Source organism: Dreissena polymorpha, chromosome 16, assembly GCF_020536995.1.
Source record: "Dreissena polymorpha isolate Duluth1 chromosome 16, UMN_Dpol_1.0, whole genome shotgun sequence".
NCBI lineage: Eukaryota > Metazoa > Mollusca > Bivalvia > Myida > Dreissenidae > Dreissena > Dreissena polymorpha.
This window is the reverse complement of record NC_068370.1, coordinates 16,347,181-16,491,359: the sequence shown is the minus strand read 5'-3', so window position 1 is coordinate 16,491,359 and position 144,179 is coordinate 16,347,181. Positions and strand designations below refer to the sequence as shown.

Below are 144,179 nucleotides of genomic sequence, written 5' to 3'. Positions count from 1 at the left end.
ATTTCGAAACATGTTTTTACTTACGATTTAGTGTTCATATTGTATTAACCGGTCTGTTCGATAAAGGTTTTTTAGCATTGTTTTTGCAATATAAAGTTTTATTTTGCCTGTTCACACCTAGTGTTGCGACAACTTGTGAGTCTGAATGTTTCTTTCATATTGAAGCATAAAGATAAATTTCATCATTGTGTCTCACTGTAAGAGTAACTGTCATGTAAATGAAATGCACACTCTGAACAGGTTAATTGTTGACATGATTGTCATACTGAGATTTCATCTGCCTTATTCACAGATCTTAATCAGCAGTTTTGTATCATTCTCGCAATGGCCGTACCTAAGGTTTATTTTTTAAGTGAACATGTCCGTACAATTTGTATTTAAATATTTTATATTTAAAGTATTCGTATTGTGTTGCTTTGTTATGTCGTTATAAATGACAAAATCTCTCAATGGTATTGTGTATTCTAAATTTCTTATAGCTTTGGTATAAAATTGATCGTGGTTTGGTGGATGTATCTGCAAGAGTCAATGTTACTTCAAATGTTTAATCCCAAATTGTATTGAAGACTTTGTTATATTCGGTTAATGCTAACCATGCTTTATCTCTAATTTACTTCTTTTCGGCATTGAAATAACGTGTAAATTTTGTAAAAAGCATTGTGACCTATAAAGTGTTACTATAGTTCATTTACGTTTATTTCCGTTTTAGGTTTTTAAAGGATCCCCTGCGTTTTGGGGTATATGTGTTATTGTTAATTTTGCGTTTATTTACTCCTATTTTTACATGCCCCACAGATGTGATCGTTGGTTTTAAATATTTATGTCAGTTTGAGCGACTGTAACGTGGTTGGAGAGTTTTTTATTATATTCTGTTGTTATTAAAAATGAGATGTCGATATCTGCGATGCTAATTTTAAGACTCGTCGCCAGTTTCACGTGTTTCAGTACTACTCAATTTCAGGTCTGTAATCGGATCATCTTCTCGTTCGGCATCAAACTCTGTTTGCTTTAAGAAAACCTGCAGGTCACATATTTCTGCTAAGTCTGATTGGGAGTCAAATATGTCTACTATATATGTTGACGGTCCAGTTTCAGCATCCTATTATTTTGCGGGTTGTTTGTCTGAACAACGATACTTTTGTTGTCCCCTTCATATCGTTGTATGTAAATTGCCGCATGATTTTAACAATCTCCAGTTGGATTTTTAAGAGGGCTCCGTCATTGTGATAAACATGTTTCTATAAATGTAATTCAAATTGTCTATATTAGTCTTTTTAAGTCTTTTTAATTACGTTTTGCGGACATATAAAATTACTTATTTAAAGACCAACGATCATATCATCAGAGCGTGAATGGTTTCGTGGTTTTTAATAGCTAAACAAGTCTTGAAATAAAATGGCATGTGCGTTCAATAGTCATATAAAAACAAAGCCCATTCGCAAGGTCGGACTCATGTAGTTAGCTTGACCTACAATGTTGGCATTAACACTAAAGTGTACATATTTATGTTACGTCCCATGGAACTGTTATGATTTACTTAGAGATTTTGGGATTTTCCAAATTCTGAACTGGATGTTCTCGTATGGTTATAGCAACATGAATAAATGTAATTATCCGCCATTTTTTAACCAGTTGCTTTTCAGTCCAACGCTACGATAATTTTTATCGCATGTTCGATTACGATAATCTTGTTCGATTTCAGATAGCAAGACAACATTAGCTTAAACGCGTCGTACTAATCAAAACTCAAATTAAGTGTGCGTGCTTCGTAGCTATTGGAAAAACAAACGCCATGCTTTAAACACCACTTCGTAAAATGATAAAAAGGTGTATTTTCATAATGACAGCATACAGTAATTACGTAGCTAAGAAAAACGTATGTATTGCTTGTACACACATTTTTTTACTTTCTGAGTCAATTAAAATGTTTGTAACACTTTCTGTCTTGTTTCTATGAATGTTTTGTCTGACATTGATCAGTGTGAAAGAAGGAGAAAATTTTATTGACACATTCGTTTATTTGCTTCTTATTGGTATTCAATAAATGGATTGTGTGCTTCTCTGTTATTTTTCCAGAGTCTACGGCAATTTGCGCTTACTAATATAACTATTGGAAAACGATCATATACATTTATACACTTGGTTTTGTGTTATTGACACGTACGTGCAAGAAATGTATGTAAACTTCATTCCAAGCCAACTGTTTTATTAACAACCCTTTAAGGGTGTCTTTTTGAAACTGTACATTAATTTGACAAATATATTATACATTTCTTCATCAGCTTGCCGAAGTTAATTCACTCCAACCATTAAATTCTTCGTAATTCAAATCCTGTGTCGTTGCTCTTATTAACTGTGAAATATACTTCAACCGTGTAGCATGTAGTGAAAATTGCTGAAACATGAAATCAAATAAGAAATAAATCTTTGAACGTTATACTTTCCGTTAAGACAGAGCAAGTATTGATATAAAAATGTATATTATAGAAAGTAAACATGGCTGCGACGTGTGCGTTTTCTGAGTGATGCCAGTGAATAAAACGCAAGCGCATTCCTTGGTTACAAACATACAGTACAACAATCACGACAGAGACTGACATTCTCCAAATATGTTTTCCTGTTTCGAATATCTGGCACAACCCTTATTGTTTGATTAGTATTTTCGTTACATTTATTGGTAACATAAGTGTTGCCGGGGGAATACTAATGACAATCATCGGATATAAATCAGAGATACTTTTGCCTTTTTATCGATAGGAAAATAATACAATTACTATTAATTCAACATCACCAATGGATGTACCGAGCGTTTCAGGCGAAACTGGGTCTATATGCTACTTGTGTATCAAGGACCGATTCTCTTGGGATTCGATAATTCTTTGCGACGGTTGTTATAATTTTGTTTTGCAATATAAATTACTGATATTATGCGGTATTCTAATATAGGTACATCAATATCAACAAGGCAAAGGCCAAACAGATTTTCGTGTAATTGAAAAAATAAGAACACTTTAGTTTCAAATGTGATATGTAATTATGAGACAGGCAAAGTCCACACGTGGATTTTCAACCGATTTAAATTTGTTCGCGTTATCATCCTTAACGATCAAACTACACTGAGTTGCCGGATAATAATATAATTAATAGATATACTCAAATTGAGCTTATTTGTAAAAAAGAAATCAGAAATCACTATAAACGAAGAAGTGGTTTATTGACATCGACAATAGTACGGTTTCAGATGCAGTTGGCATTCCTCAAGATTCACATCGTCAAAACAATGATTCGTCGCTTGTTTCTGCGAACAACATGCACTTTATACTGATTCGGCGGATGTTTTTTTTTCGTGTGAAAGCATTCTGTCATCTGTAAACGAAAATCGAAATACTGAACCAATTGTGTTTACAAGTTCTAAACTGAACACATTGTGTATACAAGTTTTTCAACAGAATGGCTGGCTCTCTAGTTAGCGGATGTTAAGTAACCCAACGTAGAGAAGCATCCGGAGCATCACAGTACACGTTCTCCAAAACGTTCTTATCATACTCCGAAGCGTTGTCTTGACGCTTTAAAACAATGATTATGGTATGCAAGTCATTCCAATTTACCTCATGTTGGAGCTAATTCGTAACTACAACCAATCGATTTGGACGCTTATTATTTTGATTATTTAAATTTAACTATAATTCAATAGTATGCAATATGACTTTACAACAGGATATTTCATATACTACAAACGCTGTATACTTTAAAAGTGGCAGGCCTTCTCATTGTAACATATTTGTTAAAAGTTCCTTAATTTCTTCTCATTCAGCCCGACATTTCATAAACAGTATATTGTATAGCCAGTCACCTAGATCGTTATTATGGTCGCATCGTAACTTAGGTTATCTGCGTTACGTCGACATATATTTATCGACATATTTTTGAAGTTTTACGTTATAAGTCGTATCACAATGAGATTTATTATAGTTTATTGTATTTAAAAAAACATATCGTCATGAACACAAATTAAGTTGGACGGACGATAAAAACAAATATAAAAATAACTAATCTTACAGTGAACTGGACTCACTTGAATTGTGATCTTTTTTTTCATTTATAACAAAGGCTGTTGTTTAGAACGCGTTCGGATAATTATTAATACAAACAATTTAATACGTGATCAACCTATGTGGACAAAATTGCTGTGAATGTTAACATATGGATTAATTGTTATTGTGTTGTACGAATAATTATTTTAAACAATATTTCTGTATGCAAAAAATATTTACATATTTTAATGAAGATGTTTTTTTAACTATAATTTGCTGGAATAATTCATGTGTTATTGCGGTTACCTAACAAACTTGTATTAAGGTACTGTCGTTCGTCTCGTTTGTGTTTATTATCGCGCCAAATGCTTAGTTATGTTCACGCCGAATTGTTTCCAAAAGAAAAGCCATATTATGACCGAATATACAAGTGTGGAGGAGTCACTTTAGAAAGGAGCGAACATTATGCGATCCAATTGATTATCACTCTTTATCCTTTTGAAATTTATTTTGGACAACAAATAATATCCCAATGTCACACCAAAAATCATTACATACATGAAATAAATGACCAAATAAATCGACAACGATCAACGATACACATATCACAACAATTCTTTCCCTACATAGGAGAGCGACAATTTTGTAAAAACAGTGGGCGTTTTAAATGGGAAGCGGACAACGACAACGAGCGAGGCATGGTATAGGGGAGATAATCCGCTTCCCGTAACGGTCAGCGATGTCGTATATGAACGGTACGTTCAACGAAATATTATTTTAAAATAGAATTGTTTTACTTTTAAATTTAAAATACAGTTGATCAAGCATTACGATTTCGTGTGTTACACTCTGTATATCGTTTTACTTGACTATACCGCATATATATTGCGGGGGGATTAAATTCCACAATATACTACTTTTCATAGGTGAATTATTATTTATTTACAGAGCAATGCTTGAGGTCATACGGTTTACCATGAGCATAGTGTAATTTCATATTCTAAAAAAGTGCATGTTGCCGGTGTTTAAAACGGCGCTTTGCGAGTTAATATATGTCGTAAATAAATGCGTTTAATCAAGAGTTCTGTTATAGAAAACATAATATATATTTAACGAAAGACCACATATGTTGTTTGTTTTAATTCACATAAGAGGCGATTCATGGCTATTCCTCTGCCTTTATGGTGTATAGCTGTTTTATAGATGTGTGAACTAAATTTAGACAATAATTATAACAAACACTATAATGAACGATTTGCCCACCAGTGGAAAGATAAAGTTGTATAATGGTAAACATATATAACTTCGCAGCTTATTAACCTTAATCCATGCAAGTATTGTCAGTTTACAGCATTTCAGCACGAATGTTTTAAGCGTATTTGAAAATACCCCATGTAATAGGATCCGCAGATCAGAAACAACAAAACTAATATTACCTGTCAATTATCTGTTTTGAGATCGGTTTCATACATGATGCACGTTTAAACCATGTATGACTAGTCGGTTTACTACTTTAAATTGCATTTCGTTGAACTTTAAAGCTTAACGCGAATTCAATTGAGTGCATATACATGTATTGTATTTGCATACTTTCATAAAAATGACATTGCACAACTTAGTTTCGCTATCGATTGTGAGTAAGCGTATACTATACTTTGTGCGCATTACAACGGTGGCATAGAGGTGACATTCTTACCTCTCTTTTTTTTAAATTGCACACCTCTTTTTTCTCTCTCATGGCCTCGGCTAAATAACTCGAGGCCACGACTTACTTAATCGTGGCCACGAGTTAAGCTAAAGATAGAAAACATAGAAAAAAAGAGGAGTGTACAATTATATAAATGAGGAGTGCAATTAAAAAAGGGCGGTGCAGTAAATAAAGATGGGGGAGATTTAACAAAAGAGAACATAATTTTAGTTATCTCGAGCTAATCAAATTTTGTGTCACATGTGCAAATATTCTGTACGCATATATATAGCTGGCCAAAGCGGTCTTTTACTGACTGTGATAATTACTTCCATTTGCATAAGGATCACCATGGACGACCATATGGAACAATTTGATTTGCTGACTAACTCGTGGCCACGAGTTCGCTAAGTCGTTTTTTCTATCTCGACTTAGTAACTCGTGGCATCGAGTAACTAAGTCGAGGCCAAGAGATAGAAAGAAAAGTGGATTGAATTTGTTTTTAAATAGGAGTGAATGTCAACTCTATGTCACCGTACATTTCATTCATATCCGGTTTGCTTTTACTGTTGCTCTCCGAACTTTACCCTAGGATTTTAGTCATGAATCGTGGTAATGATATCAGTGTGTGCTATTATTTTAAATTGAAGTGTGCTATTATTTTAAATTGAAATACATAACTATTCAAATAAATAGTATGCAGTTTATGCGGATTCATGTTTTGTTCTATATATTGTCTTCTATCTTTTACGAATAAGTTTGCTTTATTTAATCTTCTCATTTGAAATTCACGGAACTGTATCTTATAATTTAAACGATCATCCGGATATTAACATTTACAATTAGCATCTTTCATTTTATGATGTGACTTATCAAGACAATATTTTCAATATCTCAAACACTTCAAACAAAAAACACACTTTCGATTTTGATGTCGATGGCAATAACATTAAACTAACAAGTAACTACATCAACAATGTACAAAGAAATGGCTTGTAGTATTTGATTAATTATTAATACTCTGACCATTGGTTTATAATAATTTAAGGCACATTGTATGTTTGCGTTTTATGCATTTTAAGATGTTTTTTTCTTTTAGAAAACCAGATTGGTGACGAAAACAAAACCTACGGAATTCCCCCATGGCCAAATCTCGGGCGACGTGGTATATACTTATATTTTTTTACGAAGAAAATTTGCTTTTCATATTTTATTTATAAAGGTTATTAAAAAACAATATATATATGCTAAAGGACACTACAATAAAAAATTAGAAATACAACTTGTGTTGAGCTCAAAATAAAGTGTCCTCCAAGTCAATTGTGTTTACAAACAATCAGTTTATTAACATCGCTGTTTACTCGGAAAAGAAAAAATAAAAGTGACTCAAGTCACCAAAAATATAACGATGATTTTGAACGTTTTCCGGTATCACCCACAAAGTAGGTCTCTTCTATATGGTTAAAACGTTTGTAGTGATCTAATAAGTTACTTTCTGCTGGTTAAAAGTTGTTTAAAATAGAATTAAAATGTAATTTTCTTTCGGCTATTTTTAGCATATGTCACCGCTCTGAGGCTACACATCACGTTGGTTGCAAAAATGTAAACATTTCTTCCAATTATAAAACGGGTTTATCTTCCATAATTCTTAAAAACGTTGTACCTTAGCTGTTTTGTTTGTTTGTTTGTTTTTTGTTTTTTGTTGTTGTTGTTTTATTCAATATCATAAATACAATGTAAACATGTATATGATGATACAACATAGTGATTGTACAAAGCATTAAAGTTACACCTTAGCTGTTTTATTAGCAGTTTTTATGCAAGAGTAACAGAAATCCGGTAAAAATCAGACCAGTTGATATGCATAATAATTGGATTTGTCACCTTTATAGAGCCTTTAAGCTTTAAATAGTGAATGTGTACCGTTTCGTTTATAAGTAACTAAATATGTATTGCACATTTAAAGGGGCCTTTTCACAGATTTTGGCATGTATTGAAGTTTTTCATTAAATGCTTTCTATTGATAAATGTTCACATGCGATCTAAAAAGCTCTAGTAAAAAACAAGAATACAATAAATGAAATATATAAAAAAAGTAACACTCTACTGGGCTGGACCCACTAACCCCTGGAGTAAACGTTTATCGCAAAGACTACTCGGCCATCCGCGCTCATACTATGATTGATGTATTTTATGCTTTATATAAACAATCCACGTAGTGTCACAAAATTTAAAAACAACAACAAAACTCTCCACATTATTAAAACGTTTTGAGTTGCAACGCTTTATAATTTTCAGTTTTTTAAATCGTCAAAAGAAACATATAGTGGATATTTTAGAGCATGGTAAATGTTCAGTATTACTGTTTCCTCACAAATATCATAACTACAACGAAAAATTGCGAATCTGAAACACATTTTTGTTATTTGTTCAATTTTGTCAATTTACCAAAGCGTGAAAAGATCTCTTTAAAAAACATTTACTTCTGACAAACTAGAACAGTCATAGTTTCATTTTAATGATTAAACTGTAATACATTTCAAGATTAAACATTTTATATGTACGTAAAGTTGCGTCTAAAAGCCCAATATTGCACTAATTAAACATACAAAGAATAATCAAACGCTTGCAGCCAAATAAGACTTGGTAACACAATCTACATGCGAAAGATATAATTATGTTTGTAAACACTTGCGGTCATGATCGGTTTGTAAAATGCACAGCCAAAAAAAGTTGCTTAACTTGAAACTGCAGGTGAAGGAAACGGTTTCGTTGGTCACGATACAAGCAGGATAGATGCCATTCCGACTCCACCACCAATCCAAAAGGCAGACAGTGGCCTTCCAGTCGTACATGACTCGGTTAGCGGTATGCATATCTAAAACTTTAATCCAGCAATACGTGAGCGACGTCTTTGCGCATTCTGATAATCTTTTGATCGTGATTAAAAATCGACAAAAGACCACAGGCCTGCGAGAAATTGCTATTAAACAATTCAAAAGATTGATTGGGAATCAAAACTTCGGACTGACAATGCAGTTAACTTCTTATTCTCACAAATCGTATATGAAGTGCAGACTGAATGAAGACATGCGAAATGCATGCATTGCATCTTATTTCCACTTTCCGTCTGACCATTGAATCTTAAAAATATTTTGTTATGTCTGAGAAAAAACAGTAAACAAGAATAGGTGACCAAATTGAATACATCGTTGCAAAATATTGTGTGTACACATGTATATTTATTTAAACTAGAAAATGTAGCACATCAATAAGCCGTATTTCAATTTACACGTACATTTTGTTTGAAGTTTTTCAAGTGGCGGCTCTCCAATTTACACGTACATTTTGTTTGAAGTTTTTCAAGTGGCGGCTCTCCAATTTACACGTACATTTTGTTTGAAGTTTTTCAAGTGGCGGCTCTCACAAGCAACAATCCAAATTTTCCACCAGAGGAGCATGATTCACTGGACAATAACGTGGCACAATCAGCGATGCATCCGTATCGTGTTCCAAGAGGTTAGTATATAAGCCTATAACAGTGACTTTAGATTAGAAGTTATATTCATGGCAATAGTATTTGATACAAATGCTGCAGATTATTTATACTTGTATACTAACGACTTTCAGTGGTGTATATTATACTTGTTTTTGATGTTTTTTAATAGTTTAAGTATTTTATTAATAGTTTTTCTAACATATATTATACTTGTTGTTGATGTTTTTTTAATAGTCGGATTCAACAAAACGCAGTGCACGGTGTGTAACCTGAAAACCATCCGTTTTTCCCAGAAAAGTTGCGGTCATGTAGTGTGTGGAGAATGTTTAGCTCCCTATGAAGGAATGCCTTGCAAGATCTGCAAACAACCCGTGATCGGAATACATCAGATAGATGCGAACGTCTTTGCGTAACAACTCATATTTATTATACCAAATAGTATGCCAGAATTGCTTGCAAAAATAACCAAGAACTGACCGTTATGTATCGATATATTAGAATACCTTAACGAAGCATCTATACATTTCCGTTTTCGAAATTTTATCATTATTTAATTTAATCGCCACAGTAAACTCTTGCAAAAATGCACGGATGATCTCGATTTCAAATATAGGAAACAATTAAAGCTATAAGTTATACAAATTTAGTCCAAGAACGCCATGCAAATGTTCGCGGTCTTTTCTTTTCCTTAGTCTCTTGTGTTTCAAAGGAAGTTTTATAGTGTTTTTTAACCATAGTGGTTTGATTACTTTTTGTTTGATTTATCATTTTCATATTAACACACACATACTTTGTACATAACCATTAGATAGTGCTTTTACTTTTAATCAATAAGTACACTGTGGCTTTGACGGAGAGGTTTTATAGTTATTTTAATACACGCACTTGATACACTTCATACATACATTCCCGAGTATAACTCAAACACAAAATTTCGTTTGTGCAAGGGCCTTTAAAAAACATCATTTTACTTCGAACAGTTAAGAAAATGCGATAGATAATATATACTGGCATGAACATGTATAAGTTGTATTTACTGTACCACATTGATTTCATTTTTTTTTTGTAATTTGAGCTTCTTGCGTGTTATCAATTGTATGCATAGTACTGCTCACATTTTCGTTCATATTCTTTACTTTCCTTTATGTATTATTAAAGTCTCACAAGAAATAAGACTCTGTATACATATAAAGAATATATTGGCTGTATTTATTAACCATTTGCATCCCCTGATTATACGAACACTCAAGGTTTTCGAATATTCATATACGTTCATGGTTGAAACATTTTAATTTAAAAAAAACATACTTATGCATTATATTTTGTACACAATTCAATTTATAATATCTACATGTTTGAATTGAATTGGAACGAATGACAAAGTCATATATAGTTATTCTAACTCAATATACATTCAATTACGAATTGTCAGGACAATATAATTGTTTTTTTAATGATGAATCAATAGTAACGGTTGGCAAAGGAAGAAGCTCATTTAATATTTTACGTACGTTTAATGGGTCTAAATTTGAAAGGTGACAACTATAAAATCAGGCAGAAGAAAATAGATAGTGGTTAAAAGACTTTGATGAAAAATCAACATACGTGTGAAAATCATTATGAGGCCTACCTAAGTAAAAAAATAGTCTATTACTTTTAACAATTACAGGGAAGTTTTGTATCTTTATCTTGATTTAATAAACAAAGAACAGGAAGTTTTTGAAGCATGTTTTGCAAAGCTTTACACGATAGGGATCTTGACACGAAATATTGTAAATTCAATCTGAACTAGCATGCGACAAGAAATAATAAGCATGGAATACACTTTTCGGGAAGTGCACATAAACATATATCACGTGACATAAAAATCTTTAGTTATACAGTTTAATACAATTCTGTTTTGTTGTATAACAAATACCGGTACAATTCAATTAAACGAGCGGAAGAGAAAATTAGCATGGTTCTACACCCTGCTACTTTTGAATCCCACCTTGCTATCCCTGTGGACTAATCAATACAGACATGTGTCTTTGCGGTAATTTTAACCAAAATGTATACGGCCAAAGGCAAATTCGCAAATTTGCCAAAAACATTTTAACTCATCAGTAATAATAGATTTTACCCGTATTTAATGTTATTCCAGGGGTGGTATTCCAGAAGCATAGTAAGTTAAATTTTATTTGTATTCTTAAATTGAGAATTTTCTTAAGTGTTTCATTTCATACTGCAATAGTTAGGCATCGAAAATTACATCAAAATAAGATCATTATGTCAATGTTATTTGAGGAATACCAAAAAAACATGCATGTCTTTATTTAGTTAAGGAATACAAAACATTGTAATTTTGAACTTAAGTGAAAATATTTAAGAAATGACTTAAGATGTTTCTGGAATACGACCCCAGAACCGAATTGCTATTTGGCAGTTCTTATTTTGATCCACTACTAAACTGAATTTATTTCATTAGTGGTTATTATGGCATTTCTCATAGATCATATGGCATAAACGTTTTTATTAGATAGTCTTATACATATCAAGCCCGATTTGTGTTGGAAGGTTAAAATACAACACAGAGTTACTGTAATTAGGTTAAGTGACATTTACTGAATATAATTCATTATTATTAAATTGATTAATTATAAAAATGGTTGTGCTTGCTTGTTGAATATGGTTTCCGTCTAGGTTGCATAATATCCTAAGTTTATCCCCACTGGCACTGAAAACAAGTTCTCAAGATCTTGTCTAAAAACCCCAAGTTTTGATTTGACAAAGGAAACACACACACACACACACAAGTGTCTCTTCATGTTTAAAAAGTACACAACCCAACAAAAACGTTCACAAAATGCGTGTTCATTGTTAAAACTCGACAGAATTAGCAGTGTTGTTGTCATGGTACTTCTTCGAATCGCTTTCTGTTGTTTCTGTATCCATGACGTATTTTGATGGCACAATTCGGTAGCCTTTACGAGCTATCAAGCACAGTATAAAACTTTCCAACACCAGCAGTAAATTGTTGAAATCTGAAACCAAACATACGATTTTCCGTCCATTTTACAGACCGAACAGTATTATTTATTAAATGCCAATAGAGGAGATTAAGCAACTTATAAAAATATTACCCAATATTTTAAGACATATTTGATTAGTATTTAAATTATAGTTTAATGAATCGCTACTAATTGTGTATCGTATAAAATCCTCAGAAAGAGTTAAGCGTTACACAAAAATAAATATAATAACTCGGGATTGATACATTTTAGCCAACTAGGAATGACATAAATGCAGTTAAAGTGTGTCAAAGTAGTACCGACATGGCCTGGATCTCAAACAAATTATCTTTAATGTTGGTAAAATACTTGCATACAAACATATCTCATTAAAAATATCGTCTTGTTTTAACATATAGGGATGCCAATGTTTTTAAAAGATACATGAGATGCAGAACCAGATATCAAAATTGAGCATACGTATGGAGTGTCGAATAAACTATAAGTGCGTAACAGACATTGTTGTCTCCACAACGCATGTTTGGACACTTACAAATCCACTAAATAGTATACAGACTAAAAGACAATTGGTCATACTTCAGCCGAAAATGGTTGCAGTTAATCTTGTTTAATTTACGATCATATGCAAATTGAGGTAATAACATTCTGAAACATTAAGTAAAATACAACCAGTAGTTATATGTGAATTCCAAAATAATCATTTTGGAGAAATATGTTATTTAGCAGAAAAACCGACAAAAAGCCATTATTCTATCCAAAAAAATATGTCGTTGCAGCAATGTTTCCTTTCTTCAAGAACATTAACACATTAAGGGCACTCGACTTTTAGCTACATCCGAATCATTTTTAATTAAATGTTGTAAACATAAAATTCTGTGACTATACTAGTATAATTTAATTTTTGCAAAGCAAAAAGGCAGTTGTTCTGTCAAAACTCGTTGCGACCAAAATTCTGTTGCATTAAAATTGTTCACATATAAGTATTATTCAACTGTGAATGGTTAGCAAGATCCACCTAGAAAACTCGCCACAAATAAAATACCTTCCTTTGTGATCATTAAACATTAAGGTTATTAAGCTGTTAAAGTTTTAGCGAGATCCACCGAGTTGTTAGCTTCAACATGTTAATACGTACGTACGGACATACGGACAAGTTCAATTCTTAATTCATCTCACTACGTGTGGATATAAACATTTTTAATTACACATTTTATATAAATCTGTTACACTTGCTTCAGTTTAAGCAAATAAAACATGTGTACCACTTACTGCTTGCCCTTAGTCTCGGGCCAAACGAATTAAGGCACCCGGGAATATCGTGATCCGCAAGAAAGTTGAACACCAAGCTCTGGAAGACGTCCAAAATGATGGCCGATTGCAAAGGTACGAACTTGAAGCCAAGGGAAAAGTGAGACAATTGTAACCGCGAGGCCCTGAAGATAACGATCATGCCATACACGGACGTCATCGTGCTGATAGCCGACAGGATTGTGATGTATATGTAGGATTTCTTAAAATCCTGAAACATCGAGCTTATTAAATGTGTTTCATTACACTAAGCTTAATATCGGAACACTTGTTCGTTGTGATGTGTACGGTACCACTTTATTGTGTTGTTGTTTATTTTTTATTGTTTTTGTTTTGTTCATAAATGAAACTTGCATTTAGTATCTGAAAATGTGTAACATAAAAATTAAATAACAGAAATAGATAAAAAAATTAATAATTGGCTGAATTCACAATTTAAGAAATTATCAAAAGCATCAAAATTAGATCAACGTTAAACAAATGAAAATCAAAAGTAAAAGACACAATTTTAAAAACACATAAATGGGTTGAACATAAACATGCAAAGCAATACAAAATTTAAACTCAAGATGACAAGATTAAAGTGAATACAAATTAAACACAAAGAGAGAATGTGAAAAAATAGGTATGTTCGTTAGCAGATCCTATTAAGGCCACAACACGTCTTACAAGGGTTGATTCGTACTGTCCGTCCGTCCATAGTTCAGCTGCAATCCAGAGTAGCAATGGTCGGATGAACATCACTTGCATCGCAAGGAGCTCGAACGTGCGGAGGGATGTCCTTCAAAAGCAAATAATAATTATTCAAACAAACATCTAGCTTGGTACTTTATACTTGTTAAAAAGCCAAAAATGACTATAGTGTACGTTTTTTTATCATGGTTCTTCATCAGCATCTTTTAGCAGACCATTTTTGTTTACTTGGAGCTTAAAATTTTATATATTTTGAAAAATAAAAGCACTAAAACCGTTATTTAACTAATGAATACGAATACTTTGTATTCATACTGAACTTCTTTGAATACTCCTCTTAATTACCCTTACACTTTTTAACACAAACAATATAAACGTGTTTGTACCCGTGAAATATATATAGATCTACATCATAGATTAAGCATTTATGATTATGTAATTTGTGATTTGAACATTGTAAGCACACCATCAATGTTCGACATATATCTATAGAAATGCGAAACTTTAAGTGCTTTTTGCGTACTGCACCAGATCGGATATTTGATTGGTTTCTCTATAACACACACTCTGTTTGAATATTTTAGTTTTGAGGTAATGAAACTTTATGGAATCAAATACATTCATCTGAACATCTAGTCATCTATCTGAAAAAAACACAACCTCAAGTTCGCTACCATCTTAGAATTCTTAGTAATGTAAAAGTATAACCTCAGACTCGGTAACAAAAAACAATTTCTAAAATCTTAGAAAACAAAATAGCCGTATACTTGGTATAATAACATTGTATATGTTAGTTAAATATTTTCTGTACCTTCATAAACAAGCAGTAAAGAAAAATAGTCTTGGATAGCAAGTTCAAATCCATCATCCGGATGAAAGAAGGTCATGTAACTTATTAATGATTCTATTTTAACATAGAATCCTTTTCAGATGGTATAACAAATGCAGTGGTATATTTTCCTAGTGTTTGATGAAAATGTCGAAAAGACTTTCGCCAGAATGTAGATGTTGGAAAAAAACGTATCTTTGTGTACACAATAGGCTGACCTATTTAAAATCCGAAAATTTCAGCATATAAACAATATTTATCTCAATATTATTTATTGTACATAAAAGTGCCAGCGTTGTTAAACCCACATATTTATTGGGTTTTCTAAACTTGTTGAGAACCGAATTACAAATATTATTCTGTTGTTGTTTTTTTTTGCAGCACATACATTGTCATTGTTATTGGTTTCAATACACAACAAAGGCAGCAGCAGCATGGCATGGTGCTTATACTGATCTTGTCTTTTGACAGAATGCTTATCATCTTCTCACTTCCGCCATAAAAACTGATGGTCATCGAAACGAACGTGTAGATACACACTGCGACGTAGCTGTAAGTAGAACGGATGGTTCTACACATGTAGGCATATTGATAATTGTGAAATAGCATTTCGAAACTCAACAAATCCTTGCAAATCAATTGCATCTGTTGTCCTGGTGCCATGTGAATATTTGCATATAAACAAAGATTGTGAGTAATTAGTATATGCGGACTTCGCGTATTTTAATCAGTAACGATCGAGTACAATGATAGTTGTATTAATATATCCCACAGGTAAATAAAACGGGTTGCATTACCCGATCATTTTACTGTTAATTCATAAAAATACAATTTAAAGTAAACATACAGATCAAACTAAACTTGGTTTATATTGGTCAATTCATTGCAATTTTACAATAGTAACCATGGCAACTCACCACGAAGAAAGAAGATTCTGAAGCACGTTGCTAGTTGGAACAAACAGTGATACCATTCGGGTCGTGCATATAACCTAAAAGTATGTATATGTTTAATGTTATAATAGTATATCTATGTTCGTTCGTGAATTCGTGTAATAGTTGTTTATCATGATGTCGTTGCTTTCACTTAAATATACTAGTAGTACGATGGATAGAAAAATTCTCAATACTACACTTTATAATTAATACGAAAACAAGATATGCATAACTACAGTCGTTAACATGTTATACATTTCTTAATGGAACAGATCAAATTCTTATTTAAATAATTCAAAATATTGTTAAAACATGCATATTAAGTTTATCTAAAATACTTCATGCGTTTATATTAAAAAATAATACGGTGTGTATCGCACAGTTATGCTGTCCAATAAAAAAATAAAGATTGTCCCAGAAAATACATAACTTTCGTGTATATCTAATATATCTTATGCTTAGCTACAACGTATATTTGTCATACTGGAAATAGCCCAAGAATAACCAACATCTTCCGTCCAGTCGAGACGTTGTCACAGTAGTGTCTACGTATAAACACGATTTCCTCGACGAATATCGCAATGCACACCACCATGAGCACACTTCCAATGCAGAGACCAATAACAAGTACAAGGTCAGAAGGCACATCTGGAAATATGGAAAACGCAATCATTGCTCGGTACTTGACCAGATAGGTCCGTGTATATACCGTCTTTTCCTTTATCGTTTTGCGTTCAACACAACGAAAAACAAGAAGCAACGTATATTTGTTCATATTCCGATTTTCTTAAAGGGGCCGTCCTACAGATTTCGGCATGTATTAAAGCTTGTCATTAACTGCTTGAAATGCTTTATATTGATAAATTTAAACATTTAAACTAAAAATCTCCAGTAACAAATAAGAATACACTTTTTAAAAAAAGAAGAAAACCGTTAACCTCCACAGGTCTCGAACCACTGACCCCTAGAGTCATGGAGTTTTGGAGAAAAATGTCTCCCGACTTTACCACTCGACCATCCACGCTCACGTCAAATACGGAAGTATTTTTTAGCTATATAAGCAATCCTCGTAGTTTCCTAAAATATCGATTCGCGTCGAACGACGCTTTAATCTGTTGGACAGTCCCTTTAAAACCGGAACAAAAGCAAAAACACAATTGAGTTATTTGTATCACTTTCGTTATCACTAATAACAAATCAAAACACGAATCTTACTTCCCTATTCATATTTCGTTTCAATTTTAATTATACAAAAATCAATATTTGAAAATTGAAACACAGTGCATGTGTCAATGAACCGTTCTTGAATTGATAAAACGGAATACGGAAAACGAGGAGCGCTCCGCTGTTTGGTGGAGGTAAGTCGTGATTGATCTTTTTGCGAAGTTTTCTCCCTTAGATCTTAATATTTTATAATACATTTAGACAATAAATTATAGAACAAGAATAGTCTATTCTTCGGACAGCTATTGTTGGGTACTCTAATGTGAAAATGAATAGATCTAGTAACATTAAATGATACAAATGATACATGTCGGCTTTTTTTTAATCATTGGATTTGAGTACATGCATAACATGCATTTCGATAATCATGGCATAATATAATTTATTTTTTAAGCGTAGCTTTTCTCTTAAAGTAAAACAATTGAATTATTGACAACATTGTATTAATAACTGTTATAAAATGAAAAAAAAACACATTATTGCTAAACATATAAATTAATAAGTATGGTAAACAATTCCCCTGAGAGCATAGATTGCCTCGTGAAGCTCTGCCACGGCACGTCGTGTGCCGTCCTTGTGGACTCTCGTGCCACGCCGGTCCTGCATCCAACCAGTTATTTGCAACAAGTTGCAATATATATTTGATTTTGGTTGATGTCGGCCTATGAACGAAAACCTAGAGCGGGGAAGTGCGATTTAAGCATATTCTATACATTCTATATATATTTAACGCTTCATTAATAGCAAATTCAGCCTATCGCTTTTGATCTTACATCGTGAAGTACCTGTATCGTACTTCATATCTATCGCTTGTATCACTAGTATTATCTTTAGAGGGACACTTAACTCAAATCAAATAAAATGTCATAACACGTGCACCATAATAACATAAAATGAGAATTAACCGACAATAAGGTATAATCACGTTATCTACAAAGCCGTGTCATATCTAAATGTAATATGTCAATCGATTGTCTTACTTATTTATTTATTTTAGAACGAAATCCTTCTCATATTAAAATTTGAAAATTCAAAATATGCTGGCACTATATTTTAATTGGTGAATTGGAAAATATATACACATATAATTATTTGTTTTGCTTATCGTATTAGTATTCTTAAAATGTTTTATGTTTGAATAAAATTAGCTGTAACTCATTGTAGAAGTATCAAGTATCTCAACTATTTACATCTCTATTGATACTTATTTCTGATACATTTTTGCGTTACATTTAAAAGTATGTAACATTCAATTTGTTTTATCATTAGAGTTACCGGTACGTGTGTTGAATATTAAAATTGTTTAACGCCGCACTCATTAAATGCACTTTTTGCGGCAAAAGTCATTGAACTTAACGTAAAGCTTAACCTCATGATTGCAAATACCATTTTTCACATACAATACGTTTAAGAAACAAAAGAACACTAATTCACACAATATGTTTTTAAAAAATAAATACATGCTTGCACCTTTAACCTACCTGCATAGTACACATCTGTTGAAGGGTAGTCGTTGGAACAATTCGCCATTAAAGACATATACAAATATTTTTAAAGTTTTCAAAATCGTGTACTTTTTTATTTTATCACGGTATTCCAAAAACAATTATGCGCACTGGCTGTAACAAGTATCTACAGAATTATCAACATCCTTTTAGTTTGGTTTGCCGATACATGTACAGTTTATGTCATATTTTATGTTTAACATAAAAATACGGAAAATAAAGTGCATTTATTAGTTTTTCTCACAACTTCCTGTTCAATACCAAATGTGTGTGACTCATTTCTCTTACAATCGTTAAACTGTGGAGCAAGGCCGTCCGATCTATGTAAAACAACCGATTAAAATAGGGCGCTCTGTCTGATTAAAGTACGCAACATAGCGTAACAGATTATGATCACACTTTGTATATAGAGTTCTGTATTATAACCTGCTTTTATAAAGTCGGTTTTGAAATGTTGAGTGCGCCAAATAATGTTTACCTTAGTGAATTATATTTCCACTTTGCGCTTGATATATTCCAAGAGAATATGGACGATTTTCATTACAACAGTGTTTATTTTCGAAATCTTAAAACAAAACTAAAATACGAAAATGGGCTTATAAGATCGTGTTTAAACGCTTTTAAGAAAAGTGAACTATAAAGGACCAAGCTTCGCTTTCGGTGTGCGCTTAAATACTGCATGAAACTTAAACAAACAATTACAAATTGTTTAGTCCTAAAACAACACGTGTTTCAATAAAGAGGGTTTGCATACTAACATATTTTGTATATCTTATGGGTTTATACACAGATTCATATGTCCGATGTACTTAATACCTGAAACATTCACATGTGATTCAGAATGTGAACTAACGCACGAACACTATTTAACAAACCAATTCAAATATGTTCCACAAAGTCAATGTTTGAATGTTGTGTTATTCAAACAATCTGCAAATATAATTCGCTAATAACGATAGTATTTTAATTACAATTCTTAAGAAAACCAAGGACGTTCAGCAAATACTTTCAAAATTAATCAGGTTACTTAGTTTTGTGAGTTAATGTTCTGTAAAGAGAAAATATTCAGGGTTTATGAAACAAATCGATACGAACTTTACAGGAGGAGCAAATGCTGCGATGGTAGTACCTTGTGTAACATCTCATTGTTGTATTTGATATTAATTCGGACGGAATTGAAACGAATTATTAAAACGGAATTATTTTTTTTTGAGACACATTGATTTCTAGAGACATTATCAGAAAATAACTATTAGAAACCTCCTTTATTTGTTTATTTGAAGACAATGGCCTGCTGTCAACAAAAACTTGACAAAAAATACATAAGTACTTTTTATAAAAACGTAATCAATTATTATTTAGCTGGGATCGACGCCAAGGAATGCTCAATGCAAAGCGAACGGGATTCAAAACGGTTGATTGCAAGCACATTTTGCGACTGGGTATATTCTTTATGCCTCAGTCACAAATAATCCGGACGCCGGCCGATGTGTCCGATCTCCAGGCATCGGGAAGACTGGACACGTCGGAGCCGTCCGCCGTCCGATGAGTGACAAAGTATAAAACCTCAGTCACAAATAGACACCGATCACAGTCCAATCAGCGGCCGACGTTTTTTTTTCGCTCATCGGGCGAGCGCCGGCCGATGATCGCATGCACATCGGGTCATTTTGTAGCATCGGGCGGCGTCCGGGTTAATTTTTTATATCACAGTTTGTTTTACCCGACATCGGGCCCGGGAAGGAATCGAGATGAGATCGAGCACATTCGAGCAACTCGATTCCTTCCCGGGTCCGACGTCGGGTAAATTTTTAAGTGAGACTTGAAATTAATCCGGTTGCCGCCCGATGCTACAAATTGGCCCGGTTTCCGTGCGATCATCGGCCGGTCGCCAGCCCGATGAGCGGAAAAATACGTCGGCCGCTGATCGGTTGGTGATCGGTGTCTATTTGTGACTGAGGTATTACTTAGACTGTTGTCCAGTCCAAGTAAAACACTAACGTTTGAATAAACATAAAACTCATAGAACCGCAATTAAAATTAAAAGGAAATAAATGAGCACATACGTTCTGTATCGTTGATGGTTTTCAAAATAAATATGCAGAAAATAAATGTATATTAACAGAAGGTGTTGGTTTAATCGATCAAGTGCTAATATGTATAAAGTACAAATGCAAATGAGTCTTTCCAATTAGAATTGTAATACATTGTACTGTTACTATTTAGCTCACCTTGATAAACTGTAACCTGATGCCCGTCGTCCGTTAGCGCGTTATATGCTTTTTTAGCTGCTAAAGACTTCTCCTCCTTAATATCTTGACTCCTGGTATCAAAACCGGCCACGCTCTTTGTGTCATGTGATTATATAGACTTACTTGGCAAAAACCCTCATGTGTCAGAGGTCAAATATGTATTCTGTTACTAGTATAGTGGTCCTCTACAACCTGTACAAAATGCCCCAGGGTCAGAATTTTCCCTGTCCTGTAGGTTACTTGATTTTCTTATATGTATATATATATATATATATATATATATATATATATATATATATATATATATATATATATATATATATATATATATATATATATATATATATATATATATATATATATATATATATATGGACAAGTTACTTTGCATTTTCGTAAAATTATGCCCATGGTCCCACAAGATTTGTAGTCAATTATGATCCTCGGATACTGGGATCAAAAGTGTCCACGCCGCATGGGTAATATGTTTTATATAGTAGTGTCCAGTTTCAAAAGGTAAAAAGAAAAAAGCCAAAATTGACAAATGAATGGTTTCACCGCGAATGTAAAATGGCAAAACAAACCACTAGAAAACTGTTAAAAAGGTTAAGGTTGCAGAGGTATGATCAAAATTTGAACGATTATATAGAGAGTAAATGTAAATATAAAAAAGTATGCAGACAAAAACGCTTGTTATTTAATAAAAAGTATTTGCAAAATGTAGAGAGTTCTGTAAATGATTCACGAAAGTTTTGGCGTGAAATCAAAAAGGTTTTAAGCAAACCAAAATCGGAAGCTGATATATCGCTGGATAAGTGGTTTAAACACTTTAGTACATTATTTTCGAACGATAATACTGAAGAGGTCAGATATGAAAATGTTGATAATAATTTTGATGTAAACATGCATTTTGATGAAACTGAACAGCTTATTTTCAATTCTGATATTACAGATGAAGAAATATTACACAGTATCAAATCACTTAATATGAAGAAAGCACATGGAGGCAATATTATACCACAACAATTAATTTATGGCGCTAGTGCATTATTACCTTATGTACGTAAACTGTTTCATAGGCTCTTTACACGAGGTGAATTTCCAGATTGTTGGGCAAAGTCAATTATCATACCTTTGCACAAAAAAGGTAGTCTAAATAATCCAAATAATTACAGGGGTATAGCATTGTTAGATGTATTAAGTAAAGTATACATTGCAATCATTACTAAAAGATTGTCATTTTATGCTGAAGCATATAGTAGGCTATCAGAAGCTCAAGCTGGATTTAGAGCTGGATATACAACTGTGGATAATGCCTTCATCTTATATTCCATTGTTAATAAATATCTAAGCATGAAAGGTAAAACTGTATATGTGGCTTTCATAGACTTCCAGAAAGCATTTGATTCAGTAAATCGGGGTATTTTGTATAATGTACTGAAACAAAATGGTGTCAAAGGTCATTTGTATGAAGCTATACAACAAATTTATTCATCTGTTAAAGCATGTGTTCGGTCAGATGAAGGAGTATCTGATACATTTTCATGTTCTGTTGGATTTCGTCAGGGGTGTAGCTTAAGCCCAATTTTATGTGTAATATTTATCAATGAATTGTTTACAATGTTAAACAATAATAATACCAGAGGAATCCAATTATTCCCTGATACTGTTGAAATATTCATGTTAATGTTTGCTGATGATATAGCCCTTAGTGTTGTTGGTTTGCAAAAACAATTAAACATTTTATATGAATGTTGTACACAAAACAAACTTACAGTTAATATTTATAAAACCATAATACTTGTGTTTAAACGTGGTGGCCAATTAGCAGTTAAAGAAAAATGGACATACAATAGCAGTCGACTAAATATTGTTAATGGTTTTACATATGTTGGTATACATTTTTCAAACAGACTGTCTATGTACAAAATGACTGAGACTATGTCTTCCAAGGCTAAGAAGGTTCTTATATGTATTTTAACCTCTTTTCAGCATTTATCATGTGTGCCATTTAAAACTTTTTTCAAGATATTTGATTCGAAGGTTGCATCTGTAATTTGATATGGCTCAGAGTTATGGGGTCTAAAACACACTCAATGTATAGAATCATTGCAAATATATGCATGTAAAAGATTTTTGAATGAAAATAAAACAGCATGTAATGATGCCATACTGGGAGATACCGGTAGATTCCCTATGTATATCTATTCATCTAAACGTTGTATTAAATATTGGTTACGATTATTAGATCTACCTAGAAATAGATATCCCAGACTATGCTATGAAATGCTTATGTACTTTGATAATCTAGGCTTCAATAACTGGGCTAGTGATGTTAGGCTAAACTTATATAGAAATGGTTTTGGTTATGTCTGGGAAGAGCAAAATGTTATAAACGCTAAACTGTTTTTATTACAATATGAACAAAAGCTGAAAGATCAAGCTGTGCAAAATTGGAGTGCTAGGTGTAGAGAGAATAGCAAATTGTGTCATTATATAATGTTTAAACAGTGTTTTGAAGTGGAAAAGTATATAACTGTTATAGATATTAACAAGTTTAGACAATGTTTTGCAAATTTCCGAAGTTCATCACGCCACCTCATGATAGAAAAGGGAAGACATTTGAATATAGATAAAGAATATCGTGTATGTATATATTGTGAAACACTCATCGAAGATGAGTATCATTTTATGCTGATATGTCCTCTGTATTTTAATCTTCGCTCTATGTATATACCATTGCAATATTTTCAACATCCAACTGTAGAGAAATTCTATGATTTGATGTCTACTGAAAATGAAAGGTTAATACGAAACATTGCTATGTATATATATATAATACATTTAAAGAGAGAGATCAGTTGATGGACATGTACAGATAATAATGTTCAAATTATCATACACATATTGTATTGTTATGACCATAACCACATGCTGTCTATTATTATTATGATGATGTATATATTGTGTTTAGGCCGGAGGCCTTATATGCAAATAAACTATTGATTTGAATTGATATAGACTTACATACTATAACTTCTTATTTATTCTTAGAAACCGCAAGGTTTTATTTGTTGAATACTTGTTGTGGGACATCATGTGGTGGTCGTCTTTTAATTGTCTTCCAATCAAGCCCATGAGGTCAACATTTGATCAACCCAAGGATAACATATTTTATAGTGTACACTTTATTATGATTATATCAGACAAGATTAAATCTGCCTCATGCAGATTAACAATTTTAGAACAGCCAAAGTTTAAACATATACATCACAAAATCTGTGCATAATTGACAAGTATCTCATGTTTCGAGTGGGTGACTTAGTGAATTGAGGCAATCTGGTTATAGTCTATGTCCCGGGGTCAAATATGCCTCGTCTGGTGTGTGGGATTGAACTGGTTCAAACTTACTTTATATTTGGTTTGTGATTTAAGATTGTGTTACTCCACAAAGATTGTTCAAATGATATCTCTGGGTTCGACACTGACCACGTCTCAATCCGGTGAGTTAGTTGGTTCTGATTAGTCCAGACTTTTCATGTGAACATCTAAGTGTGTTTGTATTAAAGTAGTCCACTGATCTAATGATTGATTTATTCAATACATTTTCTGCTGATCCGGACTGATACAGATTTGCGGTTACACTCCACTATTGTTATTGTAAAAAATAGGCCAAATCGATTTGTGTGTTTTAAGGATATCTGATACGAGTTCATTTCTTTTGAGCGCAATGATTTTTTCGGATTGTTCCGAACGTATATCATGGTAGAGTCGCCGCACCCTTCATAAGGAACGTTCTGATTGGGTGCGATAAACCTGAGAACCTGTTGAAGTATCACCGCTCGAGATAGTATAAAAGTGTCGACACAGCAGGGATGCTAGCTTTCACATTTGTAATTGCAGCCGACTACATATAAATTAGCTAAATATTTAACACTGAAACACCTAAAAATATTTAAATAACAGTGTATTAACATTTTAACAAGGAGAAAACGATCACGGATCAAAACAACGAGGTTGTAACTTAAATAAAAATGCTGAGTCTTTGTAGTCCCGGTCATTTAATATCGACGGCTGCTTCTAACATCAACACAATAACATTAATTGCATTGTTCCCGTAACGGTAGCATTTATTCTTATAAATTATTCTTTAAGAAAAATAACCAAATAAAGTACAGTTGTGAAACAAAATTCATTAATTTCTTCCGTTCTTAGTTCACCAAGAAAATTGGCCTTTTTCCTAGACATTTTTTTTTCGACGGTATTTCTCGGTCCACCTTGCAGGAATTTGCGCAATAACATTTTCACGCATTTTTTTCAAGTACTCTTTGTCAGATTTATGATTATTCTTCTGCACAAGTTTAAAAAGTACACAACCCGACTAAAACGTTAACAAAAAGCGTGTTCATTGTCAAACATTGACAGAACTAGCAATGTTGTTGACATGGTACTTCTTCAATCGCTTTCTGTCGTTTCTGTATCAATGACGTATTTGGATGGCACAATTCGATAGCCTCTACGAGCTATCAAGCACAGTATAAAACTTTCCAATACCAGCAGTAAATTGGTGAAATCTGAAATCAAATATAACATAAGATTTTCCCTCCTTTTTACATACCGAACAGTATCATTTATTTAATGGCAATATAGGAGATTTAGGAAACTATGAAAATAGTACTCAATATTTTCTCAATAGGCGCTTTTTTGTATAAAACATATTTGATTAATATTTGAATTATATTTTGATAGATAATGTAAAATATGTATTGTAATCGTGAATCATATTAAAACCTCAGAAAGAGTAAAGCGCTACAGTAATACTTAATAACTATACTAAAAATCATAACTCGGGATTGATAAACTTATTAATAACTATGAATGAAATACATGCAGTAAAAGTGTTTCAAATTGGTACTGACATGTCCTAGATATTAAACAAATTATCTATTATTTTGGTTAAACACTGGTCCTCAAATTCCTGCTTACACACATATCTCACTGAAAATTTAACCTAAAGGGATGTCAATTTTTCTTAAGATCCATGATATGCAGAACAAGATAGCAAATTGTGCATGCATATGGAGTGTCGAATAAACTATAAGTGCGTAATTGACATTGTCGTTCCCACAACGCATGTTTGGGCACAGACAAATCCACTAAATGTTATACAGTGAGCTAAAAGACAAATGGTCATAATTCAGCCGAAAATAGTTGCAGTAAAGTGTTTTATTTACGATCATATGCAAATTGAGGTCATTAAACTCTGAAACATTAAGTGAATACACCTAGTAGTCACATGTAAATTAGAAAATAATCTTAATGCGACAACATATTATTAAGCAGAAAAAAAGAAAAAAAGGCCATTATTCTATTAACAACTATGTCGCTGCAGCAAACATGTATTTCTTTTAGAACATTAACACATTACGGTCAATCAATTTTAAAAATTTGAGCTAGATTCGACTGTTAGTTAACGAAATGTTGTAAACATAAAATTCTGTGACTATACTAGTATAATTACATTTTTAAAAAACAAAAGGACAATTATTATGTAAAAAATCGTTGCAACAAAAATTCTGTAATATAAAATTGTCCACATATAAAGGTTACTCAACTGTGAACGGTAAGAAAGATCCATCTCGTCGCAAATAAACGTCCTTCATTTGTGATCACGTACACACTACGGTTATTCATCTGTTCAGGTTTTAGCGAGTTCCACCCAGCAGTTATCTTCAACACGTAAATACGAACGTACGGACGGCCGAACAAGTGCAATGCTTAATTCATCTCACCCCGTGGGGTAATAAACAATTTTAATTATAAATTTTATATAAATCTATTACACGTGCTTCCGTTATGTGTACCACTTACTGCTTGCTCTGAGTCTCGTACCAAACGAATTAAGGCTTCGGAAATATCGCGATCCGCAAGAAAGTTGAACACTAAGCTCTGGAAGACGTCCAGAATGAAAGCCGATTGCGAAGGTTCGAACTTGAGGACAAGGGAGAAGCAAAGATGTAGAGGAATTCACATGAATATGAACTTAAAACGGACATTCTCTGACAGGAATGCGTAGTGGTTGGGATAGTTTAAGTTTGAGTTTTTCTAATTTGTTATGTTCATTTCTTTGTTGAAGTTTCTATTGAACTTAATGTTGTTGCCTTGTTTATATTATTTATTTATATTGGGAACGTGTATTTAAGTTATTATTCATATGCAATTGTGTTATTTCGAGTATAGTTTGGATGTTTAACGTTTTATTTTCATCATATACTTTGAATACTGTACACCGCCATTTTCAATCATGTCACATATAAGATATAGCATTTTAAAATGTATCTCGAATAAATTATAACATGTGCACCAACCAATAATAATACCTATATAAAGTGATATTCATTATGTAACTTTAAGATGCAAGTTGATATATTATTCATGGAAGTTCAATGACTCGTGTTTTGCCATTAACTTAAAAGCGTAATGGTTTTCAATTGTTACCCTTAGCCGTGTTTAATGTGCACGGGTAATGAGTATGCATGCAATTTAAGTCAATCCGTTAAAATCTTCGTAAAAAAGACTTATTTTTAGTATTTGTAGTCAGTATTGGTTATGATTTTGAATAATTATACATGTACATGTGTACATACAACATGTGGGCAGTCCTAAAGAGAAAACCAATTTAAAGTATTCAATATACATTATGGTTGCCGGAAGTTATGGCTGTTTATCCCAATGCATGACTTTTATGAACCTTTATAAGTATTTTTGTTCGAAACCGCATTTGATTGTGGAATTATGCTACACAGAATATTCTTCGGTAGTCCTCTACAAAACGTATTAAAATCATTTTGATCATATCAAATGAATTGTCATACTTTGGATCGTCTTCCTGATGTGATAAGATAAACCGCGTCGTGTGAATGTGGGTGTTTTTTCAACTTGCGTGATCGGGAGCTACTCTGTCAGCTATACAGTCAATGTGTGTGGTCTCATTAGTGGACATAGTAACTACTGACCAGGCAGCGCGGATGCGCAGGCTGGTCATGAGCTATGTTGTCCGCGTTTGGGACAAGATCCATTATCGCATGACGCGGGTCATATACATTGTAAACACATTCAAAAATTAAGATATACCCCCCCCCCCCCCTCGAATCGCTTTTATAATAATTACATACAAACGGTCATTATCCTGACGATATTTACAAAGGTATTTAATTCAAGGGAGTTTTTGGAATTTTACGTTAGCATGTCAAATTGTTATTTTGTAAATTTTAATTTTATGTTATGTTCTTGACTTCGCTGATGTGATTTTGTCCGTCATTATGATTGGTTGTGAGGCCCTCTTGTTATTAAATGCGTTCCATTTGACATTTTTGCGGCATTTTCTAACACAAACAAATAATTTGATGAATGGTATAAATGTTTATTTGTCACAATTGGCCTAATATGTGGATTTTATAAATGAATAGCATTCGAATTTGTTTCGTTTTTTACTATGTTTGAATTACTTTTTATTGGCACAGACATTAATACAACAAGCAGATTATCTGTCTGCAGTAATCATTGTACCAGAATATACAACATACTGCACAAGCAGGAGAGTATTTACAACAAGATATGAAATACAATGAAAAATAAATCCATTTTGACATGGTATTTGTCCTTTATGAGAGTTTAGAACAAATCAATTTCGTCGTATTTATAGGAAATCACAGCTCATTGTAAAGACAAAGTATTTATATATATAAGAACATATATGAATCTCAGAGATAATTTTCACTTTGAAGTGAATGGCGACAACAACGAGATCACTTTACAATAAATACAAAATCGTGTGCAGGGACAACATCGGGTGTCAACAAAATGGCCATGTCCGGATAATAACAAAAAATGAAACAAATATTCTAGACCATTCTGGTTTAAATGACGCAACATTTACGTAAGATTTATTCAATTCAAATCAACATTATTTGTTTTGACTATGTTGTTGAAGTGTTAAATTTGAACGGTTAGTTTGGACTTGCATTTGTACATCGATCAGTTTCTGGTTCTACTTTTATCTGTTCAATATGTGTCATTTATAATTGTCTAATTAAATCATAATGCAATACTTTATACAATCAATATACGCCGTCATGTGTGTACTAAGAAAACCTTCGATATATATGTCGAACTTTACAATGACAACAGCTGATATCGATTCTTTTGTAATGAACTCAAGCAAGTGGTATTCGAATACGTCAATTCCGGTGTGAACAAAAATATCGACTCGATCACGAAGTGCGAAAATTCGGCATAGTTATCGACTGTATTCTCGCTGAATACGTTGGTTTTAATCGAATAATGGCATGGGTATGCATGAACACATTATAATCCCACACAACATTTGTATAGTTAAAGTTTATAAAACCTTGTCCGTTGAACTTTAAGATAAGAACCGCTAAGATAATAGACTTACGATTTCATTTGCGATCCGCTAATACCCGTTTTAGATGGGATTTTTTTGATAAAACGGTTCACTGTACTTAAGCGTACGACCGAACCTTACGAAAACTACGTTAGATCACCCTACGACCAGTTGATAAAACGGCCTACATTTTTTAATACAGGTAAAGTAACAAATTGCAAAATACTTTGATGCTATTTGCTCCTGGAATGCATGTCAATCGCCCATCGACGTTCTGACAAATATAAGCAAATAACATTTCTTTGATAAGAACCAAACACATCAAATTAACAGACAGTCCATTTATATTTCCGTTACACCAACACAGTACAGCCACCATATTGCGATGATGCCTAAGAGCCGGCCCCATCAGAAGAAGGAGAATTACCATTACGAACCATCACCTGCAGCAGATTGGATACTATGGACTTTATAAAGTCACAATACAGATTTCTGTTCGCTTGTTTTCTAATTTTATAATGGTTTCAAATACATTTACAAAAAGAAATAATTGGGAGTGCATGGTCAATATAATACGGTCCGAATCCATACAGGCCTCACCTGCGGGGTCGTGGGGGATACTTTTTAGTAGGGCCGGGTTTAAGGGAGAAGGATAGCACTGATTTGAAAAAAAAGTCAGCCTAGCATCGAAAAACGTTATTGACTGATCCATTCGTTTATTCATTGTGCAATTGTTTTGTGACGCAAATTTTTAAAACAAAGATTTTTTTACTACAAACCATGTTTAAAACTATACGTTAATTGTTCAGAGACTTGAAAAAGCCGTGGTTCTCCACGCAGACTAACTCCAAAACTAACGTGTCTATCTTGCGGAGTTGTAAGCATCGTGTTGCTCAATAGCTAGCATCTTGTAAACTGCATGCTTAAATATTTAGAATTCGCAGCTGCGAATTGGTACCTGAGATCGATGTTTGTCAACCGTACATGTTTTACTTTTTAATACCATTACATTTCAGGGTCATCAGACATAAATGGAGAGATGAACGCAATTTTTACCGAAACAATACAGCAAATGCTAAAACCAATACATATACATTAATGAAAAAATATGTTCCCACACATGGAATGCTCAGAAATGGAACTGAATTATTACAATGAAATAAACATGTTTAAATAAAAAGGTTAAATGATTAATTGTAACTTTGTCATTGTGTATTTTTTCTTTAAATGCTTTTGTGTATATTTAGGTTTATTGTGCATTTTATGTGATTATCGGTTTCATCTGAGAGCATTTGACGACAACTCTGTGTGGAGATAACGACCGACATTCTTCTTAATTTATTACACCCTGACCGAGGTCGTGTACCTACTTCCTGTTGAAATCGAAAGTGGATTTCAAAATTTTGGCCAATCTCCACGGAGAGTTGTCGTTCCATGCTCTGACAAACACCTCTGCGAAAGGCTCAGCATGACACCTTGACAGGAATCTTGTCAAAACCGAACAAACGCATTCAAAGTATATTTGATTGTATATTGAGGATCAGAGGCATTAAATAATGAAATAAGACTTTTAAATTTACGATACATCGGACAAAAACCTTGTAATTTGTATGCATCTATTAAGCACTATTTTATTGCCAATTTACCCAAATAAAATTATTACGCTCAATTCGCTAATGTAAATAAATGAACAAATTGAGTGACGTTAGGCATCACGGTGATAGAGCTATTAACATAACTATTCCGCTTACCGTCGAAATTTTATACTTCTGACAAAAGCTCCATATCCTTCTGTCATAAACATGGCCGCAAACGTTTTGGCGAGTCCAGAAATCAATGAAAAAAACGTGAAAAGCAGGTATTAAGTTGGTAATAAAATGATATTTTATCCATTGCACGAAGTATATATTTTACATAAATGCCGTTTCCCGCATGAAAATTGAGTCGCTTTTAACTTCAAAATAGTGAAAACAGTTTGAGCATGTCGCGAAAGAAGTGATATTCAAGACGCGAAAAATCGTATTTTTACAGTTTTTAAACCCTTTAAATAAAAGATTGTTTTTGTTAAACGGTATTTTATGGTAGAAGAATCAATTTACAACACATTCTAGCGTGCGTTTTTAAATATAACTGTGAATTTTACATTTACACGTGTTAGCAAGTATGCACCGCTCAACACTGACATTATAGAAATATGACCTCCGCTCAACAATGTCCGTAAAAGCATCGCATCTTTATGATGTGTTGGCACCACTTTATTCTGATCTTTTTTCTTTAAGAAGTAAGAGACGTTCAAATTTATATTAAAACAATGTCAAATAATGGCTTCATAATTTGAATCATGATGGTAAACAAATGTACAAACGGTTTAAAGCAATATCACAATATTTGGTTATCAATTGTGTATATGATTCGAACCCTTTACATCTCGTTAAAATGGACAGCGCTGTAATGTCTTATCTATGGAGACATGCACTCACAAGCTTCTATAGACAGTCTCAAAAAAGTTTTTTTTATAATTGTAACCCCTTTGTTTCTGAGAACGTCTTTGGTCTATGTCTTTGGTTTTGGCCTCATATACCAAATTCATATTTCACTAAATTTAACCAATGCAACATCACTTTGTACACTCTATACATAACTAAATTTATTATTTTCTTCGGTTAGTTTTACATCAACATTTGCTTATACCTTTTCATAATCGAAGCTGGACGTCTTTCTTCTAATATTATACAGATTATGCATCTGAAATCAATAAATAATAATTATCAATAATGATTGTATTTTACCACAGCAATACATAAATTGAAACATGAGACTTTAACATGTGCCCTCCACGTACTGGAAAGCAAGACAATCGATCACGGTGAACCTTTTCGGTTTCAATGTCAATTCTGGGACATGTAACTTTAATAAATGGAAGAAAATCGTAAATAAATTTAGCGCACGATTGCTCGTTTTAGCACTTCATTTAAAACCATGTGCAGAAGTTAGCGGTTCCACGAATTTCAGTGACAGGGAATATAAATACGGTGTTTGTAATCAGTGTTGCGCCGTGCATCGATATTTATGCAAGTGATGTATGTTTTCACCAAAAAATTAGGCATTTAACAGATATTGAAACAAACAGTTTCGTATGGAATGTTCTTTGTATATATACAATTATTTAGTCTGTCACATCAGGTCTGAGACATCGACAATCATCTGATTATTACATTTTTCTAACATGTGCGAATGGTGTCGAGCGCGACACGACTTTTTGGAAACACTATTTCAAAGTCATGCTTAATATTTCACGAATGGTAAACTTTTAAATAGACGACATATTGGTTCAGAAATTCGATGGATTGCTTCGCGAGTGGCAATCATTTTGCAGTGTCTTATAATAAAGTAGTTTGTCACTCGGTTACCTGATATTGCTTCGACCGCCATGTTTCTTTTCGTCAGAAGGGTACGGAGCTTTTGTCACAAGTATACAGTTCGACGGTGAACGGAATAGTTGTGGTAATCGCCCTATCACCTTGGACATTGCTTCGACGACAAACGTGTAATTACAGAGACCAGACAGTCAGTTCTGTTGTATTTATCGAACAAATAAGGGGACCTTATTTTGCTAGTTGTATACGTAAAAGACTTTTTTACATTTTACATTTTTAAATTCATGTTTAGAATGTGATCAAATCTGATAGTAATTTAAGTATGGTCTAACACTATGATTAGTACTTAGTTGTAGAAGGCTCTTGAACATTATTCATACAGACTAGTTGATTAGTGTTAAACATTAAAATATTTTAGCATGTAGTCTTTATAATTATTACTGTATTACCCATGCATACTTTTTTCCACCCTTTAAACTTGAAGATGACATCCGTACACGCCGGCTTTTTACCTATGACAAAATAATTGTGAACCAATTTGACAAAAAGCAAAACATGCTCTCATGCTGGCGATTTAAATATAAATCAGTAAAAACTGCCTGTGACTGCCTGTGGCATATTTGAGATGATCAAATATCCTCCTTATTATAAAATGATCAGGCTCCGGTCTTTGTCGGTTCAGTTGCTACATGTGCTTCACTTGAAACTACCCCCGGAAACTCTGAAGTATACTACAATTTACCGGGCTTAGGAAAATTCTGATAAAGGCAACTGTCCATACTTTTAAGTATATTTTCGATACCCTGGGTACGTTGTAGTATACTTAAAAGTACTCTGGGTACTAAAATGTTGTACCTAAGCCGACAATTACCAAATGAGCATTAGTGGTTACTGTCCTTTCTCAACACTCCAGTTTAAGATGAGCATTACTGAAATTACAAAGATGAGTTCAAACATTACCACCACCGGTGATTGTAGCGAACGGTCAACCTTAGACCCCTTCATTTATAGTCATCCGTTCTAAATGTAACATGAAATTCCTCACCTCAATTATTTCATTATGTTCTACTTGTACTGAAAGGTTTGATACCAGCAAATGTATATTTTTAATCAGAACTGTTCGCAGACTGAGATCAAAAACTATTTAGTTTGTCTTATTAGTTTCCTGTAATTGGTATTCAGTATTTTGACATTTCAGTTGTGGTAGTCAAACAAAATAGACATTATGATAAAAACTAAAACATGAGAACAAGCCCCTTAAAATGGTGGCATATTTCTGGAATATTAACAGAGAAAAACAAAACCGTACTATCTTGTTAGATTTTAATAACAGTATTTAACACCGGATAAACACAATACTCGAAAATACATAAACAATGCAAAAAACTGAATTTTATTTAATAAGCTGTAATGTATTGCAGATTCACAGATGTGTGTTATGTAAGTAAGATCCAGTGAAAAATGATCTTAAGGAAAGTTTTACATTATACAGCAGATAAAATATTTTTTAAGGTTTATAGTTTTAAAAATGCTAATTTTCCTCTAACTTTATAATAACTGATTATAGTAATGTACAGGTATTTTAATACATGTAAGTAATAAAAACTGGGCAAATGAAATACTATGACTCATACAACCATTAAACCATTGATGAAATTGTCTAAAATTCCTTTTTATCCATGACCACATTTATGAATTTGAGGTTTGAAATTGTGGGTAAAGAATAAGAATTGTGTATGTGTGCACATGAACCGCCTAAAAAGAGGATAAAACAATTAATTGGGTTTACAAATGACTTCTGGATATCTTCTCATTGAAGTCATGCAGTATGTGGCTTGGAATTGGATTCCAGTGTTGTTGAAAAGCCATTATGTTATGTCCTGGGTTTTGGAAATCAGATCAGAGTAGGAATGCAGCTACTTAACTATTTCTGTAGAATGATTCTTCGTTATCACTTATCCCCTTTTTAGCTCATCTATTTATTTTTTTTAAATGTGCTATTGTCATAACCTGAGCGTCGGCTTACGGTTATGTTTTGTGTTTAGGTTAAGTTTTGTGTTTAAGTCCACTTTTCTCATGAAGTATCAAATCTATTGCATTCAAACATGGCACACTTACTTACTATCATGAGGGGACTGGGCAGGCAAAGTAATATAATTCTCGCTGGAATTTTGACAGAATTATGTGCCCTTTTTATACATAGAACATTGAAAATTTGGTTAAGTTTTGTTTATAGGTCCATTTTATTCCTAAAGTATAGAAGCTATTGCTTTCATACATGCAATACTTTCTAACTATCATAAGGGGACTGTGCAGGAAAAGTTATGTAACTCTGACTGGAATTTTGACAGAATTATGGCCCCTTTTATCCTTAGAAAATTGAACATTTGGTTTAGTTTTGTGTTTAGGTCAACTTTATTCCTTAAGTAAAAAAAAAGAAATGAAGTATTTAGATAGGTCCCTTCACTTTTTAAAAGAAAAATAGATGAGCAGTGTGCATCCGCTAGGCGGTGCTCTTGGTCACATTTGAACTCTTCAACATTGTAAAAGGGGGACTGAATTTATCATGTCTGATTTTGACACTTTTCTAATGATTATGTTACTGGTGAACAAATGCCTTTCTATTTATGGGGAATTTTTTTGTTTGTTTGTTTTCCCATAAAAATCCAGTGTATTTCCCGAAGACAGACATTATTTCATATTTATACAAATTTTTAAATTTTGCTAAATGGAAAATTGACAGTATCACTTGACAATTGCCTCATTTTGAAACAAGGCCATACAATTTGATTCTATGTTTATCGTCTAAGGTGTGCCCAAACTTTTTTTGATCAAGCGGAACATTGTGATCTAAAGTGTTTGAAAAATTAATACACTGACTCATATGAAGACATTCCAGAAAAAAACTTGTACCGGTTTTCATGTTTGATGAACAGGTGTTATCAAGGTCTCCACCACTTTGGAAAAACTTAACACCTTTGGCACAATTTAGGCTGACTGATTGAATTAACCAGTGATAGATTCATTAATATAATAAGAATGTATGTGGTAAGTGATTTTGAGACCTTTATTCCAACAGATGAGTAGGTTTTACACAAATCTAGCCTTTATGGAGTAAGTCTGTACTTAATAGCACCAAGAGACTGTCAAACAAGTATTTTGTTTCGATGTTAAGATATAAGCACTTCCAATATTAATAGTTTAGAATGGTGATTTTTCTCTAATTATCAATAACTGCATAGATTGAACATTGTGAATTTGCTGTTTTGTCTCTTATACTACCTTTTTATATTGTATGTATTATTGCCCTTTTAAGATTTACTTTCAAATATATACCCAGTAATTGTATATCTTAAATATTCTGTGATACAAAAATAAAATGTAGGTTTTTTAACATCAAACAACCATATCCATATTATAATAATGAATACAGACTGATATAAGATATTATGGTACAAGATAGTTTTCTTTAAAGCAGTGCATGTAATGTAACCGTCGTGCAAGAGATTTTTTAGTATACTGTAACCTTCATTATGAACGCTTGGAATGATAATGACATGAATGAGACGCTCCCTTAAAAATAGTCCGTTCTGAGCCCATCACAGAGGTGGATGTAATGTAACCGTCGTGCAGGAGATTGAATTTAGCCATAAACATTTTAGTTTTTCAGAAACACTTGTAAGTATTGAATGTTTTTCTATCAACTTTTCATTGTTCAGTGAAACATCGGCCCCTATTTGGTCGATAGTAACATATTGCGTGCAAGAATCGTTTGTGCGTGTTTTTAAAATAAATACATTGTCAAAACCGAAAGTGCAACACATAACAAGTTGTTGAGGACTCCACGAAAGTTACATCGAAGAGTATGTATGTACGGAATACCGTTAGTGCCATCGTGGTTACACAGTTAAATCCAGAGGGCGACAATACGATAGTACGATGGCGATAATGCGTTAGTACGATGGCGTCAATGCGATAGTACGATGGCGACAATGTTACAACGCGGTAGTACAATGATGACAGTGCGACAATACGATGGCGACTGTGCGATAGTGCGATGGCGACAATGCGATAATACGATGACGACAGTACGATAACGCGATAGAACGATGACGACAATGCGATAGTCATATCGTAATGTCGCTATCGTATCATCGTATTGTTGCCATCGTACTATCGCGTTATCGTACTGTCGTCATCGTATTATCGCATTGTCGCCATCTTACTATCGCATCGTCGCCATCGTATTATCGCACTGTCGCATTGTCGTCAACGTACTGTCGCATTGTCGTCTATCGCCTTCCGGTACACATGCGCAAATCGTATTTTTTCCTAGATTACGGAAAACCGTTAGGTCTATCGTGGTTACACATAAAAATCCAGATAGCAAAAATGGAATAGTGCTTTAGTACGATGGCGACAATGCGTTAGAACAAATGCGTCAGTACGATAGTACGATGGCGACAATGCGAAAACACGGCAGTACGATGGCGACAATGCGATAGTACGATGGCGACAATGCGATAGTACGATGGCGACAATGCGATAGTACGATGGCGACAATGCGATAGTAGTTCTATCGTACTATCGCATTGTCGCCATTTTACTAACGCATTATCGCCATCGTACTACCGCATTGTTGCCATCGTACTATCCCCAAGTAAAAAATCTGGTCAAAAAAACTATTTTAATAATATCTAAGCCAAGTTTAAAGGTCTATTGAAAAACATATGTGTCTGTGGCGGGGCATTTTTCATGATATTGCTTTAATGAAAACTTGAGAAGACTCTATTAGTCACATTTGTAGCGTATCTTAATGACACTTCCTCAGCACATTTTTGTCTTATAACTACAAATACAAGTTCAATTGTTTTTGTTAAATGTTGTTTGCAAATGGTAATGTACACTGTTTGCGCAATAGCATAATTATTATAAATATTACTTAACTTTGTATTCTCCATGTCTTGAACATTTTGAACCACAAATCTGTATTTAAACAATAATCTTGCTTTTCATTAGGTAATGGAGAAAAAAACAAAAGAAATGTTGTCTGTGGAACTCACAGAAGATGGGGAAGATGTGTCGCGTACCTGGAAATCGACAAAGACACCACTGGATTCGTTAAATGAAACCTCGATCCTAATGACTGATACGCCAGAAGCTCAGATGGTAACAGACATTGAATCACTTAATTCAGCCAGCTTGATGATAGAAGGCAAATATGAAGTTGAGTTTGAACACCTTGACAAGCTTGTTGTTTATATGGATAATAAGGAGGTCGATAGCCAGTTAGAAAATATACTGGCATGTGAAAAAAATGGCAGTTGTAAAAATCATGAAGATTTTCAGAATGACAGCCATAGATGCATTGAGAATGCTGATACAGAATTTTCAAGTATGGTTTTGATTGAAAAGAAGACAGAAAACTGGATGTCTTTGACACTGCTGGTGGTTGGATGCAAGATAAAGACTTGTTAGAAAAATATTTTGATGAAGATGGGGCAATTACCGCTCAAAATGCAGAAGATAAAAGAAAACTGTGTGCGAGTGAATCCAATGGTGGTGACAAATGCAGATGTTTAAATGTAATTGCGATTTCAGCAGAAAGTTCTAGTTATGAAGTTTATCCTGAGAGTTCCACTCATGGAAATGCTTTTATCGAAAAGCAAGAAAAAACAATTAATGAGCATGATAACGTTTATGTCACATAACAAGAGGAAGAAGCAGTAAAAGCGGATAGTTCTATAACTGAATTTAATAAAACTGTTGTCAAGAGTCAAGAAGCAGTAAAAGCTGAGAGATCTAAAACTGACTGTGTCATTGATAATGTCACCAATCAAGAAGAAGCAGTAAGAGTTGGCAAAATTAAGATAATAGATTCCGGTATATCTAGTAATGTAGACAGTGGCTTTCCAGAAGTAACAACAAAAACTCCTGATCACCATGATGGCCATTCCAAGAAAAAGCAAAAGAAAAATTTTATAAAGAGGTTTTTTTCATTTGGAACAAACAAGTATTCGTTTGAAAACGAAGAATATAAGGAAAACAGAAAACATGCTATGGAAAAGTTTGAGTACTTTTGGTTAAAAGATGTTTTTAGTCAGTGGCATCAATCAAAATTTGAAGAGGCAGGAAACATCTTTTGTAATGCAAAACAATATATGATGTATATGAAAGCAGGTATGTATGTGGAGAACTAGATCACGTCTTTTTCATGCCATTTTTAGATTAGTTTTTGGGATGAAGTGTGAATTTGTTCGCATGAAAAGTCGACTAATTTGGGAAAAACTAAATTAGTATAACTTTTTATAATAACTAAAATAAGAACAATATCATAAAAATTATGTTTATATAATTTGATAGATGTTATTGAAATAAGATTGAGATATAATGATCATTAGAAACTTCTTACTTAAAACAATGTAAAAATATAAAAAATATTTCTTTTTTCAAATTGGAATTGTGTTATCACTTTACGCAGATAATTGGTCCGTAAACGAACCCAAAGATACGCCAGGAAAACCCTGTACATTGTTTTGACTTAAAATGCGTGTCGGCAACTTACTTCATAAACATTACATATATGTATGTATAAGCAGATCCCAATGAGGAAAAGGACACACAATTAGAGTTATTTTGCATTTTATAAATCAGATTAAGAGCCCTTAGGGTTTTTTGTCTTTTTTTCCTTTTATTCAGTTGCATAACTGTACGAAATTTAAGAGACGTGAATTTAAAGATTGAAATATAGATCACAGCATGTTCTAAGCAAATGCAGTAATTGACAGTTTTGTATATTTCTTGGTCTTCAGCTCACCTGATTATATAGTGCTCAAAAGGAACTTTCATGATTCTGCCCTGTCTGCCATCCGTCAGTGTGTGTGCGCATAAATAGGTTCTTCTAAAGGCTAATTCTCCTGAACCGCTTGGCAGATTAAAATGAACAATTTACAGGAATGATTATGGATTATCTCTCTCAAATTGGTTCCAATCATTCAGATCCATTGCATATCTAAGACATTCTAGCTAAAAATAGAATTAAAAAATGAACTTTTAAAATCTTATATGAAACCAAAACTATAAGTGTACTTGGAGTAAACCATCATTTAGTGGTTTAAGTTTGCGGTAACAGATGGCTATAAAGAAAGGTTTGAGGGGTTAAGTTTGATCTAGTGTAGGGATTATATGCAAATTTGAAAATAAAACACACTAAATTACTTGATATCAATAATAACACAGGCTCCTGCTATACAAACAGATTAAGATAAAAAAAACAACAGAAACTCTGATAAGAACAAAACAATTCAACCTTGTTGTTCAAACTATATAGGCATTTAAGTTAAATTTCTCAATAAATTTGCATTTTTGCAACAGGCTGTCGGACAATCTTGCTGAAATGTTAAATATTGCAAGCTTTGATTTTAAAAAGATTTTAGCACACACACTGCATTTAATACACCTATGGATCAGGCATTACTCCTAGCTCATACAGCTATTGTCTTTAATTAATATATATATAAAAAATGAACAACATTTACAAATTAAACAAAACAGTCTTGCATGTTGAAGTTTCATTTTTTATGGCATTGGATAAACATGTTTAGAGATGACCGTATAGCAGACAAGATTATGAAGACATCAGACCCTAAGAAAATTAAGGCACTTGGAAAGAAAGTCTCCAAATTCCATGAACCAACGTGGAGAGCTCATTGTCTTGATGTTGTCAAAACTGCAAATCTTGCTAAGGTTGGTATGGGGTTTTTTTGCCTTGATAATTTAAATTCTGTAAAAATATTTATTTGATGTTACTTTATTCTTACTTTATGTCTCAAGCAGCAGATGAACTTTTGGGCTTAAACCTATACATAGATGTTTTATAAAGAATTCCGACCTAAAAAGGATTTTACTAGGCCTTAAAAGCATTGTAATAGAACATGCCGTCAATATTTATCATGTTAAAGGCAAAATTCTGGTATGAAATGACAGCTCATGTCAGTTATTATATGTCTTACTCTGCACATGGTTATGAGGACAATATTACTTTTACTGTCTGAAACCTGATCAACTTGATTTTTCATTGTCATGTTAACATTTATTTTTATGGGAATGGTTTTCTTTTCTACAATAACTTTGTTCTTCTAGTTTTCTCAGAATGAAAAGCTGAAGAAAAAGCTTTTTAACACATACCCTAAAATTCTTGTGGAAGCAAGTCCATATGATAAGATCTGGGGTATAGGGCTAGCGGAAGATGAGCCCGAGGCCTTTGATAAAATACATTGGAAGGGACACAATCTTCTCGGCTATGTTCTCACTGAAGTCAGGGATCAGCTAATGTGCAAGGAGGGTCAGATTACAGCTGAGAACAAAATGGTGAATATTGTATGCATAATATTAAATATACATAAATTAATATGGTAAACAAGTTGAAAGGCATGTGTCACATATTATTATAGATATCCCTGAAAAACGAGTGTAATATAGATAGGCTGTGTGACAAAGTTTACTATAATAAAAAAAATTCAGAACACTTTTTTAGTGATGCCTTATTTTGTTTTAATCAAATAAATTTTAGCAGTGCATAATTTACATTTTGTTAAAAGTTAATGATAATATAGAATGTACAAAATAACCTATTAGAATGAACACATTTTTCAAAAGATATGCTGAATGTGTTTATTGTACATAATCAAACAATTTGTTTGGAATGTTTTGTTTGCTGAACTTAAAATGTGACTATACCAGGAAGAAGAATGTTTTAGCTTTAAATGCCATGACAAATATAACATGCAATATATTTTTATAATTTGTTATAAAAAGAGCAAACATTCATCTGTCATTATCCAATCTTTTTCACTTAAAGTCAGCGAGTATCACATTACAATAAAACATATTTATGTTCAGGTGTTTGTGGAAACATTGAAAGCCTCTTATTGTGCTGAACTTGATTCAAGGGAGTCAACTCAGTGGTGTGATACTGAAAAGGTCCATCCTCTAGATACTGGCAACAATAGCAATCTAGAAGCTAAGGGGGCTTACAGCGAACATGGGGAGACCAGAGATAATAGCAAAACAGAAGTTGTTGAGAACAGTGGCCAAGATAATGTATCAAAAGAAACTGAAAATTCATGTCATGAATGTAATGAGCACTTTTACGCCAGAGGCACTGAAGAAAGAACAGCAACCACCAATAATCCAAATGACCAGACTTTTGGTAAAATAAATCAAGTTTATGAACCTTGCTCCAGTACCGGCAATGAATCAGCCATACATAATACTAGTGGAAAGTATGATGTGCATGGTCGTAGCTCTGATGATACATGTAATAAGAGCATGGTGCTACAGTCTAAAAACCAGCAGTCAGCACCACATTTGAATACGGTTATGGGAAGCATTCGGGATAAACTTTTAGGTCATAAGGATAGACATGGAATGCGAAATAAACTTTATGTAGCCAAAGGTACTGAAAAACATTCAACCATATCAGTTTGTACGCAGAACTCACACTTGATGAAAAGACACGGAATTTACTCAAATAACAATCCTGCAGAAATATGTGTTCCTTCTAAAGATATCCAGAAATACGATGAGGAGTTTCCTGAGCTTTGTAGAGCTAAAGCTCAAAAAGAAAAACCTATAAGAACAATGAAAAAGAAACTAGAATTTGATATGGATGAGGTCGGTGCAAGTAACAAAAGAAAGGACAATCGGAACATGGAGCTTGAACAGCCGAAACAAGATGTGTTTTCATCAGATAAAGATGACACTTTAGGACGAACCAGTGAAAATAATGATTCCAAATCAAATAATACAGTTAAATTACGTAAAGAAGAATCTAGGGATGCGAATGAGACAATTTCTGTTGAATATCAAGATAAAGCCAACGTTTTGTTGAATGTGTCTGAATTGAAATCAGAAACAAGGAATATACCAAATGATGAAGCAATATTTGCTAAAGCCGAAAAAGATTATGGTGATAAACATCAAGATAAAATGAACAGCATTTTAAGTGAATTTCAGTCTGAACCAACTAAAACGAATGAAAGTGACAAACTAGCATTATGTTCAAAATCCAATTCAGGAGATGTTGTTGAACATGACGATAAAACAAACAAATTGTTAAATTCATTTCTGAATATATCAAGTATTGGCAATACAAAATATGATGGAGCAGCATATGGACAATCTGTGGAGAATGGGCGTAATGTACCTGACCAACCCTTAGATGTGGGTACGAAACCGAAAGAAAGACTTTATGAGACAGTGGGATTGACCAATACAGTAGACAAGACAAAACCTGACAAGAAAGTACAGAAACATTTCCCTGGTATTGCAAAGAAAGTCACTGAATCAAACACCAAGAAAAAGAAAAAGTAGAAAGAAATACTTTGTATGTAGTGTATGAATGTTTTAACTCAAGGTGATCAAGTGTGACAGAACACTAATTGCTAACATAAGGCTGTGGTCTTATCATTACACTAACATTTGGAGAATACGTATTGGAACAAGATGATGACTGTTTGTGTAAATTGATAAGTGAAAATGCTAAAAAAAATTAATGTAATTGTATTATTTTTTAAAACAAGTATTTTGTTGTTGATTGATTTTTATATAGTATATCGTCAAATCGTAAATAATATTGTTTTGTATCATGCAGTCTTTACTTAAAACTTAACTGGTCGTCCTGAAGTTGACAAGCCTTGTTATATATCTTGGTTTTTAACTAATTGATAAATTTAACCATGTCATGCAAAAATTGGTATTATGCCAAATGGAGCCAATGTTACTTCTGACCAGCCTATGCGGTATGGTCAGGAGCTGCGCTGTCCAGTATTAAGTCGTGCAGGTTTCCTTGTTTCATCAGCGTATAGCATTGCTCCTTACCAGAATATGCCCATGCACAGACTTGTCTAGAGCAACTGTTGCCTCATATAGCATTAGACCATTTTTGCATGGTGCAGCTCAATTGGGAACTCTGAATTGTTTTGTTTCAGTGATTCAATACCTCAAATGAGAACTTTGTAAATGTTTTATTGGTCAACCATACAAAAATGTAGCTGTTAAAGTATTATAATAATAATTGATTATCCCGCCCACTTTTTTGATTTTCTTCTTGTCACAAAGCACTTGACTAAACAGTCAGTTTTATTTGTATAATAGTTTGTTCACTGTAATTCTTCCATCTGAATAACCTGTCAGTGATTATCATGTTAGCATATTTATGATATAACATTTAGAGACTGTATCAGTGTTTCTGCAAAGTAATATGCACTATGTTTTTAAATAAAAAAATATTCAGATTTTGATAAGATTAACAGCCATGATGTATTCTATTTATTTAAATATGTCTTATTTAAAGAGTTATGTTGTCAATATATTTTCATATACAAGTGAATCATTATAATTTTGCCACTTAAACATATTTTACTTATAAATAGCAATTTGATTATGTTGTTCTAATATGATTTTTATGAATGGGACAACAGATTAATTTTCCCCATTAAAATCAAAAGAGGCTGTTTGTTTATTTGGGCGTACGAATTTGTTTTGAATAACAAACTTTATAAAATTTATAGAAAATAACTTATTTGCAAGGGCCGTAACAACATGGGTTTTTTGTGTATAAGAAAATCAATAGTAACAGTAAAATAAAAACAGGTAAGTGCCATAACTGCATGACTTATTAGACATTGTTAAGATTTAATTTGTATTAAAGACTTTCTACATGCAAATTATGACTTATTTACATTAATTCAAGGATAATTGTAGGATACCTTACTTAAATATTGCTTATTTTAATTGTTATTGATGATTTAGCAATGTTTAGCTCGTTTATTAATGGTCACCTGAGGTGTGCCCTCGGTCTGGCTGTCTGTTTGTCTGTATTATGGAATAACTTAAAAAGGACTGAAAAATAATCTTGCATTTACTCAAAAACTACTTAAAGGAACTTTTCACGGTATGGTGAATTGTCATTTTCAAAATAATAGTCTTATATTTAAAAATGCATCTAAGAAAAATGTTTAATAATACTACTGACAAATAACTTAAAGTATGTGATGCATTAATATTTAATAATCATCCAAAATTTGCAAAATATAGGGTGTTGTAAAACGTTTTCTTCTGTTTGGAAAAACTTGTTGCACTAACATAGCGTTTGTAACAAGAGGGCCTGAAAGGCCCAAAGTCACTCAACTGATATTCAAAGGAACTGACCTGTTCTGTGCAACTCAATATGTCATTAGAACAAATGTTCCAACCAACTTTCATGAATAGTGAACACCCTGGCGGTCATGTTTTTCAACCAATTATAGCATGACTTGAACTCCTCAAAGATATCATTGGGACAAATCTTTGACCAAGTTTCATGAAAAATGGACAATAGATGTGACCTCTAGAGTGTTTAAACGGTTTTACTATAGCTATATAAGGAAAAATGCTCCGCCCCTGGTCGCCATGTTTTTCAAAAGACCAGAACCATTTTCGAACTCATCCAATATATCATTAGAACAAATGTTCTGACCAAGTTTGAAGAAAGATTGAACTATACACGTGAGTTTTAGAGTGTTAACAAGTTTATACTAAAATACTAAATACTCAAATCATAAAAGGAAAAATGCCCCGCCCCAGGCGGCCATGTTTTTCAACAAACTTGACCCATTTTTGAATTTGTCCAATATAAAATTTAGACAAATCTTCTTACAAGTTTTATGATAATCGTACAATACATGTGGCCTCTAGAGTGTTAACAAGGTTTTACTATAGCCATATAAGGAAAAATTCCCCGTCCCCTGGCGGCCATGTTTTTAAACCAACCGGAACCATTTTCGAACTCAGCCAAGATATCATTGGGACGAATCTTTGACCAAGTTTAAATGAGATCGGACAATAAATGTTGCCTCTAGAGTGTTTAAAACGGTTTAACTATAGCCATATATGGAAAAATGCTCCGTTCTCTGGTGGCCATGTGTTGCAAAAGACCAGAACCATTTTCGAACTCATCCAAGATATCATAAGAACAATTGTTCTCACCAAGTTTCATAAAGATTAGACTATAAATGTGAGTTTAAGAGTTTTAACAAGTTTTTACTAAAACCATATAAGGAAAAATACCACGCCCCCCACCCCTGGCGGCCGTTTTTATCAACCAACTTGAACCAATTTAAAACTTGTCCAAGATATCATTGGGAAGAATTTTCTGACCAAGTTTCATGATGATCGGACAATAAATGTGGCCTATAGTGTTAACAAGTTTTTTCTATAGCCAAATTAATAAAAATACCTCGCCCCCAGGCGGCCATGTTTTTAAACCAACCGGAACCATTTTCGAACTCATCCAATATATCATTGGAACGAATCTTTGACCAAGTTTCATGACGATCGGACAATAAATGTGGGTTCTAAAGTGTTAACAAGGTTTAATTAAGCCAAATAAAGACATATAAGGAAAAATTCCCCGCCCCATGGAGGCCATGTTTTTCAACCAACCGGAACCATTTTTCAACTCGTCCAAGAAATCATTAAGGCAAATCTTCTAACCAAGTTTCATGATGAACGAACAATAAATGTGGCCTCTAGAGTGTTAGGAAGGTTTCACTACAGCCATGTAAGGAAAAATGCCCCGCCTCGTGGCGGCCATGTTTTTCAACCAACCGGAACCATTTGCGAACTCGTCAAACATATCATTAAGATGAATCATCTGACCAAGGTTTATGAAAATATAACTATAAATGCGACCTATAAATGAGTTTTAACAAAATTTTACTGTAGCTATATAGCCATAAGGGAAAGTGCTCTGATCCCTGGGGCCAATGTTTTTCAACCAACGGGAACTATATTTGAACTCATCCAATATATCATTGGGACAAATCTTCTGACCAAGTTTCATGATGATCGGACAAAAATGTGGTCTCTACAGTGTTAACAAGGTTTTACTATAGACATATTAAGAAAAATGCCCCGCCCCCTGGCTGCCATGATTTTTCATTCAACCCGAATCATTTTGGAACTCGTCCAAGATATCATTAGGATGAATCTCTGGACAAAGTTTCATGAAGATCGGACAATAAATGTGGCCTCTAAAATGCTAACAAGGCAAATGTTGACGCCACACAACGCACGACAGACAAAATGCGATCACAAAAGCTCACCATGAGCACATTGTGATCAGGTGAGCTAATAAAATCAACAACACTAAAGCCTGCGGGTGCAGTGATGGTACACTAGCTTATCCTCCCTGAGGTACGGGTTGTCATGTTATGGCATTCTTCTTTTTATTCAACTTTTTTTTTGCGCTTTTTTTAGTTTAGACTATTGGAAACACGGTAAATTTTTTAATTATAATTTATAATATATTAAATGACATTTAAAAATAGTTCCTAAATCTGTGAAGTAGTCCCTTTAAGCTCAGTTGATTAAACTTAGTATGTGGATTGAGGAATATGTAGTTCTTCTATTACAAAGTGATTGCTATGGCTGCAAAAATGATTTGAAACTAAAATCAGGATCCTCTTGTACCTAAAAAAACTTGCACAAGGCTGGTGAATTGTGTGTGCATGGATAGCCTTATGGTGAATATGCATGTTATTTAAGTTTTTTAGTCATTACAGAAATTGTGGTTGATATGGTTACATAAATAATGGAAAACATAAATACGAATACCATGCTACCTAAAAAATAACTAAAGCAATGGTGATGAAACTCCATGTGCGCACAGAGGGTCTTATGCAATATCAGAATTATCCACCTTATTTCAGTTTTTCGTCAGAACAAATGTGGTCGTCATGGTTACAGAAATAATTGAAAATAAAAGTATGAAAAGTAAAAACCAGGCAATAAACTTTTGTCTTGTTGGTTGTGATAAAAATGTTATATATATTTATATATAGATCATTTATGATAGTATATTTGAGCACATCTTTTTCTTTTATTGTTGTTGTTGTTTTTTAAACCATCTGAGAATAAAGTACTCACGGCAAGATTTTGTGATGGCCTTCAATATGTGGATTCATGTGTTTGTCAATGTATGCAGCGTTAGTTGTCATCTTTCCATTCAAACATTTTTTCCAAAACAGATGTTGGCATATTAAACATCACAGGAATGCTCTGATAAAAAGGAAGTAAATCAAAGGTCTAGTTAATTTCAAATTTCAAGCTGAAACAATTGTATTTGATACAGAAACATTAAGCCGATACAATAGTTTAATTATCACACCACCATTGATATCTCGAGTGGATATTAACTTTTAGTACATAATACAAGCCATTGAAGCCACCCTTGAACATTACTAAAATTAAATTTTATATAAAATGTAAATTACTCATATTTACTTGGGGGCTTAGGATGTCAACAACTTTTAAAAAGCTCATCTAATTTGAAGGTAATTGTATTTAACAATTAAAACCGACCCATTTTATCCACTAGTAATTTATTCAAATAATATCAAAAAGCCGGTTTCAGAGAAGGCATCTTTTTTGTGTTTGCTCCATACATATAAAGCAAGTAAGCCTCAGGCAGTGGCAAATTTTCACCCCAGGTAATTATAAAAAAGAATATTTATAACTTCGCACGTATCGAACGATCAACAAGAGTGGCTTCTAAATAATCCCTCCCTAACTTATTTTCACCTTAAGTCGTATTTTGGAACGGAATTTCGAATTCAGTTGAAATGTTATGAGTACAACTGTTCTGATTGCTTAAAGATTATTTGACAAAACATTTGACTTCTAGATTGTTCACAAAGTTTCACCCGCATAAGCAAAACGTCTTAGCCCACTGGCACACATATTTTTTAGTAGACCTAAACCGTTTTTAAACTCAGCAGATATACCATTAAAAAACGCGTTCTTAGCAAGTTTCGTGCGGATTTGGTAAACATGTAACTACTGGAATGTTAAGAAGATTTAATTTGACATAGCAACCTAGTTTTAAATGCAGTTTTTTTATTTACCCAATTGTCATTTACACTTGGAGATTTTTCTAACGCAGCACTTTTCAAACTTGAAAATCTTAGTAATGAGTTAAGAGTTTTACTTAAAATTTCACATGTGATAATTTGACTATATTTTGGGCAAGATTACGATAAAATCATTCATCTGTGACAATCAGGCGCTTTTGCACGTGGGGTAGGTGTGTTTCATTTTTTGCTCGTAAAAATGGTGAAACGCGATTTTTTTAATTTGATAAGTTTGATATTTTATCGTTGATCAATTTCAATTCAATTTACTTGAATTATTAGTTATGTGTTGAATTAGTCTGAGTCCAAATTTCAGCGTAATCCGTTGAAAAATAAGGGAGCTATTTAATTTGAATACGTGTTGCGTTAAAAGAGTCTCAAAGTGTAGACCAATCTTATTACAAAGTTTCGTGAATATTGGAAATATATAAAATCTCTCGAGTGTTAACAATGCACATTTTGATAACGGACAATGTAGGAACGATGAATAACAATGTGCAAAATGTAATCACAAAAGCTTACTGTAAAATAGTTGTGCACATTAAAACTAATAAGGACTCTTGCTAGGTACATCTGTGTAAGATATGAGAGAGCACTGTGAACAGGGTTTTTATTCAACGAATGTGTTAACAGACTAGGGTTCTTTGCTTTCCAAGTCGTTTCACTTTAACTGGTAAATGATTATTTTTTGTTGCTTACATACACTATACAATTGACAATAAAAGTATTTTCATAATTATAATACAATAATAAGTAAACACAATTCATCTTCTGAAAACAAACAGGGGTTTTAATGCGATTAAAGAAAAATACTTATTCATGTGCATAGTCCAAATGACGGTATTGTTCTGGCTCTGTATATGCTTCCGATATTACTTAGTTTTAATTGAACACTTCTCACTATAAATAGACTAGGTGTCTATTATCTTCCTTGTTAAGAAGAACTCTTACAGTTCTCAAGCAGTTGTTGAAGTGGGCGGTTATGACTTGGAATTAAAAACTTCCTTCTGCAGTATGTAGATGGTGAATATTAAATTATTACAAGTTTAATGTGACAATAAACGAATGCAACTATAAGCTTGTATAGACAGTGTTCGACAATAACTATGCTGAGTAAGATGGGTTTTTTGTTCAAACATTGTGTTTTTGCGAAACGAAGAGATTTTTTTTCATAATTCAAAGATGATTTCGAAGGAGTCCGACGGACTTTCTGGACACAAAAACAAGGAGTCCAAATCTCATTTCCAGGAGTCTCGGACCACCGGACTCCCGTTAGTGTCGGACATTGAGTAGCCACATGTATAGCAGTCTCAGTGTGCAGGGTGACCGGGCCACAGCGTATGGAAGAATTCCCATTTGCCAGGGCCATCAGTATGATCAGCTGAAAACTTTTTTTTTTAAATCATATTTAATAGGATTAACAATATAACCCAAAATTCACAATTTTACTCTTTAGACTGTTATTAAGTTTTTACAGTAAAAATTAAATGTGTCACAGACACAAATGCTCTGAAACATGTATTTGGACTAAAGCCAAAGAACCATTAATTAAAAGAGGGCTCAATTGCTTCCGCGCAAAAATCATCTTAATACATTCTCGATCCTTATAAAACTTACAAAAGAGCCATAACTTAAAAAAAACAAGAGAGCAATTGGGGCTCTGGTCGCTCACCAGAGTAATATTTAAGTTAAACTTGAGTGTTAACAAGGTCTTACTATAGCCATATATGAAAAAACATCAATGGAACAGAAACATTTTAAAACGCGGCCAAGATATCTTCAGAACATATATTCCTACTAAGTTTCATGAAGATTAGACTGTATATGCTACTTCTACCCTGTTAACAAGGTTTTATTTTAACTACTAACGCAATAAAAGGAATACTGTCCTGCCCCGTGGTGGCCATGTTTTTCAACGCAAACATTATCAAATTAAGCCAAGATATCCTTAGAACAAATGGTCCTACCAATTTTTATGATGATTGGTCACAAAATGTGACCTTAACCATGTTAACAAGATTTTACTATATACATATCAGAAAAAACAACCATAATCGAACTCAGCCTATATATATTTAAAACCAATATTCTGACCAAGCTTCATGAAGATTGAATTAAAAAATAAGACTTCTAGAGTGCTAACAAGGCTTTAATATAGCCATATAAGGAAAACTACCCCAACCCCTGGCGGCCATATTTTTCAACAGACCAGAACCAATTCAGAACTCAGCAAATATATCATTGAGATGAATGTTCTGACCAAGTTTCATGAAGAATGGACAATATATGTACATATGGCCTCTAGAGTGTTAACAAGGTAAATGTTGACAACAGATGCTACTCGACAAAAGGTGATCACAAATACTCACCTTGAGCATTTTGTGATCAGGCGAGCTACTTATTTTCTTTAAAGTAAATTTAACAATATTTCAAAATGGCCGTTTATGCTTGGAATAGAGAGGATAATTACAGTGTAAAACGAGATATTTCTTATTTTATTTCACTGAGCCCCAACCTTAGTTGTTTAGAATTCCCAATACCATGGTTACCTGATCCTGAAGGTAGTCGTCAACACACCCACCGTGACAGAGCTGGTAAAGCAACATCTTCCCCACTTCCTTTCCCACCACATGGACCGGGCCACCTACATACGGAGAAATAGCCTTCCATTTGTATGATGAAGTGGTATTTACAAAAGCACAACAATGATAACCTGCCTCAACCCTTGCAAAATTGAGAATTAAATTAGGACTGCATGCCCATTACAACTCAATGACCTGAATGTTCTTACAGCTCATATGTTATTTGTCAGATTAAATTATTCCTATATACGCATTCTTTGTTCTAAGTGTCTTTGCAAGAAAACTGTTCTTCCATCTCCCGCCCAACCTAATTCCTAGAACAGTTTCGTTACTATAGAACCAGTAGTATGAGCATGCAAGTGATATCTTTTAAGCATTATTTTACTGCATGTAGTTAAAAAGTTTTGACAAAACATACTAATTGAATTATACATAACAAAAGCCACTATCTGGTAATCATGGAATATACACTTTATAAAAACAATACACTAAAGCGCTTTGGTACACTCGGAAAGTGTGTTATTTGTGAAAAACGCAGAAAAAAAACTTATTTGATGAAAAAATGCAGTTGGTAAAGTGAATAATACGGTGCCAATACTGCTGCGTTTATACGCATTAAATGCGCATGTTACACACTTTTTGGGGAAGGGTTAGACTGGCGGAAAATGGACTACTCATCATCCTCAAAGCTCTTGATGAGCAATATTCTTGCACAGAATACATGGTATTAAATAAGGATGTTGAAGGTAATCGCAAAACATACTAATTGTATTATACATAACACAAGCCGCTTTCTGGTAATACTGGACTTACCGTAATTACTGTAAGATTTCTGACACTTTAAGATAATATTTTTATTTCGTTTCAGATTATTTAGACACAAAAAATATTAAAACATTACAGGTGTCGAAAATTTAGAGACTAAAATTAAGGTGTCAAAACATTATAAATATATTAAATAAAAGCGATAAACCAGTGTACAATAATTGTATTGTCATTCACTCTTCTTTTTCTGCTTAAAAAAATTAATACAACTTCACAGCTTTGCTAACTTTTGCCTGAACAAAAAAGTAAAAACAGACAACATTCTGCTTTCTTAATAGGATGACACTGTTTCAAAATCTGTTGGGTGTATCAATTATTTTCTGCCGGTATACATGGATAATTTCCAAATAACGCAAATGTAATGGTCCATAAACCTCAGGCATGCATCTGCCGGGTTTCATTACCTTATTCTTGATGTAATAATCCATGATCGAAGTGTCATAGGATAAGCTAAAACAGGGTTCAAGTCTGTAGAATGGCGCAGTAAAATATACTGTCAGAAAATTAAGAGAAATTAATTATGGACGAAGACCCGTTAGTCCAAAAATTTAGTCACGAACAAAAAAAATGCTAAAAAAGAGGGTGTCTGACAACGTAAGAGTGTCCGAAAACTTACAGTAATTACGGTAATACCTGTTCTCAGTGTCTTCCAAGATAGCATGTGCGGTCTACAAAGGCTGATCTGGGACGACACTTTTTGCACAAGCAATAAGCCCAGTTTTCCTAGGATGCGGCTCAAATAAAAATTGCAGGTTTTTAATATAATCCCAATCATACAAGTCTGCTGCTAGAACATCTCACCTTTTTTACCCAACATGGACGCACCAAATATACAGACTTTGTCAGTCTCTGCACGCACACTAAAACAACATAATTGCCGTATTATACTGATATCATGATGGATCATTTTACATTAATAAGTCTTTGAACAGTTTCCCAATGATGACTACCACTTCTCAATATCATTTAGGTTTAAAATCAAACTAGCAACTGCAATTTCTAAGCCAAAGGTTTAGAATTCATAGCAGACGTACTATGGTCATCATCATCATCATCATTATCATATATATATATTATGAATTTAAATGTTTTGGTTGAAAAAATATAAATGAATAGACCTGTAAACGGGCTCATTGCATAAATGTAATTTAATTCGACGAACAATAGCATAATGTGGAGGAGGCGACCCACTAATTCTTACTGATGGAATCGACATAAAACAAGAATTTCCTGTTTTATTGTTCCTTGCAATTTGAAAAAAAGCAAGACCATTATGCATTATGGTAGTTTAATATTTATTTTTGCAAAGCCTGTGACTTTTGAATCCGGAGAAAATATCGCAGTAAACTTAAAATTTGTAAAAATACAAATTTTAGTAATTGTTATGTTAACCGTAGGGAAAGATATAGGATCATAAAATGACCAGGATTCTGTTAAAGGGTGGCGGGATGACAATTCTGACGAGACTGGTTATATTTTCAAACTATTTGCTAGAAACGATTATTTTCGTAGCCTGACACCTGAATTCATTTTTTTAAATTAATCTTTTTATTTGTTATTGAATATTTAAATAATTGAATTTTTAAAGGATAACACGCTTTGCATTAACCAATCCAGAAGAGAAGGGGGCGCAAAAAGGCGAGGGGCGAAACAGCTTGCTATTTCAATCCTCATCTGTCAATATAACAGTTGGTACAAAAATAAATGCTTAACCTGGCACAACATATTACCGCAATACAGTATGTTTCATACTTTTCACCAGTCAGACTTCTGAAATACACTTATTTTCTTTTGACAATGACTGATAAATCGTTTAAGTTTTAGGCATAAATCGCACGCTTGAATTGTGTTCAATATTCACGGATTTGCTCATGCAAGTGTTCCACCAAATAAATGACAGTGTAACATTAATCGTAATTTTGAGGGATATACCTTTTATTTAATAATCCGGTTTCAGCATGGAAACTTGTATACTCATCATATATCAATTAATGGATAGCATATTTATCATAAATTAAAGCAGCGATCTACATGTATGTCAGCACATCCCAGTCATATTAAAAGTCCTTGGGGAATTACAAAACTGCTAGTAAATTCGTATGTGGCATATCAAATCTATTTAAACTAGGCTATGTGAAGATGATTCAAAGTAAAAGAATTGATCATCAGATCAATTAAAAACAGATTTATTTCTGTAAATTATATAACATTTTCAACAAAAAAGTAGTTAAGATTGACAAATAGTATCGTTTGTTGCAATGCATCTTGTAATGCATATGTTTAGAAATAAATACACATTTTCCCTCTAGGCTAGTGGAAGTGAAATCCTTCAGAAAACTTCTAGCTGTTAATGGTTCTTTGAAGTATTCTTGCAGGTCAGTGTCAGGTAAATGTTGACCAGCTGTTTGTAAAAGAAATCAGAGTTTTATTTCAGATGTGCCTTGTAATAGAAGAAGAATGACATGGCTGTTACACATAATTCAAGCACAAGGTTAACGTAACTCTAGATAAAGGGTTTTATGCACGTTTACTAGAATGTTTATACATTTAATCAAAAGTTACTGTCCCTATCGTTTGACAATATTGACTGACTGAGAGAGTTTGTTTGTAACCGATCAAAATTGTATATATCGGATAAATCAATGGCCATTATTCCATAGTAAACACAGTGGTCGTTTATGCAAACACCCATAGTGAAACCTTTAAATAATTTAGTACAGAGATCTGCTAAACAGTCATATTAACAATAAAGTTCAATGCATAATAGGCGTGAACGTGTGTAAAATGCAATAAGGATGCTGCTGAATTGGGCGAGTGTCTATACTCATATTGTACATTCTCATATTTTTGTTACTAGACGCCTTAGCAACACATTCAGTACGATTATTACGATATCCAAATTTCAACCAGGAAAAACAACATTACATATCAAGTCGGTTTCTGTTAATGGCTTTATATCAGTCAAGTTGAGCACAAGAAAACAGAATCTCATTGTCTTCCTCATGTGTGAATCCATAGCGAATCCAACGTTATTGAACGCAGCCCTGTCTTAACATAACAATTTTAGTTCCTATATGAAAGCAAATTTTAGAGAATATAAGTATTGACAATCAAACTAAAATGTTATGTCTTGTTATCAAAATATTTCGGTTTATTATTGTAATATATGCATTGATGCCACAATATTGAATACAGAAAAAGTGAACATTAGTTCAACTCTAATCGACTAAAAGTGTATATGCGTGTGGTTTAATTTGATATTATGTTATACTAGTATGATGCACACAGCATCGGACATTTTGCAGTGGAAATGAACAGTTTTATAACGGTCCGCTTGTAAGTTGACTACAGAGCAAGACCGTGCAGTGAGTAGGAAAAAATGTAATAAACAACATGATGTCATTTGACCCCATTAAACTGTTTTATTTTTCTTTTAATAATCATAAATAAGTTGCAGCCATGTTAGTATCATGGTATAACTCATTTGGTTCGTTTTCTGTTGTTTCTGGGTCGAGTATGTGTTTGGTTGGCACAATGCGGTAGCCTCTATGAGCTATCAAGCACAGTATAAAGCTTTCCAACACCAGCAGTAAATTGTTGAAATCTGAAACCAAACATAACATTAGCTATAACTTGTATATTTCATAAGTGTAACTACAAGTATCCAACAGTGTGTTCTTAAAAATGTTTTTCCCTCTAAAGCGTCATGATTCTACTGTATTTCTTTATAAATGACTATTCATGTCCTGATTGGCTGAAATCAGTGTATAAAAATAACCTCATACGATCGCAAAACTTAAGAACTAAACGAATGAGGTGTCATAGTGTTTACCGGTATACACTTTAGCCAACTATGAATGATATTAATCCAGAATAGAAATGTATCGAATAGTTACAGACATTAACACAAGTTATCTAAAATGTTGGTAAAATACTAGTCATAAACTTCCTGTATTCACACATATCACACTAAAACAATTGAGTAATATCAATTTCTGGAATATATTCAGTTTTTACAGAACCAGACATCTAAATGTGGCACTCGTTCGGTGAGTATAACATAACTTCATTTATTTGGTAATTTAATTAAAATGGGTGTTCAATGAAAATAAATATTGAGCCCCTTCTTTTAACACATTTCGGTTTTCTCAAATGAAAAATTTCACTACTTACTGCTTTCCCGTAGTCTTGGACCAAACGAGTTAAGGCACGCGGGGATATCGAGCTCCGCTAGAATGTTAAACATCAAGCTCTGCAAGACGTCGAGAATAATGACCGATATAAAAGGTACGAACTTGAAGACAATGCAGAAGTGAGACAAGTGTAACCGCGAGGCTCTGAAGATAACGCTTAGGGCATACTTGGACGTAATCGTGCTAATAGCAGACAGAAGTGAGATGTATATGGTGGGATTCTTGATGTCCTGAAACATCGACAAAAAATTGATTGTTTTCTGTACAGTATCCATAATATTGTATCAGTTATTAATTGTTGTTTGTACAGTGCCAGTATATTATCTTCTTGTTGTTGTTGGTATTTGTTGTTGTATTTGATGCTGTTATTAATATAAAAAAAAATGATGTTGCATTTGTTACCTTTGTTCCTAGTGTACATCCAAAATAACACAAATAGACGAACATTAATAATCAACACGAACAACAGTTTAAAAAACCATTTCAAAACATAATCAATGCATGAAAATAGACCAATAGACTAATCAATATGAAAAATGGAGACAAGATTTAAGGGACTATACAATTTAACACAATTAGATAACGTAAAGCAAATGAGCATGCTGAGTTGGAGACTACATAAATAAGGCAAATACAAGTATAACGGTCTCACCATTGCTGTTCCGGTGCGTTCGTCCGTCCTGAATACAGCTTCGATCAAGAGTAGGAAGGGGCGGACAAACATAAACTGCATCGCAAGGAGCTCGAATGTGCGGAAGGATTTCCTTCAAAATTATATTGAATCTATAATTAACCTAGCATCTGGTTTGATCTATGATACTTATCAATAAGGCAATAATGACAATAATTCACGTTGTTTTATTATGGTTATTGAGTGGAATGTAACAGTTTAAGCAGATCACGTGTGAGTTTAACTCTCTGCTACTCTGTTTAAATTAATTTAATAATGATCAAAGCCCCATAAACAACACTTAAATCAACGAATATTTCGTACTATATTTCGTTAAATAAAATTAGCCTATAAAAAATGAGTGTCCTTTATAGCAATAGCCAAAATTTCAACGCTAGATGTGGTATGGTATAATAGATTTAACAAGATTCAAAATGCTCGTTTTAATTTTTGTGTGACTATGTACTCATTTGAATTTCCCGCGACGATATCCGAACATTTACGAGCGAACGCGAAATTGCCTTGGACAGCGACAGAGAACTACGTCGAGCTTCAGAGTCTGCCGCAAGCCGATCTCGCGTTCGCAGAAATCCCATAGAGAAGGCAATTTATCGAAATGCGAAAAATAAGTCGATCGTTGGATACGTAGACTGCAAACGACCGGTATACCGTAACTCGATTGGTTCTTCGATTTCTCTGTATGTTTTGAGATTGTACTGATTGTTATAGACCCTTATGGAATGAAACACATTCATTTGAACCTGAAAATCACCTCAATCTCACAGCACCTACAATTTTCACAGTCTTAATATTTCCAAGCTATATAGTCAGAATTGGTACTCTTAGAGACCATAGTAGCCTTAGATTTGGTGTTATTGTCCCCTACCGGTTTCACCGGAGGGGACTTATGGTTTGCGCTCTGTCTGTCTGTCTGTCTGTCTGTCTGTCTGTCTGTCTGTCTGTCTGTCTGTCTGTCTGTCTGTCTGTCTGTCTGTCTGTCTGTCTGTCTGTCTGTCTGTCTGTCTGTCTGTCTGTCTGTCTGTCTGTCTGTCTGTCTGTCTGTCTGTCTGTCTGTCTGTCTGTCTGTCTGTCTGTCTGTCAGTCTGACAGTCTGTCAGTCTGTCAGTCAGTCTCACTTTTCTGGATACTGCGATAACTTAAAAGTTCTTAATATTTTTTCATGAACCTTGAAACATGGATAGATGGCAATATGGACATTATGCACGTCATTTCGTTTTGTTTCTACGTCAAAAGTAATGGTTGCTATGGCAACAAATAGACTAGAAATACTGCTGAAAATGGTGGTTTTCTGGATCCTGCGATAACTTTAAAAGTTCTTAATATTTTTTCATGAAACTTGAAACATGGATAGATGGCAATATGGACATTATGCACGTCATTTCATTTTGTTCTTACGTAAAAAATTCTGGTTGCTCAAAAATCTGACAATGGTGGAATTTCTGACAATGGTGGAGCTGGTAGGGGACTATATTGCTTGGCAATAGTCTTGTTTACTAATATATTATACATGGAAACAATGTTTTTACCTTATCAAATAAAACAATCTTTTATAGAGTATCAACAATACAATGTTATGTTTTTCTAGTGTAATGGTATCGTTTAATATACTAACTCTTAAATTTCGATCTTCAATAATGTACGTTATTTTTTTTATTGGGGAGGGTACAAAATAATCTGGCCATTTTCAAATCTTTTCAAACTCATTGAGTTTAATCATATCAACTATAACTATATTATTATCTATTGGTACATAAAAGGAGCGAGCTTTTGTAAAGCCACAAATTTCAAGTTTTTATTTAAGTTGAGAAGACCCCGATGAACAATAGTATGCTTATTTAGCCACACTTACTTTGTCATGGTAATTGGTTTAAATAAACAACGAAGGCAGCGGTAGCATAACTTTGGGACGATGCTGATCTTGCATTTAGCCAGAATGCGTATCATCATCTCTCTTCCGCCAAACAAACTGATGGTCATCGAAATGTAAGCGTAGATACACACTGCAATATAGCTGTAAAAGGAACGGATGCTCTTATATATTTCGCCCCAATGATAAGTATGCAATATACCTTATTTGAAACTCAACTTATATCTAAAAAATATTTTTTCTTGTAATGCACATTTGTAACATAAATATTCGCCTATTAAAAATTATAAAGGTCACTTCAGTTTAAAAAAATGACAATTTATAACTTTTTTGGATTAAGGTAATTTTAAGTGCACCACATGTTGTTTGAACTGCGTTCCGATTGTAATTATTGGAAATAGTACAGCGTATCACAGTCGTTTATTATATAATTAGATAATCGAATGAGTACTTAAATGTAAATGGTCTTGTATATAAAATACAAAAATGACTACCATTCTTTATGAAATAGCATACATGGTATCAAGTATTCTATCTATACCTTAAGAATATACTAGTATGAATTTTAATACGGCACTAAGCTGTTTTCTGTTAGATAGTTATAAAATAAAATTATGCCCGCTGTTGAACAATAAATAATAGTTGGTTGTAAAATCATATTTATTTACTGTTTATACATTAAAATAAATTTTAGATAATAAGAACGACGAAAAAACACTGTTTAAACAAGGGCTGTTTGTAAAACACGCATTCCCCCAAATGGGCTGTCAGTTGTAGTGACAGCTATTGTGTGAATACGTCAGAAATCATTTTACTGCTTCAGGTCACTGTGACCTTGACCTTTGACCTAGTTACCTGAAAATCAATAGGGGTCATCTGCCAGTCATGATCAATGTACCTATGAAGTTTCATGATCCTTAGCCTAAGAGTTCTTGAGTTATTATTCGGAAACCATTTTACTGTTTCGAGTCACTGTGACCTTGACCTTTGACCTAGTGACCTAAAAATCAATAGGCGTCATCTGCCAGTCATGATCAATGTACCTATGAAGTTTCCTGATCCTAGGCCAAAGTATTCTTGAGTTATCAGCCGGAAACCTTTGGTAGACGGACCGACCGACGGACGGACCGACATGTGCCAAACAATATACCTCCTCTTCTTCGAAGGGGGGCATAAAAATGGTAAAATTTGTATTGTTATAAGATAGAAACCATTGTAACCTACCATGAAGACAGAAGATTCATAAGCACGTTGCTAGTTGGAACAAAAACTGAGACCATTCGAGTCGTGCATATTACCTAAACATATAAATGTTTATCTGCATAACGATATATATATTTAACCTAAACATATAAATGTTAAGCTTAATAATGAGACATCGTTCATTAAATCATGTAAGCATTATTTGCACAATGATGTAATTGCTTCCGCTTAATTATTCTACCATGTATTCATATTATATATTCTCAATAATAATATAGTTTATATCTAAACAAAAAATATATATTCATAAAAGCAAATGAGATTATCATTGGATATATTGGTATATTGAATATAACAAATCTTTTCGAAATGCCTTAGTCACAATATTTTCAAACCAGTGTTTATCAAGATTCTTTCAAATACTTAAAAGCTTAATATATATAATTCTTTGCACACACAAATGCTTTATCAGAAAACAGTCCAGGTTGTTAAAACTTAAATCTTAAATTTTCTTGTCTTTCCCATACAGCTTTTGTTAAGCAGCAACGTATACATGCCGTACCGGAAATAGTCCCAGAAGAACCAACATCATTCGTCCAGTCGAGACGTTGTCATAGTAATGTTTTCGAATAAATACGATTTCCTCGACGAATATCGCCAGGCATATCACCATTAGCAGACTTCCAATGCAGAGACCAATAACAAGTACAATGTCAGAAGGCATATCTGGAAATATGGAAAACGCAATAATTGCTCGGTTTGCCGTGTATTTAAAAGTAGTTTGTTTCTTCACGATTGAAATATATGGTATTTTAGAATTGCATAAAGACGCAGTTTTCTTTTCACATTGTTACATATTAACATAAACTTGTGTGTGTAACATGAAAAATGTAACACGATACTTTTCGAAAGAAAATTTAAGTCAGTTTATGTTATAAATAGAAAACTGGAATATGCCGGTAGCCTATTCTGGCTTTCAGGGACGATTTCCATACTGACTGACCGTGCTTTAACCTTGATATCCTATGAAATGTAATGCCTTAGGTTTAAAGAAAGCGCAAAATGTTAATGCTGAAACACTGGCTACGCTAACCCAATAGTTTAGCAAATGTATGGATATCAATTCAAAAATATCAATAACTGCATGATATGAAACGTATTAGTGCACATAATGTGAGATAAAAAATACTTGTTAACTGTAAGATCACAGCCTTAAAGTAAACACGCTCTGACTTAAGGAACACGCATGCAATCTATTAATTTGGAGAGTTGAGGTTAAACTGCTCAACATTCGGTTAGCATCTTTGCAAAACAAAATGCTGCATTCATATCATTTTCAATTTGCCTAATGCGGTAGTGGGATTGTCGTCATACGAGTCTTCTAGCGGGAAATGTCTCCAACATTATATTTGCTATGGATAAACGTAAATAAAATAAAACCTTCACGCTTAAAAATAAATACATACTCAGCCAGGACATTGTACATTTAACGTACCTGGATAGTACACATCTGTTGAAGGGTATTCGTTGGAACAATTAGTCATTATATATATTTAAACAGTGTTAGTATGTATATATGTATACACATACATATTCCATAACGGTATTCCAAAATCCGTTACATTATCAAGGCAAGCTTTCACTTAAGTCAAACACATTGATGAGAACATTAATAATAAACAAGCATATCATATTGCAGCTACAGAATTATCCACATCTTGTTCTGCTCGTTTTGTCCATATGCCCTATTTTTGGTATACACTAAACCGCAGAAAGCACAACTGCCTGTGTTCATATTAAGAGAAGGTACTTAGTTTATACTACAATCGTTTAACGTTAAAATGATGAGGGCGGACCGCTCAACAAACGTTAACAGGCAATTACAATGTGAAGCGTACGTAAGACATACGAAACTGATTATAGCTATCACTTACGATACAGTGTGCTGTATTTTAACCTGCTGTTATATGCACGGTTGTGCAATACTGATAGTACCCATCGATCAAAATAATGATTACCGTGATGTCCACCCAGCAAACGTTTCATACGTTTAAGCGAGTATAGACGATTTTAATATCATCTTAAACCAATACATGAATAAGAACATGAGAAAAAAAACAAGATCGTATTAACTCGTTTAGGAAAAGGTCAACTATAATGGACCAGACTCCGATTTCAGTGTACACTAAAATGCTACAGGATAATTTAAAAAATAATTTGAACATTTGTTTAATCCTAAAAATGGTTGTTAACTAAATAGTGTTAAAATCGTCCATGTGTTTGTACATTTAATTGGTGTGTTCACAGACTCACTTTTCCGATTTAATTAATACAACATACATGTGCATGTGACCCAGAATGCGAAGTCACGCTCGGGAACAAACTTATTAGAATATTTCACACAAAGTCTAGATTTGAATTTTCGTGTAAATCAAACAATCTTTAATACGCAAGAAACGGTAGTATGTTCATAGTAGCTTTAAAGAATACGAGAGCGTGGTTTTTAATTCGGACGGATATTACCTCATACAAATGACACATTTAACCTCAGAAACGTTACCAGGAGATCATTCTTGGTCTTTTTTATTAGTCTTTTATTTGAAGATATTGTAAAGTTATCTTTGCACACAGAATAAAACTACCACACAAACACCAAACACAAATAAATGATTAAAAACTTCAGTCACCGCCTTGGAGCGCTCAATTCAACGCATCTCGGGTTTAAACCGGTTGATGGCTAGCCTAACCACACACTTATCTATTGGAGGAATTCTGCACCAAGAATTCTAAGCAAGAATATTTCAAAAACACGTACGTGTAAATAAATATTAACCTTATTGCATTGCAATTAAAATTCAAAAGTAATACATATAATATAAATTCGAAATAATTACAACTTAATCATTCAATAGTAAATAAACACTAGAGCAACAGTATAATAACTTGTTGGTGCAGTTGAAATAAAATAAATACAGTATCAGATAAATAAAGTTTATAAGATTTCATAACCTTTGATCACATAATACGATAGTTTCCGCCTTGACTGGATTTAAGAAGAGACGAAAAAATTAACAAGACATATCGTAAAAGCAGAAGGTGTCGTCCTTGATTAGCCCGTGCATACTTACATGCAGTCAACGCTGTTTCCCCAGAGCGCGGCGCAACGGATTTAATAGCGTTTTTTAGCATCAATAAACCTGTTCAACAGAAAGATTTCATATTTAAAAAGAAATAGAATCCGAGCATAAGTGCATCCATACATTCGTATGTACTCGTAGAAAGGGTGGACAGGGAAACTCTATAAGCCCAGTCCCCCCATTCCCCAAACCCAACATCTATGAAACGGCTTGTAATTGTCATGATTATTGATATAAATCTTTCAATAGTATTTTTTATTATTAGATAAGTGATTTATAACACAGATCTTGAACGACGTACTACATGTGCATGTGTGTGCATGCACCGGAATTTCCATGTAGATAGTTTATTATTGAAACAGACAAAGCATTTGGGTGCGTTTTATATATCATAACCATTTTGCTTCATAATTGTATAATTACTGATAGCGAATATATATATAAAAAAATGTGGACTCATAATAACGATTTTATAGTGTCCCCCAATTGAAAAAAAACATTACCGGTGACTCAGTTTCACTATATAATGGGTATTATATAACACGGATGACGTTATGATAATATGTCATATTTACTATATGTGTGAACTGCATAAAACACAATTCATGCATATTCAAAAACAGATAAGGATTATGGCTTATTTTAAGTTATTTGCATTTATTGTTTTCCCTAAAAATCTAAAACTGGTAGATATTTGTTACGTTTAATCGTGTATTAGTTTCATTTTTCTAGCAAAGATTTCGTACGGAACTCCGGATTTTGCGTTTAGTTTTGTATTATAAAACAAAACGAGTTTAAAACTACATTAAATTATTCTTTAAGGAATGGTATCATGTTAGGAAAAACATTAATATGCCCACAAAGGCGTATTTTTCATATATATCTTATTATGTTTTTAAGCGCTCTGGGCTGGCAAAGAAAGACCTACGTTTATTTATTTAAAGCCACAGACTGTGCTTAAGTTTAAGTATCACATACACAAATTCATTAAGTACAAAAACGAAATTAACATGAATTGGTCCCTGATATAAATGATATTCTTGAAGGCAATACTGATGACCAGGTCGACGTAATCGTGAGGCGTCACTAGGCCGAGCTACAGACGAACTTAAGGTTAATAATGCAGTCTTGGCACATCATACAAAAATGGGCATTTTAACGTCAGTTTTAGTTTTAATGTTCGAAACCTGCATTCTCTTGGAATGTTTATTTCATAAACAAGAAACATCAACTTACGTTCAATTATATCACAACTTCAACGACAAACGATTTGAATACTGTGAAACCATTTATTTTCGTCGGCACAAATTTTCGCCCTTTTCATAAAAATGACTATTTCGTCCGCTCTTAAATTCGTCCATTTCTGGTTTTGAAAAAAAACAAAACAAAAAAACGTCCGATTTGTTTGTAATACATGTAATACGCGGTTGCGAAAAAATCGTGCTGGGGAAAGAGAGATGACACTTGGTAGTCACTTGCAGGAGGTGGGCCTTGTTTGGCATATTAGTCTTTTTCCATCACTATCACGGTCAAACTGATAACAATCTTACCTTTATCGGCGCCAATTAGAGAAGGTGCGAACATTATGGGTTATAATTAAAAAAACAACAAAGGTACGGGTTTTTATGTATATGTACAAAAATAGTAGATGCAGTTAAAACCAAACAACCAAACACAAATCAAAATGTTCTTTATTATTTGTAACAAAGCGCAGAATATATTTCAGTCAGGTGTTGATCACGCATCGTCATATTTTAATTGCGTCTAATAGTATTGTCTTTAATCCGGATTCGCCGCGTGTAGGCTGTATAATCTGCAACACCCCTGAAAAACACAATACACACAATGGGTAATAAAGTTGTTAACAATTAGCGCTAATCAACACTATTATACCTAAACGAAGTCGACGCATTCGATACAGCCTTATTGCATTCGCGCTTTACAGGAAATGTCAGTTGTCAGTACACTGTATAATAAACACCCCTTTGTGTCAAAACCGGATTTAACTTGAATGTGAACAGTCGACTGTTTCATGTTTTTTGTATCAATACCATCTGTGTATCTGTATTATAAGTATACCAGTCAACAAACAAGGTGCGCTTCCGCATATGGGTATTCGGACGTTCAAAAATATGACCTAAGGTTTAGCGTTCAGGCCGTCGAACGCATTAAGCAATATAACTCGTTTATTTCACTATTTCTTTATTTGCTAAAAATACTAGTGGCTTATAACTTACCTTGCAATCTTTCTTTCTCGCATTTTGCGAGTGTGCGAGTGTTAATTTCGAGCCCTGTGTATATGCGTTGATTACGCTGGATTTAAATGCCTCATGCCAACGGTAGTTCAGTCTTATTTGTTTCAAATATGGGACATGATTGTTCGTTAGGATCTTGAATTCGTCCATCGGTCGAAGGACGAAAAAGGCGAAAATTAATGTCGGACGAATAATAATGGTTTCACAGTATGTGGTTGAACTCGTATATATGTTGACTGGACTTTCAGCTGTTCTTTTGAATGTCATAATTAAAATCTATATCGATTTTAAAACATGGCACTGAACTAACTATAACTTTCTGATAAAACATCTGTGAAACGAAGGTAGGTTCTTATAAGAATAATAGATACATGTGATCGAAATCTAAAAAAAATCACGAGTGGGAAATACGACTGAGAAGCGGCAGGCGTCATCAAGTGGAGGAAATATAACTCAACACGTTATACAACTAGAGGAAACACACACTTTATCTGTGTACAAGTCATGATCTCTCTCCAAGAAAGCTAGACTTCACTCTGAGATCAGCAAAACTCTTGAACAGCCTCCCAGACTATGTAGCAAATGAAAAAAACATGTTCTCATCTAAGAATCGGCTTTATAATCATTTAAGAAATCAATATGTACGATACAATTGCAAGGCAGTGATACACTGCAATACCTGAAGTCACATAAGTCGCGATCTTAAAGAACCCTATCCGGCAGATAGGCTAGACATGAGCTGGAAATTATCCATGGGCAATATATTATAAACCGTATTCTCTTCGTATAGAATTACGCAGAAAATAGAATATGATTGTTGATTGTCATATGCATGTAATGGTTCAATCGTGATACATCGGCTATCTCGGATTCCTCCGTAAGATATAAAAATAAATCGTCTGCTGATCCAGAGTGGTAATGGTTTTCTTTGGTGATTGATATTTGTGGTTTTTCAACAATCGATTACATATTATATTCCGTTCCCACATCAAAATCATGTCACAAACGTCATTAAGGCGACACAATACTTAAACAAGGCAAGACATTTAAACTGGGTGAACATGAAGAACTATAGATAATTTTATGATGTACAGTGTTTAAATTGATGCATATACAATCTTGGCCATATAAACACGATCTTTGCATGCATATCTTTTAATAATGTTGGTGTGAAGCCTTTAATAAAAATGCTAATCGATTAGTAGCACTGACGAACCGGTTTAACTTTCTTAATATGGGAATCAAGCATGAAATTGCACAACTTGGCAGCAAAATATTCAACAACTGCATTAGAACTAACCGGCAAGCTTTTGTTTCTGAATAAATTAATCTGTTCAGTCGTAAGAACAATGGCATCATATGGAGGAGGCGACACACCAATTGTTATTGATGGAAGCGAGCTTGAAGGGGTATTTTCTGATTTATCGTTTTTTGAAATTTGAAAGAAATCAAGCAACTTCAGAACTTGAGCAAGAATATTTTTCATTTTCTTCTTCTGCTTTATTACTGTACAAGATCACTCTCTGGGAAATTGTCGTACAATAAACTTTGTACACAAACACGATATATAAATACAGTCAAGTTACCACTACCCGATCATTACCGATAGCGGATCACTTTGATGTTCAAGACTGTGTATCGCAATAAATTGTTGACATTTTAAGATGATATTTTGCACACAGCATCTTCAAGGCCTGTTCTTCAAAACACATTGATTGAGTCTTAATCGAAGCTTCTCTTTGTCAAACATTTCGGTATGTTTTGCCGACATGTATATACGACTCTGTTTACTTCCGTCTCGTTTCCAAATCGAGGTTGAACATTTTTCACGGCCACATGCTATACCTCTGTTGAAAAGTAAAAAGTTAACACATTAATTTAAAGGCCATTTATTAGTATTTCTGCCTGCAAAAGTCTATTTCAGTTTTGATTCATGTCAAAGATTTTGCAACACTTTAAATGAAATGTAGGATTAGGGCAACAACAGATCAAGCGTGATAATATGTGTATTGATAACATATTATATTAAATTATATGCAAATCTTGTTGATTCTTACAATAAATGATCTCAATCTTAATGTTTTATTCATGTTCCATGTTCAATATCGATGATTAGATATGATTAGATATGATTCAAACAATTTACATGGTTTATAAGATGCCCACATATTTTTGATCTTTTTAGGATTTTCAACAGATAATTCACACAAGAACACAATGTGTAAAGTGAAGATACAAGATCACATTTAGAAAACAAGTAATAACAAAAAAATGAATATGATTTATATGTAACTTGGCCTTTGTAAACAACACATTTGATGTTTCAACAGTTCAAATAGCGTGTTAGGTGTAGAGCTGTAACGATTCGGTTCGATGCATCGAAAAACCGGTTCAACGCCGGCGATACGATTTTGATAACAATACGGACTCAATTCGATTCACTCGATCCGCATTTTAAACCTTACTTTCGAAATCCGTCGTCTAAACGTTCTTTTCATTTGTAATACGTCTTGTGCTTGGTCAATAGCCAATATGGCATCCAATGAATGAATGAATAACATGCTGAGCATTACATCAGCCGGTTAAATGGCTTCTTCATCCAAGCCGAAAGACGCAACGTCAAAATGAAAATCAAAAGTATGGGAACATTTCTGGGTTCGCGAAGGTTCTGATGCAAAGGCAACTTGCAAAACGTGTTTTGTTGACGAAAGTTACCCATATGGTTTGTTTACTAAACTGTGTGCATTCTGTTCAACTGGTGTTTTTTTGTGTATACTTAGGCGTAACAAAAATAATTGTTTGTTTCCGGTGGCCCGACCCTACCAAATTTTTTGCCGCCGGTCCTAATCTTTTTTTAGCCCAAAAATCGGACCGCGTATTTTTCGGCGACGCTCAATAAACTTGTCTACGTTATCCACATATCATTTTTATTGTTATTGAAGCGCACATGGTAGCTGGCCAATCAGCAATAAGTTTGCTCACACATAATATTGGGTCAGTCATGCGCAGACACTGTACACTTGGAATACACAGTCAGTTGATCTTGTTGTCTGCCAGCAATATAGCGGCCGATGGCAAACATCGTATCTGAATTAAAGGATGATAATTAGTTCTATTTCGACGATGTTACCCCTTTTTGCCGATTATCGTTTAAAATTAATAGGTGATAATTAAATTGTTTTTTACCCACAAAAAATGCTATTGTAAAGCAATATGTCACCAAATTGTATATTTGCTAGGTTTTGCAATGTCTGCAGTCAAACAATATGCACATTTTATTTAATGTGGCAAACGTGTACAATTTTTCGGACTTTCGTTTTCGGATACATTATTTTTCGTCATTTATAATTTATTTTCGAAGTTCTTTATAGAAGAAATAGATTGACGAATGCACATGCTGTGATACGGACGGTGTTGTTTATAATATTTTAAATTGTATTCAACTGAAAATACAATTGGAAAGACTATAAAAAAGAACAATTAGTAAGGGCTCTGGATGGGGTGGGGGATCTGCCCTTTATTTCTGTTGGATTCCTGCGGCTGCGGTTCCAAGACCCCCGGCCTAATTTTCAGGATTTCAAATTTGGAACAATCGAAACCCCTATTAAATGTACATCTATAAAATAACTTATGTTTGTACTTCGACAAGTACCATACTAATTATTTCTATATTGAAAAATGTATGTTACATTATGATCTGTGATATGCCCTTGTTGTCATTAAAAGAAATATAAACAAGTTGATAGTAAATGTATATATAATTATTTCAAAACCAGTTTTCTCGCATCGAAAAATTAAAAACCTGGTTGGCTCAAAGAAATTTTGGGACAGCGCTAGCCCTGGTAGATAGACCCCACGACACCAGTACATAATATAATCTGAAAATGTGGTCCTATGGAAGCATAAACTGCATCCAAGAAATATAATAGCACACCCAGTTTGATTGGGTCTGTTCATGGTGATAATGTTACATGCAACACCACTCGCGTCCCCCTAGCATAGCTTTTGGGCTATTTAATATATTATAAATTATAAATAATATAGTATATACTCCATGATCCCAAAGGAACAGAAAGTATAACAACACTGAATCCCTATAGACACTGAGGGTCAAGCTTTTTGCGACTTTAGTTATGCCTTTTATTGGTCATAAAATGGACTATTAAAGCCGTTGCCAGAAGTCAACATTAAACTCGGAAATAAGGAAAGCAACAAATGCAAAATTAATGAACAGCAAGTTTTTATTTCATTAAAGCATTTAAATAAAGCCATATAGCATTACATACATCATCAAATTTATTGTACATACAGTAACTGTTGTACACAAAAAATGAGAAGATGCACCATGTACGACATTTTCTAAAAAAAAAAAAATAATAATAAAATTATTTGCCTACCTACCAGTACCTACCCTAATTTTTTAGGCAATGTCAGTGGAAACAAACATATTTTGTTGGTTAGGCCTTACATGTAGTTTTTTTCTGTTAAACACATGTGATACATTGTGCATTTTATGTTACTTATTTAAGAATAACTCAACAGGAAGTTTTGTTCAATAAATTTGTTACTTATAAAACAATGTTGCGTTTTTAAATTTTATTAAAAAAATTAAACACTTTAAATATGCAGCATAATAAGTTAAAAACAAATACCAAACATATTAATTCATGCTCTGGACAAGCCAAACATGAAATAGTTTGCAAAATAAGCAGCAAATAATTTAATTTGAATCAAATCGAAAATAATCGAATCGGACCATTTTGTATCGAAATTGTTGCAGGATTTAAACAAAGCAGTAAATTATTTCCCAGAAATTTAACAGCATGGTTTAAATTTGGGTTCTTGTCTTCATTTTGTTAAAGTGATTCAACATGAAAATACTAATTATGTAAAATGTAAACAAAAGTGATCTATTATTTATGTTTCATTGACCCACACAGAACAAGATAGATCATATGCTACAGACACAATAAACGTAAACCTATGTGTACTATTTACAGAAAGTTAACAACTTAATTATTTTTGCTTTGCTGCTCATTTAAAACTAATGGTACTTTGTATCACCATATTGGTGTAAACATATATGCACATTAGTAATAACATGAATATTACAATTTACATGTGTCTAGGGAGGACAAATTCTCAGAAATGCTGTGGCACTCTGTTGTCTGCAGCAGGACAGTGTCAAGGTGGTCAAAATACGTGCTGGGAGGAGTCAACCAGGGCTGAGGTACTCATTCTAAACAAATTGCTTAGCAACCTGTCAAAAAAGCAGATATCTTTTACAATTATTTATATTTATTGTCCCCTACCGGTTTCTACCAGTTTCACCGGATGGGACTTAAGGTTTGCGCTCTGTGCGTCTGTCTGTGAGTCTGTCTGTCACACTTTTCTTGATCCTGCCAGAACTTTAAAAGTCCTTCATATTTTTTTATGAAACTTGAAACATGGATTGGATAGCTGGCAATATGGACACTACATGTCATTTCATTATGTTCCTGCATCAAACATTCTGGTTGCTATGACAACAAATATATTAAATAAATCTAACAATGGTGGAGCCGGTAGAGGACATTTCTGATATTGCTTGGCAATAGTCTTGTTTATTCAGATATTTTGGACAGTTGTTAATAATACAAATGTATAGAGTATTTATGCATTGGAAAACAGAATACAATTCTAATTGCCTTTTGTTGTTGCATTGAAAATGTTATGCTTGTGAGTTTTGTTTCATTCTATTCGCATGTTCAGTACATGTGCATACCAGTGTTATAGTATTTAAATGATAGCAGAGGGTCTGTAGTTTTCAATTACTGAAATTCAAAGAAAAAGATACTTTTATATAATGCGTATTGACTTTTTTATATCAATGTCATCATTATTATTCAGTTATATCTAAATCAAGTAAAAAGAGAGCTTTATGTATTTTTATTAACTCTAGATTATAGTGACCAAGTCCATGTATGTTTCATGTGCATGTAGGTCACAGCATCTTACGGGTATTCAGCTGATCTGTGACATATGTGGTGGCAAACTCACAGGAGGGAAAGTGGGCTCAACAGAAATAGTCTTTCAACCGAGCAAGGTCCGAGCTGGTAACTACCTCGCTGACACGCATACAGCAGGGTGAGTACTGAAACAATGGGATATAAGCCCTATTTATCACAATTTATGCAATAAGAATCTCTTGGACTTCATCATTTTCACATCATGAAATAATGACGACCAAGCATATTGACAAGATGGTGAAAAGAAAATACCAGAAGTTGTGCAATAAGTCCTGAGTCCAGTACATATAGAAGATAACAGGTTACTGCCTGATCTTTTTGTCATATATCGGGCAAGGCTTAGAATAATATAACGGCGAGGATTGCCAAGCCGTTATTTTATTCGTGCCGAGTCTTATTTTATATATTACAAAAAGATCAGGCAGTAGCCTATTTTTCTGTTTATCATACCTCTGCGACCCCGATTTTTGAAGAAAAAATGAAAAATTGCTAAAAAGCTGCAGTTTTAGCGGGAAAGAATATGACTTTTCGTTTGATGTGTTAATAATGACGTCATGAGCACGCGTGCTTAATATTTGTAAAAAAAAGTGTTTTTGCTGTTTGTGTTGCATTTTGTATTTAAAATATACAAATGTATTACATCTTGCTATCAAATTGTTTGTATTGTTAAATCTGATTCAATTTTACTAAAAATGATAACTTTATAGTTGATTATGAGTAATATGACCATCCTCCACACAACTGATATAAGAACTTCCTGTTGACCATGATATAAAAAAAATATATCAGGCAACGTTATATCAGGCAGATATCAATGTGGTGGTATGATAAATAGAAGTTACAAGTCTTGGTGAGTTGTTAGTGTTATCTGAATTTGACACTTACCTGGCATTCTATTGATCCCATCGTTTTTAAAAAATAGAGTCCATATCTTGTAAAAGAAAAATGGCTGTAGTTACCAGAACAACATGGTAAATATCAAATTATGTCATGTAAACAATCAAAATAACATCATTCTTCTATGCTTCACAACTTTATCCTGGCAATGGCACCATTAAATAATAGTTTTAATATTTGGGCATTTGTTTTGACAATCCATTGCCTGATGAAGGGATGAAATTATGTTTTTATCACCATAAATAGCGGGGCAGCATGTTAAAGTTTGTCAAATTACCAAATCAATTTTGAAAGTTTTTGTCAATCACCAAAAGCCAAATATAAAAGATTTTCATTTATAGTGGGTCCTAGTACAGATTTAGTGGCACCATCACTATGGAAATTTTCACAATTAACCCTTTAAACTTGTCAATGAAGTGTTTACATTTTCATGGGTATATCTTTTGAGATTTAAGAATTCTGAACTCAATTTGGGAACTTTAATTAGTCATGGGATGAGTTCTATATGAGATAAGTAATTATGTGAATAAGATCCTGCAAAATAATAATTGTTCAAGTCATTATTGATGTAACTATACTGTTTTTAGCTCGGGTGTTTACGGAGAAAACCTAAGGTATTGTCATAGCCAGCTCGGCGTCTGTCGTCCAGTGTCCGCCGTATGCCGTGCTATTCCTTAACATTGGTTCTAAAATCAAAGTGCTTCCATCTACAACTTTGAAACTTCATATGTAAATGCACCTTGATGAGTTTTACATGCCACACCCATTTTTGGGTCACTAGGTCAAAGGTCAAGGTCACTGTGACCTCTAAAAAAAAAATTAGACAGCCTTTCATTGATTCAAAACTGCAACCGCAGCCGAGCGTTGGCACCTGTTATGCAGTGCTCTTGTTTTGATTTTCAGACACTCCCAGTGTTTACATTAAAAACTGTTTACTATGTGTATCATGATCATTAGATAAATGTAATTAAAAGGACCTTTTCACGTTTTGGTAAATTGACAAAATTTTAAAAAGTGTTTCAGATTCGCAAATTTTTGTTGTAGTAATGATATTTGTGAGGAAACTATAATACTGAACATTTACAATGCTCTAAATCTCCATTAAAGGCATCTTTTTAGGATTTAAAAACCTAAAAATTATAAAGCGTTGCAACGCAAAGCGATTGAATAATTTGGAGAGTTCTGTTGTTGTCATAATCTTTTGTGACACAACGTTGATTGCTTATATAAAGTATAAAATACAGCACTCATTGAATGAGCACAAATGGCCGCGTGGTCTTACCATTAGACTTTTACTCCAGGGGTAAGTGGTTTGAGCCCAGTTGAGAGTTACTTTTTTTCTTTTTAAAAATTGTATTCTTGTTTTTTAGTGGAGCTTTTTAGATCCAAAGTTTATATTTATCAGTATAAAGCATTTAATGACAAACTTCAATACATGCCAAAATCTGCGAAAAGGTCCTTTAAATGCTGTTTGTATTCCTTTCAGGAGTATATGTCTGTTAATGCAAGCAGCATTGCCGTGTTTCCTCATGGGTAACGGGCCTGGTACCATGGCACTGAGAGGTGGTACTAACGCTGATATGGCCCCACCGGTAGACTACACAGTTATGGTATGCCACTTTGAAAAGCTTCTCTCGCCTGTTAAGGAATATGAAGTAAACCTTTTAAATCAGGGCTTTACTTTAAATTGAGATAAAAGGTATTATTGGTTGATGTATGACTTTTGAATACTTATAAATAAAACTTCAAAACGACAAAAACTTAACATGAATATCAGTTTAATGGATATAACAACTTCAAACTCTTGATTTCTTTACTAAACAGCTCTTTTTACAAATATCTAGAAGTTGAACATGAACATCAATGCGGAATTTTTGTATTTGATACGGAAAAAAACAATACCTCTGCCATTGGAAATAAGGCCAAAGAATGCCTATGCAATCAGCCCAAAACTTCGATGTAAGCTGAGGAAAGGCTTTGTATTAGTCTCTAATTAGTGTTACTGCAGGGGACTTAAGGTTTATATCCGAACCGTTTGTGCATCCATTTTGAAAACCAAAATCTGGATCCACGCCAACTAAAAAACGACATAAGCTGAGATGAGGAAACTTGGTATGAGGAAAGATTGCCGTATTGGGGAATATGCATGTTATTTCAGATTTAACTGTCCTTCCTTCTGTCTTTATGTCCAAAAAATCTGAATCCTGTGATAACTGAAAAAGCCATATGAGGAATAGTAATATTATTTTAGTTCTTGTATCAGACAAAAATTTTGGTGACTTTGGCTTCAGACATAAGAGAAAACTACAATATGCGTCCTTTGACAACTCAAAATGTATTTAACTAGGTTGATTAAACATGTATGTGGATAGTGACATTTCTGGTGAATATGCATGTAATTTCACTATTTTCATCATAACAGCAATATAGTTGCTATGTGCACGGCAATCATTGAAAACTTAAGTGTGAATCCTGCCATAACTAAAAAGTATAAAAGCTAGGTTAACAAAACTTCTGGAGTGTGAATCCTGCCATAACTAAAAAGTATAAAAGCTAGGTTAACAAAACTTCTGGAGTGTGAATCCTGCCATAACTAAAAAGTATAAAAGCTAGGTTAACAAAACTTCTGGAGATCCTGTTCTTACTCAGAGAGCATAAACAAAAACACAAACATCTTGTTTCAAGGTTTATTTCCACGACATGGGTAAGGGACTTTTGTCCTTATATTTAAGTGCATTTACTGGCTTTAGTGGGAAAAAAGTATGTTAGATTTTATTATTTTTACTGGGGCAATTTTGCCTATAGGGGATTTCTTTTCATTTTGGGGATTTATTTTGGTGCTTAAATACGCTGTAAACCAGGAGTTGTTGCATAAGTTTGAAAACCCTTGTAATTCTTTCCAGGTATTTAAACCTATTGCAGAAAAGTTTGGCGTAAAGTTTGACTGTGAAATTGCAAGAAGGTAATTTTAAAATAATCTTCATCAAAAATTGAATGTATTCAAATTAAGTGTAGTTTTTTTTCAAACAAGTTTATTTATTAAAAGAAATTGAATCCGTTTTATATTTTTGCATTGTTAAAATATGGAATATATTTATGTACCAAGCCCTTTTTTTATATTCTCAATATAACAGTAACAATTGTCTCGACATGTTGCCTACAAACAACTTATCAGTTTGAACTAATTGTATATGTATTTTATTTTTATGTCTAAAAGCTGTTCATTTTATAAGCTTATCATGTCAACTTTGTAATCATGAGGTCTAGAGTTTTATCCCAGCTCAGTGAGCATTCTGAAAATCTGTTGATATACACCTATCACGGGTCTTATCCAGGAAATGGAAACCATTGAATGGACTGCAGTGTCTTAGTAAGCTTAAAAGCTCTTGAAGCTATCAAGCTTTTAAGTTTAGGCTTTAACTAAGATAAAAGGCTAGCCAGAGATGCACAGTTTGCTATGTGGTATTTCAGGGGATATTACCCAAAGGGAGGTGGAGAGGTGTTTGTTACTGTGTACCCGGTCAAGCAGTTGTCCCCCGTGGTCATGTTGGAGCCCGGAAATGTCACACGCATATACGGGAGAGCTTTTGTGGCAGGGATACTGCCTATCAGGGTGGGTGGACTTAGATTTTATGTTTTTGGTTTACATTGTTAAGAATTATGCCTGTTTATATTAGTTTGAAAGTTTTAACTTTTCAAAATATATGTGAAACATATAATTTTGACAATTCTTCTAAGATATTTGAGTACCAGTTAAGTCAAAACAACAGCAATAAAGGCAGAAAGTATGTTCTTAAAATTTAAAAAAAGAAAAATTACCTGCAAACGTGCTAAAAATGAATATGTTTGTGTTATATTTGTTTAAACCAACAAAGGACACTACTGTTACTTGCCATGCCTTTCAAACCTATGAATCAGCCACGAGATAGTACAGAGCTCTGGTTTCTCTAATGCCCTATTGAAACTAGAATTTTCTAAAGTGTTTAGATCTGCCACAAGATGATATTGAGGTGTTAATACCCTATCGAAACTATTAGTTTCTGAAGTATTTCATCTGCCGCAATATTATTCAGAGGAGTTAAATACTTTATTGAAGTTTCTGAGTTGTTTGTGTGACATAGATCTGCCATGAGATGGTACAGAGCTGTGAGAGGGCAGTAAGACAGGACTACCGGGATGTGCCAGTCAAGATAGACGTAGTCAAGGAGCAGAACTGTGTGGGCAACGCTTGTGGTATCATGTAGGTGCAATTATCTTACAGCAGTTAGGAGGGAGGAAATTAATCTGTTTCCAGAAACACATTCCACCATGTTTCGTTTTGTGACAGCAAGCATCTTATGTCGAAGTTACATACCATGAAAACTTGTTATGCCTAAAAAATTGATGGTCTGCCATGTTGATGTCATTAAAAGGAAATATATCCAAAATTGCCTACTGGGTTGAATTGTGTCAGAATTTCCCTCGGCACAGTGTCATGAAACACAAGTTGATCTTAATATTTGAAAATAACTTGTTCTTGTGAAGAAAAATAAAGAGAGTTTTCAAAACCTTTGGCTAAGAAATTGCAGTCGCTAGTTGTATTTTAAACCTATAAGATATTGAGAAGTTGTAGTCTTATTTACATGTAAAGTTATCTCAAATGATAACATTATGCATACGGCCATTATGGTGTTTCAGCGTGTGTGCAGAAACTGACAAAGGCTGTATATTTGGTGCGTCCATGTTGGGTAAAAAAGGTGAGAAGTTCTAGCAGCAGAAATGTTTATTGAGATTATGTTAAGAAATCTTTAATTTCTATTTGAGCCATATTCTGTGAAAACTGGGCTTATTGCGTGTGCGTAAAGTGTCGTCCCAGATGAGACTTTGCAGACCACACTTGCTATCTCGGATGACACTGAGAACAGGCATTAGAGCTGCAATGATTCGATCCGATACATCGAAAATCAGTTTTAAATGCGTTGATTCGATTACTATACCAACCCTACCAAATTCGATTCGATTCTTTAACATATAGACATAGATACATAAAGCGCGCTGTACTCTGACTATTTGATACGGGAAGGTATAGGTTTTATCTTTACCTGTAATAACGACGCGCGCGATTGGTTACTTATTACTTTAGTCATCCAATCAATAAGCACGTTATGATCTACTTTCGGAAAAAGCGTCAAAATGGCTGAAAAAGTTGTGGCCGACAAATTGAAATTATCAGATGCGCCTAAGAAGCTAAAATCAAAAGTGTGGCAGTATTTTGGGTTTCGGGATGGTAGCCCTTCCGATAAAGCTACATGTAAACTGGTTTCACATGTGGTTGACGTACTCTAAATCCGGCTCAACCACTGATCTAATGCAACATGTCAAAAGCAGTCATAATGTTGATTTAGCAGGAGGTAGCGCCAGTGCAACTACTCAAGTCGCCAGCCTTATTATTTTTTATTCATTTATTATATTATTGTGTAGTTAACGCAATCTTCTAGTAAGAAGTTTATTGATGTTAATATTGAGTTCCTAATTTGCTATTCTTTTTTATGTGTTTTATTGACATAGTTTGTCAGAAAATTGGCAGTTTCTTGCTAAATATTTCTTACAAATGTTAATTTAACCCACTTTTAACAGTTTAAAACACTGTTGAACCAACTTAACTATATCTTACTAACACACAAATGCCCAAGATATCTAGGTATGCAACACATTTAAACAGAAATGTTTATTTTGAGGCAGAAGAGTAAATATATGATAAAACTAGGTTGAAAGATGAATCGAATCGAAACAATCGGTAACGGACTGTCTGACATCGAAATCGAATCGAGCTGTTGGTGAATTGTTGCAGCTCTAACAGACATAAAATCCAGTTTTACCAGAACGAGTTTTTTTTTAAATGTATAATTCAATTAGTATGTTTTGAGCTACATGCTGTAAATAATGCTTAGAAGATTTCACTGGCTTGCCCATACTTCTGGTTCTGTAGAGGGGTGGGGGCAGATGGGAGAACAGTTTGCTTGTAAAAACACTGGGCTCAAATGTTGCTTTTGTAGAAATAACTTAATGAGACCAATTATATATGAGCTTCAAGAATATTCAGGTCATGATGTTGTCATAGGCACGCAGTCCTTATTTAAATATCAATTCTGGAAGGGTTCAGGGAAGGTATAATTTTTGTGATTCTGCAAATACCTTTTTATCATACAACTGGAAGGCTATTTCTCCTAATGCAGGTGTCCCAGCCCATGTGGTGGGAAAGGAGGTGGGGGAAATGTTGCTTAACCAGCTCTGTCATGGTGGGTGTGTTGACGACTACCTTCAGGATCAGGTAACCATGGTGATGGGAATACATAATAACTTATGTTGGGGCTCGGAAAAAAATATGTTTTAAAATGTCATGTTCCTCTTCATTGCAAGCACAAACAGCCATTTTGAAATATTTTATAATTCACTTTCATGTCTGTATTTAGCTCACCTGAGCACAAAGTGCTCATGGTCAGCATTTGTGATCACCTTTTGTTCGTCTAGTGTATTCTGTCGTCTAACACTTTAGAGGCCATATGCACATGTAGTGTCCAATCTTGATGAAACTTGATCAGAACATTTTTCTCAATGACCGAGTTCAGCATTGGGGCAGTTTTCTTTATATGGCTATATTAAAACCTTGTTAACAATCTAGTCTAGAAGTCTTTTTTATGCCCCCGGATCGAATGATCAGGGGCATATTGTTTTTGGCCTGCCTGTCTGCCTTGGTTAAAGTTTTGCGATAAGTTTTGCAATATTGAAGATACATGTGTAGCAACTTGATATTTGGCATGCATGTGTATCTCATTAAATTGTACATTTTGAGTGGTGAAAGGTCAAGGTCATCCTTCAAGGTCAAAAGTAAAAAACAAAAATCCAAGAGAGGTAATAAGCTTTAAAAGGGAGATAATTTCTAAACCTGCTAAATGATATATTGAAATTTTATTTCAAAGCGGCACAATAGGGGGCATTGGGTTTGTGACAAACACATCTCTTGTTTTATCCAATCATCATGAAAGTCGGTCAGTAAGTTGGGTTTTAAATATATCTCAGTTGAATTTGAAAGTGGTAGCTCTCTGTTGAAAACCATGGCCACCAGGAGGCAGGGCAGCTTTCCTTATATGGACATAGTAAAGATTTGTTAACACTGTAGAAGTCTCATTTTGAGTGCAATGTTTATGAAAATTGGTAGGAACAAAGCCAAGTTTGAAAATGGTTCTGTTCTGTTGAAAAACATGGCCACCATGGGGCTGGGCAAATTTCCATATTATGGCTGTAGTAAAACCTTGTCAACACTCAAGTTTAACATAAATACTACTCTGGTGAGCAACCAAGGTCAACATGGCCCTCTTTTTTTATTGTGGTTAATTTGAAATTTTTATAAGGCTCGAGAATGTATTAAGATGATTTTAAGCATCAGCAATTGAGCCCTCGTTAAATAAATGGTTCTTTGGCCTTAGTCCAAGAGTTTAAGAGTATTTGTGTCTGTGACATATTTAGTTTTATTTATTTAAAAAAACTGTAAAAACTTAATTACAGTCTAAAATGTAAAATTGTTTATGTGAATTTTGGGCTCTATAGTTAATCATATTAAATATGATTTTATTTTAATATTTTCAGCTGATCATACTAATGGCCCTGGCCAATGGGAAGTCTTCCATACGCTGTGGTCCGGTCACCCTGCACACTGAGACTGCTATACATGTGGCTACACAGCTCACACAGGTACAAAACTACATGCAACATTTACTTTGTTAACACTTTATAGGCAACATTTAATTTCCCAATCTTAATGAAACTTTGCCTTTATGATGTTCAGACAGAGTTTGCTAAGAAAATGCTAATTCACTCTTGAGATTATTTTCTAACAATGGGAATAGATTTAATTCGGAATTCGCGCGCTGTGGGTTTTTCCGATTTCTGAGCGCACGCGGGAGGTACAAACATTGTCATAAATACAGTTATTACCAGTAACGTCGAATATCCGATTTGGTTCCTAATCAGTAGTGGATAATAAGTATTTAAACGACAGTAGTGTTTCTTTTAGGAAATGTCAAAATTGAAGTCTGTTGTTGTTATTACTATTACTATTATTATTAATAATTACACATTACAAATCTAACACTGATATACATGAATGTCAGACGTTTAATACAGGATTAAAGTCTAAATACACTGTTTAGATGTACAGCCGCAAATATGAATGGGTCCAGTAGCTAACATCCTTAAAATACATGAAAAAAAGAATTTGTCAGCTGTATGGTAATGAAGGAACCTATGCATATGCAATATTTCTTCTGAAACACATTATTCATGTTATTGTTTTGTTTGGCATGCTTTATAGATATAGCAAATAAAAGAAATGTATGGTAATTCTCAGTATTGAAGTGCCTTCTAATCTTAAAGTCTTAGTCTTTAGCGAATAATTTTCTTTACTTTACATATTAGATTAAAGAAAAGCATCACAATAGAGTGATATCAATAGACATAAATATCCAACTGATATGGAACAATATATTAGTTCTAGTAATAAGAATGGACTGAGGATAGTAAGGTTTTTGTTGTTTGGTACTTGTCTGTATGATTTAAAATATATTTGAATAGTATAATATATATACGATGGAGTCAATGTCTTGGTAGTTTCGTTGACAAACTTCCATTAACACTCTATGCCCAGGCCTACGCACAGTATATGCAATGACATAGTTACGTGACCGAAGCTGTTTATATGTACATGCAGCATTATATCGTGTTACATAGTATTCTTACAAATTAAACACGATCGAGATTAGTTCATCTAATGAAAAATGATTAAATCATGGTATTTTTATCAACTATAACGAACGTTTGAGCAGAACAAGTGGTGTTGACTATTCAGCGATAAGAGAAATTATTGATTCACTCTCTTTTAAAATATTCTAGTCAGCTTTTGTTTGTACCTACCGCGCGTGCTCAAATATCGGAAAAACCCAGACTGGAGAGTTCCGAATAAGAACTATTTAAACTTGTGTTAACTTTGCCTGACAATTTTTGAATGAATTAACCCTTCAGCAGCATAAAGATTTGTGTCAACAGTCATAAATATTCTGATGATCACATTATTTACAGTACTGATATAAATGAAATTAATTAATCTCCAGTAAATTATGGATCATGGTGTACACAAAATCTAGTGTTGGAGAGATCTCATAAATAGATAGGGAGCAAAGAGCGGAGTCCAAGAAGATTCGTACCTTATCCTCTTTGTCCTAAGTTGTATATTTAAGACAAAAATGACATCAATATTATTTTACAGCCATTGTCTTTTTAAAAAGGTATTTCTCCTTAAATTGTTTATTTTTATTCTAGGCCAAGTTCACTGTCAACAAGATCTCGGCTGGCCAGACTGTGATAGAATGCGAGGGAATCGGACTGCAGAATAAGAACAATATATAGAAATCCATCAATTACCTTCAACTAAGTGATGTTGCCGTAATAAAAACACAAATTTGTATTTTCTGACGTTTAACATTGCAGGCGTAATGTTTCTTGTTTAAGCCCCCCTTTGTAAAAAGCTGCTTATAACAGTTGCACCCTTTGTCTTGGTGGGTCTTTACCTCTGCGCAAAACTTCCTGTCTCAGCTATAACTTTGCCATTTATTGATGGTTTTTAAAATTACTTTTCACAAATGTCATTTATCATAAGACAGCATGTCGTTTGTAACACCCTTCTTCAAAGGTGAAGGTCACACTTAGAGGTCAAAGGTAAACTTCAGCCATGACACAGAAAATTCCTGTCTCAGCCATAACTTTGCAATACTTTTATGGATTTTACCACAAATAATCACCATCAGGAGATTACTTTTGTCTGCTTACCTCAAAGGTCGAGGTTTTACTTATAAGTATTAGGTTAAAATTTGCAGTGAAGTTGCTTTAAAATTCTTCTTTTCACCCAAACTTTTGCCTTATATTGGTCGATTTTAGAACAAATTGGCACAAATGTAAACCCTAGTACCGGTTACTGGATCTGTTGCGTGTAAAATCGGTTTCCCTACCTCAGAGGTCAAGGTCACACTTAGAGGTCAAAAGTCCAATTGAACCATACAACAGCATGGTTTTGACATTGTGGAGTTTTGAGAAAAAAGTGTAATGTGGGGGAATCCATGCTCTATGAACACACATTTTGTTTTTACTAGTAACAGAAGGAATTTTTAAATATTTAGTTTAAAATAAATATGTATTTCGTATATTACTGGTATTTCCTGATTGACTTTTTGTTTATAGAATGCAACAATAATTTATGTTTTCTTTTGCTCAAGGTTGTCTGTATGCCAGATATCTAATATAAATAATAATTAACCCATCACTGACCGAATTGTTTGACGGTGTATAAAGTGCAATTAAATGAAGTTGTTAAGTGTTCTTGGAAATGTTACCATTGTCACTTGTTGAGAGAGTTGTTTCCGATTGGGCTATTTAAGAGAAAGTGCAATACAGCAATGCAATGTACCCTTTTTTTCAATTGTTATGTTGTATTTTGAGACAAATAAACAGACAATAGTAAATTGATTATCTTTTAATTGATTATTATCAGAATTACTTATAGTTGATTACATTAAGTCACTAAATGCAGAAACCAATATCTAATATCTAGATGCTATTATATACACAGTATATTTTGCTAAATCAATTGTGATAAGAATTTCTGAGTTTTACTTAGTCTCAGACTCTGAAACAATTTCCAATGTATTGCGGGAATACGAAATGATGGAGCAAACTCATTCATAAAATCTACAATCATATAGCATTATATAAATTTTGAACTGTGCTGTAATGAAAACTTAACTGGAAGAAAAACAACAGCAAATCAATAAATTTTCAACATCATAATTGAGAACTGCTGATGTAAGGTAATCTCCTGTTCACATCTAAAGATATAAGCTGTAATGTCCTATGACAGAGATGGCAGTGTATTGGTTTGCTATGAATTTAATGAATTATATCTCTAAATTCTTCAAGAATGAATATAATCTTGTTCACATGTGGTCATCTGCCTTACAATGCATGTTAAATAGACACATTCACAGATGGAATATTAACAAATGTCCATCACTGATTCCAAAAATCTACTTACACAAATGTATGTGTTTAATGCATAATAATCTAAAATTTGATAAACACAGATAAAACATTTAAGTCAGAACATAACTTTCTTTAAAGGAAAACATCGGTATTTGAAAGCATCAACAACACATGTCAACTTTTAGTTTACCCTTAGATGAGACACTACACTTAATAAGATTATAAACATGTACAAATAATACAATAGTCTTATTTCGGAACGGGCTAGTTTTGCAAAAAAAGCTATTCTGTGGGTGAAGGGTTTAAAATCATTTCAAAATCACACACCATTTTGACATTATTTGAATAAATTACTGGTGGATAAAATGGGTATTAATTGTTATATATATTTACCTTCAAATTACATGAGCTTTTTAAAAGTTGTTGACATCCTAAACCCCCAATTAAACATAAGCAATTTACATTTTATATAAAATTTAATTTAAGCAATATTCAAGGCTGGCACAACAATTCTGTACTTAAAAGTTAACATCCACTCAAGATATCAATGGAGGTGTGATAGTGAAACTCGTTTCAGCTGGAAATTTGAAATTTACTAGAACTTTTATTGACTTTTACTAATTATCTTAGCATTCCTGTGATGGTTAATAATACCTGCCAGCATCTGTTTTGAAAGAAATGTTTGAATGAAAAGATGACAACTAACGTTGCATACATTGACAAACGCATTAATCCACATACTAAAGGCCAACACGAAAACTTGCCACGAGTACTTTATGCTCGGATGGTTAAAAAAAAAAACAATATAAGAAAAAGGTGGGTTCAAATCTATTATCATCTTGGAATCTTATATATCTTATATAATATATATATAATTATCACAGCCACAAGACAAAAGTCCCCTGCCTGGTTTTTACTTTTAGTTATCAAGGTCAAGATTTTATTTTTCAATTATTTCTGTAACCATGGCAACCACACTTGTTCTGACAAAAAACTGGATAATTCTCAAATTGCATAAGACCCTCTGTGCACACATGGAGTTTCATCACTATTGCTTAAGTCATTTTTTAAGTAGCATGGTATCCGTATTTTATAGTTTCCCATAATTTCTGGAACCGTAGCAACCACAATTTTGGAGTCCGAGACATATGCCCACAAACAGGATTTGAACTAGTGACCCCAATTTTAATAGGGGTCATCTACTGTCCAAGGCCAATGCACATGTGACGTATCAAGCCAATCGGTCAATTTTTTGACGAGTTATTGATCAGAAACAATTTTCACGCTTATTGTGACCTTGACCTTTGACATAGTGACCCCAATTTCAAAAGAGATCATCTACTGTCCAAGGCCTATGGGCATGGGAAGTATCAAGCCAATCCGTCAATTGGTTGACAAGTTATTGATCAGAAACAATGTTCACACTTATTGAGACCAGTGACCTTGACCTTTGACCAAGTGACCCCAATAGGGGTCATCTACTGTCCAAGGCCAATGCACATGTGAAGTATCAAGCCATCGGTAAATTCGTTGACAAGTTCTGGATCCGAAACGAATAGACACTTATTGTGACAGTGACCTTTGACCAATTGATCCCAATTTCAATAGGGGTCATCTACTGTCGAAGGCAAATGCACATGTGAAGTATCAAGCCAATCAGTTAATCCGTTGACGAGTAATGGATCAGAAACGATTTTCACACTTATTGAGACAGTGACCTTGACATAGTGACCCCAATTTCAATAGGGGTTATCTACTGTCCAAGTCCAATGCACCTGTGAAGTACCAAGCCAATCAGTCAATTTGTTGACGAGTTATTGATCAGAAACGATTTTCAAACTTATTGTGACTTTGACCTAGTGACCCCTATTTCAATAGGGGTCATCTACTGTCCAAGACCAATGCACATGTGAAGAATCAAGCCAATCGGTCAATTCGTTGATGAGTTATTGATCAGAAACGATATCTACACTTATTGTGACAGTGACTTTGACTTGGTGACCAATAGGGGTTATCTGCTGTCCAAGGCCAATCCACATGTAAAGTTTCAAGCCAATTGGTCAATCCATTGATGAGTTATTGATCGGAAACGAACTGGTCTACTGACAGACGGACCGACATCCAGCAAAACAATATACCCCCTCTTCTTCGAAGGGGGACATAATAAACAAGATGTGTTTGTGAAACACAATGTCCCCCTATATAATGTTTGACCTTGAAGGATGACCTTGACCTTGTGAAGGATGACCTTGACCTTTCACCACTCAAAATGTGCAGCTCCATGAGATACACATGCATGCCAAATATCAAGTTGCTATCTTCAATATTGCAAAAGTATTCATAAAATAAGCGATTTGGGCCACATATATTTGACCTCTGACCTTGAAGGATGACCTTGACCTTTCACCACTCAAAATGTGCAGCTACATGAGATGCACATGCATGCCAAATATCAAGTTGCTATCTTCAATATTGCAAAAGTATTTATAAAATAAGCGATTTGGGCCACATATATTTGACCTCTGACCTTGAAGGATGACCTTGACCTTGACCTTTCACCACTCAAAATGTGCAGCTCCATGAGATGCACATGCATGCCAAATATCAATTTGCTATCTTCAATATTGCAAAAGTATTCATAAAATGAGCGATTTTGGCCACATATATTTGACCTCTGACCTTGAAGGATTACCTTGACCTTTCACCACTCAAAATGTGCAGCTTCATGAGATACACATGCATGCCAAATATGAAGTTGCTATCTTCAATATAGCAAAAGTTATTGCAAAATGTTAAAGTTGGCGCAAACAGACCAACAGACAGACAGGGCAAAAACAATATGTCCCCCACTACTATAGTGGGGGACATAAAAAGAACGTCATAACAGAGATTCAAACCCCGTAAACTCTGGGATGATAAGCTAGTGTGCTACCACTGCTCCCACAGGCTTTAGTGTTGTTGTTTTTATTACAAACACTTTCTTAGTGCAACACATTTTTCCAAACAGAAGACAACGTTTTACAAAAATCTATATTTTACCAATTTTGGATGATTATTAAATATTAATGCATCAAGATTTTTAAGCTTTTTGCCAGGAGCATTATTTCGCTTGTTTAAACATTATGTATAGATTAATATTTGATTCTATGACTATTATTTTGAAAATTGCCATTTTACCATACTGTGGAAAATTTCTTTTCAGTAGTTTAAGTTTATGCAAGATTTCGACGTTATTTTTCAGTACTTTTTTTAGTTATCCCATAATACAGACTTTTTTAACAGACAGACAGACCGGGGGCAAACCTATAGTCCATTCCAGAGGAACCCTTTGCGGCCTATTAATAAATTAGCTAAAACATTGCATAAATCATCAATAACAATTCAAAACAGCAATATTTAATTAAGGTATTCTACAATTATCCTTGAATTGTTGTAAATCAATCATAATTTGCATGTAGAAAGCCTTTAATACAACACAATCTTCCTGCCATAATTTTATAAAATTTAAATATTAACAAGAGCTTGTCACAGTAGTGCCAATTCCCCGCCGAAATGTGTTGCTTGTATGACAACATTTGTTTTAAGGAGTAGAATAATATTTGTAAAAACAAATAAAGGGAGATAATTCATTATGCTCCGGACAAAAATTTACTTTGAAATTAAATAAAGGGAGATAATTCAAACACTAAGGTAGATAGAGTTATGGTTCTTAGTCACTGCACTTCTCCTACTTGCCATCTGTTTATATTTCAAGTTTCAAGTAAATCCCTTCAGTAGATTTAAAGTTATGCTCCGGACAAAAATTTACTTTAAAATTATATAAAAGGGGAGATAATTCAAAAATTAGGGTAGATAGAGTTATGGTTCTTGGTCACTGCACTTCTCCTAGTTGCCATCTGTTTATATTTCAAGTTTCAAGTAAATCTCTTTAGTAGATTTAGAGTTATGCTCCGGACAAAAAATTACTTAAAGTTATATAAAAGGGGAGATAATTCAAAAACTAAGGTAGACAGAGTTGTGGTTCTTGGTCACTGCACTTCTCCTAGTTGCCATCTGTTTATATTTCAAGTTTCAAGTAAATCCCTTCAGTATATTCAGAGTTATGCTCCGGACAAAAATTTACTTTAAAGTTTTATAAAAGGGGAGATAATTAAAAAAATAAGGTAGATAGAGTTATGGTTCTTGGTCACTGCACTTCTCCTAGTTGCCATCTGTTTATATTCTCAGTTTAAAGTAAATCCATTGAATAGATTTGGAGTTATGCTCCGGACAAAGTTTCGGCCGGCCGGACAGACGGACGGACAGATGGACAGACGGACAGGACCAATTACTATATCCCCTCCGAAATATTTTCGGCGGGGATAAAAATGTCAAATACTTGGCTAAAGTCATGCAGTTTAATATGGAACTTAACATGTTTTTATTTTGCCCTTACTATTAATTTCTAATACACAAATACATGTTGTTAAGGCTCTTGCAAATAAGTTATTTTCTATAAAGTTTAAAAACTTTGTTATTCAAAACAAATATTTACATCCAAATAAACAAATAGCCTCTGTTGATTTTAAGGGATAAATTAATATTTTGTCCCATTCATATAAACACATATTAAAACAACACAATCAAATTGCACCTTTTTAAGTAAAATATGTTTTCAGTGGCAAAAATATATTGATATACATGTATAGGAAAAATATTGACAAATAAAAACTGTTTGTTTAATTATGTTAAATAACTCTTTTAATATGACATATTAAAATAAATAAAATACATTATGGCTGTTTATCTCATCAAAATCTAAATAAATAAGAATTTGAAAAAGATGTGTATATTATTTTACAGAAGAACTCATAAAGTCAATAAATGTTGTACGATAAATATGATAACATTAAAATCACTGACAGGTTATTCAGATGGTAGAATAACAGTGAACAAACTATTATACAAACAAATCTTACTGTTTAGTCAAGTGCTTTGTTACAAAAAGAAAATTGAAAAGGTGGGCGGTGATAATAATTTGTTTTTTCAATCAATTATTATTTTAATACTTTAACAGTTAAATTATTGTATGGTTAACCAATGAAACATTTACAAAGTGCTCATTTAAGGTATTGAACCACTGAAACAATACAATTCAGAGTTCCCAATTGAGCTGCATCATGCAAATATGGGTCTTATGCTATATGATGCAACAGTAACTCTAGACCAGTCTGTGCATGGGCATATTCTGGTAAGGAGCTATGCTATCCGATGATGAGACAAGGAAACCTTGGATGACTTAATACTGGACAGCACAGCTATTGGCCATACCGCATGGGCTGGTCAGAAGTTACACTGGCTCCATTGGCATAAGACCCATTTTTGCATGACGTTGGTAAATTCATCTATTAGTTAAATACCCAGATATATAACAAGGCTTGTCAACTTCAGAACAACCAATCAAGTTTTAAGTAGAGACTGCATGATACAAAACAACATTATTTACGATTTGATGATATACAATATAACAAACAATCAACGACAAAATACATGTTTTAAAAAATAATACAATTACATTAAAATATTATTTTTTTAAAGCATTTGCACTTGTAAATTTACACAAACAGTCATCATCTTGTTTCAATAGCTCTCCTCCAAAATGTAAGTGTGATGATAAAGCCACAGCCTGATGTTAGTAACTAGTGTTCTGTCACACTTGATCCCCCTGAGTTACAACATTAATACACTGTACAAAGTATTTCTTTCTACTTTTTCTTTTTTTTGGTGTTTGATTCAGTAACTTTCTTTGCAGTACCAGGGTAATGTTTCTGTACTTTCTTGTCAGGTTGTTTCTTTTCATCTTTATTGGTCAATCCCACTGTCTCATAAAGTTTTTCTTTTGGTTTCCTTTCAACATCTATGGGTTGGACAGCTACATCACGCTCATTATCCAAAAAATTGTTATATGGTGCTCCATCATTACTTGAATTGCCAATACTTGATATATTCCGAAATGAATTTAACAATTTGTTTGTTTTATCTTCATGTTCAACAACATCTCCTGAATTGGATTTTGAACTTTCATTCGTTTTAGTTGGTTCAGACTGTAATTCACTTAACATGCTGTTCATTTTATCTTGATGTTCATCATCATTATCTTTTTCGGCTTTAGCAAATATTGCTTCATCATTTGGTATATTCCTTGTTTCTGATTTAAATTCAGACACATTCAACAAAACGTTGGCTCTATCTTTATATTCAACAGCAATTGTCTCATTCGCATCCCTAGATTCTTCTTTATGTATTTCAACTGTATTCTTTGATTTGGATTTAGTCTCTTCACTGGTACGTCCTAAAGCGTCATCTTTATCTGATGAAAACACATGTTGTTTCGGCTGTTCATGCTCCTTGTTCCTATTTTCCTTTCTATTGTTACTTGCACCAGCCTCTTCCATATCAAATCCCACTTTCATTTTCATTTTTTCCACTAGTCTCTTCTTTTTGAAAAGTGACAGTTGATCTTCACTGATCTCTGGAAAAAATTCATCGTATGAGTTCTGCGTGAAACCTGATGAGGTTGAATGTTTTTCAGTACTTTGGGCTTTGTTATGTTTATTTCGAAATCCTGGTCTATCCTTATAAACTAAAAGTTTATCCCCAAAGCTTCCAACACCGTTATTTAAGTCTTGAGCTGACTGCTGGTCACCTTTAGACTGTATCACCATGCTCTTATCACATGTATCATCAGAGCTACGACCATGCGCATCATGCCACTGAGTTGGCTCCCATGAAACAAGTTCAGCACAATAAGCCTCTTTCAAGCTTTTCAAAAACACCTAAAAATTAATACTAGTATGTTAAATTGTAATGTGATACTTGCTGACCTTCATATAGACAACAAACAAATAAAACTGTCAAAAGCGAGACTATACGATTTTGTCAAGTAGTTATGAATTTATATGAAATGTGTAAAAAACTTATTATACATATATTTCAATATAAATTAAAATAAAAGTTAAGAAGAATATGTGTTGAAAAATGCGAAATAAGCCATATATTTAATTCTGAAATCGAAAATGTCTGTACAGTCGAATTCGCCAGCATGTATATCATGCATGTACGATGTGAATCTAAATCTAGTTTAACGGTTCATTTTAAATGTCTGCAACGATATCTATTCATACATCACTCCAACACTATCTCCGATCCTAATAAAAAGACGAATGCTTCGGTCATTGTAGAAAAATATGTACGAAATATCATTGTAACAATCGGCTCGGGGCGCTATTTTGTCTTTGCTGCATTTTATGAAATTCGTCTTCAATGTATATTTGGCTTGCCTATTGTATGTTATTGTAACATATTTTTATCAATATATTACAATTTAACACATATACAAATTGTATAGACTCGCTTTAAATCACTCATAAAACCATTCAGAAATATTAAGAACCTGAACAGAGCATTGTAAACTATATCGTTATCACTTAAATCACACAAATATTTATAAACTCTTTTAAAAATCTCAATAATTTGCAATATCCTTATTTATTGGTCAAAAACAACTATTTGTACTTCTGAAGCATTGATTATGTAAGAAATGGAATGAACACACTTGTGATTTATTCCTATGAACAGAACTCCAAATCATTGTTATTGATTGACCAAAATTATCAAATAAACAATAAATGAACATAATTTTTAAGTATCATGATTGCAGAAACCAAATAATAATTACGAACAAAAATGCAACTTATTATGAAAATAAAAATATCTGCCTGATGAAAGAAAAAGTTACAGTCTGGATAAACTGTTTATTTCCAAATATGACCTTTGACCTCTAAGTGTGACCTTGAATTTTGAGGTAGATAGACTGGTGTTATACACAAAACATCATCCCATGATGGTCAACATTTGTGGGAAGTTCTTTTAAAAGTGCTTGAATAATGACACTTGACCGTAGTTACTGCTACTTCCAGCTCTCCGCAAGCTTATGTGACAAAAATCAAGTATTGTATATCATTTAGTTGTCCAAACACAATTTAAGTGATAAGGATTGGATAATGACAGATGAATGTTTGATCTTTCTAAAACAAATTATGAAAATATATTGCATGTTATATTCGTCAAACATGGCAGTAAAAGCTAAAACATTCTTCTACATGGTCAGGTATAGTCACATTTTAAGTTCAGCAAATGAAACATTCCAAACAAATTTTTTGATTATGTACAATAAACAAATTCAGCATATCTTTTGCAAATTTTGTTAGTTCTAATAGATTATTTCTCACATTCTATATGATCTTTCAATTGTTTTCAAAATGTAAATTATGCACTGCTAAAAAATTATTTGTAAAAAATTAAGGCATCACTAAAAAAATTGTTCTGAATTGTTTTTTTATTCTTAGTAAACTTTGTCACACAGTCTATCTATTAAATGGGCCTTTTAACAATTTTGTAAATCGACAATATAAGAAAAAAATGTTTCAGATTTGCAAACTTTTGCTGTAGTTATGATATTTGTGAGGAAAAAGTAATACTGAACATTTACCATGCTCTAAAATATCCATTATATACATCTTTTGACGATTTAAAAACCTGAAAATTATTTGGAGAGTTCTGTTGTTGTCGTTTTGTTTGGTGATACTATGAGGAATGCTTATATAAAATGGGAAGAGGACAATTAAAACGATCGAGGCATGGTAAAGGGGAGATAACCCTGGGTGATGGTTAGGTTAGGGGTCGGGTTAGGGTTAAGGTACGGGTTAAGGCTAACCCAAACCAAAACCCGACCCCTAACCCTTACCCTAACCCTCTAACCCCCCCCCCATGCGCATTACAATACCATGCCTCACTCGTTGTCGTTGTCTGCTTCTCATATAAAATATGTAATTCATCACTCATTGTATGAGCACAGATGGCCGAGTTGTCTAAGCAATAGACTTACTCCAGGGGTCAGTGGTTGGAGCCCAGTTTAGGGTTACTTTTTTCTGTCTTTAATTGTATTTGTTGTTTTTACTGGAGCTTTTTAAATCCAATGTTTAAATTTATTAATATAAAGCAATTACTGACAAACTTCAATACATGCCGAAATCTGTTAAAATGACCCTTTAAATTCGTTTGTCAGGGATATCTATAACAATATGTGGCACATGCCTATTGACTTTTTTGCCACATCAATTTATGTATATTTAATATTATGCATAAGATATTTACCATTTTGTTCTCAGCTGTAATCTGACCCTCCTCGCACATTAGCTGATCCCTGACTTCAGTGAGAATATAGCCGAGAAAATTGCTTCCCTTCCACTTTGTGTCAACAAAGGCCTCGGGCTCATCTGCCGCTAGCCCTATACCCCAGATCTTATCATATGGACTTGCTTTCACGAGAATCTTGGGGTGTGTTTTAAAAAGCTTTTCCTTCAGCTTTTTATTCTGCGAGAACTAACAACAGAAAAGAAGTAAATGTAGACCAGAAAACCACATGCATAAAAATATCTGAAAAGTGACAGCAAAACATCTCATTTATCACGTTTTAGTATAATTTATATTGTCATATACTAGTAACCTTTTGCATAAAAAGACATAATATTATATGAACTGACATGAGATGTCATTTCATATCACAATTTTATAAAATATGTTCAGTACTTGTTTCAATTTTTATAGCATTTTGAAAGTTTTCCATTAAATATCCTTTGTTGGTTTTATAAAATACTTTTAAAATAACAACCAGTGTCAAATCGTTTTATCACCTTTAAATGTTGAACCAAGAATACACATACAATTATTTTTTACATCAGTATTTTGTTTAAGACAAGAATATTCCTCACATTATGTTGGCAATAAATTAAACTTAATAGGCAGTGGGTCATTTCTGTAAAGACTGTTATCCAGTGCAGGTAGTGATTACAAACTTACAGACAATTAGACTCGGTTGACAATACAGCCTTTAGTGTAAAACCCCATACTTCAACGATAAACAGGAATTAGTGCAAGGGCAATCCTACATGATTCCTACCACTTTAAACAAGAGGGCCATGATGGCCCTGTATCGCTCCATTGTTTTTTATGCGAAAAAAACGTACAATGCGCATGGGTTGAAATGTACTCAAGCATGTGACTTTCTCTTTCTATCCCTTGTCCCACTGGGCGCTTTAAGTTGGAAGGGTGAGCATTTTTATATACGGAAAAAGTTACTACCGTGTTAACTAAACATACTAAAAAGCCCGGGAATTGTTGCACAGGTCCTTTGCTTATAACGTAGGTAAATTTATCTCTCCAACAGATATTGTAGTTCTTTCTATTTCACATATTTTTAGATGCTGAAGATCAAATCTACGCATTTGATTTGAAACAGATTCACAAGACCCATATGAATCAAAATGCCTTAACCCTTTACCAAACGACACATTTTGGACTTTCCCAATTTGAAAGAGGTTGCAGACGACAATTAAATTGTAATGGAATCTGAAGGAAATGATCAGGTAGGGTAGAAATAATTGTGATTAAAGGAGAAATTGCTCATCTTGACCTTGACCTTTGACCTATTGACCTACAAATCAATAGGGGTCATCTGCAAGTCATGATCAATGTACCTATTAAGTTTCATGATCCTAGGCGTATTAGCTTTCTTGAGTTATCATCCGGAAACCATTTCACTGTGTAAAGTCACCGTGACCTTGACCTTTGACCTAGTGACCTGAACGTCAATAGGGGACATCTGCGAGTCATGATCAATGTACCTATTTAGTTTCATGATCCTATGCGTAAGCCTTCTTGAGTTATCATCCGGAAGCCATTTTTCTAAGTTGAGTCACCGTGACCTTGACCTTTGACCTAGTGACCTGAAAATCAATAGGGGTCATCTTCGAGTCATGATCAATGTACCTATGAAGTTTCATGATCCTAGGCGTAAGCCTTCATGAGTTATCATCCGGAAGCCATTTTTCTAAGTTGAGTCACCGTGACCTTGACCTTTGACCTAGTGACCTTAAAATCAATAGGGGTCATCTGCGAGTCATGATCAATGTACCTATGAAATTTCAGGATCCTAGGCATAAGCGTTCTTGAGTTTTCATCCGGAAACCATTTTACTATTTCGGGTCACCATGACCTTGACCTTTGACCTAGTGACCTGAAAATCAATAGGGGTCATCTGCGAGTCATGATCAATGTACCTATGAAGTTTCATAATCCTAGGCATAAGCGTTCTTGAGTTATCATCCGGAAACCATTTTACTACTTCGGGTCACCGTGACCTTGACCTTTGATCTAGTGACCTGAAAATCAATAGGGGGTCATCTGCGAGTCATGAACAAATTTGGTAGAGAACTATTAGATATCACTACATACCAAATTTAGTAGCCCTAGGCTCTATAATTATGAACAAGAAGATTTTTAAAGTTTGCACAAAATAGGCCTTATTTAAGCATATGTTCATTTTTGTGACCCCCGGGGCAGGGTCAAATTTGTCCCCAGGGGCCTAATTTGAACAAACTAAGTAGAGACCTATTAGATGTCACTACAAACCGAATTTGGTAGAAATAGTCCGCATAGTTATGGACAAGAAGATTTTTAAAGTTTGCACAAAATGGGCCCAATATAAGCATATGTTCAATTTTGTGACCCCTGTGGAACGGTCAAATTTGATCCCAGGGGCTTAATTTGAACAAACTTGGTAGAGGACTAATAGATGTCATTACATACCAAATTTGGTAGCCCTATGCCATACGGTTATGAACAAGAAGATTTTTAAAGCTTGCACAAAACAGGCCTTATATAAGCAATTTTTCAATTTTTTGACCCCCCCGGGGATGGGTCAAATTTGACCCTAGGGGAATAATTTGAAAAAACTTGGTCGAGGACTATAAGATGTCACTACATACTAAATTGGTAGCCCTAGGCCCAATGGTTATGGACGAGAAGATTTTTAAAGTTTTCACAAAATAGGCCTTATATAAGCAAATTTTCAATTTTTTGACCCCTCAGGGCAGGATCAAATTTGACCCCAGGGGCACAATTTGAAGAAACTTGGTAGAGGACTATAAGATGTCACTACATACCAAATTTGGTAGCCCTAGGCCCTATGGTTATGGACAAGAAGATTTCTAAAGTTTTCACAAAATAGGCCTTATATAAGCAAATTTTCTTTTTTTTTGACCCCCCGGGGCAGGGTCAAATTTGACCCCAGGGGCATAATTTAAAGAAAATTGGTAGAGGACTAAAAGATGTCACTACATACCAAAGTTGGTAGCATTTGGCCCAATGGTTATAGACAAGAAGATTTTTAAAGTTTTCACAAAATAGGACTTATATAAGCAAATTTTCAAATCTTTGACCCCCCCCCCCCCCGGGGCAGGGTCAAATTTGACCCCATGAGCATAATTTGAACAAATTTGGAAGAGGAACATTCCTGAGAAATTTCATCAGAATTGGACCAGTAGTTTAGGAGAAGATGTTTAAAGAAAAAGTTAACGCACGGACGCACGCACGGACGCACGCACGCACGACGGACACAGGACCATGACATAAGCCCCGCTGGCCTCTGGCCAGTGGAGCTAAAAAATTGAACAAGGAAATCCAAAGCACAGATTTATCCTTTGCTGGGATCCATATTGACTCTTGACTTAATTTGTGACCTTGATATGGCATGACCGTCACTGCCTCGTGCCTTCAACATAATAAACATTGAAGGCATGTTCCATGACAATCCATTTAAATTCCTAAATTAAGCCTGTTTTATTTGTAGGGCCAAATACCATACATTATACAGGCGCATAGGTTAAGGCCAAAAGTTCATCAGGTCCCCCGAGTGAAAAAGTTCCAATAAAGTAACATCAAATAAATGTCGTCACAGAATTTAAATTATACAGGCAAACAATACCTTAGCAAGATTTGCAGTTCTGACAACATCAAGACAATGAGCTCTCCACATTGGTTCATGGAAATTGAAGACTTTTCTTCCAAGTGCCTTAATCTTCTTAGGGTCTGATGTCTTCATAATTTTCTTTGCTGTACGGTCATCACCAAACAGGTCTGAAACATGTATATCCAATGCTATAAAAACTGAAACTTCAACATGCAAGATTTTTTTCTGTAATTTGTATATGTTGTCCAATTTTCATATCAATTACAATGTAATTTAAGACAATGAGCTAGGAGTTATGCCTGATCCATAGGTGTATTAAATGCAGTGTGTGTGTGTGCTAAAATCTCTTTGAAATCAGAGTTTGCAATATAAAACATTTCAGCAAACTTGTCAGACAGCCTGTTGCAAAAATGCAACTTTGTTGAAAACTTTATCTTAAATGCATGTATAGTATGAACAACAAAATTGCCTTTTTTGTTCTTATTAGAGTTTCTGTTATTTTTCATCTTAATCAGTTTGTATAGCAGGAGCCAGTGTTATAATTGATATCAAGTTTTTTTTTCGAATTTCCAAATAATCCCTATACTAGAACAACGTTAACCCCTCAACCCTCTCTTTATAGCCATTTTTTTCCCACACTTAAAACCACTACATGATGTTTCACTCCAAATACACTTAAAGTTGTGGTTTATAAAAGATTTATTTTTAATTCTATTTTAGCTATGATATCTTAGATATCATATGCAATGGATCTGAATGATTGGAACCAATTTGAGAGAGATAATCCATGATCATTCCTGTAAATCGTTCATTATAATCTGCCAAGCAGCTCAGGAGAATTAGCCTTTAGAAGAAACTATTCATGCGAACACACACTGACGGATGACAGACATGGCAGTATCCTGAAAGCTCCTCATGAGCACTATATAATCAGGTGAGCTGAAGACCAAGAAATATACAAAACTGTCAATTATTGCATTTGCTTAGAACATGCTGTGATCTATATTTCAATCTTTAAATTCACGTCTCTTAAATTTCGTACAGTTATGCAACTGAATAAAAGGGAAAAAAGACAAAAGAAACCCTAAGGGCTCTTTATCTGATTTATAAAATGCAAAATAACTCTAATTGTGCGTCCTTTCCTTCATTGGGATCTGCTTATACATACATATATGTAATGTTTATGAAGTAAGTTGCCGACACGCATTTTAAGTCAAAACAATCTACAGGGTTTTCCTGGTGTATCTATGGGTTCGTTTACGACCAATTATCTGCGTAAGCTGATAAAACAATTCCAATTTGAAAAAATATATGTATTTTTTTACGTTGTTTTAAGAAAAAAATGTTTCTAATGATCATTATATCTCAATATGATTTCAATAACATCTATCAAATTATATAAACATAATTTTTATGATGCTGTTCTTATTTAAGTTATAAAAAGTTATACTAATTTAGTTTTTCCCACATCAGTGGAATTTTCATGCGAAAAAAATCGCAAATCCCCCCCCCCCCAAAAAAAAATAATCTCAAAATGACATGAAAAGATGTGATCTAGTTCTCCACATACATACCTGCTTTCATATACATCATATATTGTTCTGCGTTACAAAAGATCTGTCCTCTTACTTCAAATTTGGATTCATGCAACTGACTAAACACATCATCTTTTAACCAAAAGTACTCAAACTTTTCCATAGCATGTTTTATGTTTTCCTTATGTTCTTCATCTTCAAACGAAAAATTGTACGTTGCAAATGAAAAAAATCTCTTCATAAAATGTTTCTTTTCCTTTTTCTTGGTTTGACCATCAAGGTGATCAGGAGTTTTTGTTGTTACTTCTGGACATCCACTGTCTACATTACTAGATATACCGGAATCTATTATCAAAAGATTGCCAACTTTTACTGCTTCCTCTTGATGTGTGACACAGTCAGTTTTAAAACTCTCAGTTTTTACTGCTTCTTGACTCTTGACAAAAGCTTTATTAAATTCAGTTTTAGAACTATCCGCTTTTACTGCTTCTTCCTCTTGGTATGTGACATCAACGTTATCATGCTCATTATTTGTTTTTTCTTGCTTTTTGCTGGCTGTATTAAGTGATTCAATGTCTGTAGAGTTACCACCTGAGCTTCTGGCATTGTCAGTCATTAGGATCGAGGTTTCATTTGACGAATCCAGTTGTGTCTTAGTCGATTTGCAGGTATGCAACACATCTTCCCCATCTGCTTTGAGTTCCACAGACGACATTTCTTTAGTTTTTTTCTCCATTACCTAATGAAAAACAAGATTATTGTTTCAATACAGATTTGTGGTTCAATATGTTCGAGACATTGAGAATACCAACTTATTTAGTAATGCTTGTTATAATTGTGCAAACAGTGTACATTTACATTTGCAAATAACATTTAACAAAAACAAATGAACTTGTATTTGAAGTTACCGGTATAAGGGAAAAAAATGCTCTGAGGAAGAGTCATTAAGATATGGCTACAAATGTGACTTCAAGAGTCTTCTCAAGCTTTCACTAAAGCAATATGATGAAAAAGCCCCGCCACAGACAGCCATGTTTTTATACAGACCTTTAAACTTGGGTAAGATATGATTCAAATAGATATTCTTACCAAATTTTCTACTTGGGAAAAATGTGGTTTCTAGAGTGTTCATAAGGTTTCACTGCAGAGATATACAGAAAACTTCCCCAACCCCTTGTGGACATGTTTATCAACAGACTAGATCCTCAAAACTCAGGTGGGATGAGATATCATAAAAATAAATGTTCTGAGCAACTTTCATAAAGATTGTGCCAAGAAATGTAACATCTTGAGGGTTTACAAGCTTTTACTTTAAGGTTACCTAGTTTTAGACCCCACATGGTCGTTATCTCATTACAATAAATGGTCTTACAAAGTTTCATGAAAATTGAGGAATAATTGTTGCCTATACAGCGTTCACTAGGCCTTCGTTGACTAAGGACGACACATAATGAACACTGACAAAAAATATCACTATTAGAAGCTCACTATTGAACTTGTGCTAAAATGAGCTGAAGACAACAACAACAAAGAGAAATAAATGAATAAATAAATAAATATTGTGATAATAATTTGAATTTTAGTTCCACTAACATTTGATTATTATTGCTTTTGACAAATTATGCAAGATAAGGATTGTTTATGCCCTTCTTCTCAAGACTGTTAACATTTGCATATTTATTTTTCCTCAAACTAAAAGGCGAATGCTATGAAATGTTTGGCAAGATGTTGATTAATTTGTTTTTTATATAACCTTTAACTTTTTGTTATTCTGCAAACTGTTCAAGAATGATAACTTTTTTTATTTAAAAAAAATGTTTCCATAACGAAAGATGTTTATATGAGATTGAATTGAAAGTGAAGTACCCGAGGCAAAAATATGGTTCTAATTGATTGAGGACAGCATACAGACAACTTGTTGCAATAATAGACCAGTTTCACAATACTATTGCTGTTGCTATATTTAGATATCACGTGACGCGTCGAATTTCAGAACGAGGCTTAACGTGTATAGATCTTTGGCGGAGAATATCGATCATTATAAACCAGTTAATTTTTCTTAATTACTTTCGGGATTTTCATGAGCACTGACACTGGTTACAATTGCGGCAAACATATGCATGGATGTGTTGTTTAGTCAATAAATTGATGAGGGGTTATAAAATAAACATTCTCACACCTAAGTCATATTTCAAAGCCATAGTATTTAGTACCATTAGTGTATTCGTGTATATACATTTTATTTAATCTTGATTCAAATTCAAGATACATGTATCCATTGTCATCAAAGCAAATGTGATCTGAAGAATAAACATTGATAATTGCACAAAACAAAGATACACATAAGTTGTATAATGCAAAACGTTATTATATAATTTAAATTCTAAAATGTATGTTTGTTGGTCTGAAATATTTTTCACGAACGATTGCACGTGTAAAGTGTGTGTTGACTCAATCATAAGAAAAAGCAATAGAAAATGCAAAGCACATTAACTATTTAAATGTTATGTAATTTTTCTTTTAACTTTAATCAATGTTCTTTTACAGTGAAAGACAATATTGAAGAATTCTTTTATACAGGTGAAAATACGAACGTGGAGCAAACTGAACTGTCTATGCATGCACATTGATTTCTCTTTAAACGTGAGTATGAATGATAAATATATGTCACCTCATGTCATAAATCTCTCTTGTGTGTGTGTGTGTCTTAATTTTTCGAAAACATTCTTTAACCCCGTTGTGGTCAATGAAAATGCTTGTTTTAATTGTGTTTTCCATACACTAACGAACACTCTTTATTTGACTATGTAATGACGGAGTTTTATTTTAGCGGTACCCGCTAAATAGGTTTCGTGTTTAGCATAACAGTTTATAAATATTTCAAATGTATTAATAAGTATTAAGCACTTAATTATGTATCCGAAAATTCTTTCACAAGGAAAATCGTTTCAATGCTAATTTTGACAAGGCGGACATTCGTTCATTCGTTGTTTTAACTACCCGGACATTCATTCCCACGCTTTTTAGACATTCCAGACAATCGCTCCAACATTATATACAGACCGGATACTCCTACATAGTTTTAACGCCCAGATTTCTGCAAGGTTTGGCAAATTACTGACCTCAGTGTAAGTCGATATATTCGAATATTTTTTAACGTTGTCATTCTCATGATCTCGATAAAATCTTACAACAATATAAAGTATAACACAAAATATGAGAACAATATTTTTTTAACTATTTTAATAACGACACAATAATATACCGGGTAAAATGCCCAGAGTGTCATATTATGTTGATAAAATGTGATAATAATGACCGGGATAGCAATTATTCAGGAACAAAACTCCGGGCTGTCCAAATAACGCAGGAACGAATGTCCCGCTGTCAAAACTATGTAGACACCATTATCCACATCGTAAAAATAACGAAGGCACGAATGTTCAGATTGTCATAAAACATAGTAACGAATGTCCTCCTGTGTGAAAAATAGGCTAGGACGAATGTCCAGCATTCACTGTATTATTATGATTAAACTGGCTAATATCTATACAGTATTAAGTTTGCGTATTTGGCGTAACATTTATCTTAGAAATGACTACGTAATTCTTCTACCACGATAAGACATTGGGGTACCATACATGGTGTTCAAAGACCAGGCATCTATCACAGGTGGTTTATGACAAGGCCCTCGTTTTGCACTTTTTACCGCTGAATATCGGCGGCTTCCCCCATGAAAAAAGTATAATTTTTCCCCTATTCCAGCTAAAAATTACCCCCTCCAAAAAAAATAAAAATATTTTTTTTTAGTTTGTTACTTTTATACCTATGTTGCCAGCTGGTATTGTGCTACTAAACTTTGATTTAATGTATATCTATGTAAATCACATTAAAATATTATAGTGCAAACATGTACAAAACAAGAGCACCGCCTTGCGGGTGCAGACCGCTCATCTATTTTCTTTTTAAAGGTGAAGGGACTCTCATTTTCAATCACAAAGGAGGTTGGGGTGGAGTGAAGAGGGGTGTATAGTGTGGGGGTGTGGACATTTATTACATGAACTTCCAAAAATGCAAAAAATGCAAAAAAAACACAAAAAATTCGGGGGGGTGGAGGGTGGGGGTGGGATTCTTTGGAGCGATGGTTTGACGGTATTTCAAACATAAAATAATAAAAATAAATATTTGTGTTTTTTAACCGTTTCAAAAAAAAAATTGGGGGGGGGGTCAGGTGGGGGGTATAGTGTGAAGGGTGTGGTGGTAATTTGTGAGATGATCTTAAAAAAAATGGGGGGGTGAGGTGGGGAGGTATAGTGTGAGGGTGTGGTGGTAATTTGTGAGATGATCTTAAAAAAAATTAGGGGTTGGGGATTCGGGTGGGGGGAGGGGGGGTGGGGGGATTCTTGGGTGCGATGGTTGGAGGGTATTTCAAACATAAAATAATCAAATAAATAGTTGTGTTTTTAAACCGTTTAAAAAAATAATTTGGGGGTGGGGGATATAGTGTGAGGGTGTGGTGGTCATTTGTGAGATGATTAAAAAAAAAATGGGGGGGGGTGAATCGGGGGGGGGCGGGGGGGAGGGGGGGGCACGGGGGATGGTTTGGGTGGAGTCTATTGTGGTATGTCAGGTAAGAGTAGTTTTGTCAAAGTATCAATCAAATCTAATCATAAATAAAGAAGTTATGGCAATTTTAGCAAAATTTAATAATTTGACCTTGAGAGTCAAGGTCATTCAAAGGTCAAGGTAAAATTTAACTTGCCAGGTACAGTAACCTCATGATACCATGAAAGAAATTGAAGTTTGAAAGCAATAGCCTTGATACTTAAGAAGTAAAGTGGATCCAAACACAAAATTTAACCATATATTCAAAGTTACTAAGTAAAAAAGGGCCATAATTCCATAAAAATGACATCCAGAGTTATGCAACTTGTCCTTTTACTGTACCCTTATGATAGTTTGCGAGTGTTCCTAGTATGAAAGCAACATCTATGATAATTTAGGGGTAAAGTGGACCAAAACACAAAACTTAACCATATTTTCAATTTTCTAAGTATAAAGGGCCCATAATTCCGTCCAAATGCCAGTCAGAGTTACATAACTTTGCCTGCACAGTCCCCTTATGATAGTTAATAAGTGTTGCAAGTATGAAAGCAATAGCTTTGATACTGTAGGAATTAAGTGGACCTAAACACAAAACTTAACCAAATTTTCAATTTTCTAAGTATAAAAAGGGCACATAATTCTGTCAAAATGCCAGTCAGAGTTACATTACTTTGCCTGCACAGTCCCCTTATGATAGTTAGTAAGTGTTGCAAGTATGAAATCAATAGCTTTGATACTTAAGGAATAAAATGGACCTAAACACAAAACTTAACCAAAATTTTCAATTTTCTAAGTATAAAAAGGGCACATAATTCTGTCAAAATGCACGCCAGAGTTATCTAACTTTGCCTGCCCAGTCCCCTCATTATAGTAAGTAAGTGTACCAAGTTTGAATGCAATAGCATTGATACTTTCTGAAAAAAGTGGACCTAAACGCAAAACTTAACCAAAATTTTCAATTTTCTAAGTATAAAAAGGGCACATAATTCAGTAAAAATGCACGCCAGAGTTATCTAACTTTGCCTGCCCAGTCCCCTCATGATAGTAAGTAAGTGTACAAAGTTTGAATGCAATAGTATTGATACTTTCTGAGAAAAGTGGACCTAAACGCAAAACTTTACCGGACGCCGACGCAGACGCCGACGCCGACGCCAAGGTGATGACAATAGTTATATTTTTTTTTCAAAAAATAGATGAGCTAAAAAGGAAGTAATGAGAGACTAAGTAAAAAAATCCCTCATAAAAGGTAATCAACGCGAAAATATCCCCTCATTACGGCTGTGGGTGGCTTCCCCTGGCGACAAGAGAGGGCCCTGTATGACACCATGCTGTTTTTTTATTATTTGTCGGCACAGTATCTGATCATAACGAGATAATGGGTTTATCCGGGAACACGTTTATAATGTTAAATAGTATAATTAAAATGAATAATGCAATTGGCTCGTACACCCAACTCCGAGGAACAACAAGCAAGCACATATATAAATGCATAATATATTTTTATGATGCCGTTCGATCATGTCGTAACATTTAATCTTCATACGGAATGACGTAGTTTTAATTAACCGATACCCGCTAAATACATTAAATATTTTTACGTAAATTTTGTAATTATTAAATACTTTATTTTTTCATAAATTAAACGGGCTAGTATCTTTACGGTGTGCAATTTATGATATTCTATGTTGGACATAACTTTTAATTTGTACAATATGTAACATATCTAATGTACGCAACTGTTAAGTATGTCGGGGGGTAAACTTTCCAACCAAATGACTGCTAAATACTACCAGAAAGAGGAGACATGGTGGCATCATCAATTGTGTTTAATGACCAGACTGTCATCTGCCACCCAGTGTGGTTTATGACACCATGTTAGTTAAGTCTGGACAATATCTGATCAAAACGAGATAATCAGATTATGCAGAACAAAGGGGCATTTAAACACTGGAATGCAAAGGCTTACACGATTTTAAGATTGGTGCAAATAATCAAATGAAAAATATTGCATTTAATTTAATTAAATGCTTTTTTAAATGTGTCAATGTGTTAGTTTTCCTAGACAAATACCTAAAAATGCATGTTTTTCAAACCTTTTTCTGTCATAACACTAGCTTAACATCTCCCCTGGTTGAAAAACTTTATTTCATACAACCAAGGTCATGTCATGACGGCCTTAGAAATAAGAAAGAAATTCATCTGTTGAATAATCGGTGCTCTCTTATATATGTTACCGGTTGTTAGCAGCAGCGTAATGGCGGACGCGGGAGTATTCAGGGGAGATAATTGGGTATGACTAAATTCTGGAATGGTTTTTTTATTAATCATATGTCTGATACCTATATACAAGAACATGTATTACATCAGTTAATTGTAGCCTAGACCCTCTCCATTGTTTAAAGAATATGTTGTTTATGTTACATGTATGCTTTTGGGTAAATATCATTATCATAGTTGACACAAATTAATTTATAATGTTGCATATTAAAAGCTTATGCATCGCCGCTTTTTGGAACGGTTCATTGTTTAAAGATAGGAGTCAATTAGTTCGTATTGAAGTTAAAAAAGAATCATTTTAAATATAAACATGAAAAATATTTTTTAACATTGAAACATATATGTTAGTTAAACATATTCACAATATTAAACAACAGAAAGCTATAATGCGGGTACAAACTATTATTGACTGGAAAACTTTTGCAATTTAATAATTAGCTGTTTGAACATAACACATTTTAAATATTTACCGTCATATTCACCTCATAAACGCTCAACAGCATTTGATGGTTATTAAGATCTTTTTGAGTCTCATCAAGTTCTTGTTCCAATTGCGTCTCTTTTTCAATCAACAGCTCAAGTTGGTGACTGAAAACGCAAGACAACCTTTTCGATAGTTGTCAAGACTTATCAAGCATAAACATTTAGCTATTTCCATGTGGGGAAAAGGTTCATCAATTTGTATGTATTTGAGGTTGATGCGAGTTTATTTTGTTTATGAATATATACGTTTATTATATAAGAATGTCTATTCGCTCATAAATAGTATTCATTGTTTTTGTCGGTCTACATCTTACTGTTCGAAATAGGATGCAGACATGTGCTTAACGTTTGAACGCTTATAAGCTAAAAAACATTTGTAAAGGTTCTAACTCACTAACTGTTACGAATCACGCTAAAAATTCTAAATGACTTATGTTTGGCAAAAACTCTATATGTGGTATGTTAATCCCTTTATACTTAGATACGTTTCGGTTTCTTAATTATAATCACATATAAGCAGTTTATTTAATTAATTCACTGGCTGCGCTTCACTGCACAGGCAACTTTAGCTTCTCTTCAGCATGAATATTAATAGTTAATACATACTGATGGCGGACAAATGTTCACCCATGTGGTTAATCGACATATTGCTGACACCATAATATCCATTTTTTGTACCATAATTTTGTTTACCCTTACCTTGCTGATCAGATGAGTCAAGCGAGAGGGTATCGCTTTGTATGTTTTAGCTTTTTTCCGAATACCATACAATATTTATGGTAAAACATATTTTGAATTAATGTTAAATATAACATTCTCAAGTTATTCTTTTTCAATAAACATTATAACTGAGTTAATGTCGACATGTATGAAAACTATACTTTATAAATATACATGTAAGTTAGGTTTCAATGTTCAAATTCAAACTTTGATGAGAATATCTCCTTTTTTAAATGCAACAGCGATTCCAATAGTGAACGCTTGATAAAAAGAAGGACCAAACCTGGGTTCACTTTTAACGCCTAAGGTCAAAGCAGACTCTCGTCTCAGTACCTCGACAGTTTCGTTCAATGTGCTGCAATGATACAACAGTTGGGGAGTATTGTATTAATATGTTTTCGTAAAATTGAAGACATTACTCTTTCAAAACATTTCAAACTGTTTCAAACTGTTGATTAACAAGACAAATACTGTAAGTTTATGTAAAAAGAAAAGACATAACACTTTATTATTAGTTTTAACTCAACGTACTGTAATGACAAATTTAGTTTTTTATTTTTTGCTTCTCTGTGTGCTATATCTTGTTGTAGGAGATCCATTTCCTTCACTAAAGTTTCTTCGTTTTTCACACAGATCTTTCGCATATCTTCTAATGATTTTTCTATCGGCAGAAGTTCACTGAAATCGATAATAACCACCATGAACAAAGAACAAGTTTATTATCATACGCTGCATAAGCACCAATCTTCAATCAGACTCTTACGCAAATAGTGTTGCTTATTTGAGCAACTCGATATGATACATTAAACTTATAAATGTATTAATTTATACTTATAATAGGAAAACTCAAAGTTTTCGTTAAATGAAAACTTTTTATATTGAACATAAACCGCGTATATTAAGAAATACATGTAATGCATGCTTTCAAATTCTACTTAAAAATGTTTAAGATCATTTTTCAGTTTAAATAATTGAAACTAAAACATTAGAAGGTGAGTTTGGTATGCCTTGACCAAAAGCTTGGTCGCAAAATACAATGGGAAAAGGTTTTGACTCTTAGAAAGATGTCATTAAATTACAAGCGTGATCTGTTTTTCTTTATGTTGCACATTTTATTAATAAAAGCGTCACATGAGGTTTGTTTAACTGGGAATGTATATTTTCAATTGATGGTAAGTTCTTATTTATAAATTTAAATTTAAACTAATAATGTAACTGAATAAAGTTAAAAGCCACCATATTTCGATTTAAGATACCTAGTATCGAAAATATAGTGTAATTAAAAACTTAAGTTATTTCAGAAGTTATCAATGAATCATTAAGCTAATTACTGATGTATAAATTATTTACATAAACAATAAATGTTCGTGTATTGCAGGTTTAAACGTTGTATATTTTTTTTAGAAAATTTGGGTTTGATAAAACTCAGGCGCATCAGTTTGTTGTAAATAGAGACGATACTACGAAATCTTACTTCAGTCTGTTTTGCAGTATTTTTTTCTTCTTCTTCAAGATGATAATGTGTTCTTCTTGTGTTTCAATTCTGTAGAAATTGTATAATAAATGACATGCATCACGTGCAGATAAAAGTACTTTAAAATATTAATTTTAACCGTAAATGGTTCCAATATGGTAATGTTCATAATACCATTATTTGTTTAAAATGTCTAATATAATAATGCAATATAGAGCTAAACCATCACATTTCGCGATTGTAATAAATGTGACAATAAATATTAAAGCAACTGTTCATTTATAATGATCATGCCAAAATTTTACAGCGATATAATATTAATGCAGTATTTTTATGCGATATTTACTGTCGTTGCAATTTGTTTCTGTCCTCGTTACTGCAAGACTTCACGGACCTAGAAATGTAAAGAATATATAACACGAATACCAGTAATTATTATGGTTATTATTAAAATTCGTTATTAGGATAATAATAATAATTATTATTATTAATATTATCCTTCTTCCTCTTCTTCTTCATCTTCTTCTTCTTCTACTTCTTCGTCGTCTTCTTCGCCTCCTCCTCCTCATCATCATCATCACCATCATCATCATCATCATCAGCAGCAGCAGCAGCAGCAACAGCAGCAGCAGCAGCATCGTCATCATCATCATTATCATCAACATCATCATCATCATCATCATCATCATCAAATATAACATAAAATTGAAGACATTACTCTTTCAAAACATTTCAAACTGTTGATTAACAAGACATATACTGTAAGTTTATGTAAAAAGAAGTCATAACACTTTATTATTAGTTTTTACTCAACGTACTGTAATGACAAATTCAGTTTTCTATTTTGTTCTTCTCTGTGTGCTATATCTTGTTGTAGGAGGTCCATTTCCTTCACTAAAGTTTCTTCGTTTTTCACACAGATCTTTCGCATATCTTCTAATGATTTTGCTATCGGCAGAAGTTCACTGAAATCGATAATAACCACCATGAACAAAGAACAAGTTTATTATCATACGCTGCATAAGCACCAATGTTCAATCAGACTCTTATGCAAATAGTGTTGCTTATTTGAGCAACTCGATATGATACATTAAACTTATAAATGTATTAATTTGTACTTATAATAGGAAAACTCAAAGGTTTCGTTAAATGAAAACTTTTTATATTGAACATAAACCGCGTATAATTAAAAAATAGATGTAATGCATGCTTTCAAATCCTACTCAAATTTGTTTAAGATCATTTTCCAGTTTAAATAATTGAAACTAAAACATGTGAAGGTGAGTTTGGTATGCCTTGACCAAAAGCTTGGTCGCAAAATACAATGGGAAAAGGTTTTGACTCTTAGAAAGATGTCAGTAAATTACAAGCGCAATCTGTTTTCCTTTATGTTGCGCATTTTATTAATAAAAGCGTCAAATGAGGTTTGTTTAACTGGGAATGTATATTTTTAATTGATGGTAAGTTCTTATTTTTAAATTTAAATTTAAACTAATAATGTAACTTAATAAAGTTAAAAGCCACCATATTTCGATTTAAGATACCAAGTATCGAAAATAAAGTGTAATTAAAAACTTAAGTTATTTCAGAAGTTATCAATGAATCATTAAGCTAATTACTGATGTATAAATTATTTACATAAACAAGCAATTAAAAAATCAACGCCAGCATCTATTTGTTTTAAACACAGGAAACTATCGATTTCCCGCCATCCCATGTAACCAGCCTATCATGTATTTTTATATATAACAGCCGATAATGATTGAAGAACTTACCTAGAATGGTCTGTGGATATTTGAGATTTTAACATTTCACATTCCTTCATTAGCTCTTCATATAAGCCCCGTTCCATTTGAATTGTTTTTTCCTGAAACAAGTGCCACATATATAGCCATTGTTTGCTGTTGATAGAAAAGAGATAGACTAAAGGAGACGCCAATGTTCTCGCACATGCATCCTCGAATTAACGGAAGAAAACGTGCATCTTATGTGTTTTCTATATTGATCAATTTCAAAATTTCATTCTATTAGTCGTCCAAATTGATATGAAAGGCATAATATTGCCGTTGTGTAGAGTATGCTGTGTCCGCCTAGCGACCGGGAGGTCCCGGGTTCGATCCTTACTCACGTAATCTCCCCCTAAAGATCGCAAGTTGTGGTTGTACTCATTAAACGAAATCGAGAGTGCCTCAGCAAGCCTTGGTCTTTGGATGCAGTCGAACCAAAAATTCGTGAATATAATATATTTAATATTTAATGCATTAATAACAAACTTTTTGTTGATGTACTTGTTTCACAAATTTGATGACACAATTGCCGTAGCTGAATGGAGTTATCATTTAAGCGATCTTGATACGGAAACTAAAATATTAGTCGTCACGATTTTGAAACGGTTCATGAACAAAGATAAGTGTCGGGATAACTTTGACGAGCTTAAATAAAAGTTGTTTTTCGTACAGATGTTTCTATCTACCTGGCGATCATTAAGAGCTTCCAGAAAACAGCTCCTTTTCAACAGACATCGGAAATTATAATCCTGATGTTTGAACATCTTTTCCGCTTGTCTCAAGGATGACTGAAAGATCGCTGTTTTTTCCTCAAGCGAACGTTTATCATTTGGTTCCTAAGAACGGATATACAAAAGACATGTCAGCAAACGTGCGAATTTGTTTATTACACAGTGGGATACCGCATAATCAGTATATTCGACGTTACTAAATAGTTTGTTTGGAACCTTTACCAGGACAGGTTAAGGAAACAGACTGACTATGATGCGTAACCTTGAAAGGGGATAACTTCAAACAAGAGAATCCGGACAATTCATGTTCTCTATAGTGTTGTTTCATAGTCTTTAAAATATGTTGATATCAGTTATATTCAATGTTAAACGTTGTGTAAACACTTCGAATAAAATAATTTGATAGTCGATATTCCATAATTTGTCAAAAAGCTTTTTCTCAAATTAAAGGAGAAATTTTACTTATTCGAATTCATTTGTTGAGTTACCTGTATGCAGAGAATCATTTCCTTCTCTGCAGATCTTATATCTGAGAATACCTTTTCAAACGTCTCAACGCCGCTAAAATTGTTAAGCAACAGGTATAAGGACTGTTCAGAAATCTTATAATTTTCATTGGTCCATTATATACAATGTGTGAGTATATCTAAGAATAAATATGTGTATATCCAAGAACTTTATATACTGAACCATACCAACATTCAAATATACATGTGTGGACACGATAAACCGCAAAATGTATGGTACATAAAAGTTGTCAATTTATACAATATCTCACAAATTTATGTGTTCATGTACCTGGATTGCTTATTTATGTCGTTATCAACGTTACATATTTCTTGTCTCTGAAAGATAAACACAGTAAAAAAAAAACAATACTTTATAAGACATTTTTTATATGGATAAAAACAATAGTTCGATGTAAGCAGAAGATTGGTAGGAATGACTGGTGCTAAATGAAAATTCTACCATCATCTGCATATATGTATTATGTAAAACAAACTGTGGCGTACAAGAAATAATACATTAAAACATTATAATTTGCCAACAACAATCGATTGAATTCCACATTGCACAATCGATTGGAACAAAAACAAATTACAAGCCAAACTAAGTTAGAAGATGTTTTCAAACAATGTGAAAATATATATAGATGGTAGACTAAAAACGTTGTGATATTGTTACGAAGTCACACAACTATATCTTTAGTAAAAAAGTTCATTTAGGTTATTGCATGTATTTACATCATACCCTTTGATAAATTCCTACATATGACCCACTAGACGGTAATTCAATTAGGTACAAGGTCATTCCATTGCACCTATTGGTATCTCCCGTTAAGCGTATAATGTTTAATATTCTGTCTTTTTAAATAAACAATCTCATCTGAAACCCCATGTTGTAAATGTTGAATTTTTTGTTTGTACCATAGTTGTGTAGCATCTTCAAAATTTATTAAAATTATGCTCCCAATAGCAAAAACGAGCTCGGCCCCGAAGATCACCGCTTAAATATACACTTATATTAATATATGGAATGTCTTAAAATTTTCATTTTCGGAAACTTAAAGGCTAAAAACTTTAATGCTCAGTATGTAGCATCATTTAAAGGTCTGTAATATTGTTTTCAAATTATGTCCCACAGGGTCAAAACTGGTCACGCGATTAGATTCACCAGTTTTCAGTTTACGTGTATATACAAAAACCTGTAAAATCGTCATATCTGAAAGCGCAAATCACAGGTCTTTCATATTTGGTATGTAGCCTCTTTTATAGGTTTTCTACAAAAATTGTTCATAAAATATCCCTAGATCCCTATCCGAAAACCTTTAAAATTCAACATGTCTAAGATCTCAACGCCCATTGCTTTAATTTTCAAAATAAAACAAAATATACAGGTCGGCCACACAGTTTGTTAAAAAATGACTGAGGGTAAACTCCGGTTCACAATGGAAAACTTTACCGGGAAAAGCGCGGTTTTAAATTATGACAGTTATACTGCAAAATACTTATTTTTAATGAATGCGACATTTACCGTTGTTGTGTCGACGTGTAGCGGCAGTAAAATTTGGCGACATTAGTACAGCCATTGCGTCAATGGGTTTGATACTTGGTGTGTAACTTAAAATAGTTTTCCTCTTTTCTTCTCATAAGTTCTCTCAAATCATGATCCTGGGGTCAAAACTAACAACACGGAAGTCCGTTCCAATTCAATTATAAAAAATACCGTTTCGCGAGATCAGAATGTCTGCACTTTTGACATCCGACAAATATGCCACTCATCATTCTGCTTAAACACAATAATCGACAAAACAAAACAATTCGAAATTATTTATTTTGGTTCCTTGTCGCAGCATTTGCGAGTAATAATAGGGGAAACTATCGAACTATGAATCAACCCGATCGTGGTCTTTTTATTTTTCGGATATTTTCGCTAAACTAGCTTTCACTGAACAATCTCTAATCATTATCATCACAAAATCCGTAATTGTTTACACAATGCACATTTTACGGTCCTAAGGCACTGAATATGGGAACGACTGTGAATCATTTGTGCGTAAATAACCTCATGTCACTATCAATCGATAATTTCATGGGATTTTTTTTTTGCCGTTTTTGCTTTGGTTTTATATGGTTGCTATAAACCACAGATGCATCAATTAGAAAGATAGATCTTTATTCAAACATCGCGATAAAAAGCTCCAACAAAGTGTGACAAATGTATGAAAAATTGAAGAAAAACAAGTACTTTAATAAAGACAATTTATTTAATGTATTGACACTGATATTTATAACTTATTCTGACAATGTCATATTGTGTTTTCTAAATCGTTACATCGCCGAATGTTCAAAAGAGTGAAAGGTTAAAATCAGATGCGGCGTTGCACGGGACTATTGGAAATGTATACACGTTCAGTCTCATTCTGGAGTTCTTCGAGTCACGTGACTTTGCGCTCTTATCAATTTTGGCCTATTGTATAAAGGGTCTATTCAACTCTCAGCTTCATAGCTGTATTATTATGATTAAACTGGCTTATATCTATACAGTATTTAGTTTGAGTATTTGGCGTTACATTTGTCTTAGAAATGACTACGTATTTCTTCTACCACGATAAGACATTGGGGTACCATACATGGTGTTCAATGACCAGGCATCTACCACAGGTGATTTATGACAAGGCCCTCGTTTTGCACTTTTTACCGCTGAATATCGGCGGCTTCCCCCATGAAAAAAGTAAACTTTTCCCCCTATTTTAGCTAAAAATTACCCCCTCCAAAAAAAATAAAAATATTTTATTTTTTTTTAACTTTTATACCTATGTTGCAAGCTGGTATTGTGCTACTAAACTTTGATTTAATGAATATGTATGTAAATCACATTAAAATATTATAGTGCAAACATGTACAAAAAATGAAGAAATGAGAAACTGAGTAAAAAAATCCCTCATAAAAGGTTATCGACGCGAAAATCCCCCCTCATGACGGTTGTGGGTGGCTTCCCCTGGCGGCAAGAGAGGGCCCTGTATGACACCATGCTGTTATTTAGTTTTTGTCGGCACAGTATCTGATCATAACGAGATAATGGGTTTATCCGGAACACGTTTATAATGTTAAATAGTATAATTAAAATGAATAATGCAATGGGCTCTTACACCCATCTCCGAGGAACAACAAGCAAGAACATATATAAATGCATCATATATTTTTATGATGCCGTTCGATCATGTCGTAACATTAAATCTTCATACGGAATGACGTAGTTTTAATTAACCGATACCCGCTAAATACGCTTAATATTTTTACGTAAATTTTGTAATTATTAAATACTTTATTTTTTCATAAATTAAACGGGCTAGTATCTTTACGGTGTACAATTTCTGATATTCTATATTGGACATAACTTTTAATTTGTACCATATGTAACATATCTAATGTACGCAACTGTTAAGTATGTCGGGGGTAAACTATACAACCAAATGACTGCTAAATACTACCAGAAAGAGGAGACATGGTGGAATCATCAATTGTGTTTAATGACCAGACTGTTATCTGCCACCCAGTGTGGTTTATGAAACCATGTTGTTAGTTAAGTCTGGACAATATCTGATCAAAACGAGATAACCGGATTATGCAGAACAAAGGGGCATTTAAACACTGGAATGCAAAGGCTTACACGATTTTAAGATTAAAATAATCGAATAATCGGTGCTCTCTTATATATGTTACCGATTGTTAGCAGCAGTGTAATGGCGGACGCGGGGAGTATTCAGGGGAGATAATTGGGTACTGACTAAATTCTGGATTGGACTTTTATTAATCATATGTCTGATACGTATATACAAGAACATGTATGACATCAGTTAATTGTAGCCTAGACCCTCTCTATTGTTTAAAGAATAAGTTGTTTATGTTACATGTATGCTTTTGGGTAAATATCATTATCATAGTTGACACAAATTAATTTATAATGTTGCATATTAAAAGCTTATGCATCGCCGCTTTTTGGAACGGTTCATTGTTTAAAGTTAGGAGTCAATTATTTCGTATTGAAGTTACAAAATATCATTTTAAATACAAACATGAAAAATATTTTTTAACATTGAAACATATATGTTAGTTAAACATATTCACAATATTAAACAAGAGAAAGCTATAATGCGGGTATTATTGAATGGAAAACTATTGCAATTTAATAATTAGCTGTTTGAACATAACACATTTTAAATATTTACCGTCATATTCACCTCATAAACGCTCAACAGCATTTGATGGTTATTAAGATCTTTTTGAGTCTCATCATATTCTTGTTCCAATTGCGTCTCTTTTTCAATCAACAGCTCAAGTTGGTGACTGAAAACGCACGAAAACCTTTTCGATAGTTGTCAAGACTTATCAAGCATAAACATTTAGCTATTTCCATGTGGGGAAAAGTTTGATAGATTTGTATGTATTTGAGGTTGATGCTAGTTTATTCTGTTTATTAATATATACGTTTATTATATAAGACTGTCTATTCGCTCATAAATAGTGTTCATTGTTTTTGTCGTTCTACATCTTACTGTTCGAAATAGGATGCAGACCTGTGCTTAACGTTTGAACGCTTATAAGCTTAAAAACATTTGTAAAGGTTCTAACTTACTAACTGTTACGAATCACGCTAAAAATTCTAAATGACTCATGTTTGGCAAAACTCTACATGTGGTATGTTAATCCCTTTATACTTAGATACGTTTCGGTTTCTTAATTATAATCACATATAAGCAGTTTATTTAATTAATTCACTGGCTGCGCTTTACTGCACAGGCAACTTTAGCTTCTCTTTTTTATTGTATCCACTTTAGCATGAATATTAATAGTTAATACATACTGATGGCGGACAAATGTTCACCCATGTGGTTAATCGACATATTGCTGACACCATAATATCCATTTTTTGTACCATCATTTTTTTTTACCCTTACCTTACGGATCAGCTGAGTCAAGCGAGAGGGTATCGCTTTGTATGTTTTAGCTTTTTTCCGAATACCATACAGTATTTATGGTTAAACATATTTTGAATAAATATTTAATATAAACATTCTCAAGTTATTCTTTTTCAATAAACATTATAACTGAGTTAATGTCGACATGTATGAAAACTATACTTTATAAATATACATGTTAGTATATAAGTTAGGTTTTAATGTTCAAATTTTACCTTTGATGAGAATCTCTTTTTTGTAATGCAATAGTGAACGCTTGATAAAAAAGAAGGACCAAACCTGGGTTCACTTCTAACGCCTAAGGTCAAAGCAGACTCTCGTCTCAGTACTTCGACAGTTTCGTTCAATGTGCTGTAATGATACAACAGTTGGGGAGTATTGTATTAATATGTTTTCTACAATTGAAGACATTACTCTTTCAAAACATTTCAAACTGTTTCAAACTGTTGATTAACAAGACAAATACTGTAAGTTTATGTAAAAAGAAAATACATAACACTTTATGATTAGTTTTTACTCAACGTACTGTAATGACAAATTTATTTTTTTATTTTTTTCTTCTCTGTGTGCTATATCTTGTTGTAAGAGGTCCATTTCCTTCACTAAAGTTTCTTCGTTTTTCACACAGATCTTTCGCATATCTTCTAATGACTTTTCTATCGGCAGAAGTTCACTGAAATCGATAATAACCACCATGAACAAAGAACAAGTTTATTATCATACGCTGCATAAGCACCAATCTTCAATCAGACTCTTACGCAAATGGTGTTGCTTATTTTAGCAACTCGATATGATTCATTAAACTTATAAATGTATTAATTTGAACTAACAATAGGAAAACTCAAAGTTTTCGTTAAATGAAAACTTTTTATATTGAACATAAACCGCGTATATTAAGAAATACATGTAATGCATGCTTTCAAATTCTACTTAAATTTGTTTAAGATCATTTTCTAGTTTAAATAATTGAAACTAAAACATGAGAAGGTGAGTTTGGTTTGCCTTGACCAAAAGCTTGGTCGCAAAATACAATGGGAAAAGGTTTTGACTCTTAGAAAGATGTCATTAAGTTACAAGCGCAATCTGTTTTCCTTTATGTTGCACATTTTATTAATAAAAGCGTCAAATGAGGTTTGTTTAACTGGGAATGTATATTTTTAATTGATGGTAAGTTCTTATTTATAAATTTAAATTTAAACTAATAATGTAACTTTATAAAGTTAAAAGCCACCATATTTCGATTTAAGATACCAAGTATCGAAAATATAGTGTAATTAAAAACTTAAGTTATTTCAGAAGTTATCAATGAATCATTAAGCTAATTACTGATGTATAAATTATTTACATAAACACGAAATTCTCGTGTATTGCAGGTATAAACGTTGTATATTCTTTTTTAGAAAATTTGGGGTTGGATAAAACTCAGGCGCATCAGTTTGTTGTAAATAGAGACGATACTACGAAATCTTACTTCAGTCTGTTTTGCAGTATTTTTTTCTTCTTCTTCAGGATGATAATGTGTTCTTCTTGTGTTTCAATTCTGTAGAAATTGTATAATAAATGACATGCATCACGTGCAGATAAAATACTTTAAAATATTAATTTTAACCGTAAATGGTTCCAATATGGTAATGTTCATAATACCATTATTTGTTTAAAATGTCTAATATAATAATGCAATATAGAGCTAAACCATCACATTTCGCGATTGTAATAAATGTGACAATAAATATTAAAGCAACTGTTCATTTATAATGATCATGCCAAAATTTTACAGCGTTATAATATTAATACAGTATTTTAATGCGATATTTACTGTCGTTGCCATTTGTTTCTGTCCTCGTTACTGCAAGACTTCACGGACCTAGAAATGTAAAGAATATATAACACGAATACCAGTAATTATTATGGTTATTATTAACATTCGTTATTAGGATAATCATAATTATTATTATTATTAATATTATCCTTTTTCCTCTTCTTCTTCATCTTCTTCTTCTTCTTCTACTTCTTCGTCATCTTCTTCTCCTCCTCCTCCTCATTATCATCATCACCATCATCATCATCATCAGCAGCAGCAGCAGCAGCAACAGCAGCAGCATCATCGTCATCATCATCATCATAATCATCATCATTATCATCATCAAATATAACATAAAATTGAAGACATTACTCTTTCAAAACATTTCAAACTGTTTCAAACTGTTGATTAACAAGACAAATACTGTAAGTTTATGTATAAAGAAAAGACATAACACTTTATTATTAGTTTTTACTCAACGTACTGTAATGACAAATTTAGTTTTTTATTTTGTTCTTCTCTATGTGCTATATCTTGTTGTAGGAGGCCCATTTCCTTCACTAAAGTTTCTTCGTTTTTCACACAGATCTTTCGCATATCGTCTAATAATTTTTCTATCGGCAGAAGTTCACTGAAATCGATAATAACCACCATGAACAAAGAACAAGTTTTTTATCATACGCTGCATAAGCACCAATCTTCAATCAGACTCTTACGCAAATAGTGTTGCTTATTTGAGCAACTCGATATGATACATTAAACTTATAAATGTATTAATTTGTACTTATAATAGGCAAACTCAAAGTTTTCGTTAAAAAAATTTATATTGAACATTAACCGCGTATATTAAGAAATACATGTAATGCATGCTTTCAAATTCTACTTAAATTTGTTTAAGATCATTTTCCAGTTTAAATAATTGAAACTAAAACATGTGAAGGCGAGTTTGGTATGCCTTGACCAAAAGCTTGGTCGCAAAATACACTGGGAAAAGGTTTTGACTCTTAGAAAGATGTCATTAAATTACAAGCGCAATTTGTTTTCCTTTATGTTGCGCATTTTATTCATAAAAGCGTCAAATGAGGTTTGTTTAATTGGGAATGTATATTTTTAATTGATGGTAAGTTCTTATTTATAAATTTAAATTTAAACTAATAATGTAACTTAATAAAGTTAAAAGCCACCATATTTCGATTTAAGATACCAAGTATCGAAAATAAAGTGTAATTAAAAACTTAAGTTATTTCAGAAGTTATCAATGAATCATTAAGCTAATTACTGATGTATAAATTATTTACATAAACAAGCAATTAAAAAATCAACGCCAGCATCTATTTGTTTTAAACACAGGAAACTATCGATTTCCCGCCATCCCATGATCTAACCAGCCTATCATGTATTTTATATATAACAGCCGATAATGATTGGAGAACTTACCTAGAATGGTCTGTGGATATTTGAGATTTTAACATTTCACATTCCTTCTTTAGCTCTTCATATAAGCCCCGTTCCATTTGAATTGTTTTTTCCTGAAACAAGTGCCACATATATAGCCATTGTTTGCTGTTGATAGAAAAGAGATAGACTAAAGGAGACGCCAATGTTCTCGCACATGCATCCTCGAATTAACGGAAGAAAACGTGCATCTTATGTGTTTTCTATATTGATCAATTTCGAAATTTCATTCTAGTAGTCGTCCAAATTGATATGAAAGGCATAATATTGCCGTTGTGTAGTGTATGCTGTGTCCGAATAGCGACCGGGAGGTCCCGGGTTCGATCCTTACTCACGTAATCTCCCCCTAAAGATCGCAAGGTGTGGTTGTACTCATTAAACGAAATCGAAAGTGCCTCAACAAGCCTTGGTCTTTGGATGCAGTCGAACCAAAAATTCGTGAATTTAATATTAAATGCATAAATAAAAAACTTTTTGTTGATGTACTTGTTTCACAAATTTGATGACACAATTGCCGTAGCTGAATGGAGTTTTCATTTAAGCGATCTTGATACGGAAACTAAAATATTAGTCGTCACGATTTTGAAACGGTTCATGAACAAAGATAAGTGTCGGGATAACTTTGACGAGCTCAAATAAAAGTTGTTTTTCGTACAGATGTTTCTATCTACCTGGCGGGCATTAAGAGCTTCCAGAAAACAGCTCCATTCCAACAGACGTCGGAACTTATAATCCTGATGTTTGAACATCTTTTCCGCTTGTCTCAAGGATGACTGAAAGATCGCTGTTTTTTCCTCAAGCGAACGCTTATCATTTGGTTCCTAAGAACGGATATACAAAAGACATGTCAGCAAAGGTGCGAATTTGTTTATAACACAGTGGGATATCGCATAATCAGTATATTCGACGTAACTAAATAGTTTGTTTGGAACCTTTACCAGGACAGGTTAAGGAAACAGACTGACTATGATGCGTAACATTGAAAGGGGATAACTTCAAACAAGAGAATCCGGACAATTCATGTTCTCTATAGTGTTGTTTCATAGTCTTTAAACTATGTTGATATCAGTTATATTCAATGTTAAACGTTGTGTAAACACTTTGAATAAAATAATTTGATAGTCGATATTCCATAATTTGTCAAAAAGCTTTTTCTCAAATTAAAGGAGAAATTTTACTTATTCGAATTCATTTGTTGAGTAACCTGTATGCAGAAAATCATTTCCTTCTCTGCAGATCTTATATCTGAGAATACCTTTTCAAACGACTCAACGCCGCTAAAATTGTTAAGCAACAGGTATAAGGACTGTTAAGAAATCTTATAATTTAAATTGGTCCATTATATACAATGTGTGAGTATATCTAAGAATAAATATGTGTATATCCAATAATTTAATATACTGAACCATACCAACATTCCAATATACATGTGTGGACACGACAAACCGCCAAATGTATGGTACATAAAAGTTGTCAATTTATACAATATCTCACAAATTTATGTGTTCATGTACCTGGATTGCTTTTTCATGTCGTGATCAACGTTACATATTTCTTGTCTCTGAAAGACAAACACAGTAAAAAAAACAATACTTTATAAGACACTGTTTTTTATATGGATAAAAACAATGGTTCGATGTAAGCAGAAGATTGGTAGGAATGACTGGTGCTAAATGAGAATTCTACCATCATCTGCATATATGTATTATGTAAAACAAACTGTGGCGTACAAGAAATAATACATTAAAACATTACAATTTGCCAACAACAATCGATTGAATTCCCCATTGCACAATCGATTGGAAAAAAAATAAATTACTAGCCAAACTAAGTTGGAAGATGTTTTCACACAATGTGAAAATATTTATATCTATATGATGGTAGATTATAAACGTTGTGATATTGTTACGAAGTCACACAATTATATCTTTAGTAAAAAAGTTCATTTAGGTTATTGCATGTATTTACATCATACCCTTTGATAAATTCCTATTTAAGACCCACTAGACGGTAATTCAATTAGGTACACGGTCATTCCATTGCACCTATTGGTATCTCCCGTCCAGCGTATAATGTTTAATATTCTGTCTTTTTAAATAAACAATCTCATCTGAAACCCCATGTTGTAAATGTTGAATTTTTTGTTTGTACCATAGTTGTTAAGCATCTTCAAAATTTATTAAAATTATGCTCCCAATAGCAAAAACGAGCTCGGCCCCGAAGATCACCGCTTAAATATACACTTATATTAATATATGGAATGTTTTAAAATTTTCATTTTCGGGAACTTAAAGGCTAAAAACTTTAATGCTCAGTGTGTAGCATCATTTAAAGGTCTGAAATATTGTTTTCAAATTATGTCCCACAGGGTCAAAACTGGTCACGCGATTAGATTCACCAGTTTTCAGTTTACGTGTATATACAAAAACCTGTAAAATCGTCATATCTGAAAGCGCAAATCACAGGTCTTTCATATTTGGTATGTAGCCTCTTTTATAGGTTTTCTACAAAAATTGTTCATAAAATATCCCTATCCGAAAACATTTAAAATTCAACATGTCTAAGATCTCAACGCCCATTGCTTTATTTTTCAATATAATACAAAAATATACAGGTCGGCCACACAGTTTGTTAAAAAAGTGACTGAGGGTAAACTCCGGTTCACACTGGAAAACTTTACCGGGAAAAGCGCGGTTTTAAATTATGACAGTTATACTGCAAAATACTTATTTTTAATGAATGCGACATTTACCGTTGTTGTGTCGACGTATAGCGGCAGTAAAATTTGGCGACATTAGTACAGCCATTGCGTCAATGGGTTTGATACTTGGTGTGTAACTTAAAATAGTTTTCTTCTTTTCTTCTTATAAGTTCTCTCAAATCATGATCCTGGGGTCAAAACTAACAACACGGAAGTCTGTTCCAATTCAATTATAAAAAAATACCGTTTCGTGAGATCAGAATGTCTGCACTTTTGACATCCGAAAAATATGCCACTCATCATTCTGCTTAAACACAATAATCGACAAAACAAAACAATAAGAAATTATTAATTTTGGTTCCTTGTCGCAGCATTTGCGAGTAATAATAGGGGAAACTATCGAACTATGAATCAACCCGATCGTGGTCTTTTAATTTTTCGGATATTTTCGCTAAACTAGCTTTCGCTGAATAGTCTCTAATCACAATAAAAATCATCACAAAATCCGTAATTGTTTACACAATGCACATTTTACGGTCCTAAGGCACTGAATATGGGAAGGAATGTGAATCAGTTGTGCGTAAATAACCTCATGTCACTATCAATCGATAATTTCATGGGATTTTTTTTGGCCGTTTTTTCTATGGTTTTATATGGTTGCTATAAACCACAGATGTATCAATTAAAAAGATAGATCTTTATTCAAACATCGCGATAAAAAAGCTCCAACAAAGTGTGACAAATGTATGACAAATTGAAGAAAACCAAGCACTTTAATAAAGACAATTTATTTAATGTATTGACACTGATATTTATAACTTATTCTGACAATGTCATATTGTGTTTTCTAAATCGTTACATCGCCGAAGGTTCAAAAGAGTGAAAGGTTGAAATCAGATGCGGCGTTGCACGGGACTAATGGAAATGTATACACGTTCAGTCTCATTCTGGAGTTCTTCGAGTCACGTGACTTTGCGCTCTTATCAATTTTGGCCTAGTGTATAAAGGGTCTATTCAACTCTCAGCTTCATAGCCCAGAGCCGCCACAGCAAAAATTATCAAAGGCTCTTAGAGTACGTTTATATGGACTAACAGACAACAGATCAACTTCGTCTTCTTCTGGTACAGCACTCCTTCTGAATAGATTTTGTGCCGGAGATTTTGTGTCATTAATACCATTAATGTAATCAAATGCTAATGTACATTATGCATGCATATCTGAGACCAAATCTCTATCAAACATCTACGCCAATGATATAGGCCCTTCGGGGTGACTTTCATGGAGTCATCAACAACTTGTTATGTGTTGCACTTTCGGTTTCGACAATTTATTTATTTTAAAAACACACACAAACGATGCTTGCACGCAACATGTAAATATCGACCAAATAGGGGCCGATGTTTCTGTATACACTAAAAAGTTGATAGTAAAATATGCAATACTTACAAGTATTTCTGAAAAAATCAAATGTGTACGGCTATATTGTGAAATCCACTTTCGATTTCAACAGGAAGTAGGAACACGACCTCGGTCAGGGTGTAATAAATTAAGAAGAATTTCGGTTGATATCTCTTCGCAGAGTTGTCGTCCAATGCTCTCACATGAAACGGATAATCACAGAAAATGCAAAATAAACCTACATATACATGTACATTAATGCATTTAATAAAAAATACACCATTATACAGTTACAGTTACATAAATGATTTAACCTTTTATATAAACATGTTTATTTAATTGCAATAATCCATGTCCATCTCTGAGCATTCCATGTGTGTAAACATTTTTTTTTTTCATTACTCTATGTTATATTGCTGTTTTTTCGGTAACAATTGTGTTCATCTTTCCATTTATGCCTGTTGACCTGTGAAATGTTTTTGTATTAAACAGTAATGCATGAACGATTGACGAACGTTGAACTCAGGTACCGCTTCGCAGCTGCAAAATTCTTAATATTTAAACATGCGCTTGACCTGCAGTTTCTTGTATGTTAGCTAGTGAACCACACGTAGCTAACAACTCCGCAAAATAGAAAAGTTAGTTTTGGCGTTAGTCTGCATGGTGAACCACGACTTTTACATGTCTCCGAAGAATTAACATAGAGTTATAAACATGGCATGTAGTAAAACATTCTTTGTTTGAAAAATGCGTCACAAAACAATTGCAGAATGAATAAATGAATGTATCAATAAATGACGTTCGATGCTAGACTGATTTTATTTTCAAATCAGTGTTATGCTTCTCCCTTAAACACGCCCCTACTGACCCCTACCCTCCCCCCACACGAAACCGCAGGTGAGGCCTGTATGGATTCGGACATGATTATATTGCCCATTCACTCACAAATATTCATTTTTTTTTTGTAAATTTATTTGAAGCGCATTTGAGGTTCATTCCGTAAAAAATCGCTCTTATGGGGTTAAAATATAGTTGTGGGTTTCTACGTAAAAGTATCATTTACTCCACAATTATTTCAAACAGTAACCAAATTAGTAAGTATGAAAAGACTCAGTGCAAGGAACAAGCATGCAAAGCGCATAAATCCGCTGTAATAGTGAGCTTTTAAGTTTATAAACGAACTGCACTCCTGTCATATCTTGACATCTTTTGAACTGCACCAGGTCATATCATTTTTACATCAGCATGTTGAATGTAAAGTTGCATTTTTTCCCCAAAACGATTTTTTAAGAAACCCTGGCGGATATGTTACTCGGGGACATTGGTTGATATAATTGTTGGTGCAAAAACTTTGTCACGTACATAGCTTTTAAGAAATGTGTAAATAAAGTGCTAAATATGGGACAAATCCCTGCATCGTCGCTTTTAAATACCCATATTTCAATAAATCCTGAATAATAGTAACCAGGATTTTAGTAACATACATGATTGATAATACCTCCTTTGCATATACCAAAATAAATTTTTATTCAAAAATGCCTTTAAACAATTATAGAACTTGATTTACCTAACCTACCAAAATTCGGCGAAATCTATCGGTCGGCAACTTTTCCAAGCACATCCAACTTTTCACAGCATATCGGGTTTCCGGGGGTGTATTTATTAAGTTAGAAAACAAGAAAAAGAAATCTTTATTGTAACTTTATAATGATAATATCCAACCTGTTGCAGGTTATGGTCCGTAATGGTAATTCTCCTTCTTCTGATGGGGCTGACTCTTCTAGGCGTCGTCGAAATATGGTGACCGTACAGTGTTGGTGTAACGAAAATTAAAATGCACCGTTTGCAAATTGATATGTGGTTATTATTAAAAAAAAAGATGTAATGCGCGTATATTTGTCAGAACTTCGTTAGGCGATTGACAATCATTCCAAGAGCAACTGGCATAAAAGTATTTTTACAATTTGTTACCTTACACGAAGTATTGAAAAAAATCCGATGGTTTTGGCGTTTAATCATTTGTATTAGCACGACGTACTGTATGGACGCGATGTATTGACTGGTCAAGACAGCTATGAAGTACACATAATTTACACGTGTGTTAACTGTGTTATATCCTTGCCTAATAAAGAACAGAAATTTTTGCAACATAGACTAAACGTGCAGTCGTCTTAAATTTTCACGACGTTAACATTTAAGCAGCGCATTGGAAATAACAATGTCTTGTTGAATATCCCCTGAACGAAATGGTATGAATATATATATTTTTTAACCCAACTATGATATATGCGCTGACATTTTCAAGCCGAAATTCTTAATGATAAAGAGGCTACATAATGTATATTTGTTGCGTTTACCATCCGCAGCGTAGCTATTTTGTAAACAAATGTGAACAAGGGCTGTTTGTAAACATGCATGCCCCCCATATGGGCTCTCCGTTGTAGTGACAGCCATTGTGTGAATATGTTTTTTGTCACTGTGACCTTGACCTTTGACCTAGTGACCTGAAGATCAATATGGGTCATCCGCAAGTCATGATCAATGTACCTATGAAGTTTCATGATCGTAGCCATAAGCGTTCTTGAGTTATCTTCCGGAAACCATTTAACTATTTCAGGCTACCGTGACCTTGACCTTTGATATAGTGACCTGACAATCAATAGGGGTCAACTGCGAGTCATGATCAATCTACCTATCAAGTTTCATGATTCTAGGCATAAGCGTTATTGAGTTATCATCCAGAAACCATTTTACTATTTCGGGGTCACCGTGACCTTGACCTTTGACCTAGTGATCTGAAAATCAATAGGGATCATCTGCGAGTCATGATCAATGTACCTATGAAGTTTCATGATCCTAGGCATAAGCGTTTTTGAGTTATCATCCGGAAACCATTTTACTATTTCGGGTCACCGTGACCTTGACCTTTGCCCTAGTGACCTGAAAATCAATAGGGGTCATCTGCGATTCATGATCAATCTACCTATCAAGTTTCATGATCCTAGGCCTAAGCGTTCTTGAGTTATCATCCGGAAATCATTTTACTATTTCGGGTCACCTCAACTAGGACTAGTGACCTCAAAATCGATAGGGGTCATCTGCAAATCATGATCAATGTACCTATGAAGTTTCATGATCGTAGGCCCAAGCGTTCTTGCGTTATCATCCGGAAACCACCTGGTGGACGGACCGACCGACCGATCGACAGACCGACATGTGCAAAGCAATATATGGCATGAACATTGTATCAACCAATTTTTAGGAAACTATCGTATATGTCTAGCTTCGATATTTCAGCAAATGGTGTATATAATTAACGAAGATCCGGTTACATTGCTTTATTTTTTGTATATGATACGGGCATACAAAGGGGAATATCTGTTGACTAAACTGTCTGATTTACTAGTATTTGGACCAAATTAACTTATACCCAACATGAAATTCGATGGTTTAGCATAGTTTTCGCGCTCAACACTCTGAATGTGTAATAGTTCACATATTAACACATACATGAGACTCATGAAAATCAAATCGCTAGAATGTTTTCAATCAAGCGATGTATATGACATAAAATAGCTGAGTTTCTAATATCCACTGTTAAATACTCATATATGAGAACACAACACGTTAAGCAGGGCCGGATTAAGCACTAGGCTGAAGCCTTGGGTCCCCGATTCTTAAGGGGCCCCCAACAACAGGCCAGTTAAATGGAGGTCAACTACAGAAAACTTTTAAAAACGTTGCCATCGCGGTACGAATATACTGAACAATTCCAGTTATTAACTATCAATGTGACAGGTCATTATCAACATTATCACTCCTGAGAAACTATCTGAGGAATACCATGAGTCAGGAAATGTTGACAGCCTTGGGGCTACTGTCTATTGAATGTCAAGTGCTCCAAGAACTAGTCTTCACACAGCTGATCGATCACTTTGACCAGCTGAAGTGTAGAAGAGACTTACAGGCTGGAAACTGTAACATGTACAATTTGTGTTAAGTACAGTTAATAAAATAGCTCTTTTACTTGTTTTGCTATATCCATTAAACACTGAGAGCAGCGGTCAGTCAAGGCAAATGACCAAAGTGACCGTTGTCGACAAGTGACCGCTATTCACTGACCACTTTTTGATGGTGTACAATGTAACTGTCACCTATGTACAAACGCACATTTTCTGATCTTGAAATTGTAGCTATATCAAGTATTTTGAATATACATAAGGGGGGCAGAGGGAAGGGAGCCCCCGAAACATGTGCAGTCTTGGGCCCCAAATCAGCTTAATCCGGCCCTGACGTTAAGTCCAATCACAATGTTATTCTCACAAAAAGCAAGTAATAATTCACTTCTAATAAGTTATTATTGAGCACGATCAAAGTTAAAATTCACAATATGTTCTGAGTTTGCGTAAGCAAAACACATTCATGTAGTTTAGGCAACATGTCTCCACCTAAGCAGAATTGTAATAATAAAAATTTGAAACGTAGATAATGAAAGCTCAAAACATGGACGGTAATGAGTAGGATTTTTGTAACTTAATTAATCTATAAGAAATCTTAACGTACGTGTCAAACATATCAATAACAAGACATTCCAGCATAGTAAAACATGAAACAAATTCGAATGCCAACCATTCCTAAAATTCAAATATCAGGCCGATTGTGACAAATCAACATTTATACCGTTAATCAAATTAATGGTTTCTGTTAGAAAATGCCGCGAAAAAAATGCCAAAGGGAACGCATTTAATTACAAAAGGACCTCACAGCCAATTATAACGACGTTAAAGTCTGACAACTCCCTTAAAATAAATCCCTTTGTAAATATCGTCAGGACAATGATCTCTTGTCTGTAATAATTAAAAAGCAAATCGAGGGAATGCGAGTAAATTGTGCAATTCCTATGTGAGTTTGTTTTTCAACTTGTGTCTTGCTTTCACAATGTTAAATAATAGCTGATAATTAATATGTAGTAAAATTGAATGAATATTATCTTTTTATGTTATTAAAGATGAACGTCAAAGAGAAATCTGTTCGTTACCTGCTTTCATAAACATCATATATTGCTCCGCATTGCTGAATAAATGTCCGTTAACCTGGAACAGGGCACTATGCCACTGACTGAACACGTCTTCACGCTTCCAAAAGAAGACAAACTTTTTCATTGCAGAAGACATATTTTGAAAATAATCATCATCAACGTTACATTTATCCACGTCGGGAAACGCATGTGCACCCTGTGCCGAGTGTTCCGTATCGTCATTATATTTATGACTCTGAAACGGATCTATCCCGTCGCTCTCTTTCACTCGAATTCGCAATGCTGGTAAGGGCTTGTTCTTACCAGGCTCTTTTCTCGTTTCTTCTTCCTCTTTTATTTCTGATAACATTTTGTATTCGAATTTGTTTCCGCTTTAAAACGCTTTGAGATTGTAATATCTCTCTTGTTTTGTTTCCAGTGTTTTCTTCTGAATCAATATCTGCCGTCCCGGCCACGATGTCACTCCCCTTGGCTCCAAAAGCCCCATTATACATGAGGTGATCCTTAACATCCGAGTCCCGTCTGTATAGTATATCATCTTCATCCATATCACCTGTACCGAAATGGCGTTCTTCTGTTATGACTTCAATTACGCATGCTTGATATGACATACTGTCACTACCTGCATAAAGGTGAATATTCTCGGGCTCATTTGCAACTTCACCTGTGTCCTTAGTTGAAGGTTGACTCGGAAAAAGTTCGACAAAAGTGTTTAACAGATCGTCTTTAAGCCCAATGTCTGCCGTTCGTTTTAAGTTTTGATTATTCCGGACCACGTCATGTCTCTTTTCGCCAATTTCATTTTCATCTATGCTGCTGCTTTCAGATTCCTTTTCTGATTTAATATTGGCAAATTCGGTGGAACAAAGCTCAGAATTATAATCAACCTTTCCCATCTTCGAATCATTCGTATCTTCACCGCATCATCGCTTGTGTGAATATCATTCTCCCTTAAACGGGTTGAATCTTCGGAATTGTATGTTTCTCCAAATGTTTCCAAATCAACACATTTAGATGTGCCATTGTTTTCTTTCGAGCACATGCTTAATTGACCTGTTTCGCTAGCATCTCCATCATCAACATACATGCCTTCGTTACTGTGTATCCTAGGTAGAACATCATTGTTTTGCATATATGGTTCTTTAGCATCGAATTCTTATACATGGTTCGCCGCAGATTATAAATCAAGATGTGTTGGCTCTTTCTCTACATGTTTCGCAGCTACATCAGTTGTTCTCTCTGCACGTCGGTCCGAGAGCTCGGCAATGGCTTCCACTTTTGTATCCGAATACATTGGTACTCTAACATTATTTCGTTCATCATTTGCCAAGAATCGCTCTGTTTCGAATTCCGCATCAATTTTTAACTGAGGATCATTATCAGTAGAATCTGGATGAGTTTTGACAAGATGTTGCTCTTGTTTATTCGCGTTTACCGATACGCTTGCGGACTGTTCAAAGTAAAGAATTTCGTTCAATTCATTCATTATTTTGTTAGAACTTCCATTTCCTTCTCCTTGCAAACCTGTTGCCTGAACACGTACACTTGCTTCTTCAACGACTACAAAACTTTTAAAATCCGGGTCGCTATTCTCACAATAGTCTGTTTCCTCAACATCAACTTCTAAGTCAACTGTGTGCGGCACGTTTGCATGAATTTGAACTTGTATATGCAAGTCTGAAAGCGGAGTTCCTAATGCATCACCTGACTGGTAGTCTTCTAAATCTGGTTCCTCAATTTTGATGATATCATCTTCAGAAACGCAAGATTGAAGTGTATCCGACATGTTTTTCACGGTAGTATTTTCCATGATACCAGTTACTGCATCTGCCGATATGTCCATGTTTCACTGGCGCTACAATAATATAATATACGAGAAATGTATACATCAAGAAACATGTGAGAAATATATTGTAGGGTCTTGTTCACATAATTTCGTATTATAATAATTGAAATCTTACAAACTTATTATGATAGCCATAACAGAAAATTGATTAAACAATTTTGCCCTCACCGGTATTCGAACCCGGGACAATAGCTTGCTCGCTACCCTAACCCAATCTTGCTTTTGGTAATAAACGCAATCGAACTTCCTTGAAAAAAGATAACTTCTCATAAGTTATCACGAGTGATGTCCCGCCGTTCACTACTGGTGACTTTTTAGGGTTATGCCTTTTTATTTCTTACTTACTTACCAATAAATACGAAAGCAATAATACCATATGTTGCATAGTGTAACTAGATACAGACTATAGATAGCTGCATGCTTGAATACCTTACTATTACATTGTACAGTGAGCTGATAAGCCAGTCTCACTTGAGCCACCAACGTAGTAACATCATTAAAGAGTATAGCGCACATTTGTGTTTGTTATTACTTAGACTATTCACATGAGTGAAAGAACAACTACGCATAACATTCAAACATGAAACATGGTGTCAGAATTTGAGTGATTTATCCACATCACATAAGTTTAAAAAATGGATTTAAGTGGCATCCAAGCTCCGCGAATGGACTGGAACTCGTCCAATTTACCCGAAGCATTCGACAAATTTGAACGTCACGTGAAACTCATGTTTAGTGGACCTTTGAAGAACAAATCAGAGGAAGAGCATGTATCATATTTCTTATTGTGGATTGGTGACAGAGGACGTGACATTCACAGCACGTGGAAAGACATTTCACCAGAAAATGCAAAGAAGATAAAAACATATTATGAACGTTTCAGAAATTACGTGCAGCCAAAGTTAAATCCGATCTTTGCCCGGTACAAGTTTTACAAACAGATGCAGGACAACGACTCCATTGATGCATATATAACACGCTTGCAACTTATTGCACAAGACTGCAACTTTGCCGAAAAGACGGACGAAATGATTCGAGATAGGATCGTTTTTGGCACAAATTCGCCAAAGTTACGCGAGAAGCTAATCATCATCGGTGCAGGGTTGACACTCGATGTAGCCGTACAGACTGCGCAAAGTCTGGAGTATTCAAGGGAGCAGCTGCGCTCCATGAACAACGAAGTAGACGCGTGCCGATCCAGGCCAGTGCACCCTAGACCGATGCAACCGCATCGCCAACGACAACAACGTCGGACGACAGCTACTGATGCATGTCCAAGTCTACTACCAAACACAAGCCGTGTTTCAACTGTGATACATTTCACAACTTTGGACAATGTCCAGCAAAAGGAAAGCAGTGCCGCAAGTGCAACAAACTTAACCATTTCGCAAAGTGTTGCCGTTCTAAAAACAATAATATACACACTGTGGACAATGACACAATAAGTCATGATGTAACATCGGATGTAGATGGATTCAATATTGACACGGTAAGCACATTTTGTTCTACCGATCGTGCAATGATTCGTCTCCCCATTGGCCCAAATAAATGTCCCATTAGTTTTAAAATTGATACTGGAAGTTCAGTAAACATTCTGCCGAAGAAAGAGTTTAATGGTCTGAACATTCATTCCCCATTGGAACCCCCTACTGACATTTTGACTGCCTATACAGGTAACAGACTTCCAGTTGTAGGGAAAATCAAATTGCGATGTTCACACAAAGACAAAACTGTGAGCACGTGGTTTCATGTTGTAGATTCCCCGTCGGTACCTCTCTTTAGCCTGAAAACATCAACCGATCTAGGGTTAATTCAGCTGACATGTACTGTTGATTGCCCATCCCAAGAATTAAATAAAGAAAGTGTGTTATCAGATTACAAAGACCTCTTTGAAGGTATTGGGGTCATCCCTGGCACTTGCAAGCTTCATTTGAAGCCAGATGCTATACCAGTCGTTAATCCTCCTAGGAGAGTTCCGGAAGCATTACGCAATAGACTACACGAAGAGCTTGACCGAATGGAAAACAATGACATAATTGCTAAGGTCAATACACCCACAGACTGGGTAAATTCACTTGTAGTGGTTGAAAAGCCGAACACTGGACAGTTAAGAATATGTCTTGACCCAAAAGCACTGAATGACGCTATTCGAAGACCACATTATCCTATGCCAACACTTGACGACGTGACGTCACAGTTAGCTGAATGCAAATATTTCAGTCTATTAGACATTACACATGCTTACTGGAGTGTAAGGCTTGACGAAAAGTCATCTTACCTGACAACATTCAGTACCCCATTTGGCAGATATCGTTATCTCCGACTTCCTTTTGGGATAAAATCATCTCAGGACATTTTTGTACAGAAAATTGAGGAGATATTCGGGGACCTGACAGGTGTACGCACAATAGTTGACGACATATTAATAAGTGGACGTACAAGAATTGAGCATGACAGAAATCTCACTGCTACGCTTCAACGTGCACGTGAAAATGGCATAAAATTTAATCCCGACAAATGTCGTATTGGATTGTCCGAAGTACCATTCTTTGGTCACGTGATCACGTCATCCGGACTGAAACCAGACAGTACTAAGATTGAGGCATGTGTCAATGTAGAAGCACCAAAGACACGCGGCGAACTTGAAACATTTTTGGGTATGGTTACTTATCTGCAGAAATTTGCCCCAAATTTGGCTGAAATAAGAAGCCCATTGAGAGTGCTTCTAAAAAAAGACGTTGAATTTGTATGGGATCAGCCACAATCAGATGCCTTTTCTAAAGTTAAGCAGGTCATAACACAAAGCCCAGTGCTAGCTTACTTTGACCCCAAGAAGCCGGTTTACATTGAATGTGACGCTTCAATGAACGGTGTAGGTGCAGCGATCATGCAAGATGGTCAGCCAGTTGCATATGCATCTAAGACATTGACACAGACAGAACGAAATTATGCAAATATTGAACGTGAAATGCTAGCTATAGTGTTCGCATGCCAGCGTTTTCACCAGTACATATATGGCAGACATGTAATTGCTCATTCTGACCATAAGCCCTTATCTGCGATCATGAAGAAGCCATTACATGCAGCACCACCTCGTTTGCAAAGGATGATGCTTAGTTTGCAAAAATATGACCTTGATGTTATACATGTGAGCGGGAAAGAAGTTCCCATCGGGGATTTCCTGTCACGACAGCCAATGTCAGACTGTTCTGAAATCGAAGGTCTTGACCTTCACGTTCACACGGTGCTCTCGAGCATGACCTATACTGACCGAAGTCTAGAAAACGTGAGAAACGAGACAAGAACTGACCTACAGATGATAGCCCTGAAACAGACTATAGTTAGAGGATGGCCAAGTTCTAGGTCAGATTGCCCTGACATGATACGCGAGTATTTCAATCACAGGGACGAACTTTCGACAGCCGATGACCTAATTTTTAGAGGGCAGACACTGGTCATCCCCAAGAGACTCCGACCACACATGTTAGAACAAGTTCATTTAGGTCACATGGGCATTGAAAAAAGCACACAAAGAGCCAAAGACGTTATGTTCTGGCCAGGAATGTGCAAGCAAATTACTGAGTACATAATGAGCTGTACAATTTGCTTATCGCATAGAAACTCAAACCAAAAAGAACCGTTAACACCCCATGAAATTCCGCAGGGTCCATGGCAGGAGGTTGCCACAGACATTTTCCATTTTGATGGAAATGACTATTTGCTCGTAGTAGACTACTACAGCGGATACTTTGAAATAGACAAACTTCCGGACATGCTGTCCACAACAGTTGTCAGAAAACTGAAGTCACGCTTCAGTACCCATGGCATTCCGATGCGTATTTTCAGTGACAACGGACCTCAGTATACATCGGACGTATTTCGAAATTTTGTCAAATCATGGCATATTGAGCATGTCACATCTAGTCCACATTATCCAAAGTCAAACGGACTTGCTGAACGGACAGTACAAACTGTAAAAAGACTGCTACAAAAAGCAAAAGACAGTGGCCATGAACCATACTTAGCCTTGCTAGAGTATAAGAACACTCCACTCTCAGATTGCAATCGGTCACCCGTGCAGTTGCTGATGAGTAGGAGAACTAGGTCAATTATGCCTACAACGGTTACCCAGCTTCTGCCCAAAGTCGTTAACCCAGACTTTGTCCGATCTTCAATTCAAACTTCCAAAAATAAACAGAACAAGGGACAAAATTGTCACAAAACCAGGTTTTCATTGTGAAAAAAAAATCTGATAAAGGGAGAAAACTCAAACTGAACTTTTGAAATGACCAAAAAAAATTAACCCCCTTTGTAAGTTTTTTTTTTTTAATCTATTTTTAGTCGTGGCGACCTTGACATTGGAGATATTGACGTGATTCTTTCGTGGGACACACCGTCCCATGATGGTGAACAAATGTGCCAAATGATTTTAAAATCTCACAATGAATGACATAGTTATGGCCAGGACAAGCTCATTTATGGCCATTTTTGACCTTTGAACTCAAAGTGTGACCTTGACCTTGGAGATATCGACGTAATTATTTCGCGCGACACACCGTCCAATGATGGTGAACAAATGTGCCAAATGATTTTAAAATCTGACGATGAACGACATAGTTATGGCTCGGACAAGCTCATTTATGGCCATTTTTGACCTTTGAACTCAAAGTGTGACCTTGACCTTGGAGATATCGACGTAATTATTTCGCGCGACACACCGTCCAATGATGGTGAACAAATGTGCCAAATGATTTTAAAATCTGACAATGAACGACATAGTTATGGCCCGGACAAGCTTATTCCGCCAGCCCGCCAGCCCGCCAGCCAGCCAGCCAGCCAGCCCGCCAGCCAGCCCGCCCGCATTCGCCAATCTAATAACCAGTTTTTTCCTTCGGAAAACCTGGTTAAAAACAATTATGACAAAACCGCAAAACCGCTCCCAGATTACATTTGAATGAAACTGTGAGGTACCAGATAGGAAAACTCTGGAAACCAGCTAAGGTTATCGAAATACACAATGCTAACTCTTACATAATACAAACACCTTCTGGTCAGGTTTACAGGAGAAATCGTCGCTACCTCATCAGAACCAATGAGGATTTCCCAGAGATATCAGATTTTACACCTGATGTTTTGGCAAGAAATCATTCAAGCACTGATAAACAGGTCAAACAACCAACAAACAATAGTGCATTGAATATTCAACATCCCTCTGTACCTGTAGATAAGCCCATTTCCCCTTATCAGACACGATCAGGTAGAATAGTGCAGCCGAGTCAGCGATACGCAGAAAATGAATGGACTGAGTAAATGTTCAGAATGTTGTTGATGTTTATGTTACATTGATCAAAACATCAAATTATTAATATTAACATAAATATGATTAATTGTTAATATGTTATAACAAACTTTTATTGAAGACAAATTTCCATCTTAACAAAACAAAGGGGATGTTGCATAGTGTAACTAGATACAGACTATAGATAGCTGCATGCTTGAATAACCTTACTATTACATTGTACAGTGAGCTGATAAGCCAGTCTCACTTGAGCCACCAACGTAGTAACATCATTAAAGAGTATAGCGCACATTTGTGTTTGTTATTACTTAGACTATTCACATGAGTGAAAGAACAACTACGCATAACATTCAAATATGAAACACCATATGTATGATTAAAAGCCATTAAATGAGTTTATTTCGTAACTAAAAACTTGTAAAAGCATGTTAACTAGATGGGCGTTATTTAAAATTTAGTATTATCTTAAAAAATCTGGTGTGTGTTTACTTACGTATAAACAAATACAAGAGGACCACTATTTTTTTCCCTTAAATGAACTGCTGTGACAATTTTTAGTACATCACTCATTGATTTTAAATCTATCAACTTCGTCAGTGTTTTATAAAAAAAACAACTCGTGTTTATATCACGTAATATACTTTTGTATAAATTAACGATAATAACGCTGTATCTTCTGATTCACTAATGATATTTCAAGCATTTATATGTTGTCGAAAAATGAAAAAATACTTTAAGTGATTTAAACTGAGTCTTTCTAAATGCGGTTGTTCTTGCTAGACAACCTTTATTTTCAGTCATGGCCGCACATTCCAGTGTTCTTTTGTTTCTTGTAATACACACAGTGCAACGTGCTTATAATTATGAAAATATATACCAAATCTACGATTGCTCAGTGCAAACATGTACACTGCCTTACAATTGTTCTGAAAAATTCATGAAAAAATACTTAAATATAATAAGGATGTTCTTTCTTTTATTTTTTATTTGAATCAATGTTTTAATCGTGTGCATTTGACACTATGGTTTATGACTTTCGATTTTATGACCCTTAACTTTAGACAGTTGATAAACAATTTGGTATGAAAACACGTGTCATATAGCAATAAATCAACGGCACTAGACCTGAAAGTTAGCTTCCTTTTTCAAAGCCTTGTTAACAATCACACGTACGCCTTAATATTGTTTAGAACTAACTGCATTGGATAATATCCATTTATAGATTAAGATAACACGTCTTTTAGAGATTTATCAACGAAAAGCTTCGTTATTATTATTTTATCAATTTCGATCAACGATTAACGATAAACAAACTGATATTTGTAAAATGATTCAAGCTCTTGAGTGGTATTTTGAATTTTGAAGATAACGTTTACACGTTTGAATAAAAAAGGTTATTTTGTAAAACAAAGAACAAGTATCTTTAAAATTTCCACAACACTTTCTATTGATCTGACGATAAGATAGGGAACAAGTTCAAAGATGCAACACGAAAAGACCAGATTGTTTTGTGAGAACAGTCTTGTTTTGAGACCAGTCTTGTAAACAAATTCCTGTACTGTCCAGGTTATTTGTCCAGCGTATTATATGAATATGAAGTAATAAATCCCACTGCAACCGCGTTTATTTCAAGCTGCTCGGACAAATTATATATTTATCTCCATGTGACAAATACTGACACAGCTGCAGTTAATTTGAATTCAACGTGTTGGCGTGGTAATTTTGAAGAAACATTCAATTATATAACCTGTTTTGATTACCACTGTGTGGTGGATTTGACATTGGATTTTCAGAAAATGAACATTAGATCTATCGGTACACGAGTATATCTGTATTTTGTAATAACGACAAAAAAACGACTGTTTTGATAGTGAAAATATACATAAACTTACATTGTAAAATTAGCGATTGGTGTAGAGTTATAAGTGTGTTTTATCAATGTTATAGATGCATATTTTCTTTTTTTCTACATGTATTTAATAACTATGGTTTCAAGATAGCACCATGAAATTATCTGCTCATTTTCTCGCGCTTCTGTCTCTTGATAATTGGATAAACCTCATTAAATTCGGTAAGCATGTTCAGTCCCGAATTACCCACTTAGCAGAGTAGCCTACAGCCCGTGAGCCCAGCGAAGTTAGAGGCCACATGATACCGTAACGAAATAATCTGATTTACTTACTTACTGAGCCTAATCTAATGTCTTGACAAAGCCATTATTGTATAGCAATTTTCACAGGTGGAAGTAACGTACCCTGGATAGTATTTTATGGGAGCTCAATATAGTCAAATAAATATATAAAATCATGTTTAATGAGAAAAAATTGACAAAGAGCCATGAAAACAATCCCCACCCTCTGATAATGGAATCATAAAAAGGTCATTAACTAGAATTTATCATACACCTGTCTTCGCGGGCCGCAAAAAATGTCAAAAATAGCTTTAGTCCAAAGCATCCCTTGATCCTCCTATGGGCTATTGGACAACCTTTCAAAAAAAGTTAACTTAAAACAATCTGTACAGCTGTTAACTCAGTCGGTCGATAACCAAGCAATATTTCCAGTTCGTTTGTCAACCCGAATAAACCTTCGACATACTTTCAAACAATATTTTTTTAGTTTTGCCCCTTAATCGATAGCTCGCGTCCTATTCCTTTAAAACAACGAGGCGTGTCAAATAATGCATGCATGTGCTACCACTTACCCCTAAAAACTAATTCCAATACAACCAGAATCGAACCAGACGCTGACAGTGTTGTATTGATATATAAATAGGCCCCTTTAAATTTATCTTGAAATGTATAATGTTCATGAGTAATCACCTTCAGTTTAAGCACAGTCAACATTATTTCGGTTAAACAGATAAAAATGTCAAGTCGATTATAGAATATATATTACTTGATAACGGAAAGGGGGCAGTCTACAGTTTTTCTTGAAAATCCCCAGGCCGACAACCACTGGTCTGCAAAACATCATCAAAACAAGGCCTTCAGTCACAGCCTGAAAATAGATTCAGACAATATTCAGTGCAGGTCATCAACAGCTTAAAAATAAAGCACAAAACACTGCAGAAAATGCACTTTAAATTGATATTTGGGGTAAAATAGACCTTTTCGGGTGCCTCGGAACTTGCCCCTAAAAACCCCATTTTCAGATAAACCCGGCAATCACTTTTATCTTTCCGGGTAACAATATGCACACAGTGGACAACATGCTTTGCACTATCACAGCAAATGCTTTCAAACTAAGCCAAACAAAATGGGTCATTACCATTGAACTTTTTTGCACTGCTAACTTATTTAAACCCACCGTTGAAATCTGTCAAATGCCGGCTGCTTTATGCAGGAAGTACATTTGTTTACATCTCACTGAGCATGTTGTTGTTGTTGACTAAAATTCAGGTAACTTAGTTTCGAATTACTGAAAACATGTGAAATTACTAGAATATTGACCAATTATACTTACATTTCAGCTCCTGGAGTCAAAAAACTATTTTGTTTAGGCCATACACCTTAAGTTCAGGAAATTGACCGGGGCCAATGCGCAAATAGGGCTTCAAAACTGTAGACTGCCTCCAAAAATGCAATCTCCACGCAGAGTTGTCGTTCCTTGCTCTCACATACAACTCTGCGAAAGGCTCAGCACGCCATTTTGTCTATAGAATAGCTAAAACCGAACAAACGCATTAAATGTATATTTGATTGGATATTTAAGATCGCATGCATTTAATTAAGAAATATTACTTTTAAATGTACGATAAATCATGCAAAAACTTGCGAGTTTTAATGCAACTCTTTGGAACTATTTTATTGCCCATTTACGCAGATGGAATCATTTCACGCACTTTACAAATGTCAACAATTGAACAAAATGTTTATTGAGTGACGTTAGGAATTGCTTCGACGTGTGTATGTGTGTTGGTTTCTTAACATCAAGAAACCATATCAATTTTATAATAATGAATTAAGACTGATATAAGATATCATGGTATGAGATGGTTTTCTTTATTGCAGTGAATGCAATGTAACCGTCGTGCAAGAGATTGTTTAGTATACTGTAACCTCAATGATGAACGCTTGGTATGATCATGACATGAATGAGACGCTTTCATAACAATAGTCCGTTCTGAGCTCAACACAGAGGTGAATGTAATGTAACCGTCGTGCAAGAGATTGCCAAAAATGTACTACGCACTTCTCATTGTGTCACACCGGTCTTACGTAGTGACGTCACCATCTATGTATAGAATGACGCACTTCTACTTTCGATTTCAATTTATGGTAATTTGCAACATCATGGGTTACAAAGTAATGATTTTGGACGTATGATTGTCGAAATATTTAATGATATGATGGACCCATTTGTTTCGGTCGCCCGGCTTACGTCGTTTAACTAGGCGGTGCGACATTTAAATCGTTAGTCGGTAAGCCGTACCCTGGTCTACGCTTGCTTCTATGTACGCTTATCTCTCGAGACAGGCGCATTTGCAAAACAATAACACAAACAACTGTGTTGATGTTTTTTTCGCTAGAAAAAATACAGGACGACAGAAAACGTCCACATACCTAGCATGAACGACGCGTTTTATTAAAAATTTCTCATGTGTATAATATTTTTAAAAGTATGAAACTTTCTTACGGTAACAACGATCGGAATAAGTTCTTTTTGCTGAAGCCATATTATTATCTCGCCGTCCTCGTACTTACCTCAACTGTCGAAAAACGTTTATGTCCGTTTACTTCTATTATGTGTATACAGTATACTAAATAAATGATATGTAATTAAACATTCTTCGGATTCTTCTTTGATTTAAAGGAAGACGGGGAAAACAGGTGAACTTATCGTCATTTGTCGCGTACAATGTCGCCCTCATTCATCGGTTTCATACCCACTGGTATAGGATGAATATGCAGCTACTTAATATCGATAGAAGAGCGTAGAACGTGAGAGTGACGCGGTAAATGTGGGCTACAGTCGCCATGGAAATTCATCGATTTTTTTATTAACGCCCGGAGACTTTGCGGTGATCCTTCTTTGTTCGCAGTACGTCTTATGGAGTTCTAATTACAACACTGACGCGTTCTTGCCACTCTGGGTTTTAATTTGTATTTTATTCATTTAATATTTGTAAACTAAGATGTTTTCCCGTTAGTGCGGCGATGTGAAGCTTCAACAGTACAACACTACGCTAAACGGTAAACCCGGTTTTCATTTAAGCGCCCCAAGTTCAGTATTTGCTCTCTGCCCATGTGAGGCAAACAAAATATTTAACAGAGGCGAATAATAGCTGTTTGTATGTTAAGTATTGCTCTACATTATAAGTTGTAGCACTATTATGAGGATTTCAGACACTAGATAGATCCATATTACGTATACATGTTCGCCGACGGGAGTACTGATATTTGGATCCCGACCACGTGGTAATCGTGTGCGTGCGTATAGCTGTTTGCGTTTCGTGTGTAATTTTCGATGTTTGTGAGGCTTCTACGCACCTAAGCTACATTATCACGGACCATTATCCTTTAACGTTCATCGAGAGAATACTATCTGCTATGTCCATATAGTCCTGATATTTTCTACATAATTGTATTCTTGTGCACTCGTCTTTTTGTCTTGATATTGTATTGTAAGGATGCAGTAAGGATAGAGGGCTATGCAACCGGAGATTTCGCACCTGTATGTTATAGACCACCAACTCAGTTCACGTGCGCCAAGTGTGTGTGTGTGTGCGTGTGCGGGGGAGGCCTGAGCGAGATGCGACCAACCACTGCGCTGTGTATGTGTGTGTGCGGGGGAGGCCGTAGCGAGATGCGCGTGTACCAACCACTGCGCTAGTTATACAGCCGCGCCGTTCTAAAGGCACCCACAATTTACGCAAAATGCATGTAACATGTAAACGCGATATTACACGGACATATTTTTTTGCGTCAAAACACTCTTTTACTTATTAGTTACTGAGCAAACCGTAAGAACTTATACAAAGAACACCCGCTTGCCACTGTTCATACAAAATGAGTGCTTCATGGTCTCTAAGACAATATTTAATAAAATATTTAAAAGGGGCCTTTTCACGTTTCGGTAAATTGACAAAATAAAAAAACTATTGTTTCTAATTCGCAAATTTTCGTTGTAGTTATGATATTTGTGAGAAAACAGTAATACTGAACGTTTACCATGCTCTAAAATATCAATTTTATGCATCTTTTGACGAGTTAAAAAACTAAAAATTATAAAGCGTTGCAAAGCGAAACGATTGAATAATTTGGCGAGTTTTGTTGTTGTCGTTTTATTTTGTGATACTACGAAAATTACTTATTTATATAGTATAAAATTCATCACCCATTGACTGAGCGTGGATTTGCCATCCACTTGGCCAGTGGTCTAATCGATAGACTTTTACTCCAGGGCACGGAGCGTATATTATCTCATCTAGAGTCCGTGTGCAGGGGTAAGTGGTTCGAGCCGAGTTGACTGAGGGTTACTTTTTTTTCTTTCTTTAATATTATTCTTGTTTTTTACTGGAGCTTTTTAGATTCAATGTTTACATTTATGAAGGATATAATGACACACTTCAATACATGCCAAAATCTGTGAAAAGGCCCCTTTAACACAAAACAGATCCGATCATGCCGTTCATTTTAAATGTTGAACATATTCACAACTTGAAACTATGTATCGACATTGTTTTAAGGAAATGAACACGTGAAATTCCGTGATTAGAAATGAAACGCGTTTCAAATCCCATATATTGTTGATCATATGGACATTCAGTTTTAGGGCAACATTGTTGGCGTTATTATTTGTGTTCGCTAGGTTAACTTGTGTGTGTCATATAACATATTATTCATTAATGAATCAGCTTATTGGAATTTCTACTTTGATATTAGTACGTTATATATGTTCTAACTACTGATAATTATTTTATTGAAATTGTTAATGTACTTATAATTATGCTTTACAAAGTTGCTTACTTAAAATTTTGTTTTTTTATACCTATCTATCTATCTATCTATCTATCTATCTATCTATCTATCTATCTATCTATCTATCTATCTATCTATCTATCTATCTATCTATCTATCTATCTATCTATCTATCTATCTATCTATCTATCTATCTATCTATCTATCTATCTATCTATCTATCTATCTATCTATCTATCTATCTATCTATCTATCTATCTATCTATCTATCTATCTATCTATCTATCTATCTATCTATCTATCTATCTATCTATCTATCTATCTATCTATCTATCTATCTATCTATCTATCTATCTATCTATCTATCTATCTATCTATCTATCTATCTATACTGTCTTACTCTCCATGCGGGTATTATTGACAGGTGCGCAGTCAGTGCAAGATATAAGTGTTAAAAGTGAATAAGTGAGAAAGATAAAAGTATGTACGATTAATCATGCATGGTGAAGTGATTTAAAGTTAAAGCTGATAAAATCATGTCTCTCGGAGTTCGAGGGGCAGAAGGGGAAAGCAGGGACCGCTTAAACCCTTCAAGATCAGGATGTAATACTGTTGTGGCAGGGAGGTTGTTCCACATCACAATAGCACTTGGAAAAAAATGAAAACTTATAATAATTTGCAGTGGTATGGATCTGTCTGAAAGAGAGGGGGTGCATGTGACGAGTGAATCTGGTGGGTCGCTCGATATATGATGGTAGCGGCACGGCTACTAAACCTTGAACAATTTTGAAAAAGATTATTAATTTAATGTCATTTCGTCTGTCGTGTAGAGTCTGCCAACCAAGTTCCTGTTGCATGGAGGTGACATTGTCATATGGAGAATAATTATGCTTGACCCAGCGGACTGCTCGACGCTGTACATTTTCAATTTTTTGTATATTTTGTAAAGTGTGAGGACTCCATACGGAAGAAGCATATTCAACCTGTGGTCTAACTATTGTCTTGTATGCCAGCTGGCGAATGTTGGAATTTCCTGTCTGTATGTTCCTGCGTAGAAAACCAAGAGATTTATTAGCGTTATTTGTAATTATATTTATATGGGTTTTCCAAGAAAGTTCTTTTGAGGTGTCCACACCTAAGTATTTTGCATTGTCAACAGTTTCTAGTATTGTCCATGGAGTCTGTAATTAAAAGAGAATTTGATTTATTTCTGGTTATGTTTTAAACTTGGCATTTACTTGGGTTGAACTCCATGTCCCAAAGATGTTCCCATTTCATTAGTTTATCTTGTAGAGTATGGCAGTCATGCATATTGTTGATTGTTAGATAAACGGCCGTGTCATCTGCAAATAAGCGAACTTGAGAAGTAATAGATTTAGGTAAGTCATTTATATAAAGAAGAAAAAGTAACGGACCAAGCACAGACCCGTGTGGTACCCCAGATGTCACTGGTACCTCAGATGATAATTTTCCATCTAGAGCAACACGTTGAGTACGACCTATAAGGAATGATTTGATCCATGAGAGAGTATCTTTATCCACACCATGTTCCTGTAATTTGAAAAGCAGTTAAAGATGGTTCACTTTGTCGAACGCTTTACTGAAATAAAGCAATATGAGATCAGTTTGTTGTCCAGATGAAATATTTCGTGCCAGGTCATCAATGAGTTGTAGAAGTTGTGTTTCGCAGGAACGCTTTTCTCTGAAGCCATGCTGTAAGTCATAAAGTATGTTATATTTATTGAAGTGAGCTGAAAGATTTGAGGAAACTATATGTTCTAAGGATTTACATAAAATACAGGTAAGAGAGATAGGTCTGTAATTTGCTGGGTCTTCTTTGTTTCCTTTCTTGTACAGTGGTATTACATTTGCAGACGTCCATACTTTTGGTAGAATTCCGGAGTCCAATAATTTCTGAAAAAGAAGTGTTATTTTGGGAGAAATTTGTGTACTTAATTCCTTAAGAACAAGAGGTTTGATGTTGTCTGGACCTGCTGCCTTGTCTGGTTTAAGATTGGATAGCAACTTCTGCACCCCAATGACACTGACTGTGATCTTTGGCATTGTTGGAAATTTTCTGAAAGATGAAGATGAAATTTCATTAAGATTTCTGAAAAAAGAGAGACATGATTCAGATAGGGTATGGGGGAAATAGGTGTGAAAACGGATTGGAACTGTTGGTTCAAAACATTGGCCTTTTCTTGATTCACGGATGTTGATTTTCCTGAAACATTGTCAAAAAGAGTAGATATACCTTGAGCGTCTTGTTTGGAGTTTTTTAAGAGAGTATACAGTTTCTTCGAATTAAAGTTGGATCTGTCTTCTTGAGCGTCAG

At 34.1% G+C, this 144,179-nt stretch overlaps 5 protein-coding genes across 7 annotated transcripts; 2 read left to right on the top strand and 3 right to left on the bottom strand.

Moving 5' to 3' along the window:
• The first annotated feature begins 6,182 nt into the window (after positions 1–6,182).
• On the top strand, positions 6,183–10,120 carry LOC127862677 (uncharacterized). 2 transcript variants are annotated; one of them, XM_052401912.1, is made up of 5 exons: positions 6,183–6,333; positions 6,821–6,886; positions 8,476–8,589; positions 9,127–9,240; positions 9,455–10,120. In XM_052401912.1, the coding sequence occupies exons 1-5, from the start codon at positions 6,249–6,251 to the stop codon at positions 9,631–9,633; spliced, it is 558 nt and encodes a 185-aa protein (XP_052257872.1). In that variant the 5' UTR covers positions 6,183–6,248; the 3' UTR covers positions 9,634–10,120. The 2 variants fall into 2 exon arrangements, with proteins under 2 accessions (XP_052257872.1, XP_052257871.1); XM_052401911.1 differs by having other exon boundaries at positions 6,233–6,345.
• A 1-nt stretch (position 10,121) lies between these two features.
• Positions 10,122–19,048, bottom strand: LOC127862676 (organic solute transporter subunit alpha-like). Its single transcript, XM_052401910.1, has 7 exons — positions 18,702–19,048; positions 16,481–16,644; positions 15,979–16,052; positions 15,450–15,611; positions 14,209–14,320; positions 13,501–13,750; positions 10,122–12,243 (listed from the first exon to the last, which is right to left on the bottom strand). The coding sequence occupies exons 1-7, from the start codon at positions 18,757–18,759 to the stop codon at positions 12,080–12,082; spliced, it is 984 nt and encodes a 327-aa protein (XP_052257870.1). The 5' UTR covers positions 18,760–19,048; the 3' UTR covers positions 10,122–12,079.
• Positions 19,049–55,523: 36,475 nt separating this feature from the next.
• On the bottom strand, positions 55,524–61,978 carry LOC127862697 (organic solute transporter subunit alpha-like). The gene is made up of 7 exons (XM_052401949.1): positions 61,571–61,978; positions 60,638–60,801; positions 60,097–60,170; positions 58,855–59,016; positions 56,967–57,078; positions 56,295–56,544; positions 55,524–55,725 (listed from the first exon to the last, which is right to left on the bottom strand). The coding sequence occupies exons 1-7, from the start codon at positions 61,617–61,619 to the stop codon at positions 55,562–55,564; spliced, it is 975 nt and encodes a 324-aa protein (XP_052257909.1). The 5' UTR covers positions 61,620–61,978; the 3' UTR covers positions 55,524–55,561.
• Positions 61,979–66,678: 4,700 nt separating this feature from the next.
• On the top strand, positions 66,679–82,920 carry LOC127862695 (RNA 3'-terminal phosphate cyclase-like). Its single transcript, XM_052401946.1, has 11 exons — positions 66,679–66,876; positions 70,597–70,697; positions 71,450–71,593; positions 73,859–73,982; positions 75,276–75,334; positions 75,844–75,985; positions 76,494–76,612; positions 77,050–77,108; positions 78,588–78,682; positions 79,999–80,103; positions 81,727–82,920. The coding sequence occupies exons 1-11, from the start codon at positions 66,715–66,717 to the stop codon at positions 81,811–81,813; spliced, it is 1,197 nt and encodes a 398-aa protein (XP_052257906.1). The 5' UTR covers positions 66,679–66,714; the 3' UTR covers positions 81,814–82,920.
• Positions 82,921–88,075: 5,155 nt separating this feature from the next.
• LOC127862693 (A-kinase anchor protein 9-like) lies at positions 88,076–122,872 on the bottom strand. Of its 2 annotated transcripts, XM_052401943.1 has the most exons (24): positions 122,788–122,872; positions 120,154–120,200; positions 119,311–119,460; positions 118,622–118,713; positions 117,669–117,815; positions 117,200–117,247; positions 116,855–116,923; positions 115,910–116,056; positions 115,663–115,734; positions 114,646–114,751; positions 110,700–110,746; positions 110,390–110,462; positions 109,857–110,006; positions 109,159–109,250; positions 108,202–108,348; positions 107,730–107,777; positions 107,384–107,452; positions 106,441–106,587; positions 106,193–106,264; positions 105,189–105,294; positions 97,864–98,563; positions 96,305–96,456; positions 92,635–92,862; positions 88,076–90,254 (listed from the first exon to the last, which is right to left on the bottom strand). In XM_052401943.1, the coding sequence occupies exons 3-24, from the start codon at positions 119,386–119,388 to the stop codon at positions 89,184–89,186; spliced, it is 3,861 nt and encodes a 1,286-aa protein (XP_052257903.1). In that variant the 5' UTR covers positions 119,389–119,460; positions 120,154–120,200; positions 122,788–122,872; the 3' UTR covers positions 88,076–89,183. The 2 variants fall into 2 exon arrangements, with proteins under 2 accessions (XP_052257903.1, XP_052257904.1); XM_052401944.1 differs by lacking the exon at positions 115,910–116,056.
• Between the last annotated feature and the right edge of the window lie 21,307 nt (positions 122,873–144,179).

Bases quoted from the DNA above. Each gene is read 5' to 3' on its own strand.
- LOC127862695 (XM_052401946.1), top strand. From the start codon at position 66,715: ATGAAATTGCACAACTTGGCAGCAAAATATTCAACAACTGCATTAGAA. The intron at 75,335-75,843 runs GTAATTTTAAAA...GTGGTATTTCAG, and splicing joins GACTGTGAAATTGCAAGAAG to GGGATATTACCCAAAGGGAG. The intron at 80,104-81,726 runs GTACAAAACTAC...TTTTTATTCTAG, and splicing joins TGGCTACACAGCTCACACAG to GCCAAGTTCACTGTCAACAA.
- LOC127862677 (XM_052401911.1), top strand. From the start codon at position 6,249: ATGTCACCGTACATTTCATTCATATCCGGTTTGCTTTTACTGTTGCTC. The intron at 6,346-6,820 runs GTGTGTGCTATT...TTTTTCTTTTAG, and splicing joins GAATCGTGGTAATGATATCA to AAAACCAGATTGGTGACGAA. The intron at 6,887-8,475 runs GTATATACTTAT...TTGAAACTGCAG, and splicing joins GCCAAATCTCGGGCGACGTG to GTGAAGGAAACGGTTTCGTT.
- LOC127862676 (XM_052401910.1), bottom strand. From the start codon at position 18,759: ATGTCTTTAATGGCGAATTGTTCCAACGACTACCCTTCAACAGATGTG. The intron at 16,053-16,480 runs GTATGACAAATA...ACATACTTTTAG, and splicing joins TTATTCTTGGGCTATTTCCA to GTTATATGCACGACCCGAAT. The intron at 14,321-15,449 runs GTATGTGCTGCA...TTGCTTTTGAAG, and splicing joins AAACCAATAACAATGACAAT to GACATCCCTCCGCACGTTCG.
- LOC127862697 (XM_052401949.1), bottom strand. From the start codon at position 61,619: ATGACTAATTGTTCCAACGAATACCCTTCAACAGATGTGTACTATCCA. The intron at 59,017-60,096 runs GTAGGTTACAAT...TTCCTTTTACAG, and splicing joins ATGAATCTTCTGTCTTCATG to CTATATTGCAGTGTGTATCT. The intron at 56,545-56,966 runs GTGAGACCGTTA...TCGATGTTTCAG, and splicing joins AACGCACCGGAACAGCAATG to GACATCAAGAATCCCACCAT.
- LOC127862693 (XM_052401943.1), bottom strand. From the start codon at position 119,388: ATGTTCAAACATCAGGATTATAAGTTCCGACGTCTGTTGGAATGGAGC. The intron at 116,057-116,854 runs GTAAGATTTCGT...TATCGATTTCAG, and splicing joins ATACTGCAAAACAGACTGAA to TGAACTTCTGCCGATAGAAA. The intron at 110,007-110,389 runs GTAACTCAACAA...ATCCGTTCTTAG, and splicing joins AAATGATTCTCTGCATACAG to GAACCAAATGATAAACGTTC.